The 144179-nt window shown below is 35.1% G+C and overlaps 5 protein-coding genes and 1 non-coding gene across 10 annotated transcripts; 4 read left to right on the forward strand and 2 right to left on the reverse strand.

The window, feature by feature from the left end:
* The first annotated feature begins 15335 nt into the window (after positions 1 to 15335).
* LOC141680215 (small nucleolar RNA R71) lies at positions 15336 to 15442 on the forward strand. The gene has a single exon (XR_012558287.1). It is a non-coding gene; the product is annotated as a small nucleolar RNA R71 (small nucleolar RNA).
* Positions 15443 to 47251: 31809 nt separating this feature from the next.
* On the forward strand, positions 47252 to 49524 carry LOC141665366 (pentatricopeptide repeat-containing protein At2g13600-like). Its single transcript, XM_074471352.1, has one exon. It carries the CDS (start codon positions 47278 to 47280, stop codon positions 49078 to 49080), a length of 1803 nt encoding a protein of 600 aa, XP_074327453.1. The 5' UTR covers positions 47252 to 47277; the 3' UTR covers positions 49081 to 49524.
* Positions 49525 to 52432: 2908 nt separating this feature from the next.
* LOC141692597 (uncharacterized) lies at positions 52433 to 59983 on the forward strand. Its single transcript, XM_074497519.1, has 2 exons — positions 52433 to 52640; positions 59127 to 59983. Exons 1-2 carry the CDS (start codon positions 52433 to 52435, stop codon positions 59981 to 59983), a joined length of 1065 nt encoding a protein of 354 aa, XP_074353620.1.
* A 1261-nt stretch (positions 59984 to 61244) lies between these two features.
* Positions 61245 to 66331, forward strand: LOC141665372 (transcription factor PIF3-like). 5 transcript variants are annotated; one of them, XM_074471359.1, is made up of 9 exons: positions 61245 to 61393; positions 62170 to 62376; positions 62486 to 63689; positions 63800 to 63904; positions 63995 to 64060; positions 64319 to 64384; positions 64468 to 64971; positions 65701 to 65845; positions 65948 to 66331. In XM_074471359.1, the coding sequence occupies exons 2-9, from the start codon at positions 62297 to 62299 to the stop codon at positions 65992 to 65994; spliced, it is 2217 nt and encodes a 738-aa protein (XP_074327460.1). In that variant the 5' UTR covers positions 61245 to 61393; positions 62170 to 62296; the 3' UTR covers positions 65995 to 66331. The 5 variants fall into 5 exon arrangements, with proteins under 5 accessions (XP_074327460.1, XP_074327473.1, XP_074327471.1 ...); XM_074471372.1 differs by having other exon boundaries at positions 65971 to 66331; XM_074471370.1 differs by having other exon boundaries at positions 61304 to 61393; positions 62175 to 62376.
* A 989-nt stretch (positions 66332 to 67320) lies between these two features.
* Positions 67321 to 72406, reverse strand: LOC141665389 (uncharacterized). Its single transcript, XM_074471379.1, has 2 exons — positions 72213 to 72406; positions 67321 to 70813 (listed from the first exon to the last, which is right to left on the reverse strand). Exons 1-2 carry the CDS (start codon positions 72255 to 72257, stop codon positions 67667 to 67669), a joined length of 3192 nt encoding a protein of 1063 aa, XP_074327480.1. The 5' UTR covers positions 72258 to 72406; the 3' UTR covers positions 67321 to 67666.
* Positions 72407 to 78195: 5789 nt separating this feature from the next.
* On the reverse strand, positions 78196 to 102902 carry LOC141692676 (uncharacterized). Its single transcript, XM_074497626.1, has 2 exons — positions 102432 to 102902; positions 78196 to 78606 (listed from the first exon to the last, which is right to left on the reverse strand). Exons 1-2 carry the CDS (start codon positions 102900 to 102902, stop codon positions 78196 to 78198), a joined length of 882 nt encoding a protein of 293 aa, XP_074353727.1.
* Positions 102903 to 144179: the final 41277 nt, after the last annotated feature.

Here is a 144179-nt window from a genome sequence, read left to right on the forward strand (position 1 = left end):
GGTTAGGGAGACTACCAGAGATGGGATTGGATGGTTACTACCATAGGTTCGTTCAAGTTTGCAAAGATAGCAGCCCCTTTAACATGGCTTACTCGTAAGACTGAGAAGCTCGAATGGACAGAAAAATGCGAGAACAACTTTCAAGAACTGAAGCAAAGATTGGTGACGGCCCCTATGTTGGCGTCGCCGGATGGAAAAGGAGATTTTGTGAATTGTAGTAACGTTTTGCATAAGGAATTAGGGTGCTTCTTATATAGCACGGAAAGGTAATCGCGTACGCGTCAAGACAATTAAGGGAATATAAAATTCGATATCCCCCCATGATCTTGAGCTCACGGCAATAGTTTTACCCTAAATATTTGAGGCACTACTTGTATGAAGAGAAGTGCGAGGTTTACGCAAACCCCAAGAGCTCAAGTATATTTTTTTTACGCAGAAAGAGCTCAACATGCGTCAGAGGAGGTGGTTAGAGCTAATCAAGGATTATGATTATGAGATTATTTATCAGCCAGGTAAAGCCAATGTGGTGGCTGACGCCCTTCGTAGAAAGGAGAGACTCAAGATGATAATGTCTTCGAGAGAGTAGATAAAAGATTTTGAGAAAATGGAAATAGAAGTGAAGGTAACCGGAGCCGATACTGAAAGGCTGTTTGAGGTTGTAATGCAGCCTGAATTATGGGAAAAGATCATATTATGCCAAGAAAAATTGATGAATGAAGGCAGAGAGCCAATGACTAGAGAAGAGATTAACACCGAGAAAGATGATAAGGAAATAACGAGGTATTCCTATAGAATTTTGGTCCCAAACGTTTAAGAGCTTAAGGACTGGATCTTAGATGAAATCCATAGTTCGAGGAATAAGATTTAGGGCAAACCCTAAATGTGATAGTCAAGGAGGTCTCCATCAAGAAAGAAGGAACCCATAACATAATGAAGTGGAAAACAAAGATTTTAACGTATAGGATAACCCCGATTATGGGAGAAGGATGAAACATTTCATACTGAGAAAACAGAAGTCGAGCAAGATAGGGAGAACCAGGACGGTACTCATATGGGGCAATTTATGGACCTGCCTAAACAAAACTTATACTTTTACCCCAACCACCACCCTGAGGAAACAATATGGTGGGAAACTCTTTCAGGGCCTTTAAGTCGCTAATCTCTCAGAGTTTAAAGGAACAAGTTGACCCAGTCGAGGCAAGAGCCTGGCTAAAAGAAATAGAGGAATCATTTGAGATTCTAAATGATTGACGAAGCACAAAAGACTATTTTGCCACTTACCTTCCTAAGAGAGAGGCCACCTGCTGGTGGAAGGCTAAGAAAGCTAGAGAGATAGTGTAGAAGTTTTAAAACCAGGCCAGATGTAACACCCTCCAAATCCGGGGTATAGATTTGGGGCATTATTAATAACAACTACAAACTAAACCTGCACAAGCGGAATATAAATATGATAATTACCTCGAACTACTGCTACTCAGGATCTTTTAAGGTTAAGAGTTGAAAACAAGAACGACACACTAACTTTATTACAAACCCAAATAAAAACAATCTATCTCAAGAACTCTCTTTGTTACAAAACTTTATTCTATCTACATTCTCACCACAAATTTTTATTCAACCCAACATTACTACTTATCATGTTACACCTGATCTGGTAGCTCAAAATTCTCTTCGGGGATAGGAATGAATACTCTTGGTATAAGAGGGTCCCGCTGCTTGACTCGCTTCTTGACTACGCGGGTCCTGATGGATTTCATTTTCTACCTTAACTGTAAAACAATAGGAATAACAATAAAAGGGGATGAGCCAAAATTGCTCAACAAGCCTGCAACAATATATATATAGTATAAATAGAGAAGAATAAGTGAACCAATGAGCTGCTGGTTTGAACAACCATCTGTATCTGGATAGAATAATAATTTGCCAACACTGGCGAGTGCCAAATGAACAAGACTGGAAACAAGAACCAACATATGCACTATAACCCGCTGATCAGTCAGGATATAGTACGGATCTATACCCAACTGCATAGACCCAACCAACATAAGGAGTACTCAGGCAACTATGGCCTATTAATTAAAGGTCTGGGTAAAACCCAACCCGTATCGTAACCATCCAGTCCAAAGCTGAGCATCCAAAACAATCGGAATGCTTTTGATGTATCCCAACATTAGGATATATCCGAGTATATGTAACCAGGGTAAAAGTATAGAAATATGAATAAAGGATTCAATAAATTGGGAGAAATCAAGAATCAAAATGAATTAGAAATAAGATTCAATAATTATGTAATAGTGTATATGAACAAGAATTATCAGAGGTAATTGATATGGAAAAATGGGATATAATTCACTATTCTAAATTTAGAATAGGGGAAAAACTTGCCTTGCGCGTACTTAAACTGGTTCAACTCACCGCCTTCTGTCTCTAGCTTGATCGACCTTGCTGACACTGAACCAATCATAGAAAGATAGTCATTTAGTTAACTTACTACATACGCATATCTCGAATTGATACTACACAGCCCTATCAATCTACCCATGCGTTTCTATCTGACTCGCATATATACATATATAATTATATAGCATGTATGGTTCACATAATCACGTAAAGCACATAGCACATAAGGCACATAATTAATTTTTAGACTTATAAATATTTTTAGAATCGATACTAGACTTATATCTATAATAACTAACCCTATCTGATTTTATTATAATTTTTCGGGATTTATTTGGCTCGAATCTACCCCTATTAGGGCATATAAACAATTAACTACCACAAGACCACTCTCTTCTGGAAGAAATTATGACTTACAATTATTTTTATTGGATTCGTTTCATTTTTCTGAGTGTAGGGGTCTTCGTTTCGCTCAAATCAGACTAACGGTTTAATTATTATGAATTAAACAAGATTTAATTAATTAATAATTAATTATAAATAATTAATTATAATTAAATAATCCTTAATTATATTTTTAAATAATTAATTATTAATTATTGTATTTTAAAATAATTAATCTCTAATTATTAGGATTAATACAATTATTTACAAATTATTATTACTTACTCGATAGATCGATTATTTATAAATAACCAACCGATATAATTAACCGATACGCTATTTATCGAATAAAAACTTATTACTCAAATTATAATCTAATTCAACGATTAACTACTCGTATAAATACGAGTTACTCGCATTCCTTGAATAACTATCGAACTATTATTATTATTATTATTATTATTATTATTACTTATATGATTAATTAATTAATTAATTATTGGTATTTAATTATTCGATACGAGTAATCATTACGACACTCTTCGAACAAATTATCGCTCGAATAATAATTCTAATTATCGAATCACTACTGATATAGATACGATTTACTCGCAATATTCAACTAATTAACGAATTATTATTCATATTATTCGATTACTTATTTATTAATTAATTACCTAATTATTAATTAATTACCTTATTATTAACTAATTAGATAACTAATAAATAATTAGATAAATAATTAAATAATTAAATAAATAATTAAATTTGAATTTCTAAATTAATAAAATAATTTAGAAATTAATTATAATATTTTTCAGAATTATTTGATTTTTGGAATTAATAAAACTGATTTCTGTTTTTATATAAATAAAATAAATAATTAAATTTCAGAAACATGAACAGGAAATCAGGTTGGGCTTCTGAGGATCAAACCCGGGTCGAAACCGGGTAGGAAACCGGGTCGTACCCGGGTCGCGAAGAACAGCCACCGGCAACGACGCCGGTTGTTTTTCCAGCGAGCTAACCCGACCAAAACAGGTGATTTCTGGCTGGTTTTTCTGCGCGAGTGTTTCCTGGCAAGCCACAGCAACTTCCTCCCGCCTTCCTTCTTCTTCCTTCATCGATATCGTCGTCAGAAAACGAAGAACACCGCTGCGGCGGCGGTTCTCCGACAAACACGAAAACAGCACCATATTTGACGAAACCGATGTCAATCAATCACAAAAACTACGATCAATTCAACCCAATCATCAGATAACTGACCAATCATTAAACCCGAATTCGAAGTTTAAACCCGAATTTACAAAATAAAAATCGAGTAATTAACAGATAAAATTGATAACATAAATCAATAGAGGATTGAAAGAGCTTCACAACGAGTACTCACATGATCAAATAGGTGCACAGAATCACGTTCAAACTTCGGTTTGATTCCAAGAACTCCAAACCCTAATTACAGAGAATTGGGGATTTTCTTGATTTTTCTGATTTTTTATGATTAATTAACTAATTAATTAATAAAAATTAGGCTATTTATATTAGGGAAAATAATACCCCTAAATAAAATTAAGGGGCTAATTACACTCCTAATAAAAATATTTGGCCCCAATTTTTATAATTTTTGGGTATTAATAATGAATTTTTAAATATCCAATAAATACAAAATAAATGTCGAAAATTCCCAAAAATTATAAATATTACAGAAATGCAAGGAAAAATGATATATGATAATTTCATGATCATATAAAAATAAAAATGTAATTTTTGTGGGGTTTTTGGTATCCGAAGGGGTCCAGAAAAGTTGTTTTTCGCGAAAAAGGTAAATTTGTAAAACGTCTAGGGGTTTAGAATAGCGATATGGTATAGGTTGTTTTTGGAAAAATAGGGCCAATGATTTTGTTTGAAATACGGGCTTTTAAAACACTGTTTGAGTTGTATGGGTTTTGATATAAAATATATAACTTACGATAAAACACTCAATAAATATCCAAAACACGTTTGGATCAAAACAGACAACACGTAACACATAACAGTTAGGGTTTAATGACTCAACACATTTAATCACATAATAATACGCATAATTTATCTTTATTATGATATAATACAAGCGTAATTTCTCGGTCGTTACATTCTCCCCCCCCCCCTTAACAGGATTCTGTCCTCAGAATCATATTATGAAAATAACTGAGGATACTTTTCTAACATTTCACTTTCGAGTTCCCAGGTTGATTCTTCAACCACTGGGTTTCTCCACAAAACTCTCACTAATGACACAGACTTATTTCTTAATACCCTATCTTACCGATCTAAAATTCTTATCGGCTGCTCTACATACGACAAATCTGTATGAAGTTCTATTGGCTCATATTCTATTACATGCCTTGTATCAGTATTGTACTTCTTAAGCATAGATACATGAAATACGTTATGAATATGCTGCATATGGGTTGGTAAAGCTAACTCGTATGCAACCTTTCCGACTTTCTTCAAAATTTCAAATGGTCCAACGTAGCGAGGTTTCAATTTGCCTTTGTTTCTAAATCTAGTTAATCCCTTCCATGGTGATACCTTTAGCAATACATGCTCTCCTTCCTGGTAGTCCATATCTTTTCTGGATTGATCGGCATATTTATGTTGTCGATTCTGCGCTGCTTCAAGTCGCTTTCGTATAAGTTCTACTTTTTCCTTGGTTTGCTGAATCAATTCTGGACCTAGAATCTTGCGTTCTCCAACTTCATCCCAACATGTAGGTGATCTGCATTTTCTCCCATATAAAGCTTCATAAGGTGGCATTCTGATACTCGCTTGATAGCTGTTATTGTAAGAAAATTCCACTAGCGGTAGGTGCTCGTCCTAATTGCCTTCAAAGTCTATTGCGCATACACGTAGCATATCTTCGATTGTTTGAATTGTCCTTTCGCTTTTCCCGTCCGTTTGTGGATGATAAGCAGTACTCATGTTCAACTTCATTCCTAGACATTCTTGGAATTGTCTCCAAAATCTTGAATTGAAACGGGGATCTCGATCCGATACAATCGATACGGGTACTCCATGACGCATTACGATTTCCTTGAGATATAAGTGTACTAACTTGTCCAGTGAAATTCTTTCGTTGATCGAAAGAAAATGTGCTGATTTCGTCAATCGATCAATGATAACCCAAATTGCATCATGATTTGCTTTCGTCCTTAGAAGTCCCACTACGAAATCCATAGCTAAGTGTTCCCATTTCCATTCTGGAATATCTAGTGGTTGTAATAGTCCGCTCGGACGTTGATGTTCAGCTTTCACCCTTTGGCACGTATAACACTTGCTGACCCATTCCGCTATCTCTTTCTTCATATTTGGCCACCAAAAATTTTCCTTCAGGTCTCTGTACATCTTTGTGCTTCCGGGATGAATTGAATATCTTGAACTATGAGCATCTTGTTAAATTTCCGCTTTTAATTCTGGTACGTTATGTATCCAGATCCTTGAAGCAACTCGAGAAATTCCTTTGGCATCCTTCTGACTGGTAATCTCTTCTCCTGTCAAATTGTCGATTTCCTGGTTCATTACTTATTCATGACACTGTTAGGGCGAAAACACGCGCTAATATTCACGCAAGTATACGCGTTCGCAAGTAATATAGAATACTTTCTAGTTCGTTCCCACAGAGACTCAGACTAATTATTGTTTAATTAAACTCACGCACCAACGTATGATTACTTCTCAATGTTAAGACACTAACACTTAGAATTGTTGACTAATTATTAACTACAACTAATTACTTAGTTAATCACTTAAATAACACTTCAATTAACAATATTAAAACACTCATGAGATCACAACTTCATTACTACTTCCTTCAATAGTTATTGTTATTACCTTTAGCATGTGACAGTGATGATATTAATCGAATAACACGAAACTGATAAAAGCCAACTTTCATTGTACTAATACCATTCTACCAAGCATCCACAATTAAGATAGAAGTTGAATAGGCATCAATTATGTTGAGTTCCTATATGTCTACAGAAATTGACAACACAACGATTTAAGCACAAGTTATTCCTTTTGATTACACAGGGCAAATAAAACTGTTAGAGTTACCCACTAATCATGCACATCGTACATGAACCTATGCTAGCATGGCAAGTTCTAAATCTCAAGATCCACCGTCGCTTCACAAGAGATTAACACCCTATCTTATATGTTCACGACGCACATAAGACGAATACGCACAACCAATACTAGATATCATACAATCATCACACACTAAAGTATTAAACAATTAACTAAAGAATTCCATAGTAAATCCGTTGTGACCCCATGATCACGATTAGCCCATAATAGCACTTATCGTCATCATGGGTTCATATGAAATCATGATAAACAAACACAAGAAAATAATAACTAAACTAATTATATTAAACCAGAGTACATCACAAGAGTAAATAGGTTCAAAGTAAGAAAACTAGCATCCAACGTTACAACAAAATAAGAATCACAAGAAAATATGCTTCCTCTTCGTTGCTGTGTGCTAAAACGGTCTTCTTCCTTATCTCCTTCGCTCCTTGCTTAATACCACGATCTAACCTTGTGAAAACGTCTCCAAATCTACTTATATACTAGTCCCATAAAACTCAGATTACATAGAAGTTGGAAGCCAAACAGAAGTAGAAGTCTAAAAATAATTATCTAATTTCCCGACCCTGAGCGGTCGCTCAGCATAGCTGAGCGGGCGCTCAGCTTTCTGCGCGGCCGCTCAGCATAGCTGAGCGGGCGCTCAGGACCCTACTAGATTTTTCCTGAGTTTGCTCCGTTTCTTCGCCGTAATCTGCCCCTTTCTTTCCTCTCGCAATGGTGAACACATGTCAAGGCTTATTCTTGATGATTACTCCTCCGAAATGCAACTAATACCCTGAAATGCATAAACACTAGAAAAACGCATCAAATACACAAAATACTTGATTTCAAGGCACCAATTTAAGCCATTTTAAGATGCTCTAAGTGGTATAAAATGCCACTTATCACACCCCCAAACTTAAATCGATGCTTTTCCTCAAGCGTCACAGACTCAAAAACAAATAAAAACATGCATGAATGCAATCTATATGAAAATGCAGCGATCCCCCTTACTACGAACAAACCAACCAAATTGCAACATCTCAACAAATGCAGTTAGGCGACTAAAGATCAATAAACTCATACAAACGAACATACAGCCAGAAACGTGGTGTGTGCAGATGTTTAATATGTATGCTTCGGAACTAGACCAGTTATTATGACTCAACTATTATCAAGGCAATCACATGATTATACAAAGAATAAAAATTCTAGGCACAAAGTGACATATAACACTACAAGAATTTTGGAGCTTATTACGGAATCATGCTTTTTATTCATGACAACAATGCTTATTTGACCGTGCAGTGAGTGAGGTCCACAAAAGACTTATACAATGGTATCCATGTAACGAACGTTAGGTTAGCGGATCCCAGACTCTAAAAGCCTTAGGTCACTAGGCACAAAGTCCCCTAAGAACTTAATAACTCGAATACAAAAGAGCCCACTCGTGATCAATTATGCATAAACACAAAATTATTTTTTTTTCTTTCTTTTTTTTTTCTTTTTTTTTTCAAAATTTCTGAGCAAGTGCGTTTCGCTCCATCTTGCTCAACCCTAGACTACTCGCATAACATGCGAGCCGGCTACTAGCCATTTGACGCCTAGCCACAACTAGCAACAAATTCCATTTTTACTCCATTTTTTTTCTTTTTCATGCCTTTATCACTAAGAACCTATTATTGAATTCTAAGCATAATAAATGGATTAACCTCGAAAACAATCAGATCATAACAACAATCTAGCCCTTAAGCATTCTCTAAGACTTAGTGAAACTACAAGTGCTTCTAGCATGCATATCAACCTACACGACTCAACATCACTTTAATGCTATCACTACACTCGCATCAATATCACAATTCAGTCGATAAATCATCGCAAAAGGGATCATGGTATATCTACATGACATGATAAACAAATAAAGCTATAAATAAATAAAAAAAACTATATGGCAAAAATTATGCAACTATATGAACTAACTATCATGAATATGCAACTATATGACACACACAAAATATTCCTTAACTACCACCCCCAAACTTAAAATCTTCACTGTCCCCAGTGAAGGTAGTAGAAAGGAACACAGGGTATACCTACTCGGAGTCATCATCATCATCACCCTCAGTGGGTGGAGTATCAGGCGGCGGGTATGCAGAGTCCTCACCAAAAACTGGCCACTGGATATCAGCTCTAAGGCCCCAAAAAGCAGTTCCTAATGCAAAGGTGAGCTCCAGAGCAAACCTGCTCTGCGTCTCGTACATGGCATCCATCCGCCGTGAAAGCCTCCTATACTGGGTATCAGCCATCCCAGCACCCTCCTGAGCTCTCGAAGAACCAGCCTCATCACGCCTAGGCCTAGCCATAGTAGCACCTCGTGCTGGATGCCCTCCTGAAAGATGATAACCCAGCCCATGCTCCTCGGGCTCACCACCGGTCCAATCCTGCATCCCATTCAGAGTCCCAGAATCAATCGGAGCGGCCGGCAACTGCAACTGCTCATGAGCCGGCCAGTTCATTCCCACTGCTCGGCAAAGCTTCGTGACCGTGGATGCATAAGGGATGTTCATATGCTTAGCTCCCCTCAAAAACTTCAGAATTCCTTGGTAGATAAACTCACCAAGGTCCACATAGTACTCCTCATTAAGAATTCCCCACAACAACTGTGATCTCTCAACTGTGACCTCGTGTGCATGCGAAGAAGGCAAAATATTAGCACAAATAATTGCATTCCATGCACGGGCATACCTGTTCATAGCGATCGCCAGGAAGTGACGATACTCATTAGTGCCGGTCTTGAAGGTCCAAACCGTGCCCGGCCTACAGAGAGTAGCACAAATCAAATCCAAGTCGAAATCCGCAGCAGTCTTCTCATTCCAGTTCTCCTCCTCGGGCTTCCACTCTCGCTGTCAAATCACACGGCGAATCGCCGCTGGGTGATAATCAACCGTCAGCCCTCGGACCACAGAAAACCCATTCTTCTCGGCCTTCGCGTTCGCATAGAACTCGCGAACCACGCTCATCGGCACTGCTTCGGGCGACTCACAAAAAGCTATCCACCCCTTCTCTGCAATCATGGGTAGCAACTCACCATCCCTCCCCGATGGTAAAAACCCTCTCTCCTTCAGAATCGGCTTCCCCAAAAGCCTAGTGTACTCCTCCTCCGCAGCTCTGTCATTCAACCGAGGCCTTGCAGCAGTATTCCTCGATGAATCAGCAGTAGGGACTGTGCTGCTGCTATCAATAGTTCGTGCTCTCTTGGGTGCCATTGAATCTTGAATAAAAGTGTTTAAGAACTGAGTTTTTGTGTGGGGGAGAGAGTTTGAGTGTAGAAGTTTGTGGGGGATATGTAGGATAGGTGTATGTATATATAGGGTGTGGATTAGGTTAAATTAGATTAGGAGTGGGGTTGAGGGATAAAATCATGGGGTAATAGCAAAAGAATTCGTGGGTTTATGGGTTGTGTTGGGTTTTTTAATTTTCTGATTTTTTTTATTTTTTCTGAACTTAAAAATTTTTCTGGCAGTCGACCCCTGAGCGCCCGCTCGCTCAGGGGGTCACTGGAAAAAAAAAATTCAGTCCCGTTTTTCTGATTTTTTTGTGTTTTTGAATAGGTTGTTAACTTCTAAGGGTTCCTGTAACAACAAATCATGGGTTGCCTCCCACGCAGCGCTTCTTTTTCGTCATTAGCTTGACGTTGCGTACCTTTCTCAAGTAGTCAATAAAATGGCACTAACCACTTCTCGGTTTGCCATGTCCCCATAGTAGTGCTTCAACCGCTGACCATTAACCTTGAATGCTTGGTCCAGATCGTTCTCAAAAATTTCCACCGCTCCATGTGGAAACACAGTTTTGACAATAAAAGGTCCAGACCACCTTGATTTCAACTTCCCTGGAAAAGTCGGAGATGAGAGTTGAATAAGAGAATTTGTTACCCTGGCACGAATAACTTAGGATGTAGCTTCCTATCGTGCCACCTCTTCACCTTTTCCTTGTACATTTTGTTATTCTCGTATGCTTGAAGTCGGAATTCATCAAGTTTATTAAGCTGAAGCATTCTTTTCTTACCAGCTGCATCTAAATCCAGGTTCAACTTTTTCAACGCCCAGTAGGCCTTATGCTCAAGCTCCGCAGGTAAATGACATCCCTTACCGTACACCAACTGAAACGGGGACATACCAAGTGGAGTTTTGTATGCTGTTCTGTAAGCCCAAACAGCTTCATCGAGCTTTAAGGACCAATCCTTCCTTAACGGACAAACAACCTTCTCTAGAATGCGCTTGATCTCTCTGTTAGACACTTCCGCTTGACCATTTGTTTGCGGATGATAGGCAGTAGCAACTTGATGATTCACATTATAACGCTGCATCATAGAAGTGAACTTACGGTTGCAGAAATGCGACCCTTCATCACTTATGATTACCCGAGGTGTTCCAAACCTTGTGAAAATCTGCTTATGAAGAAAATTCAGCACTGCCTTTGCATCATTTGTCGGTAAAGCTTTGACTTCTACCCATTTTAAGACATAATCGACTGCCAGTAAGATGTACTGATTATTGCAGGACGAGACAAAAGGCCCCATGAAATCGATTCCCCAAACATCAAAGACCTCGACTTCAAACATCACATTTAACGGCATCTCATCCTTTCTCGTCAAATTTCCCACTCTTTGGCAACGATCACACCTTAAAACAAACTGATGAGCATCCTTCAACAAAGTAGGCCAGAAAAAACCTGCTTGCAGAATACGAGTTGCCGTCTTCTCACCACCATAGTGTCCACCATAAACTATAGAGTGGCAGTCTCGTAATATCCCCTCCGTCTCACAGAACGGGATACATCTCCTGATGATCTGGTCAGCTCCCTGTCTAAACAAATATGGTTCATCCCACATATACCACTTTACCTCATGCAGAAACTTCTTCTTTTGAGCGGAGGTCAAATTAGGAGGCATTATATTGCTGACAAGATAGTTTACAATATCTGCAAACCATGGCTCTTCCTCCTGAACTGCGAACAACTGCTCATCCGGAAAAGATTCATTGATTAATGTCCTATCTTGTGAAGTAGACTCGGGATTCTCCAACCTAGAGAGATGGTCAGCTACTTGATTCTCAGTACCTTTTCGATCCTTGATCTCTAACTCAAATTCCTGAAGTAAGAGCACCAAACGAATGAGTCTCGACTTCGAATCCTTCTTGGAAACCAAATAGCGAATGGCTGCATGATCAGTGAATACCGTTACTTTAGTCCCAAGCAGATAAGATTGAAATTTCTCAAAACCAAAGACTATAGCCAAGAGCTCCTTCTCCGTAGTAGTGTAGTTCATCTGGGCCCCATTTAAGGTCTTACTTGCATAGTAGACCACATGAAAGAGATTATTTTTGCGCTACCCCAGAACTGCACCTACCGCATAATCACTTGCATCACACATCATCTCAAACGGCTATGTCCAATCTGGTGCTGTAATAACTGGTGCAGTGATCAAACTCTTCTTGAGAGTCTCGAATGCCGCCAAACATTCATCATCAAAATTGAAAGGCACATCTTTCTCAAGCAAATTGCACAATGGCTTAGATATCTTCGAAAAGTCCTTGATGAATCGCCGATAAAAACCCGCATGACCAAGAAAACTACGGATTCCTTTCACAGAAATAGGTGGTGGAAGATTTTCAATGACTCCCACCTTGGCCTTGTTCACCTCCAGACCCTTGCTAGAGACCTTATGCCCAAGAATAATGCCTTCACGCACCATAAAATGACATTTCTCCCAATTGAGCACCAAATTAGTTTCCACGCACCTTTTGAGTACGGCATGAAGATTATTCAAACATTCATCATACGAATGCCCAAAGACGGAGAAGTCGTCCATGAACACCTCGACATTATTTCCAATCATGTCAGAGAATATAGCCATCATACATCTCTAAAAAGTGGTCGGGGTGCCACATAACCCAAACGAAACTCTGCGAAAAATAAACGTACCAAATGGACAAGTGAAGGTAGTCTTTTCCTGATCCTCTGGTGCAATACAAATCTGATTATACCCTGAATAGCCATCCAGAAGACAATAATACTCATGACCAGCCAACCTGTCAAGCATCTGATCAATGAAAGGAAGAGGGAAATGATCCTTCCTTGTGGCTTTGTTCAACTTTCGATAATCCATGCATACTCTCCATTCTGTAACTGTTCGAGTGGGAATGAGCTCATTCTTCTCATTTGCTACCACAGTGATACCTCCTTTCTTAGGCACACATTGTACGGGGCTCACCCAAGAACTGTCAGAAATAGGATAAATGATGCCTGCATCTAGCCATTTCAGAATTTCTTTCTTCACCACCGCCTTCATGATAGGATTAAGTCTGCGCTGCTGTTCAACAGTCGGCTTACTACCTTCCTCTAGCAGAATTTTATGCATACAATATGAAGGGCTGATCCCCTTGATGTCTGCTATGGTCCATCCAATAGCCGATTTGAATTCTCTCAAAATCCTTAAGAGCTTGTCTTCCTCACTCCCTGAAAGGTCAGATGCAATAATAACAGGTAAAGTAGATGCATCACCTAAAAAATCATACCTCAAGTGTTCAGGTAATGGCTTGAGCTCCAAGGTAGGTGCTTCCTCAATTGATGGTTTGAGCTTTCCTTCAGCATTCTTGAGGTCAGAAGTACCAAGAGATTCAAACGGCATGTCCAGCTTTCGCTTCCAGGGGGAAGCATTCAGATATTGTAATTGCTCGTTGCCATCTTCATCATCACTGTCAAAATCCCCCATTAAGGCATTTTCCAATGCATCAGTCATTAGCATGTGATCGAGTTCTGAAGTAACCGCAGAATCAATCACATCCACTTTTAAGCACTCCTCATCTTCTGTAGGGAATTTCATTGCCTTGAACACGTTGAAGGTCACATCCTGATCTTGTACCCGCATAGTAAGTTCACCTTTCTGCACATCTATCAAGGTACAGCCAGTAGCCAAGAAAGGTCTTCCCAAGATTATGGGAATCTTCTTATCTTCCTCAAAATCCAAAATAACAAAATCTGCAGGAAAGAAGAGCTTATCCACCTTGACTAGCACATCCTCCACTATGCCCCTTGGGTAAGTAATAGAACGATCAGCTAATTGTAGAGACATGTATGTGGGTTTTGGATCAGGCAAATCCAACTTTTTAAAGATCGACAACGGCATCAGATTGATGCTTGCTCCCAAATCACAAAGGCACTTGTCAAAAGTCAACTTGCCGATGGTGCAAGGAATGGTGAAGCTACCTGGATCTTTAAGCTTTGGAGGTAACTTTTGCTGCAGAACAGCGCTGCATTCTTCCGTGAGAGCAACGGTCTCAAGGTCATCCAGTTTCACCTTCCTTGAAAGAATACTCTTCATAAACTTCGCATAACTAGGCATTTGCTCCAGAGCCTCAGCGAAAGGTATATTGATGTGAAGTTTCTTGAACACCTCCAGAAACTTACCGAACTATCTATCCAGCTTTTGTTGCTGTAATCTCTTAGGAAAAGGTGGTGGAGGATAGAGCTGTTTCTCCCCTGTATTATCCTCAGGCAGAGTGTGTTCAACAGTAGTCTTCCTTGGTTCCGCCGCTTTCTCCTTTTGCTTAGCTTCTTCATCTCTAATTTCAGCTTCTCCTTCTTTTGGCTTTTCAGCATCAGCAACTTTACCAGACCTTAAGGTAATAGCCTTGACTTGCTCTTTAGCTTCCTTCCTGCCTGGTACTTCCGTGTCACTAGGGAGTGTTCCAGGTTGACGATTGAGCACTGCATTGGCTATTTGACCGATTTGATTTTCCAAGGTCTTGATAGCAATCGCCTGACTCTTGCATAACAGCTTAAGTTCATCAAAATCAGCACTAGTAGGTGCAGCTGCACTTCCCTGTTGAGGGTATGATTGCCTTTGAGCATACTGTTGTGGCTGCTAGAATCCAGGTGGATTAAACTGCTTACTCACACCTTGCTGATATGGTGGCTGAATAGCATTCTGATTATTACCCCAGCTGAAATTTGGATGATTTCTGTTGTAAGGATGATAAGTAGCTGGCACAGGCTGCTATTGTCGCTGATAATTATTCACATACTGAACAGATTCGTTGACAAGAGAATATTGATCCGTAGCATGAGAACCTGCATAAAGCTCATAAACCATAGCTATTTGATTGACTCCATATGTAGCCAGAGAATCAACCTTCATTGACAACGCTTGGAGCTGCGCTGCAATAGCGGTGGCTGCATCGACTTCCAGAATACCTGCTACCTTCCCAGGCATCATCCTCTGAGTTGGGTTTTAATGCTCATTTGCAGCCATAGTCTCGATAAGATTATAAGCCTCAGTATAGCTTTTAGCCCATAAGGCGCCTCCAGCTGCTGCATCGAGCATGGGCCTAGATTGGGCCCCCAAACCATTATAGAAACTAGTGATTACCATCCAATCGGGCATTCCATGATGTGGACACTTCCTCAACATTTCCTTGTAGCATTCCCAAGCTTCGCACATAGATTCTGTAGGTTGCTGCGCAAACTGAGTAAGAGCACTCCTCATAGCAGCAGTCTTTGCCATCGGATAAAACTTCACCAGAAACTTTTGCGCAAGATCTTGCCAAGTAGTGATGGACCCAGCTGGTTCAGAATGTAAAATGTCCTTAGCTTTGTCCCTCAGTGAGAATGGGAAAAGCCTCAGCTTGACAGCCTCATCAGTCATGCCATTATACTTAAAAGTGCTGCAGATCTCGACAAAATTCCTTATGTGCATGTTGGGGTCTTCAGTTGCAGCTCCTCCAAAAGAAACAGAATTCTGCACCATCTGAATAGTGCCCGGCTTGATTTCAAAGGTGTAAGCTTGAATAGCCGGATGAAGAATGCTTGACTGAATGTCATCAATTTTTGGCCGAGAAAAGTCCATAAGAGCTGGATCAGCCTGAACAATACGATCACCCATGATTACTGGTTCTTTCTGCTCAGTTCCTGAATCCGAGTCTTCAAAATCTATCTTCTCCGAAACATCAAGAACTTCGTCTGTCTCCTCAGCTGTATCTAAAGTCCTCTTGTGAGTACGAGAACGAGTTTGCATAAACGCTCGCTTAAGTACCTGAAACACAACCAGAAACAATAAGTAACAACTACGTCCTAATCACTGAGTCCTAATGACCAATGATTGTAAGTACATAAACTAAACAAATACGTCGAGTCCCCGGTAGCGGCGCCAAAAACTTATTAGGGCGAAAACACGCGCTAATATTCACGCAAGTATACGCGTTCGCAAGTAATATAGAATACTTTCTAGTTCGTTCCCACAGAGACTCAGACTAATTATTGTTTAATTAAACTCACGCACCAACGTATGATTACTTCTCAATGTTAAGACACTAACACTTAGAATTGTTGACTAATTATTAACTACAACTAATTACCTAGTTAGTCACTTAAATAACACTTCAATTAACAATATTAAAACACTCATGAGATCATAACTTCATTACTACTTCCTTCAATAGTTATTGTTATTACCTTTAGCATGTGACAGTGATGATATTAATCGAATAACACGAAACTGATAAAAGCCAACTTCATTGTACTAATACCATTCTACCAAGCATCCACAATTAAGATAGAAGTTGAATAGGCATCAATTATGTTGAGTTCCTATATGTCTACAGAAATTGACAACACAACGATTTAAGCACAAGTTATTCCTTTTGATTACATAGGGAAAATAAAACTGTTAGAGTTACCCACTAATCATGCACATCGTACATGAACCTATGCTAGCATGGCAAGTTCTAAATCTCAAAATCCACCATTGCTTCACAAGAGATTAACACCCTATCTTATATGTTCGCGACGCACATAAGACGAATACGCACAACCAATACTAGATATCATACAATCATTACACACTAAAGTATTAAACAATTAACTAAAGAATTTCATAGTAAATCCATTGCGACCCCATGATCACGATTAGCCCATAATAGCACTTATCGTCATCATGGGTTCATATGAAATCATGATAAACAAACACAAGAAAATAATAACTAAACTAATTATATTAAACCAGAGTACGTCACAAGAGTAAATAGGTTCAAAGTAAGAAAACTAGCATCCAACGTTACAACGAAATAAGAATCACAAGAAAATATGCTTCCTTTTCGTTGCTGTGTGCTAAAACGGTCTTCTTCCTTATCTCCTTCGCTCCTTGCTTAATACCACGATCTAACCTTGTGAAAACATCTCCAAATCTACTTATATACCAGTCCCATAAAACTCAGATTACATAGAAGTTGGAAGCCAAACAGAAGTAGAAGTCTAAAAATAATTATTTAATTTCCCGACCCTGCGCGGCCGCTCAGCATAGCTGAGCGGGCGCTCAGCTTTCTACGCGGCCGCTCAGCATAGCTGAGCAGGCGCTCAGGACCCTACTGGATTTTTCCTGAGTTTTCTCCGTTTCTTCGCCGTAATCTGCCCCTATCTTTCCTCTCGAAATGGTGAACACATGCCAAGGCTTATTCTTGATGATTACTCCTCCGAAATGCAACTAATACCCTGAAATGCATAAACACTAGAAAAACGCATCAAATACACAAAATACTTGATTTCAAGGCACCAATTTAAGCCATTTTAAGATGTTCTAAGTGGTATAAAATGCCACTTATCAGACACCTTCTTATTTTCTCCAATAGTTCCAGCTGAAAAGTTATAGCGTAAATCATTTCGGTAGAACTTTCTGGTACACGAACTTCAATCTCCAATTTATCGAATTCCTTGATTAAGTCCTCTGAAGACGTTAACAGGTTCAATCGTTCCTTTCGACTTAACGCATCTGCTACTACATTGGCCTTGCCTGGATGATAATTGATTGAAACGTCGTAATCCTTAATTAACTCTAGCCAACGTCGCTGTCGCATGTTAAGTTCCTTCTGGGTAAAAATGTACTTCAAGCTTTTGTGATCTGTATAAATCTCACATCTTTCACCGTACAGATAATGTCTCTAAAGCTTCAGTGTGAACACAATTGCTGCTAGTTCAAGATCGTGCGTCGGATATTTTTGATCATGCGGCTTTAGCTGTCTAGAAGCATATGCGATCACGTTTCCATATTGCATTAAAACGCATCCAAGTCCTCGATACGAAGCATCGCTGTATATGACAAAGTCTCCTTGATCATCAGGTAACACAAGCACAGGTTCAGTTACTAGTCGATTCTTCAATTCTTGGAAACTTGCTTCACATTTCTCATTCCATTCGAACTTTTCATTCTTTCGCGTCAACTTCATCAATGGTATGGCTATCTTTGTAAAATCTTTAATGAATCTTCTGTAATAACCGGCTAATCCCAAGAAACTTCTTACTTCAGTTGGCGTCTTTGGTCTTTCCCAATTTAAAATAGCTTCAATCTTTGCGGGATCCACTTGAATTCCTTCAATACTAATGATGTGTCCTAAAAACCGCACTTCCTTCAACCAAAATTCACATTTTGAAAATTTTGCATAAAGCTGCTCCTTCCGTAATATCTCCAATGTCGTTCTTAAGTGTGCTGCATGATCTTCTTCCGTCTTTGAATAAATCAAGATGTCATCAATAAATACAATGATAAACTTATCTAGATACTTCTTGAATACTCGATTCATCAAATCCATAAACGCTGCAGGTGTATTTGTCAATCCAAAAGCCATCACAAGAAATTCATAATGTCCGTATCTCATTCTGAACGCCGTCTTTGGAATATCTTCTGCCTTGATCTTTAACTGATGATAACCTGATCGTAAGTCGATTTTCGAAAACCATGCTACTCCTTTTAGTTGATCAAATAAATCATCAATGCGAGGTAAAGGATATTTATTCTTAATAGTTAACTTGTTCAGCTCACGATAATCAATACACAGTCGCATGCTACCGTCCTTCTTTTTCACGAACAATACTGGTGTGCCCCATGGGGATACACTTGGCCTTATAATTCCTTTATCGAGAAGTTCTTGCAACTGTTTTGCTAATTCCTTCATTTCAAAGGGTGCCATTCGATATGGAGCTTTCGAAATAGGTTCAGTCCCTGGCGCCAAATCAATAGTGAACTCGATTTCTCGATCCGGTGGAAGTCCTCAAAGTTCATCTGGAAAGACATCAGAAAACTCACAAATTACAGGAATATCTTCAATCTTCGGACTTTCTTTGTTAGTATCCAATACATAAGCTAAGTAAGCTTGACATCCTTGGCGTAACAATCGTCTCATCTGCATCATTGTTAGGAATTTCTGCTTTTGCTTTTCACCTTTAAATTTTACCGTTTTATTTTCTTCAGTTTGCAATTTCACTTTCTTATTTGCGCAATCGATCTGAGCATTATTACTAGCTAGCCAATCCATTCCTAAAATAACATCAAACTCTCCTAACCTAAAAGGTATCAAATCAACTGAGAAATGACATCTCCCTATCTCAATATCATAATTTGGGCATACTTGATCTACCATAACCTGATCATCATTTGCTAATTTTATGACTATCACTTCATCTAACCACTGAGTCTCGCAGTCTATCTTAGAGATAAAATCTTCAGAAATAAAAGATCTGATAGCTCCTGAATCAATCAATACTAGAGCATTTACGGAATCCACAGGGAGCGTACCTACAACCACATTTGGACTCTGTACTGCTTCCTTTATTGACATGTTGAAAGTCCTTGCCCTGGGCTGATTTTGTGGTGGTAGTGGAGGTGGAGGTAATGCTAAAACCCTTGCAATACTAGCGGCCATTGCTACTCCTGTGCAGTCCTTGGCAATATGTCATTTTCTTCCACACTGGAAACAAGTGACTTCTGCTCTTCCCCTCGGACATTCTCCAGAGTAGTGTCCCCTTTGCTTGCACTTGAAACACATGACATTTGGCTTATTGCAAATCCCCGTATGCTTTTTACCACATATTCTGCAATCAGGTATAGGCGGTCGGATAAGTCTTTGCTGAGTTGGGGCGGGAAGTCGATTACCCATCCTCTGGTTGTTTTTCTCTGGTCTCCTGGCATTTACTTTTCCCCGGGCTTGAAATCCCGGCCTTCTGTTGAAACGGTTCTCAGAATTTCCTGGTCCCTTCTCTTTCTGTGCTGCTTCACTCTCACCTTCAATGATCATGGCCTTCTGAACAATAGTCGTATAAGTCGTCAGCTCAAATACAGCTACTCTGCTACGAATCCATGGTTTGAGTCCCTGGTGGAATCTCTTGGCCCACTTTTCATCCGTATCCACTTGTTCAGGAACAAATCTGGCTAATTCAGTGAACTTGATCTCATAATCCGCGACCGATAAGTTGTCTTGCTTCAGTTCCAGGAACTTGATCTCCATCTGATTCTTCATGAAGCGATGAAAATATTTCTCCAGGAAAAGATTAGTGAATCTATCCCAGGTCACCACACATTCCCCTTCCAAAGCTTTCTTCGATTCCCACCAGTAATTAGCTTCGCCTTTCAGAAAGTAGCTGGCAAAATCCGTCTTCTGTTCTTCCTCAACTTTCACCAACGTAAAAGCCTTTTCTATCTCCTTCAGCCAAGCTCTCGTCTTGGTAGGATCTGGGGAACCAGCAAATTCCGGAGGTTTTACCGATTGGAATTGCTTGAAAGTAACTACAGGTGCTGCTGGTGGTACTTGATGTTCTGGATGAGCGGCTTGCTGTAACATCTGTTGTTGGAACTGCTGCTGTTGCTGCTGCATTTGTTGTTGCATCATCAGCATCTGCTGTTGCATGAGATGAAACATCTGATCCATCTGATTATAATTATTTTGTCCCTCGGTATTTCCATTAGATGAGTCAGGTCGTACTTTTCTTTTGGGTGCCATCTTTCTGATAATAAAACAAAGGGGTTCTCTTAATAACAATATACTAAACAAGTGTTATGGAATGAAAATAGTCTTTATAATATTAAAACAACGTTAAAACAGTTGATATGGGGAAAGAAAACAATTTATTAAATATCTAAATAAATAAAACAGTGCGATGTGTAAATAAATCCTTTTTAAAGTACTTTTAAAAATTTTGAAAACATAAAGGGTACAACATGATTGTAAATAAAACAACATCTTTAAAATATGTAATGGTAAAACAATAAAATAAATGTAAATGCTTAAATGACTGGAAAATAAAGAAAATGTGAAAAGGTTCATCTTATATATATATGGGTAGGACACCAGCTGCAGGTGTCAATGCTTGATACAAAAGCATATGATATGTCAGTCGTACTACTACTGCTATCAGTCAAAACTAGTAGCTACAATCATACAAAATAGTCATACAATACTATGCTGCCTCTATCTACAAAAATATAAAAGATACAACACTCCTCCATCTGCTAGTCTCAGAATCCTGGTGGCACATGGCTCAACTCCTCCTGCAATGCCTCTAACACTGCCTCAGTAAGTCCCATCGCCCTACGGTATGCTGCCTCTGCATTCATATCCTGCTGCCTCAGATCAGTAAGCTGCTGAGAACTAACTCTGTGAATCTAGCGTAGCCTCTTCCTCAACATGTAGTCTGGGTGAAGTGCTCGAACGGGACCATCCGCCTGGGTTTCAAATAATCCAAGAATCTCTCTACACTGGTTCTGCCATCTAATCATCTCCTCTCTCTCTGCCTGAAAACGCTAATATGTAACTGTATGATGCTCATGAAGATCCGTGCGGGAACCTCGAGAAGGTAATGGCCCATCTACTACTACCTCGTCCATGAACTCCGGCTGTAGAAACTGATATACCCCGGGAACAGGGGCATAGATAGCTAAAGGGGCAGGAAATAAGACAGGCTGCTCCATAGGTGCATACACTGGTGGCTCTGCCTCAAGCTCCATCGGTGGAATCTCTGGAATCTCGACTGGTGGCATAGGAATCTGGGGCTCTAGATCCTCCCACTGCGGAAGATCAATCATGTCAGGAATATGGAACATCGGAAACTCTAGTGGTGGAAAATATGATATCTCTGATCAAAATATGGAAAATAATCATCAAAATCTGGTACCTCTGGTGGAAGTGGCATCTCTAGTACTGGTCCAGGTGGCAATGGTAGGGGTGGTGGCAATGGAGGAAAGATCTGCTCTGACACTGGAGCCACTACCGGTGCAACCACTGGGTCTGTCTCGGTCCGCTCCGTAGACGATGATAAAGAAGTCATCTAATATACATAACAATAATAACTCAAAAACAATCAAATCACAATCCTAAAACTCATAACTTCTAATCACATAAACAGGCAATCCTAACACTCTTACTTCTATCCTATCTGATCTTCATATCTTATCTTAATCCTAACGTTCTTGTTTTCAAGGGTCAAAACCTAAGCTCTGGTGCCAACTCTAACACCCTCCAAATCCGGAGTATAGATTTGGGGCATTATTAATAACAACTACAAACTAAACCTGCACAAGCGGAATATAAATATGATAATTACCCCGAACTACTGCTACTCAGGATCTTTTAAGGTTAAGAGTTGAAAACAAGAACCACACACTAACTTTATTACAAACCCAAATAAAAATAATCTATCTCAAGAACTCTCTTTGTTACAAAACTTTATTCTATATACATTCTCACCACACAACTTTTATTCAAACTACACAAAACTTTTATTCAACCCAACATTACTACTTATCCTGTTATACCTTATCTGGTAACTCAAAGCTCTCTTTGGAAATAGGAAGGAACACTCTTGGTATAAGAGGGTCCCGCTGCTTGACTCGCTTCTTGACTACGCGGGTCCTGATGGGTTTCATTCTCTACCTTAACTGTAAAACAATAGGAATAACAATAAAAAGGGATGAGCCAAAATTGCTCAACAAGCATGCAACAATATATATGTATAGTATAAAGAGAGAGAAATAAGTGAACCAATAAGCTGCTGTTTTGAACAACCCTCTGTATCTGTATAGGATAATAATTTGCCAACACTGGCGAGTGCCAAATGAACAAGACTGGAAACAAGAACCAACATATGCACTATAACTAGCTGATCAGTCAGGATACAGTACGGATTTATACCCAACTGCATAGACCCAACCAACATAAGGAGTACTCAGGCAACTATGGCCTATTAATTAAAGGTCTGGGTAAAACCCAGTCCGCATCGTAACCATCAAGTCCAAAGCTTAGCATCCGGAACAATCGGAATGCTTTTGATGTATCCCAATACCAGGATATATCAAAGTATATGTAACAAGGGTAAAAGTATAGGAATACGAATAAAGGATTCAATAAATTGGGAGGAATCAAGAATCAAAGTGAAGTAGAAACAAGATTCAATAATTTTGTAACAATGTATATGAACAAAAATTATCAAAGATAACTGATATGGGAAAATGAGATATAATTCACTATTCTGAATTTAGAATAGGGGAAAACTTGCCTTGCGCGTACTTAACCTGGTTCAACTCACCACCTTCGGTCTCTAGCTTGCTTTGCCTTGCTGACACTGAACCAATCATAGAAAGATAATCGTTTAGATAACTTATTATATACGTGTATCTTGAATTGATACTACGTAACCTTATCAGTCTACCCATGCGTTTCTATCTGACTCGCATATATACACATATAATTATATAGCACGTAAGGTTCACATAACCACGTAAAGCACATAACACATAAAGCACATAATTAATTTTTAGACTTATAATTATTTTTAGAATCGATACTAGACTCATATTTATAATAACTAACCCTATCTGATTTTATTACAATTTTTCGGGATTTATTCGACTCGATTCTACCCCTAATAGGGCCTATGAACAATTAATTATCACAAGACCACTCTCTTCGGAAAGAAATTATAACTTACAATTATTTTTATTGGATCCGTTTCATTTTTCTGAGTCTAGGGGTCCTCGTTTCGCTCAAATCGGACTAACGGTTTAATTATTATGAATTAAACAAGATTTAATTAATTAATAAATAATTATAAATAATTAATTATAATTAAATAATCCTTAATTACATCTTTAAATAATTAACTAATAATTATTGTATTCTAAAATAATTAATTCCTAATTATTAGGATTAATTACTATTCATTACAATTATTTACAAATTAATAATACTTACTCGATCAGATCGATTATTTATAGATAAATAATCGATACAACTAACTGATACGCTATTTATCGAATAAATACTAATTACTCGAATTATAATCTAATTCAACGATTAACTACTCGTATAAATACGAGCTACTCGCAATTCTCGAATAACTATCGAATCGCTATTATTACTATACCTATACGATTAATTAATCATTTAATTATCTGTATTTAATTATTCGATACGAATAATTATTACGATATCCTTCGAATAATTATCGCTCGAATAATAATTCTAATTATCGAATCACTACTCGCATAAATACGAGTTACTCGTAATATTAACTAGTTATCGGATTATTAATCATATTATTTAATCCTTATTTATTAATTAATTACCTAATTATTAATTAATTACCTAATTATTAATTAATTAGATAACTAATAAATAATTAATTAAATAATTAAATTCTAAATTAATAAAATAATTTAGAAATTAATTATACTATATTTCAGAATTTAAAATTGATTTTTACTTAATTATTAGAATTATTAAAACTGATTTTCTGATTTTAGAAAATAGAATAAACATTAAATATATCAGAAACACATAACAGGTTTCAGGGTTAGGGTTTTCAGGATCAAACCCGGGTCGATTTCTGGGTTGGAACAGGGTCGAACCCGGGTCGACGAAGAACAGCCACCGTCAACGACGCCGGTGGTTTTTCCGGCGAGCAAAACATGGCCAAATCGTGTGATTTCAATCCCGTTCTTCTGCGACTTCACTCCAAGACACTTCCCTGGCAACTCCTCAGCCTTTCTCCGCCTTCCTTCGTCTATATCATCACCGGAAAACGAAGAACACCGCCAACAGCGGCGGTTCTCCGACAACACCGAAAACAACACCAAACTTTATGAAACCGGTACGGTTCGATCGAGAATTCGACGATCTACACACTCATAACCATCAAAACATCTAACAATCAACGATTTGTAAAACCTGAATTCAAGAACTAAACTCGAAATTACGAATTGAAAATTGACTACTTAATTAACAAAAACGATTACATAATCAGAAACTACGAATCACTAGCTTCAATTTGACTACTTACATGTTCGATTTGGTTAACAGAATCACCTTTAAATCCTCGATTGAATTTCTGCCCTGTTCTTCACCAACAAACCCTAATTTCAGAGAATTGGGGATTTTCTTGATTTTTCTGAATATTCTGATTTTTTTATTATAATTAACTAATTAATTAACAGTAAATCAGCTATTTATATTTATGAAAATAATAACCCTAAATAAAATTAAGGGGCTAATTACACTCCTAATAAAAATATTTGGCCCCAATTTTTATAATTTTCGGGTATTAATAATGAATTTTTAAATATCCAATAAATAAAAAATTAATGTCAAAAATTCCCAAAAATTGTGAATATTATAAAAATGCAAAGAAAAATGATGTATGATAATTTCATGATCATATAAAAATAAAAATGTGATTTTTGTGGGGTTTTTTTGGTACCCGAAGGGGTCCGGAAAAGTCATTTTTCGCGAAAAAAGGTAAATTTGTAAAACGTCTAGGGGTTCAGAATAGCGATATGGTATAGGGCATTTTCGGCAAAATAGGGCCAATGATTTTGTTTGAAATACGGGCTTTTAAAACATGGTTTTGAGCTGTACGAGTTTTGATATAAAATATATAACTTACGATTGAACACTCAATATATATCCAAAACACGTTTGGATCAAAACAGACAACACGTAACACATAGCAGTTAGGGTTTAATGACTCAACACATTTAATCACATAATAATACACATAATTTATCTTTATTATGATATAATACAAGCGTAATTTCTCAGTCGTTACAGGTCCTCTTAATAATAATATACTAAACAGGTGTTATGAAATGGAAACAGTCATTATAATATTAAAACAGTGTTAAAACAATTGATATGGGGAAAGAAAATAATTTATTAAATATATAAATAAATAAAACAGTGCGATGCCTAAATAAATCATTTTGAAATAATTTTAATATTATGAAAACATAAAGGGTACAACATAATTGTAAATAAAACAACATTTTTTTAAGATGCAATGGTAAACAGTGAAATAAATATAAATGCGTAAATGACTGAAAAATAAAATAAAGAAAACGTGAAAAGGTTCATCTTATATATATATAGGTAGGACACCAGCTGCAGGTGTCAATGCTTGATACAAAAGTCAATGATATGTCAGTCATACTACTACTGCTATCAGTCAAAACTAATAGCTACACTCATACAATACTACGATGCCTCTATCTACAAAAATATATATAAAATACAACACTCCTCCGTTTGCTAAGATCAAAATCCTGGTGGCACATGGCTCAGCTCCTCCTGCAAAGCCTTTAACACTGCCTCTGTAAGTCTCATCACCCTGCGGTATGCTGCCTCTGCACTAATATCCTGCTGCCTCAGATAAGTAAGCTCCTGAGAACCAACTCTGTGAATCCGGCGTAGCCTCTCTCTCAATATGTAGTTTGGGTGAAATGCTCGAACTGGACCATCCGCCTGTGTCTCAAACAATCCAAGGATCTCTCTACACTGATCCTGCCATCTAACCCTCTCCTCTCTCTCTGTCTGAAAACGCTGATATGTAGCTGTATGATGCTCACGATGATCCGTGCGGGAACCTCGAGAAGGTAATGGCTCATCTACTACTACCTCGTCCATGAACTCCGGCTGTGGAAACTGATATACCCCGGGAATAGGGGCATAGATAGCTAGCGGGGCAGGAAACAGAACTGGCTGCTCCATAGGTGCATATACTGGTGGCGCTGCCTTAGGCTCCATCGGTGGAATCTATGGAATCTCGACTGGTGGCATAGGTACCTGGGGTTCTAAATCCTCCCACTGCGGAATATCAACCATGTCAGGTACATCAAATATCGGGAACTCTAACGGTGGAAAATCAGGTATCTCCGGCTCAAAATATGGAAAATAATCTGCAAAATATGGTACATCTGGGGCAGGGGGTATCTCTGGTGCTGGTCCAGGTGGCAATGGTGGAGGTGGTGGTAATGGAGGAAAGATCTACACTGATACTGGTGCCAATACTGGTGCAACCACTGGATCTGTCTCGATCCACTCCGTAGACGATGACGAAGAAGCCATCTAATATACATAACAATAATAACACAAGAACAATCAAATTACAATCCTAAAACTCATAACTTCTAATCACATAAACAAACAATCCCAACACTCTTACTTCTATCATATATGATCTTCTTATCTTATCTTAATCCTAATGTTCTTGTTTTCAAGGGTCAAAACCTAAGCTCTGATGCCAAATGTAACACCCTCCAAATCCGGGGTATAGATTTGGGGCATTATTAATAACAACTACAAACTAAACCTGCACAAGCGGAATATAAATATGATAATTACCCCGAACTACTGCTACTCAGGATCTTTTGAGGTTAAGAGTTGAAAAAAAGAACGACACACTAACTTTATTACAAACCCAAATAAAAACAATTTGTCTCAAGAACTCTCTTTGTTACAAAACTTTATTCTATCTACATTCTCACCACACAAATTTTTATTCAACCCAACATTACTACTTATCTTGTTACACCTAATCTGGTAGCTCAAAACTCTCTTCGAGGATAGGAATGAATACTCTTGGTATAAGAGGGTCCCGCTGCTTGACTCGCTTCTTGACTACGCGGGTCCTGATGGGTTTCATTCTCTACCTTAACTGTAAAACAATAGGAATAACAATAAAAGGGGATGAGCCAAAATTGCTCAACAAGCCTGCAACAATATATATAGTATAAAGAGAGAAGAATAAGTGAACCAATGTGCTGCTGGTTTGAACAACCATCTGTATCTGGATAGGAAAATAATTTGCCAACACTGGCGAGTGCCAAATGAACAAGACTGGAAACAAGAACCAACATATGCACTATAACCCGCTGATCAGTCAGGATATAGTGCTGATCTATACCCAACTGCATAGACCCAACCAACATAAGGAGTACTTAGGAAACTATGGCCTATTAATTAAAGGTATGGGTAAAACCCAGCCTGTATCGTAACCATACACTCCAAAGCTGAGCATCCGGAACAATCGGAATGCTTTTGATGTATCCCAACATCAAGATATATCTGAGTATATGTAACCAGGGTAAAAGTATAGAAATATGAATAAAGGATTCAATAAATTGGGAGAAATCAAGAATCGAAATGAATTAGAAACAAGATTCAATAATTGTGAAACAGTGTATATGAAAAAAATTATCAGAGGTAATTGATATGGAAAAATGGGATATAATTCATTATTCTGAATTTAGAATAGGGGAAAAACTTGCCTTGCGCGTACTTAAACTGGTTCAACTCACCGCCTTCTGTCTCTAGCTTGATCGGCCTTGCTGACACTGAACCAATCATAGAAAGATAGTCGTTTAGTTAACTTACTACATATGCATATCTCGAATTGATACTACGCAGCCCTATCAATCTACCCATGCGTTTCTATCTGACTCGCATATATACATATATAATTATATAGCACGTATGATTCACATAATCACGTAAAGCACATAGCACATAAGGCACATAACTAATTTTTAGACTTATAAATATTTTTAGAATCGATACTAGACTTATATCTATAATAACTAACCCTCTGATTTTATTATAATTTTTCAAGATTTATTTGGCTCGAATCTACCCCTATTAGGGCATATAAAAATTAACTACCACAAGACCACTCTCTTCCAGAAGAAATTATGACTTACAATTATTTTTATTGGATTCGTTTCATTTTTTTGAGTCTAGGGGTCTTCGTTTCGCTCAAATCGGACTAACGGTTTAATTATTATGAATTAAACAAGATTTAATTAATTAATAATTAATTATAAATAATTAATCATAATTAGAGAATCCTTAATTATATTTTTAAATAATTAATAATTATTGTATTTTAAAATAATTAATCTCTAATTATTTGGATTAATTACAATTTATTACAATTATTTACAAATTATTATTACTTACTCGATTAGATCGATTATTTATAAATAATCAATCGATATAATTAACTGATACGCTATTTATCGAAAAAATACTTATTACTCGAATTATAATCTAATTCAACGATTAACTACTCGTATAAATACGAGCTACTCGCATTCCTTGAATAACTATCGAACTATTGTTATTATTATTATTACTTATATGATTAATTAATTAATTAATTATTGGTATTTATTTATTCGGTACGAGTAATCATTACGACACTCTTCGAACAAATTATCGCTCGAATAATAATTCCAATTATCGAATCACTACTCATATAGATACGATTTACTCGCAATATTCAACTAATTAACGAATTATTATTCGTATTATTCGATTACTTATTTATTAATTAATTATCTAATTATTATTAATTACCTAATTATTAACTAATTAGATAACTAATGAATAATTAGATAAATAATTAAATTATTAAATAAATGATTAAATTCGAATTTCTTAATTAATAAAATAATTTAGAAATTAATTATAATATTTTTCAGAATTTAAATCTAATTTTTATTTAATTTTTAGAATTAATAAAACTGATTTCTGTTTTTATATAAATAAAATAAATAATTAAATTTCAGAAACATGAACAGGAAATCAGGTTGGGCTTTTGAGGATCAAACCCGGGTCGAACCCGGGTCGCAAAGAACAGCCACCGGCAACGACGCCGGTGGTTTTTCCGGCGAGCTAACCCGACCAAAACAGGTGATTTCTGGCTGGTCTTTCTGCGCGAGTGTTTCCTGTTCTCCCGCCTTCCTTCTTCTCCCTTCATCGAAATCGTCGTCGGAAAACGAAGAACACCGCCGCGGCGGCGGTTCTCCGACGAACACGAAAACAGCACCATATTTGACGAAACCGATGTCAATAATCACAAAAACTACGATCTATTCAACCCAATCAACAGAATCATCAGATAACTGACCAATCATTAAACCTGAATTCGAAGTTTAAACCCGAATTTACAAAATAAAAATTGAGTAATTAACAGATAAAATTGATAACATAAATTAATAGAGGATTGAAAGAGCTTCACAACGAGTACTCACATGATCAAATCGGTGCACAGAATCACGTTCAAACTTCGGTTTGATTCCAAGAACTCCAAACCCTAATTTCAGAGAATTGGGGATTTTCTTGATTAATCTGATTTTTTTATGATTAATTAACTAATTAATTAATAAAAATTAGGCTATTATATTAGGGAAAATAATACCCCTAAATAAAATTAAGGGGTTAATTACACTCCTAATAAAAATATTTGGCCCCAATTTTTATAATTTTTAGGTATTAATAATGAATTTTTAAATATCCAATAAATACAAAATAAATGTCAAAAATTCCCAAAAATTATGAATATTACAAAAATGCAAAGAAAAATGATATATGATAATTTCATGATCATATAAAAATAAAAATGTGATTTTTGTGAGGTTTTTGTTACCCGAAGGGGTCCGGAAAAGTCGTTTTTCGCGAAAAAGGTAAATTTGTAAAACGTCTAGGGGTTCAGAATAGCGATATGGTATAGGTTGTTTTTGGCAAAATAGGGCCAATGATTTTTTTTGAAATACGGGCTTTTAAAATACAGTTTGAGCTGTACGGGTTTTGATATAAAATATATAACTTACGATAAAACACTCAATAAATATTCAAAACACGTTTGGATCAAAACAGACAACATGTAGCACATAACAGTTAGGGTTTAATGACTCAACACATTTAATCACATAATAATACACATAATTTATCTTTATTATGATATAATACAAGCGTAATTTCTCGGTCGTTACACCAGAGGCGGACAAGTATGATGAATCATGAATCTAGGTTGTGAAAGTCGTCAAGGTTCGTCTGAAGGACACGAATCTAGAATGACGGGATGTTTGAAATCAATGCTTATGTTGTGTTGGTTCATGAAATGGTTGTAATAGAAATGAAAATAAAAGACTGAAAGGGGAAGGAGTATAAAGGGATATAAAGGAAATAGAGTTGAGAAGTGATAAGGGAGTTAGGTATGGGAAACCCTAAGAAACCCTTGCAATAAATACAGAGAAGTGTGTCATCATCAGCGCGATGGTGACTGATCATGAGATAAATTCAAGGTTGAAGGTGTAAGCGATACATATAATTAATCCCCTTTAAGTTGAGAGTATTCGATGAAACTTTGAGATAGACCGATGGATTAATAAGGAAACACAGATGGGTTGAGGAGACGGGATAACAAGATATTAGGAAAATGGGATGAAGGAAGTGACCTTCAAGAATGGGAAGTGTATGTAAGACCTGTGACTTGATGCGCAAAAAAGGGAGACACCAAGTATAAAAGATATCCCAACAATGAGATGACGGTTGATATAAATAATGGAGATAAATGAGTAATTTTAACTAAAAAGTTCACGTTGAACACGACCAATATCTTCCAGAACATCCCTGCTATCATTACCAAATCATGTAAGAAAAGCAGATAACCATTGTTATCTTTTGGAGGCCATATGGATTGACCTCAGTTTGGAAAAGGATGTTACCATGACACTAAGTATAAACTATCGAGGTGGGAATGATTGAATGAGATACCCTTGTCAGGGATAGATGAATTGATTTATCAATGAAAGAGTGGAAGTACCTTTTAAAGGTGGAAATAAGGATATAACCTCGATAACTTGAGATGAACCCTAGAGGAAATGCATAAGGGATGGCATTTCACCCTTAATAGGGACAATATGAGTTTTGACAATACGAATTGGAAGGATTAAGGTAACAACAACCTTTAAAGCTCAGGGGAGAAAGTTTTCAGAACTATATAGACAATGGTCCTAGTATTAGTAAATGGTATTTTGATATGCCCTGTATCTAGGGAATATAGGAGGAACGATTCAAGGATAACCTTAGAGGTCTTACAAGAAGAAAGGTAATATTCAAAGTTCTGAAGAATAGAAATTTTGATAAAGGAAATATGACGTAATTATAATAATTCCAGGTAGACACGTGTTGAACCATAAGAAAGTATAGATTGACCCAATGAAGGTCGAGATTGGTGAAAACAAGAAGGACCCAAGATAAGAGACGTCCTAAGTATGATCGAGAGTCAGTCGTGACAATGTTAACTTCTAAAGACCGAGGCAATAGCTTATGGAAAAATGCTGATATTTCTTTTCTTTCTCTCACCAAAGCTTAAGGAAGAGCATTTTCACACAAGCAGTGATTGGAAATGAGGTAGAAATTTTAGTTGGAGATCGTTCAAAAGACATTAATTATGAGGAACTATTACTATCAAGAAAGGCCAATGAGGTGGCCGACACTCTAAGTGTGAGAGAGAAATTATAGGCGCTCGTGCCAGAGGATTACAGTGATGATGGTTAAAGCCGTGAAGGTTGTATTATGGTGTGGAAGATTGACATTCCTTCTAATGATTGTGCGATACTCAACCGTAATAGTATTTTGGTAAAGCTTTAATTCATGTAATCGTCGTGAGCGGGATATCTATCTTAGAAGGTCATATCTTGAGATTAGCCAGGACCATGTTACGAAAGGACTAAATGAACCTTTGAGCTTCATGTCTCCCAATAAAGACATATGGTTAATAATGGTATTAACCTGCTATCGTTGCTTTTATTGAAACTCTTTTGTAATTTTATCTGCTTCATGTCATATGTACGTCAAGTTCAGGATTGTTCTTCATGTATCATGAATGGTGATTATGTTACCTCCTTAGAGGAATTCAATACGGTAGGTATGGACTCTGTATGGTTAGATATTAAGATTTCATGGAAAATGAATGACTACAGTAGGTCAGCGGTGGACTATAGTAATGCAACAATGATTCTGCGAGGAATGAGCCGATTACAACCGTGAGAGTTTTATTGGAATGGATGTTGAGATTGAGTACCACTAATCGGGTCGTGGTGATATATAAGTTATTATTGATAGACCAACTAAGCTGAACATTTACCTATGATATATCTATTCCTTCTTATCGATAAAGAGTAGTATTACTATACGAAGAAGGTTGTGGTATAGCAGTGGATTCTAGTAATGATGATGTCTAGAATGAAATCCCGAAATTCGATTTTCGCTGTCGAGGGAGTTTCAAAGGTGGTTGTTTATAAGCTCGCGCAAGAACATGGGTCCATAGAACGATGGACGGAATAGTAAATATTTAGGCATGTGAAATACGATGCGATAATACTTGATGTTGATATATATACATCTATATTTATTTTGTTCTCAGGTAATAAACCTCTATAGTTCAGAGGTAGATTCCAAGCCACATATTTTGTGACCATATATTTTTATATATAATTCACTTAAATTCATTCTTTTCTCTTCTTTTCATTTTCGTGTAAACTGAGAAGAACAACCCTTCCAAAAAGGGAGGTATAGCCGAATGACTATCTATCTGTGTGATAGAAGCCTAGTAGGATACCACATGTTGTTTAATTGTTTGTCAAGTACTAAAGGTTGGCCACCTTCTGTACTAACTATGCAATAGAACAAGTGTTCATGATCATACTGATCTCTCAACAAATTCTTTTACTTCTATATGATTGATCAAACTTTGGAAGATAGAAGCAGCTAGAAAAGCTGTAGTATAAGTATGGTGGTATTCGGAATGAAAACGCGTTCGTGATACTAAGGTTGACGCATTTATTAAAAGGTTATAAAACTCTAGCGAGTAAAGGTATATCTAGAATAGTATTATGTACGGAAGATAGTAACAATTACGAACTGGAAGAGAGTGGGTATTGAGAAGCAAAAGTTATAATGTTAGAAGCTATGATGAGAGTCTGTGTAATAGACTTAAAAGAATTTGGAATGATCACTTAACGCGGATTGAGTTTTCTTACGACAATAGAGATCCTTATGAGATCCTTGAGGGAAGACAATGTCGATCTCCCTTATGTTAGGATGAAGTAGTAGAGCGCATGATGCTCGGACCAGCAGTGGTCCAAAGGACCAAGGATATGATAGATTTAACCAGAGGACGGCTGGTAGCAGCCCAAGATCGACTATAGAATTATGTCGGTTTGGCCTGAAAGGACAAAAAATATGAAGTAGGTAACCTAGTATTGTTAAAGGTATTCCCTTGGAAATGATTGATGAGGTTCGGAAATAAAGGAAAGCTAAGTCCACGATTTGTTGGACCCTTGGATATATTAAGACATATTGGGAAGTTATCAAATGAACTAGCCCTACCCCCAAACCCGCAACAAGTTCGCAATGAGTTCCAAGTATCAATGTTAAGGAAGTATGATCCATAGGTGAGACACATAGGGGAATATGAACACGTAAACCTCCTGCCAGACTTGACCTATATGGAGCAACCAAGTAAGGGTTATGGATTGAAAGGAGCAAGTGCTTAGGAACAGGGTTATCAGACTAATCAAAGTTTTGTGGTAAAACCACAATGTGGGCAAAAAAAATTGATTTGAGAGTTAGAAAGCGCAATGCTAGAAAAGCATCCCCAACTGTTTTCTATCTGATTCCGGGACGGAATCCTTTTAAGAAGGGGAGACTGTAATAACCCCAATTTTTGAAAAATTTTGAAACCCTGATGAATAGTTATTTTTTTTCTGACTATGCTGATTAAGGAAAATTATCGGACCACGCTATATAGGAGTACTGTTATGGAAATTCTGAGATCGTATTAGTATTCCATAAAGTAAATGAGTGTATGTAAAGGTCGTCAGAATTCAAATCCGGACACTTTGATTTTTTCCCGAAAATCCACCAGATACCGAAAGAATTGAGTATAAGGTAATATAATTAAAAGGATTTTTATTTAAGGATTATAGCGGAAGATCATTAAAGGAATATAAGATATTAATAAAGATTCAGGGAAGCCCAAGTAATAAGATCCCAGATATGATCTCTCAAACTATTAACGAGAACGAGAGTTAAGCGAACCGTAAAACAAATAAGCCACCAAGAAACAAGCTTGTACAAGAAGCCAAGGATTATGATATCATCAAACCACAAGGGATTGACATATGGCAAGAAAGTGATGCATGATGGATGATGTCGTCAAGGGAGAAGATATTTATGCAAGGAAATCAAAGAAGCTTTTTCATTTTTTTCATTTCATCATTTTGCTCTCGGCCAAAATGATACCAGAAACTTCAAACTGGCATATCTCCTTCAATACTCACTCAAATATTGTGTACTATAGCTCGTTGGAAAGGTATTGATATGGCCTACAACTCTTGTTCACAAGTCCCGTCCAAATAATCATGGTTAGACCTTAATATTTACAGTTCTTTAAATCGGACTTTTAAAAACTTCAAAATCTAACTTTGTGTTTTCTTGATGGTTTGTGAGATCCAAGCTTGTATAAGGATTGATCAAGGTTTTAAGGCTCTCTAGAAACTTTTCACTCATAAATCAAGGTATTAAAACTTCTTGACCTTTAGTACTAAGCTTGATTGTTTGAGTTTTTAGATGAATTGGTAAATGTATAGTTAGATCCACGCTTAGTAGTGATTTTTGTGAAGTTGTGTTGATTTTGAATGGTGAATTTGTAGTGATTGAATGAGTTGGTAAAACCTTGGAGTGTGGACTGATTTTTCAGTGATTTAAGTTGTATTTGTTGTGTTATTGATTGTTGGAGGATGGGAGTGAATTGATGAGGATTTAATTATTTTTGGAATCGCGTAAACATAGCTGTCGTAATGCCCGATTTCCCTAACTGTTTCTGTGCTTAACTTTAGGACCTGTGAACTCACTGTAAGATTCTGAACATTGCCATGTTTAGCTAGATCATGTTGTAAGCTTTGTTTTGGTATGTGATTCCCTTAGATCCGATGTACGGTTTAGGAGAAACGACCGATTTAAGTAACGGCCTTTCGTGAGCGAACCATTACCCCTCACTTTATTTTGAAACCTAGATTAAAGCCCTTAAATGACTAATTGGAGTACGAAACAATTATTTAAGGTTAACTGGTCAGTTGGTAGAGTGTTCACGAAAGAGTCACCTTAAAATTCGTAACGGTTAATTTTTTAAAATTAGTGGAGCCGAGGGTACGCGAGCGATTAATACAAATCGTTAAGCGTATAAGCGACCGTTAGGGTATGAGTGAGATTTGACTAGTTTCTTAAGCGACCGTGGTCTAATTCCAGCTTATGTTGTTTTTCATAGGTTACCGGACCCACTCTAAGCTTAAGTCTACCCCGGAACACTCAGACAAGTTTTCTACCCGTTATACTGTTGTTGTGATGTAAATATATATATGCATTATCTTGTGATAAGTGCATGATTGTTATTAGCAAATCTTGCGATATATTGGAGCATGTTGATATGGTATATATATGCATGTTGTGAAATCTTGATATTTTATTATCAATTCAAATGCTTATAAACTGCATAATACCTATGCTAGAGATAAGCAGTAGTTGCGTATACCCTTAGTATAGGGGACCCAAAGGTTAACATTTTTCTAAACCGGGAGGCGATGTTCCCGAGTATATTATATATATATACATTTCCAGAGATTATTTTCAAACTTTATCAAAACTATTTTTGGAAAGTTAGAGCAGATCCCAAAACTCATTTTCAAATTTAAGATCTTCCTTTCGAAGGGGATTTAAATACTCGCTCAAAAATCTGAGGGATCTGGCTCCGTGATGTATTTTTATAGTCGCAACAAGGTTGCTATTTTGATAAAAGAGTTTTTGATTACTTACCCAACACTCGGGAAGTAAAATTCTTGGAATAAGTTAATCCATTAACAGGCATCGCCTGGGAAATATCAGTGAGTTTTCCTTTCCAACTAGATACGACTTCTTGGTGGAGCCATATCAACAAGTTTCTACTTGGGAAAGGGGGGATGAGCTTTACGTTTCAGAGTCATGGATTTCATCTGAACTAGGAGTGGCGTAAGTGGTCGAGTGGTCGAGTGGCGCCGGCCCAGCCTTATTATATTGGCCCAAATGGCCCGGAAGTTCCGCTAAGACGGTCCATTCCTTAGGAGTCCAGTGTTCGGTTGACAAGTAAATCTGATTGTTCTCCTCCACATGTAGAAAATGGTGGGGTTGCACTACTGCGACTGATCATCGTGAGTGGTCTTCCTGGCACGGCAAACTCCCGTAATGTGTTCATTATCCAGTTGGATATTCTGCAACACTACCCAGAGCACTTCGATAGAAAGGCTACGGCTAGGCGATTGTTGAGTGTTGGCAGGGTCGAGTTTTTAAAATGATGTTTTCATCAAATGAAGTATCTCGTAACTTCATTTCATTTTGATGATATTTCAAAGATGGATTTTATACAAGTTTTTTTTTGTAGCTTCATCTGTGGGATGAACTATTTATACCTTGAACGGTGGTAGTTCAAGTAGTATTCAGAAAAAGATATAAGTATATTGGAGTATCTTGTAACTTCATCTTTTCAACTTATATCTAGTTAATGATTATCTTATGCATGACAAGGATTTTCATAAAAATGTTGAGACAAGGTTAGATATATGAGATCACCTTGCAATGATATTTTTATACAGTTATAAACTGGAACTCTGTGTATAATATACATGTCAGAGGATTTCAAAGGTTTTGAAAAGTATATATGTATATATATGCTGAATATTTTACGACTTCGTCGTATTAAGATATCAAACTTGGTTCATATCATCTTGACCATGACTTTCATGAGTACTATGAGAAGGCTCATATATTGTTAATTATAATACATATTATTTTGGTGGGCTTGTTGCTCACCCTTGCTTTCTTCTTTCATCACACAACAACAGATAGACAAGATGGACAGGACCAAGCTCCCACTTCACGAGCGGATAGGAAATGTTCCGCAGTTTCTTGTAGGCGTTGGGGCCGTTATAGCTGAGGTAGGAACTACCAATAGGCTAGGCTTTCAACTTTTGATGTACCAGACTTATATATATTATGAATTGTAATAATGGAAAAGAAATGTAAATTTATTCAGAAACCCTTTTTGAGGTGTAATGACTTATAATTGTGGAATAAAATGACTTGTGTTATTTTGGTATTCATCTCTGAGACTATAACTTGTGGTGTGTGTGTTTATTGTGTGGTCATAGTACGCAGTAGTTGGTTGTTTATTAAGATTGGGTGTTAATAAGGGAAATGGAACTCGTGACAACCCGGATCCCCGACCCCGGATTTTGGGGTGTTTCAAATGTGATTCTTTTGGATTGGCTTGAAATCTTGCACACAAACATGTTGCAAACATGATGTCTGGTCTACTTGCAGTTACGTACAACAAAGATCCAATCATTCCTATATAGCTTGAGATATCTACACTCTTGCCTTTTTTATCTTCATCCAACTTTGTAGTTGTAGACATAGGTGTAGATGCAGGTGAACAATCAACCATACCAAACTTTTTCAATAAATCCTTGACATACTTAGTTTGGCTGATGAAAATTTCATCACTTCTTTGACTGACTTGAAGTCCAATAAAGTAACTTAATTCCCCCATCATGCTCATTTCATATTCACTATGCATAAGCTTAGAGAATATTTGACAAAAAAATTCATTTATACAACCAAAAATGATATCATCCACATAAATCTGAACTAGGATCATCTCACCACCATGCAGCTTGTAAAAGAGTGTCTTTCTATTGTTCCTCTAGTGAATCCATGTTTAAGTAGAAAATCTGAAAATGTGTCATACCAAGATCTAGGTGCTTATTTTAGTCCATAGAGATCCTTGAGCAACTTGTATACAAAGTTTGGAAATTCTGGATCTTCAAAGTCAGGTGGTTGTTGCACATAAACTTCTTCTTCTAACTAACCAATTAGGAAGGCACTTTTGACATCCATTTGATATACTTTAAAGTTTTAATGAGCAGCAAATGCAAGAAAAATCCTTATTACTTCAAGTCTTGCAACTGGAGCAAAAGTTTCATCATAGTCAATTCCTTCCTCCTGTGAGTAGCCTTTTGCAACCAACCTTGCCTTGTTCTTGGTGATAATTCGATTTTCATCCATCTTGTTCCTGTACACCCACTTTGTTCCAATTATACTTCCGTTCTTTGGTGCAGGAACCAACTCCCAAACTTTGTTCCTTTCAAATTGATTTAGCTCTTCTTGCATAGCAGATATCCAATCAGGATCAAGTAGAGCTTCTTCAGTTTTCTTTGGCTCAATTTGTGAAAGAAAATATGCATGTAGACATTCATTTGTAGTTGCACTCCTAGTCCTCACTCTAGCATTTTGATCACCAATAATTGCTTCTCTAGTATGACTTATATTCCACTTCCTGGTGTGAGTTTGTTGACTTGAGTTTCTAGTATTTTCTTCACCATTGGCATGACTTGCAAAACCTTTCTCTCTTTCTCCCCCTGAGTTTATGCTATCAAATTCAAGTTCATGAGATGAGCTTCCATTCTCATGATTCACTTGTTTAGTTGACTCTTCATTTGTTCTGTGATTTGTATTGACTTCAGCTTCATCATCAGAATCACTATCAATGTTGAGATTTTCAAACTTTAGGGCTTCAGCTTCATTTTCATCAAGGCATTCCAATCCTGGGCACTTGTCATCATCAAAAGTAACATTTATGTTTTCCATAATTTTCTTTTGATCAAGCACATAGACCTTTTATGCAGTTCTTTCCAATGAATATCCCAGAAAAATTGCCTCAAAAACTTTGGAGTCAAATTTTCCCACATATACAGAGTTGTCTTTCAACATATAGCACTTACTTCCAAACATATGAAGATGCTTCACAATAAGTTTTCTCTTAGACAAGATTGAGTAGGGTGATTTTCCAAGATTCTTGTTAATGAGATATATGTTTTGAGTATAGCATATTGTTCACAACTTCTTCCCAAAAACTAGTTGGCAATTTTGCATCTTGCAGCATTGTTCTAGCAGCTTCCACCAGTGTTCTTTTCTTTCTCTCAACTACACCATTTTGTTGAGGTGTCCTAGCTACTGAGAATTCTTGAACAATGCCTTTGTCTTTACAAAAATCATTTAAGGTTGCTTTCTTGAATCTCGTTCCATTGTCACTCCTTAATCTTTTCACATAATTTTGATCTTCATCCTGCTTCTCAATCTTCTTGATGTGTTCAATTATGATGTAGGGAGTTTTATCTGTAGAGTGCATAAATTATACCCATGTATATCTTGAGTAGTAATCCACCATCACAAGTGCATATCTTTTTCTTGAAATTGACTGGACATTGATTGTTCCAAATAAGTCCATGTGAATAAGTTGCAAAGGTGCACTTATAGAATTCACAGTTTTACTCTTGTGACTTGATCTCTTTATTTTTCCTTTTTGACCAGCATCACAGACTTCATCTTGAGCAAATTCTAGATTAGGCATGTCTCTCACGAACTCCTTTTTGACTATAGTATTGATTGCCTTGAAATTCAAGTGAGACGGTTTTTTATGCCATAGCTTGCTTTGCTCTACAGATGCCTTGGTGTAGAAGCAACAAGTTCCATCCTCATTTGCTGAGTCCAGGTCTACAACAAATAAGCTTCCTTTTCTTGCTCCTTTTAGAGCAACTTCACCAGTCTTTTTGCTAATAAAAATGCATTCTCCTTTGTCAAATGAGACCTTGAATCCTTTGTCTGCAAATTGACTAACACTAAAGAGATTCACTTCAAGACCAGCTACCAGTGCTACATCTTCAATGACAACATTTCCATAAATTAATTTGCCATATCCCAATGTGAAACATTTACTGTTGTCTCCAAAAGTCACTAATGGACCATCCTTCTCCTCAAACTGTGATAGCAAGGGCATATCACCTGTCATATGTCTTGAGTATCCACTATCTATGATCCATATAACTTTCTTTCTTTTGCCCTGTACACAATAAGTTTTAGGTGTGTTTAGCAACCCAAGCAGTGTTGGGTACTATTCTCTTGTTAACAGATTTAATAGAGGTAGAGTTTGATGATTCAGAAAGAATATAATTCATTGAGTGATGTGTACTGTCCTTTTTAACTGAGGACTCAATATTGATTTCCTTAAGGTCAACTCTCAGTTTGTGGTAACTTGTCATTACTTTCATGTTGCAAGGTATGCAATCAAACTTGTCACAGAATGAGTAGGGATCTTCAGTTTTTGCCTCATTGTACTTGCATGCTCCCACTCCTGGCTTACTAACAACCTTTTTACAAAGGTGAGTTAGATGATTCACAAAGCAACATTTTTTACATTATTTTCTTGGAGCATCTGCAACATAAGCAAAATTATTGCTCTTGTTTGTCCCAATCTTCCTATTTTTATTCTTCTTTTTTTTTCAATTTTTACTTTCTTGACAAGTGTCTTGGAATCTTGGTTGATCATGAGCTTCTTTTCAGTTTTGGAAATTGGAGTTGTTTCTACATTTTTCTTCTCATTATCCTCATCATCAATTTCTTGCTTTATGATCAACTCTTCTTCACTGAAATCTATTTCACATGCTTTGAACATAGGTGTACCAACCTTTCTCAGCATATCTGGGACATCTTCATTTTTTGTTGTTTTTTCTTTACCACCAATATCTTTTTTGTTGATGTTCAAAGCATCATAATCAAGACCAATTGATATGTTAGTACACGGTTTGTTCTTCTCATGGTACTGACCAACCAACTCAGATGCGTTCCTGAATGATTTCAGTTTCACCTCATTCTTTTCAATCTTTTCTCTTAACACAGCTTCAATCTCATGGCACACTTCAGCTTATTTTTCAAATATTCATTCTCTTTCTTGACTGACTCAAGCTCCACAAGCAGTAGATCCATCTTTTGCTTCTCACTCTCAAGCTTCTCATTAGCATTTGTTAGCCTACTTACTTCCTCAGTAGCTTCTACTAAGCTAGTGTGTATATAAAACATCTCCACACTCATCTTTCCACAATCTCCTTATATTGACTAGCATTTAAATCAATGGTGGTTAGAGTTGTTACCTTTGATTTTGAAGTGGATGTTTCTCCATGCTCAAAAGCCATTAGTGCACAGTTTCCAACTTCTTCATCCTCATCATCAACATCAGTGTCATCCCAACTCTTTCCTTCTGCAATATAAGCCTTTCCAGATTGTTTCTTCAAGAGAGCTTCATACTTTGCTTCCAGTTCTAATTAAGCTTTATCCTTCTTCACCTTTTTAGGCTTTCCGCATTCAGTAGCAAAGTGACCTAACTCATCACAGTTGAAGCACCTTATATCTTTGATCTGTCCACAGATCCTGTTTTGTAGCCACCTTTGCTAACTGAATTGTACTGAGTTTTTGGTTTCCAATTGTTGTTGTTGGAAGATTGTCCTTTGCTCTTGAAGAACCTTGGCTTCTTGACTCTAATGTTGGAGAATTTCCTAGACAAGTAGGCCATGGATTGGTCCATTTCATCTAGCTCATCCAAGGTATAATATTCATCTTCCTCCAGCTCCAATACAACTTACTTCTGAGGTCCTTTGTTCTTTTATTCCATAGCTTGAACAACTGGAAGTTGATCATCTTGCTCATCTTCACTTTCTTCTTTGTCATTCACAATCAAAGTACTTGAACCATCAATAACATGTCCATGATGTGCATTCAATGACTTTCTTTGCAGCATCTCAAGTTCATAGGTTTTCAAGATTCCATATAGAACTTCCAAAGTCATTCTGCTTAAATCTCTTCCTTCTCTTATGGTTGATATCTTTTGTTCAAGATGGTCAGAAAGAGCTAGCAAAAACTTTAGGTTAACCTCCTCAGCTTCATAATATTTATCATGTAGTTGCAAGTCATTTATCAGTTTGTTGAACCTTCCAAAAACTTCAGTAATTCCTTCTTTTAGTTTAGCCATAAACCCTTCATACTAAGAAATCAGAATCCTCCTTTGGTTTGACCTAACTTCCTCTGTTCCTTCACATAAGATCTCTATTTTCTCCCAGATCTGTTTGGTTGTGTCACCGTTGACAATGTTATTGTACATTACATTGTCAAGTTATTCTATCAAGATCAGCTGCAAGCCACTATCTAGAGAGATATTTTCTTTTTCAGGCTCAATATATTATGAAGGATCTTTGGGAGCACAATATGTTGGGATGACCATGTCTCCATCTGTAGATTCCTCAACTCTTACCATGGGGGTGAAAGTCTTATTCCTAAGGATCTGAATGTATAGTGGATTGGCCATCCTGATGAACAACATTATTTTCTTTTTCAATAGTGTGTAGTTAGATCTGTCAAAGGTAGGGATTTTGATACTGTTGAGTTTCTGTGTATTCATTCTTCCAAGATCTTTAATTTATTTGCTTTCAAATTTTGCTCTGATACCACTTATTAGGTAATGAATATAACACATAGGGGGTGAATGTGTTTTAGACAATTTTAATGGTTTTTTAATTTACTTAGACTTGGTGAACAAAGCAGACAAGAAATGTAACAATATTATGTTAACTGAACTAAAGACAGTGAATACAAATTTTCAAAACTCACTTAATTTTATATAAAAATCAAGCTAGTGTTTTGCTACAAATTTCTGGGTTCTTGATATGTTAAGAACTCAGCTTCTCTCTTGAGAGTTACAAGATTTTCTTGATCTATTTTGTTACTTCTAAAACAAAGCATCCAGTGTTTACTTTATAGAACAGTAAACACTGGTTTTACACAGCATACAATAGCATGTACTAAAGCCTACTTTAAGTTAACTAAAACTTTCTATTTCTAGCTTAGTGTATCTTTGCAAAGCATGCATGTCTGTAACTTTACTTTGTCAGTTAATCTTGGCCTTTGATCTTGTACTCTTCAAACTGTTTTTTGTAGACTTTTCAAATTAGAGATTGATTTTTTTGTTTATTGATAATCCTGGATATTTAACTGACTTGCATTTTGTACTTTGAGTTTTATATCGAGATCTCCAATTTGTCATATAGAGAACTCGATATCTCGATAAGTATAATAACTTATCGAGATCTCTTATTACTCTATAGTTGTTTTGACTTATCGAAGTCTCTGAGTTCTCTATAATAGAATTAGGCTTGTCGAGGTCTCCAATCTTCATATCTTCATTTTGGCTTATAGATATCTCTGAGTTCTCTAGTGAAGAAATGACTTGTCGATATCTCACAGATCTCTAGTGAAAATTTGACTTATCGATATCTCAGAGATCTCCAGTGATATTTTTACTTATCGATATCTCAGAGATCTCTAGTGATATTTTGACTTGTCGATATCTCCAATCTTCATGTCTTCATTTTGGCTTGTCGATATCTCTGAGACTTCTCTATAAGCTTTTCTTGACTTCTCTATAAGCTTTTCTTGACTTCTCGATAAGTCATTCTGGAGTTCTCGAATGACTTCTCTATAAGACTTAATCTATGACTTGTAGATTTCTTGACTTAAAATGTTTTTCCTAAAACAGATTTATTCAACTCCAAGCTTCTTCACACTTTCTCTGAGGCATGATCTTCTTTCAGAGTTTATTTTTAGGCTTGAGACTGTTTACAGAAAAATACTTTAGTCTAATCTATTTACACTTTTACAGACTTAAGTGATACGATATAAAATGCAAACTTAGATTATCATACAACTTACTTAGGGTTGTCAATTTGACTTAGTCTTGTTATAGTACATGCATGTTTTGCACAACAATACCCAATATCCAATTTTATCATTATCCGGTCAAGGATAACTTTTAATGGAATCAATATATATTAATTCTCTTATAGAAATATAATGACTTCAGATCTAAGGACCATTACATCATTATCACTGTGAGAGCTACTTATGACACAACAGACATGTAGAATCTCACATCGGGTATGTCCAGCACCATGTACATTTACATATGCCTGTGTTTTTTACTTTAATATCACTATACCTATGATCAATGAGATGTGATCATCAGTCAGCAAACATACCAGTCACAATACATAATTATTGTCCCTTAATAATAATACTCGAATAGGGACCTTTAGGATTATTGATATCATTCTCATAATCTCATTTCTAAGTCACATACTTAGAGATATAGAATTGCATACCATATTCCAAGGACATTTATTAATCTAACATTTATATCGCAGTAAATTAAGAATTAATAAATTATAAAGAGAATAATCGATAAAATATAAACATTAATAATCCAAATGTATTAAAATAAAATATCATAGTATTGTCTTTAGGGCACAAACACTAACAATATTTGTGTATTCTGCAGCATTGGATGTAGACATAAATTTTGATCCTGAACCACAAAGTGTGGATGAATGCCGTCGAAGAAAAGACTGGCCAAAATGGAAAGACGCAATCCAAACATAATTAAATACATTGCATAAAAGAGAAGTATTTGGACCTGTTGTCCAAACACCAATTGGTGTGAACCCTGTTGGGAATAATAGGTATTTATAAGAAATTGAAATGAAAAGAATGAAATTATGAGATATAAAGCTCGACTTGTAGCACAAGGGTTTTCTCAAAGGCCTGGCATTGATTATCAAGAGACATATTCTCCAGTGATGGATGGAATTACTTTTCGCTTGATATTAGATATGACATCTAAAGAAAAATTGGAAACGCGTCTTATGGACGTCGTTACTGCATGCCCATCTGGTTCACTTGATACTGAAATTTTTATGAAAATCCCAGAAGGGTTAAAACTGGATGAGTTCAAGAAAACTTGTCATATATACTCTATTAAACTTCAAAGATCATTGTATGGACTGAAACAATCTGGTCGTATGTGGTATAACAGACTTAGTCGTTATTTACAAAAGAATGGGTATATTAGTAATCAAATCTCTCCATGTGTTTTTATAAAAAAATCACAATCTGGTTTTGTGATATATGTGGATGATTTAAACCTTGTAGGAACAACTAGAGAGATTGATGAAGCTGTCATATATCTAAATACAGAGTTTGAAATGAAAGATCTCGGAAGGACAAAATATTTCCTTGGTATACAAGTCGAGCACTTGTCATTGGGAATTTTCCTCCACCAATCTAAATATACAAAAAAGGTTTTGAACAGATTTTACATGGATAAATCTCATCCATTGACTATTCCAACGGTGGTTAGATCTTTAGAGCCTGATAAAGATCCATTTCGACCACGAGAAGATGATGAAGAGGTTCTTGGTCCTGAAATCCCATATCTAGGTGTAATTGGTGCACTTATGTATCTTGCAAATAATACAAGGTCAGATATTGCATTTGCTGTGATTTATTGGCTAGATTTAACTATGTTTCGATGGACAGACATTGGAATGGGATAAAATATATATTCCGTTATCTTCGTGGAACAACAAACTTTGGACCTTCTCGAAAAACACGACAGCTTAGTTGATTGGATATGCAGACGCTGGATATTTTTCAGATCCTTATTTTGGTAAATCAAAAACTGGATATGTGTTTACATATTGTTGTACAGCCATTTCCTGGAAATCTACGAAGCAAACTACAGTGGCAACCTCAACAAATCACTTAGATCTCATTGCAATTCATGAAACCAGTAGAGAATGTGTTTGGTTGCGATCTATCATCAAGGATATTTGGGAATCATGTGGATTACCAGACATCACTAGAAATCCTACCATTATGGTTGAGGATAACATTACATGCATTGATCAACTCAAGGAATGATATATCAAAGGAGACATGACAAAGCACATTTCACCAAAATTCTTCTACATTCATGAGCTTCAAAAAAATGGTGAAATTGATGTACAACAAATTCGATCATGTGACAACCTTACTGATTTATTCATGAAATCATTACTGAATTCAACATTTGGGAAATTACGACATAACAATGGAATGCGTCGACTCAAGAATTTGTTTCAACAAAATTCAGAGAATGATTAATTTTTTCAAGGGGGAGATTGTACTCTTTATTCTGCGTCAAAGTTTTTATCACACTGAATTTTTTTTGATAATAATTTAACGAGACAATCTATGATCTATACCACAATGACAATCAAAGAAGAGTGTTGTGAATTGATTTGTCACATGGTCAAACATTGTAATAATAGGGATAAACTTAAGGTATATTATTTTTACCATGTAAATTAATTACATATCCTCTTTTACTTGCTATAAATATAACTTGAATGTGCGAAGGAAAATTACACCGAGCATTCTATCTTTTATGCTCTTTCTCCTATTTATCTTGCCCTCTCTTCGATAAATATAATAATTATTTTTAACGGCTCTTTTATTGTTATTATGGTCGATATTTTATAACAGAAAGTACTTAATATAATAAGCAATGGCATCAATTATATGTACACAAAAACGTAGTATATTTCTTAAAAAAATGAGATTAAGTTGAGCTAAAATTTTCCCCATTTTTTCTCATATGAATTCATGCAAAAGCACCTTCAACCCAAATTTTAATCTCCTCCTCAAATTGCTTCGCAGCAAAGTCCCAAACACACCAGTATCTTCATATATCACACCAACTTATCTCAATTCACTAATTAATAGATCTTCTAATTACAAACATGCCACACAAATCCATTCCAAATTCATCACTTACAACTTTTTATCTGTTTCTTTTATCTTTAATAACCTTCTTAACTTATATGCTAAATGTGGTCATTTTAACAAAAGTCTCACATTGTTTAAAAATATCCAAGATGAATATAAAGATGTTATTACATACACTTCAGTTATTACCCATTTTTCTAAATGTAGTGAATGTTGTAAAGCTTTGATCTTTTTCAAGAAAATGACGAGTTCTTGTGTTTTGCCTAATGAGTATACTTTTTCTGCTGTTTTGCCTGTTTGTGGTGAAATTGGGGTTGTTTGTAATGGGGAACAGGTTCATTGTTTGATTTTGAAACATGGGTTTGTGTTGTATTTGTTTGTGGGTAGTGCATTGGTTGATATGTATGGTAAGTGTGGTGATATGAGGTTGGGAAAGAAGGTGTTTGATGAAATGTCTGAGAGAAATCTTGTTTCGTGGAATTCGATGATAACTGGGTTTTTGAGGAATGAGATGTATGATGATGCAGTTGGCGTGTTTAAGGAAGTGGTTGGGGTGAAATGTGTAGTGCCTAATCAAGTTACGTTTTCAAGTGTTTTGAGTGCTTGTGGTAATATGGGTGGTTTGGATATTGGGAGGCAAGTTCATGGAGTGGTTGTGAAGTATGGATTGGTTTCGGTAGCTTATGTGAAGAATTCTATTATGGACATGTATGTTAAATGTGGGTTTCTTGAAGATGCGTATAAGTTGTTTCGAACGATTGAATATAGAGATGTAGTTGCATGGAATGTTATTGCGCTGGGATTTGTTCAGAAGGGGAAGTTTGAAGTAGCTTGGAATTTTTTTTGGGATATGAGACGTGAAGGAGTATCTCCTGATGAGGTGTCATTTTCTAGTGTCTTACATGCTGTTGCAAGTATTGCAGCATTGGAACATGGTTCCTTGGTCCATAATCAGGTAATTAAAACTGGTTTTGGGTATAATTTATGCACCGTAAACTCATTAATTAAAATGTATGCAAAATGTGGTAGCTTGGCCGATGCTCATCGAGTCTTTGTTGAATGTAAGGGTAGAAATGTGGTAACTTGGACGACCATGATATCTGCCTTCCAGCAACATGGTTCTGCATATCAGGCTATAGAATTGTTTAAGAATATGCTTGAAGAAGGGATTAAACCATCTTATATTACATTTGTTAGCGTTTTATCTGCGTGTAGCCATACTGGCCGAGTTGATGAAGGATTATATTACTTCAATGCCATGAGTGAGCAACACAATATAAATCCTGGTCATGAGCACTATGCTTGCATGGTCGATTTGCTTAGTCGTGCAGGTCGATTGGGTGAAGCAAAGAACTTTGTAGAGTCAATGCCAATTGAACCAGGTGCATCAGTCTGGGGAGCTCTATTTGGGGCTTGTTATAGATTTGGGAATCTTGAAATGGGTGTAGAAGTTGCTGAGAGGCTCTTCGAGATTGAACCTGATAATCCAGGAAATTATGTATTGCTTTGTAATATGTACACACGTAATGGACGGGCAAAAGAAGCTAGTGAGGTGAGAAGACTAATGGGATCCAAACGGGTTACAAAGAAACTGGGTACAGCTGGATTGACGTTAAGAACAAATACGCATATGTTTACAACAAATGACAGAACATATAATAGGACCAATTAGATGTATGAGATTTTAACAGGTATAGGGAATTAATAAAGAAGAAAGGTTATGTGGCTCAAACTGAATATGCAGTTAATGTTGTGAAAGTTGATAATCGGAGCTTGTGGCATCACCGCGGGAGACTGAACCTCATTTGAGCTTCTGACTTTCCCTTGTGGGCTCTAATTAGGATTAAAAAGAAATCGTAGGACTTGTGATGATTTGTACATTCTTGAAGTTATCTTTCCAAATTTAAAAGGGGCATCATAGTGAGAAATATGAAGCGTTTTCATCAGTTCTAGAATGGATTGTGTTCCTGTAGGGACAACTGGTGACATGTGGCATAGACATTTTTCAGGCCTGAGTCTCCCTTAAAAAAAATTCTCCTTGTTAGTTTTTTCTTTTGCTGGTTGCTTATGTTGTGGCACATTTCATGCTAAGAAAAAATATGCTTGCTTGATATGGTTATTAGTTAATCACTCTCATACAAGTTTGACGTCCTCGAGTCCTTGCAACTGCTTAAACTACATAGAGTTTCTTACTCGGTACTGGTTTATTTTTTTACCGTCAACTAATCTTCCTCTATTTCAAGATTCTACTCCATTTATTCTTTCAAAAAAATTGTGATTGTAATGAATGTCATTACAAAAGTTTATGACATAGATCTTTCACTGTCTAATATATCTGGAGGTTTAAATTTGTTATGGGCTATATTAATTTAGTGCAAACAAGCGATGAGTATGAAGTTCATAAAGACAACTGACTTCTGTAGTTGCGATTATTATATGATCAGGGAACACACTCGACAACACCTAATCCCCATGAGAAGTCTTCACAAGAATTTGGTTATAACATCTGGTTAGTTTGTCTTTTCATACTTTCTGTGAAAAGATAATTATCTGCACCTCTTAAGATGCCCATGGAACCACCACAATCTCTTAAAATATAGGAACTATAGTAATGTCACGCACTTATACTTGGGGCTATTAGACATCGTAGTGCTAACTGATCATCCTTGGGTTTTCTTCCTGTGAAATATGCATGCTGCTTTCAGAAGTATCAACGTTACTGATATGTTTCTCTTATCTCCCTCCAACCATTTTAGTTTGAAGTCTGTTTTTTTCCTCAATCCTCTCACCTTCATAATATTCTCTTGGTCTCCCTGTATAGACTGTAGAAGGTAGTACAGATCAACTAGAGAATATTGCTGCATAAACCTTTCCAGAAAGGAAAACAACTATGCACTGACTATTTTTTAAATCTCGCACTCTTCGTTTTAAATGTGTTTGGTTTATGCCTTAATTGGACTAGAACTGTCTATTATTCATTATTCTGGCATTGATACTCAATGCTGAAAAAAATTCTAATTTATATTTAACGTGGTCTATCTATGCTTGTTTGTTTTATTTTCTAACTAAGAATCTTCTTTCAGCTTATTTAAAGAAGTTGCCTTTTACTAGTGTGATGCTGGCTAGATCTTCTATTGAGAAATGGGTCGTACCCTTTCTGATGTATGTAATTATGTATGTTTCTTTCATTTTAATTTGCCTGCTTGGTTTTTATATTTTGTGTTCCGCCTGGTTGTACATAATCTTGACTTGTCTTTCGCCATCTTTTTGTTTCTATATTTATTTTTACTTTTACTAATCTATCTCTATGTTTCTAGTTGTCTCCTGTTCATTCTTTACTCTTTAGAGCTAATTATCAGAGTCAAGCTCAATCACTAAGGTTATTGGATATCAATTTTTGAAAACTTAGTTTCCAGCAGGGTAAAGAAATTTGGTTCATATATTAACTTTTTTGGCTTTGACTGGGTCAATTGTTATACTGGCCACCGGCACCTACTCTTTCACACACACACACACGCATTATTTATATATGTTATCCTAATTTTGGCAATTGTATTTAATTTTTCCACAGTTTTTCCCTTGATGTGGTTCCTTACCCTCTTATTTGATATATTTATCAATTATTATACATCTGATTCAACCTATCAGTATCATTTATGCTCATGATTAATAGGGGATCAGATCACAAATTAATGGTGAATGATGTGATCAGTATTATTACTTGATTTAGATATATTTCAGTTTTGTGGTGATGCACATCAGCATGTGTGCTTTATTACTTTACATCTGTTTGCTTCCTGAAAGTAATGAAATGCATGTCAATCATAGGTAATATATGAGCCTAACTACTTTTTTTTGCTGACCCATGCGGCCATACAGATGCATGCATCCATCTTAAAAATAGTTGTTATTGCGCTGTCCTGGCCTCCCGGAACTACTAACATATCTGTTACTTTTTCTAGTACATAATTACATTGTTTTATAAGATAATTAGAGAATTGATTTAAATAGCAAGAGATTTACACCTAAATGTTTCCTTATTGACCGAGTTTATCCAAGTACATATACAAAAAGGAAAATAAGTTTGTTTTGCCTTGATAAATATAGTGATATCTGTTGTGTTGGCTGAAAACATCCAAAAAGTATTTGGCAAAAAACATTTAAAAAGTATGTTGCATACCTAAAAAAGATCAATTGTAAACAATTTCAATACCAATGCTGCAATCTGACTATAAATTTGGCTAATATTTGATTTCTATATTTTAACTTAGATTCCTAATAATTTGCACTTCCCTCGTATATTATTGTAAAAACTTTTGTAACATGCTAATATTAATATTTCTTTTTCCTTTATAATTTTTATGTTCTCCAACAGCAATGCGAAGGAATATCACATATTGATCTTATGGTGATGTGCAAATAATTTTTGTTTTAGAATGTTTTGGGATTTTTAGCTGTTTTCTTTGTTCACCTTTATCCTTCCTCAGGATGCATCTTCCAGTGAGCTGAAGAATAAAGCCCATACAAGAACAGTTGTATCTTGTAAAGCATAGATGCAGAAGAGGTGAAAGACTAATAGATAGCATCTGAAAATCAATTAAGATATTTTTTAAAGAATAATCCTATTAAATAAGGTTATCGTTTGTTTCCTATGATGAATATAGAAACATGTTCCATTCTGTTGATTACACGCTTATTAGTTACACTCTTGCATACTGCCAAATATATAGAAACTCCTTTCTAGATATGTTGGATTAAAAAATGCCATCTTGCTCTTAGTTGGAGCAGTAAATCTATTTGTTTTCTTGCCATTGCATCATGTGTCAAGTTGGGTGATGTCTTTGTTCTTTAACATCAAAAACTAGTATCATCTTTCTATGTTTCCTCTCTATAATTATCTACAGAATCTGTTGCCTCAGCTCAATATGCCAAAGTACAGGTGTTCGGTGTAAAGATTTTGTAGAACCAAACATGGTCTTTAAATTAGAGCGAATCCTTTTTGTAATCAAACTTATAGAGGTAACATGGCTTTTGTGGTTTTATTATCTGGTAATAAAGATTGTTCAGCTGTGTTTATAGAAGGCCAGTATGGTGTAGTTGCTGCACCGGGAAAAATGAGTCCTGCTATCTCTTTAATATGCACTGACACTGGTACTTGTATGACAGGACAAGAAAATGTAACAGAAGAAAGAAACATTAGCAAGGAGAAGTTATCGAAAAGGACAATGACAGGTAAACTTAATTGATATCCAAAAAGTAAACTTGCATTATAAATTTCAGTTTAGTCCAAAATTAAGTTTTAATGTAAAAATTTAAAACATCAAGTGATATGGAGCTCATGATATGTCATTCTCTACCGATAACAATAATCTACACTATAAAGATTTTCTCTATTATATTAAATATTGTATATGCATTTTAGAATGATAAAAAACTCTCTGCAGTCTGCATTTTCAGTTTTTGGCATTGCATTAACTTTTCGTCAATTGATATTCCCATATTTGGTAAGAACAATATAGTTGACATCCCAATAGTCCTTGGTCTTTCATGTCATCTGATCTGTAAATAACTAAATATACATGTACATAGCACCAGTAATCTCCGCAGCTGAAACCCTCTTTGTTCGATGCCTTCCACTCATTTCCTTAACATATTTATTGCTTCTCTACCTGGATCTCTGTCATTTCGAGAGGTGTAAATTTCATTATCTTTATTTAAGAAAATCAAGGAGAGATTTAATACAATTTAATGATGAGGGGACCTTCATCGAGTAGTATTGTAATAGTATTATTTTTTAATTATATCATGAACAATAATGGCATCACCCACTTATTTGATATCTTTATTTAATGCCTAGTCAAGCCTACGTTAATTCTGTGTCATGGGTAGGCATACATTACTAAAAGGAACTAAAATGCTACACTAAATTATATTGACATGGTTCGGAACTTAATTGAATTCCAGACATGCAGGATTAAATCTAGCATAACAGTTGTAGTGACTGAAAGTTAGTGTAGTTTGGGTATTGAGGGTATATGACGGCTGGGAAGCAAGTTACCACTACTTCCTCTTAGCTATGTTCATAGGATTATCATGGGAAGATGAAGGTTCCCCAGACCTTGTAGCGGTGTTTTTAGTAGTTTGGGCATTTAGGGTATAGGGAGGCTGGGAATCAAGCAATCACTATTTTTCAGTAGCGGTGTTTTTAGGATTATAGGGGGGTGACAGTCCCCCAGCCGTTGTAATTAGATTGCTTTTTATGTTGTAGTTTATTTAGTGTTTGTTACTGCACACCTATTTTTATGCAGACTTTATTGGCATCGACATTGTTTATGCATTTGAACATCGAAATTTTCTTCTTCTCGGTTTTTATAATTTTTCAAGATTTTTGTCGCAAGGCGTGAATCTTTGCCAAAAATAGTCTCTCCATGCTGTGGTAAGGTTTGTGTACATCTCCCCCTCTCTGATCCCTACTTCCAAGTAACACAAATTGACTATGTTTCGTATGGTTTTTATAACTTTGTTTGAGGTTGTGTTGACAAGTATGTCAACTGCATAGTTCTTTTAATTGTATATTACATAATTTAATCATTTTTTTTATAACATTGAAATCAAGAATATTAGTTCCTAAAGACACGATAAAAGATAAGCACAAGTTGGTTGGTGTGTGCAGAAGCTTGGCAGTATGGTATTCACATTCTTACAGACTTGCCATATAAAAAATTAAGATTTCATACCCTCAAGGTCAATAATATTTGTTGTTATCATAGTGGTCATGTGAAGTTTACAGAGAAACAGATACAGTTGCCTCTCCAGATACTCTTAGGGACTAAGAAAGGAGCAACTTATGCTCGGGTCCAATCCAACTGTTGAGGCTCGCGCAGCCAAGAAGAGGGTAATAAAGACAATGTCAGGACTTCATCTAATCCAAAGGGGGGGGGCTCACTGGTATTAATCTAACAATATCCTCTGTTCTTCCCATATCTCTTCGTCGGTTTGTCAAATGTTTATTATTATTATTCTTGCTAACCATTTCTTAAATGCACTCTCCAGGTCTAACATGACGTTATTTTTAAAAAAAACAATATGAGAGCCATGCCTATTATACCATGTTATACTGTATGCGTATCGATTGGTAAAAGGTGTTAATCAAGATTTATTTCCATATGCTATCAGGTTGTTTTCATGCATGGCAATTTATGGAGCAGCATTATGTAAGAATCAACCAAAGTGGGGTGGCTTTCTAATGTGATTGCTGCAGGCTGATAAGGTGCCAGAGGCATATATACCACAGTCCATAGCCATTTTTTGGTTCAAGGATTCTTCTTGTGGCAAAAGAAAAATAAAATTGTATAGACCATGTGAGTGGCATATGAAGTTCCCAGCCTTCTATAGATCCTATTCTGTCATTTCATAATTATAGAGGGCAATTTAAGCTGGACATCACACATGCACCAAAGAGGAAAGACAAGTGTGTGTTGGAAGGGCAGTGGGACCCAGGTAGATAGCAGAGAATCCCTTACTGGTTCAATGGTGGATCCATGTGGCATCAACCCATTGCTCTAGATTAGGTGATTTGATGATACCTCACTATATCAAAGCTAATCACCCAATGAAACCAAACATGTCCCTCCACAAAATAAAGTATTATCCTATATATCTCACTCGAAAGTAAGGGGATCAAGATGCCGAAAACTAATAAGCTTAGAAATGATTTGTATGAGAACAATCACCCCCAAATAGAAAACTATTGATATCTTCTTCCCTACCCAGAAAGTGTGTGAACAAACAGACATCCAACCACTGTCCTCTTTCTCTTGCTCGTTCAACCAAATTCATTGGGAAGTACTACTTTAATCATGTTCCTCATTAAAATGCTTAAACTAATTTTGGTTCGGAAGCATTTTCGCTGTATATAAGGTCAGTGGGCCCCACATCCTTATCTATAGAATAAAGATGTTGATTTGGTTGTCCCCTTCTCCAATAATAAGATTATGCCATCCACATAATATATTATGCCCTGCTAAATTTGCTCTGCCTTCCAATGTTGCGTTGTGTTTTCAGAGTGATGAAATAAATATGTATGGCAGAGATAACATTAAAACCATTCGTGGATAAATGAAAATATTTTCATTGCAATGTAAAGTTATTGTGATGAAGCCTGTGTATGTCTCTGGTGTATAATAAAGCTAACAAATAAGGACAACAGTTTTTTTAAGGTCTAAACGTCTAATAACAAGACACCTTTGTTTGATCTCTTAACTTCCGTCAATACTCCAACTTTCAATCTCGTGGTCTTAACTTCAGTTAATACTCAAACTTTTGATATCTTGATGACAAGTTAAGTCAAACTCCAGATTTCTTGGTAAAAAGATAAGTTTGATCTACAATTGGGACAATGAGATGCAAGATTTTTGTGCAATGAATTTCCATTTTTTATGGGAGTGTATGGTTGGATAAATATGCATCTATCTATACTAGAATATTGTCTGCTTGGAACAACATGTTGCTAGAAGCTTAAGCTCCTATAATTTACTAAAAATGCCGTAATGTCTCAATATCTTGTCGTCGTCCAAAAAGGAATACTGTACCGTAAGTGTACTTGAACTATACTAACAATCAGATTTTAGTAAACAACATTTTTCCATCAGGTGGGTTTAAAAAGAGGAAAGTACAGCTCCTTTTAGTCTTTCACATGAAATATAATCAAAGTTAGTTAAGCACCTCTAACTGCAAACTTGAAAAATGCCGGTCCCAAAATTGTTCTCATGAGTTGTTATCATCTTATTCATTGTTTGTTCGCTAATGAAATAGGCTGCTGGTATATTAATATAAATTTCTTGTTTGTTCGCTAATGAAATAGACTGCTCGTATATTAATATAAATTTCTCGAATGAATTAACGATATGGATTATTTGAAAATATTTTTTAATTTTTTTTCAGCATACGTAACATTACTCTCACAACTTATATATATAATTACAACTTTTATTAATAAATGGAAAATAAATATAATTGTTTATTAAAATACAATTAAAAAGTTAAAACCGAATTTTGCACGAAAAGTTGACAACTACAATATATCAATTTAATAATCGACATACCTTTTTAAAAAAATTGTAACGTACGAAGAAGTTGAATTGAATTAATTATTACTCGTGAGTGTTGGTTTTGGGTAAAAGAACAGTCCACTTCTGTAGAATTAAGTAAATATTTAATGATTTGGATGTGTATTAGAGTAGAACGCAGATGGTGAAAATTAGATTGCAATTAGCATATTAAAAACATGGTGAACACTTATACTGATGTTAAATATGTTTCGCATATTACTTTTACAATTTTAATTTTACAATTTTGAGCATGATGGTTAACCTAATATTAATTTTGAGCTAGCTTTTTTGATTATATTAATCTTGATTGCATGATTTAACAAGAGGTCACCTTTGTGGCAATTTATCCACTTGAAAAGATTAATGTGATAAAGCAAGGGACAAAGTCACCATCAAAATAATTAGAATGAAAAGCAGAGCTGTCCACAATTTTTTGATACAGTTGCTAATAGTATTCCACAAATTTGTTCCCTATTTAAATAAGTTTGATTTTGCCTGGATTGCCAATATTTAGTTAGTTTTATGGCCACCATTGGAAAAAGTAATAGGATAAAAAAAAACGAATTTAAGTAACTAATTCATCTAATTTTTTATATATAATTTAACGGCATGTTAACTAAAACTTTTTTAATTGCACAATTCAACCAGCACTTATTTGATATAAATATTGAATATATATATATATATATATATATAAATATATATATTAACACCCAGCAACTGACAAAACAAAGTAAATATAATAATTGGTTAAACAAATGAGAGTGATAGTACTCAAATAAGAGCTCTTTCTAAATTTAATTTGCTTTTCTACATCAAAAATAATATGAAATATTAGTTTATTATATGTAAACTCATTAATCTTTTTGTGATACGTCCCACAAATTTATAAAATTTACATGATAAATGATATGGTTTAAAATAAACTTATATATTCTACATATTCTACATTTAATGAAGTCGAAGACATAAATAAAAATATTATACATGTTAGAATAATCTTGATTTAACACTAAATGAAAATAAAAATCCAATCACCCCGCCAGTATCACAATGTAGTCGAATTAAGCAAAGGATAGATGACAATGCATGTTAAGCAACAGGACAAAGCAGACAAGTACAAAACTATAAAAGTGTGAGAAAGACCTTAACTATGGTTGGGTGCTTGGTGTAGTTTAACTATTGTACAGATAAATAAAAGACAATATAATGGTTTAAATAATATTATATGCATTGGTATAAATTTATATAATTAATTATGTATACAGTTGTTGCAAAACATAAATAAGGGGGAATTTTTGGCTGTTAACAATATATTTTAAATATATAAACAAGTAAAACATTTCTCATTCAATTTCTTATAGTATTAGTCCAATAATTTGAAATTAAAAGAATATAATATATATTTAGTCGAGTTTAGTTTTTAACTTCAAATTAAATTTTACTAGATTTCTTGAAGCTTTTAAGCTTAATAAATATACGACTTAGAACTAGATTCGTTTCGCAACAACTTTAAAGATTTAGGTATATAAGTGGTTTAAAATGCTATATAAGGGTATAAAAATTAATAAAAAAAATTACTTATTCACGAACACCTATTAAAATTAAATAATATAGTAATTGATTTCTTTTCAATATTTAATACATTGTCATTGAAGCCGGGAATTCCCGAAAAGAAATAGTTTATTGGTATTTAGTTATAATAATATGTATTTAACATGTAATTATATTATATATTTTTGGTCTTGTTTATTACAATAAACTCTAAAATATTATATGAGTTAATTGAGTTTTTATTAAATTGGTAAAATATTTCATAAGAATTAAGGACTTGTTTTGATTTGCACATAACATGAATTTGAAATTAAATTATGGAAAACTACTTATATTCTGCATGCATAAAAATATTATAAAATTTATTATTTTATAAATTATTTTTTGCAGAAATTATTATTTTATTCAAAATTTTAAATATTACTTATGTACAACATTACAAAAATTTTATAATACAAAAAATGTTTAGATTGTGAAATTTTTGTTCAACTTGCAGAACATACTTATTCTACTTATTAAACTTAAATTACCTTCAACAAATTTAATAAATTAATGATATTTATAGAATATATTTCATAAAATTATTTATTTTATAGTATTTTGATTATAAAATATACATGATCTCCGATTAGGTAAATGATATAAATTGTAAAGGGAAGAAAATATGTCTCCAATAAAATCCTAACTTCAGACGGTGTTTGCGTATTTCTAATTCTAGTTATTATTTATCTTAAAAAAATTATGATTCTTATCAGATAATTCATTTTAGAATAGATTGAGATAAATTATATGGAAAATATAAATATAAATATAAATTTATTTAAATAATCAGAGTTTTCTTTTACTCCTTCGTATCATTCATACTTAAATTTGTAACTCAAGCACTCCCATTTTAATAATAATATTTTCTTTACGTATAGCATTGTTTTTAAATATTTGTATTAATTTTTAATGTTATATTTAATCATATTAATCTCCATCTATTTAACCAACGTATCAATTCACTCATATCTAAAAGTTGAACTGTTTGCCTACCAAGGTTAGTTTGCTGCAGAAAAATATGGACGTCAACCCAGTCTGTCAAGTCTGGAGGAAACAGTTGAACATATCTTAGGCTCATGTGACTTGGCGGTTCAATGCTGGCAGCAAATTATCCCTCAAGTTCTTTTTAGTGGTAATATGAGTTTCTATCAGTGGTGGCAAAGAATTCTGGAGGTCTGTGACAATGAAAAAAGAGCACAAATTGCCGCAGTGTGTTGGTCGCTTTGGAAAGCTAGAAATGAGCTAACCTGGAACAAGAACTTTACTCGTTTGAATGTCGTTATTGCACAAGCAAAGCAATTTCTTCTACAATGGAGTATAGCCCAGAAGAGTAAACCTCAATCGCATTTTCCTTACTATGTTGAGGGAGATGGTCAGGAAGTCTGGGTTGCACCACAGATTGAATACATGAAGATTTCGGCGGATGCAGCGGTGTTTAATGAGTATAATTCTACAGGGTTGGGTCTGATTGCTAGAGACGATAACGGGGAATTAATTCAAGCGAGGACACAGTACAAGGCTGGCATGATTTCGAGTACAATGGCTGAAGCGTTGGCGATAAAAGAAGCCCTCAGTTGGATCAAGGCGATGGGATGGAGCAAGGTGTTGGTGGAGTCAGATTGCCTGATAGCCATCCAAGCAATCCGTAGTAAAGCTCCTCTGTTCTCACCGTTTGGTCAGGTCATTCAAGACTGTGGTAAGATGTTGGAGGATTTAAACACAGTATCTCTGTTTTTCGTTAAACGGTCTGCTAATATGGCGGCACATGAGCTAGCTCGCTTGTCATATTTTTTTCCAGATCGAGTTTTCGATTGGATTTCTATTCCTATTGGGGTTAAAAATGTACTGAGAAGTGATTTATCAATTTAATAAAATTTCTTTGTTTGTCAAAAAAAAAAAAGAAGTTGAAAATTGGTTTGACTAGGCCTTGTTTTGAAAGAAAAAATACTAGAAAAATTAATTAGGTATTTTTTTTAAAAAAAACTCATAAATTAGATCTATATCATCCAAAACGTATGCATATTTAAAATTAGAAAATTTAATTATAATACTCCATCCGTCCCTCCCATTGTTATCGTTTCTCGAAGAGTGTCCGGCACACATTTTAAGGTGAAGAGAAAGTATAGTTCTTTAATTTTTTAAAAAAAAATTATTTTTCTGAATAAAAGTTTAAACATTCGATTTTTATTCAGAAAATTTTTTTTTTTTAAAAAAGTTATAAAACTATACTTTCTATTCATCTTAAAATGCGTGTCACACACTCACACAGAAACACGATAGCAATTGGGAGGGACGGAGATAGTAACTTTTTATTATATAAAGTATATTATTATTGGTTATTTTCAGTATCCTAAAAATCCCCGAATAATCCTTAAAAAATATTTGGCCGATCTATTTTTTGAAATCCGATTAATATTTATAAATTATTTTTGAATTATATTTCATAATAAATAAGGTAAATATGTTAAATATTATTAAAATATTTAAATATATCCGATTTTTGTTCCGATTAATCGCCGATTTGACGATTAATCCCTAATCGGTAACTAAACCGATTAGTACCGATTACCGATTTTTACAATCATGGTTATTTTACAGTATTGTAAGTTACATAATATTTTTAATAATATATTTAATAATAAGTTAGCAATAACATAATTTAATTATCTATTAGCTAAAAGTTCAGTCTCATTTTAACTCCAATAATCCAAGTTAAACAAAGTTGAACTGATTTTTCATAAATAAAGCCGATATTTTTTTTATAAATAAAGTGAAACACAAGTTGAATTGTGGATTAAACATGAATACTTAAGAAAGTTGAATTTTAAAAATACCGCTTAAAACAAAACATGTAATTTAATTTAGGAAAGTTTTAAATTTAGAACAATTTTTTAAATTTGGAGAGAAGAGAGTTGAGAGAGTAAAATGCCCTTTCTATATGCCTATCAATAAATTTAAGTAAAAATTAATGTAAGAATAATTTAGTCACTTAACGTCTCTTTAAATTATGAATTTTTAAAAATTACTACTCGGAACTTAGCACTTTTGTTTAATTTATTAACTTAAAAAATGGGATCGGGATTTTAACAAAATGGTCCCCTGTGAATAAATTTAGATATCAGTTAAAAAATGAAAATGTATAGGAAACAAAAGAAATACATATAGGATGTATAATGTATGTATTGTACGTATAGCTTCATCTTCAGCTTTGCTTGGACTCCCTTCTCTCCACTGCACCTGCAACTTCCCAAGCCTTTCACCGTTTTATACAACTAGCTAGTAAGATCTCTCTCTCTCTCTCTCTGTCCCCCTCTCTCCCTCTCTGTCCCTCTCCTTCACCTCTCTCCCCCCCTCTATCTCTCTCCATATGTAGCATACATACAAGTTATTGGGAAATGAATTTCTCTTCTTTGAGTGAGCTGTGAAGATTATACTTCTTGGAAAGCTACCAATTACATGTGGATTATACATATCTTGTTCAAAACCAAGATTTTATGATTGCCCACATGCTCAAAATCTGATCTTTACACCTTATTTTTATGTTTTTGAGGTGGGTTTTTACAGCTTCAGCTTCTTGAATTAAGTTTTGAGGTGGGTTTAGTGATTAATTTATTATAGGCTTATTATAAAATTGTGTGTGTTTATTTAAGGATTATTGAAAATTATTATGTGGTTATCAGATTTCAACTTCTAATGATTGAATCTTAAAGAATATGATAAGCTTAATTAATTATGTTAGATTGGGTTTTTGTTTAAGTATCTTTAAGATTTATCATTAAAGAATTGGTTTTTACTGATTTTATATTAGCTTTGGTACTGTTATGGAATAAATATATGTTTGATTAAGACATTAGTATAAGTAAGATTTAAATAATCAGAGTCTAATTAATACATACATGTACTTATCCTCTATTTATAAGATTAAACAAACCCTGGATTTCAGCTGGATTTGTCTTGTATTAGTGAGAGTTTAAGTCACTCTTTGACGTCATGATTTACTTTGTTAAGTCATGGGATTTTTTGTTTGTTGATTGTTTTTTTGTTTTGAATTTCAGTATAGGTTAAGGAGATCTTCGATCTGTTATTTTGAAGTAAAGGGTATTAGCTTGGTGGAAGAAAAGCAATAGCCCGTTGAGCTTGATTTGACTGATTTTGGTGTAGTTATTATTTGGACCTGTAGGCATGCCCCTCTCGGAGTTTTACGAAACATTGAATTCAAAGGGGAAGGTTGAAGGTTCCCGTTCTACTGATCTTGCTTTCGTGTAAGTTAATTTGGTAAAAAAAATTTGTTCAAGCCGAGCTTTTATGTATGATTTTACTTAATGAAGTTCACTTTTTTCTTCTTAAATATATTTGTATTTATGTATGCAGACCTAACAATGGGCTTGTTGAGTTGGTATGCGAAAATGGTCAAATTATGATGCAAGATCAGTCCCTTAATAGAAAGGCTCCCAAGATCCCGACCAACAATTTTCATTTTCAGACACCTCGATATCTTGATAAGGATGTAGTCAATGAACCTGCCTCCAAAGTTGGAAAGTATGGAAATATTGGTTCTATATATAGTGATATTACTACGTCTGCACCATCTACTGAACCAGTTGTGACTCATGATGATGATATGGCACAGTGGTTTAACTATCCCATCGGAGATAGTCTTCAACAGGACTACTGTTCTGATTTCCTACCTGAGTTATCTAGTGTTACTGTAAATGAATCCTCAATGCACAATAGTTTTGCTTCAATAGAGAAGAGAGATCGTTATAATCAAGTAGTTAGGAATTCAGAAAGTGGTTCAGTACAAAATAACGAGTTGGGCTCAGGGCAAGGAAGTGCACCTAAGCCGCCTCCTTCAAAATATGCACCATTATATCATTGGTCAGGGCCACAAGGGCAAGCATCAGTATCGTCTGTTGGATCAAGAGTTTCGGCGATGCAACATGATGTTTCTGGAAATCTAGTTTCTTCTCAAGCTCCCGCAAGTCATCTCCCTCACACGAAGATACATAAGCAAGATTCTGGATTGCCTAGAAGTAACTCTAGCTTGTTGAACTTCTCTCATTTCTCGAGACCTGCTGCCATGGCTAGAGCTAATATTCAAAATGCTTCTACTGTTTCCCCTCTGGTCTCATCAGCCGCAGATAGGATGATAGAGAATGATAATCTGCCTCCTTCTAATGGTAGAAATCCGGCAGAATCTACACATCTCAACCAGAATGGTATACCAAGAAAAGAAATAAGCTATCATACTCAGCCTAATTTTGTGTCCAGTAAGGTAGATTTTAAAAGAGCAGAGCCTATACAACTGGAGGAGTCACTTCCTCGTGGAAGATCTGATGCTGTTTGTAGAGAAGATGCCAATAATAGTAACAATAAGAAGGACAAGCCATCTAATCCAGATCTTGGTGGAAATACAGCCAAGAGATTGCCAGAAAATGAAAAGGCTGGTGAGCCTGTAGGTGCTTCTTCATCTGTGTGCTCAGGAAATAGTGTAGAAAAAACTTCTAATGACAGGAAAATAAATATGAAGAGGAAAAAATGTCGTGATGCCGAGGAGTCAGAAGGACAAAGTGAAGTAAGTTTTCACTGAACAAACCCTCTCCCCCCCTCTCTCTCTCTCTCTTTCATATTATAATTTCTTGGTTTTTACATTCTACAATATAATAACAGGACTTCCTTTTTCAGGATTTAGAAGAAGAATGTGCGGGTGCTAAAAAAGCAGCTCCTGCTCGAGGAGGTTCGGGCTCCAAAAGAAGCCGAGCAGCAGAAGTGCATAATTTATCTGAAAGGGTTAGAGCTTTTTTGATGACTACATAACACATATCTTATCTTATTTTGGTTCCTTAGAGAGATAATCAATCTCATGTATTATCCTTGCAGAGGCGCAGAGACAGAATTAATGAAAAGATGCGAGCGCTACAAGAACTCATACCCAACTGCAACAAGGTAGATCATTCTTAGTTATATAGTTATGTAATATTTCCATTTTTTTGTACGCATGTGCGAGGGGTACAATTTGATCATTCAGAAGTAAAATTAGCCAAGAAGCGAAAGTGGTGTGATTGTCTTTTAACCTTTAATTGCATTATGAATGTTAAATTCATTCAGTTGCAGTTTGTAGCCTGTTTTTTATTGTATATTTTGAAACTAATGCTCTCTCTTTCGGATATTACCTTAAATGACAATTTTGTTTCCATATATAAGGTGGACAAAGCTTCAATGCTTGATGAGGCAATTGAGTATCTGAAGACTCTTCAACTTCAAGTACAGGTAATGCTGCCCATTTTGTTTTTATTTTACATCAAAATTAATTCTTACATGCTAATAGCTTGTCAAAAAATTATTTGTCACAGATTATGTCAATGGGAGCTGGAATGTATATGCCACCTATGATGTTACCAACTGGAATGCAACAATTTCATGCAGCGCATCTACCCCATTTCTCCCCCATGGGTGTTGGGATGGGAATGGGCATGGGAATGGGTTTTGGTATGAACATGCTAGACATGAATGGTGGACCTCGTGGATGCTCCATGATTCCGATGTCCTCAATGCAAGGAGCGCATTTTCCCTCCCCACCTATGTCGGCGTCTGCTAATTTTCAAGGCGTGGGTGGAGGCCACCTTCCGGTCTTTGGTCATCCTAGTCAAGGGTTTCCCATGTCAGCAGCAGGAGCACACTTGGCACCTAGTAACTCAGCCGGCGGAATGATTGGCTTAAAGATGGGGGTTAATGTGGAAGTTTCAAATGCAGTTCCAGCTCCAACTATGGAATCCAAGAATTTGATAAAGAATGCCAACTTACAGGATATGCAAAGTGCTGAAACCAGGATTTCATTGAACCCGCAGTCTAGTCAGGTTTGTTTTATTTGCGTACACACTCTTTCTAGAGAAGAAGTTACATATATTTGTCCAAAGGAAAAGTAATACAATACTTATCCGAATGTGTGTTTATGAGTGTTTTTGGATTTATGCTATCGGCAACTTGTCATAATTTATTTGATAATAGGTGTTCGTAATTAATATCTATTCAATCTTCGTTATGAGGAATCGAGCCTATGATTACTCTGTATGGCAGCGGTTCCACTTTAATTTAATCTATAAGGTTGTTTATCGTCTCTAGATGACTATTTTTTTCGGTGGTTGTAGGATATTACAAATATCTGGTTATGGACCGAATTATGTGAAACTTGCTGCACAAAGTTTCATTGATAGGGTGCTGGGTTGATTCTATACTATATTAACCAGTTTTGTGAGAAGTGAATTAACTTGAGTGTTTGATTTTAATTTTTCACTTGGAAGTTGAACCCAGGAATCACTCTTTCTTATTTGGAATGCTAAATAAGGTTTGGGTTTTGCTAAGTTAGACCTTCAACTTAAGAACCTTTTCTTTGGCTTAAATAGTTTCTAATGAAAGGAAAACTTGGCCTGAACTATCTTTTTTCAAACGAATGGGGCACTTTTTCTCAATACAAGAATTGTAATGTTAGAATAGTTACTGTCCTGGTCTGGGTCAGAACCATTAAGTTTCTTTAATGATATATGTTACTTCAACTAATCAAAAGTTGTTTTCTTGTCTAATATCAGTTCCATGCAACAAATGAAGAGTTTGACCAGTCTGCTTTGGCGCGGGAAACTGATCAAGGGCCAGATGGTTCCAGGCCAGATGTTGGTGGCGGTGCAGATGATAACTCGACGAGGAATAATGACACACTACCTAGCAGAGATCCTAGTGAGTCAATCTTATTCACCTTGGTTAATTTGTCTTATTTTCAGTCACTAACCGAAGCACTTGACCTTTAGATGGTAATTTAATTTCTGTTTGCATAAACAGTGAACTTGCATTTCTATCTGCAGGTAGTGATTGATAGCAACAATTGAACTTGTGTATCAGAAAACCTTTGCTACCTCTTCAAGAACGTTTTGTATCACGAGTTTGGTACATTTCAATTCAGATATCAGAAGCACGAGATATAAGAATCGTAGATGAGGTAATAGGTTAAAAACCCATCTTGATTCTTAGCGAGGAGTATGCAACAAGAAGTTGCGCAAGTTTTGATATTCTGAAGATAATTGCAAATTTTATCCTCCGTATATATTATAATGTTGTTGTTTGTGGCACACCTAAATTTCAAGTAGATGTAATCATAAGTATGTTTCCATGATGTGTATTTTGGCAATTTTATAATAAACAGAAGCATATAATTATATTGTAATACATTATCTGCATAGTCAATCTTTCCCCGTTGATGTGATGATGGTTATTCAAAGCATTCCACATTCACTTTGTATCTCTCAATATTGGCCAAGACCTATTTTGCGTTGAATCGATTCCCTGACTTCCAATCTCTTACACACACAGGCAAACACAAGTGTACTACAGACATGCCAAACTACCCCTTGCATGCATTGAAAAAATTTTGGTCTTGGATTCAGATGGTTGTTTTCTTTGCTTTGCAAAATAGGAGAAAAAGAGATGAGCTTTTTCGTGACCTGTTTGTATTCTTATCTGTTTTAAATCTTATCTGGATAAGCACTAGGCAATGAGGTTATGGTCCTGGATTCTATGTAACTTCACGACAGATATTTTTTTCTTCAAATTTATTCATATTTCAAATGAGATTAGTGAAAGCATCAAAGCATCATTGTGTTGAGAAATTCTTTGTTGCAAGATTGATTTTTGTTTTTTCTGTACTTTTGATAACCACATGTTATGGTTATGTTGCATTATTCTACCCTTTCTTTTGTTGGTATTCTAGAGTAGTGCGATGCATGCTGTTTACATTGCCTTATGTATTTTGATTTCACGTGTCCTCTTCATTCTTCGGATTAGGATGATGTCTAATTGTCTATATGTATATTTTTACACCCCATAAACTCCAATTTTGAGTTGATAATTGGGGTATATTTGCTCTGGTTGGTTGACATATGAGTGAGAAGCATCACTTTCAGTTTGTTTGTTATCTCTGTGCCTACAGAGCCCACTGTTGCTCTCCTAATTAGCTGGAATTATGAATTGATTTATTTCTGAGTGTTGTCGAACCATGTGCAAAAAATTTCCTTTTCTGCTTCTAATTTTGGTGGGGTTGAGCCCTTCCTTTTCTAGACCTGTTTTGTCTACCTACACTTTTTATAAATGGTCCTTGATCTCCAAAAGTCTAATAGTTAATCTCTGTGTTTTTCATTATGAGCAGCATAACAGTAATATCACAACTATATAACAAGCTTTTTACATTAATCTTTAAGCTTTCCACCAAATCACTATGATGCCAACAGGCAGCATTACATACACAAATGATACAACTCAAACCAATAGGACGGACAAAATAAAAGTCTTCCTATTTGACAAGCTACTAAATACTATTCCAAATAATACAACTTAAACCAGACATTATAAAAGTTTCTATTTGACAATGTTACAGACAAAAACACTATGTATACTTTCTATGAACACTCAGGCCAGCGATATCCAAACCAATAACGAAATACAAACAGCAAACTGTATGAACACACTGGAAATAATCTTGCGATAATGCTTTACTCTTCATATAATTTAAGCTTTGATCTCACCTTTAAGTTCAGAAGAAGGGGTCTTTGTGTTGGTAGACTTCCCAGTGATAGCTTTCTTCGCCTTAACAAGGGTATTTTTCACCTTTGATAAAATGGTATTTGATTGCTTTGTAGTGGATTTTATTGTAACCACTTCCTTGGGGAGGTCTCGCGATGCTAACTTATCATCAAGTTCTTTTGTTTGATCTGTTGGAACATTGTCTTCTTCCGCTTTTACCTCAGGCTTCTCTTGTTTAGTCTCATCAGGTTCCTTCAATGTTTTATCAGCGACAGTTCCATTACTATAGGTTTCAACTGGCAAAACAGTCTCGCTCTTCGTGTCTTCCTTCTCATTCTCAGCAACAAATTTTGTGTCTTTAGAAGTAATCACCTCCTCCAAAATGTTTTCAGCAGCTGCAGGGGTTAAGATAGATTTGACGACTCCCTCAGCTTCTTTAGTCTCAGGCTGAGCTGAGTCAGTTTTCACCTCCTTTGCTTCAGTCTCTGCTTCGACCTTTACCGATGTGTCATCTTTCTCTTTCGGTAGCTCTTCAACTAGATCAGCTTCACCACCTGTAATCACTTCTTTTGCATCAGCTTGATCTTCCTTGGTTGGTAATGTGGCTTCAACAAAACTTGGGTTTTCTAGAGGAGTCTTTTCGGTAGATTCTTCTTCTTTTGACAACTTGATGTCATCAACTTTATCAGCTGAATCGTCGACACTTTCCTTAGATTCAACTACTATATATTCCTGTGGTTTCTCTACCACATCAGTTGATGATTCTAAAGCTTCTTCCTTGATAGACTGTGGTTCCATAATTCCTACATCTTTTACCAAAGCTGGTTCTGATTCTTTTATAGGCAATTCTTCTTCTTGCTCCTTTTTATCAACAGCCTCTATTGATGATTCTGGAATGCCTTCTGCTTTTAGTTTCTCCACTGGTTTTTCCTCAACTGACTTCACCTTTTGCTCCTGTTCTTCTGATATTTCAGAAGTCTCTGTCACCAAATGGCTTTCAACATTCTTTGCTTCTGGTTCTGTGACATCAGGCGTGTCTTGTTCAGAAGTACACTCTTGTGCCACTACAGATTTGTCTTGAACTGAAGCATCTACAACAGCAGTATCATCAACGTTTTTCACTTCTTCAAGTATAGGAGATTCAGTTGTGTGCTTCACTTCTTCAATTACAGCAGGCTCAGTAATTTTCTTTACTTCTTCAGCTAGCGTAGGCACACTGATGCCTTTCTCTTCTATCGCTACAGGACTCTCAATTGTGTTTTTCAAATTTTCAACTACAGGAGTCTCAGTATTATTTTTTTCTTGTTCAACTGTAGGAATCTCAACTATCTTCTCTTCCTCTGCAAAAGGCTCAATCAAGGTCTTCACTTCTAGTAGAGGGTTCTCTGTAGAGATCTTTGCTTCTTCATCTACAGGAGTCTCAGTTGCGATTTTCTCTTCCACTACAAGTTTCTCTGTTGTCTCCTTCATTTCTTCAACTACAGGAGTTTGAAGAAGCTTTACCACAGGAAGCTCGGTCACGATATTCTCTTCTACTACACGAGGTTCAGCAGCAATTTCTGGCTCTTCAACAGCACAAGTATCACTTGCAATCTTTTCTTCTACAAGGAGCTCTGAAATCTTCACTTCTTCAACTACCGGAGTTTGAAGAAGCTCTACTTCCGTAGGTGGTTCAATCACGGTATTCTCTTCCACTACAGGAGGCTCAGTAACAATTTCTGGTTCTTTAACAACATGAGGATCATTTGCGATCTTTTCTTCCACAAGGGGCTCATCTGCGATCTTCACTTCTTCAACTACAGGAGTTTGAAGAAGCTTTACTTCCGCAGGAGGTTCAATCATGGTATTCTCTTTTAGTGCAGGAGGCTCAGCAGCAATTTCTGGTTCTTCAACGACATGAGTATCATTTGCGATCTTCTCTTCCACAAGGGGCTCATCTACGATATTCACTTCTTCAACTAGAGGAGTTTGAAGAAACTTTACATCCACAGATGCTTCAATCACGTTATTCTCTTCTATTAAAGGAGGTTCAGCAGCACTCTCTCGTTCTTCAACAACATGAGTATCACTTTCGATCTTCTCTATCACAAGGGGCTCATCTTCAATCTTCACTACTTCGACTACAGGAGTTTGAAGAAGCTTTACTTCCGTAGGAGGTTCAACTACGGTATTCTCTTTTACTACAGGAGGCTCAGCAGCAATTTCTGGTTCTTTGACGTCATGAGGGACATTTGCGATCTTCTCTTCCACAAGAGGCTCATCTGCGATCTTCACTTCTTCAACTACCGGAGTTTGAAGAATCTTTACTTCTGCAGGAGGTCCAGTCACTGTATTCTCTTTTAGTACAGGAGGCTCTGCAGAAATTCCTGGTTCTTCAATGATATGAGTCTCATTTGCGGTCTTCTCTTCCACAAGGACCTCATCTACGATCTTCACTTCAACTTGAGGAGTTTGAAGAACCTTGACTTCTGCAGGAGATTCAATCACATTATTCTCATTTACTACAGGAGGCTCTGCAGCAATCTCTGGTTCATCAATGACATGAGCATCACTTTCGATCTTCTCTTCCACAAGGGGCTCATCTGCGGTCTTCACTTCTTCAACTACAAGAGGCTCGACATTCTTTTCTTCAACCTTTGGTTCTGGTTCAGCAAATGGAACTACCTCTGCTGCTGAATACTCGACTTCTTCAATAGCTTGCTTCACATCAGTTACATGGGGCTCAACCTCAACTTTTTCTTCTGATTCAGCCAAAACAGCAGGTAGCCTAGACAAATCCTCATATTTTGGTTTTTCCTCAAATGTTGGCACTACTGCTGCTATTGGCTTTTGTTCATCAACTGTTTTCTTTTCATCTTCAACCACGGAAGGCTCAATTTTATTGTTCTCAACTTTGTCTTCACTTTCAGCCAAAGGTGCTACTGCAGTAACCAATATCTCGGTTTCTGAATTTTCTTCTACAACTGTTTGCTTCAACTCCTCATAGGTTGGAGTCTCAATTGGCTCAGCGTCGATCTTACATTCAGATTCAGACAAAGGCATTGCAGCAGTAGGCGACGCTTCCTCAGTTTTTGGCTGCTTTACTTCCTCCCTGGTTTCTTCTATCTCTTCATGTAATTCTTCCTTGACTTGCTGCAATAATGTAAGAAATAATCATTTAATTGGAAGAATGGAAAAACTAATTATTATATATCTCAAGCAGCCCCAGCCAGCTAATTACTAAAAAGATAAAGCTAGAGAAAAGTGGAAGAAAGATATCAAGAAATGGAAAGTGAAAGTGAGAGTTTGAAAAAAATAAAGTTAACAGAGCAGCATCTTCTGAACATAACATGCTGTGATGTTATCGTCTTTATTCCTTGCATGATGTGGCTAACGCATTAAACCACTCTGGAAAATTAATGACGAATTTCCATAAGCATTCCAGAAAAACCATTAGTTTTGTTACATGTCTTACAAATTTCAAAAAAATGAATTCAAGTAGCAAACTTTTAAAATCATTAAAAAATTTATGAACGCGTCTAGAAAGTCATCATCATCAACACTCACCTGCATGTTATTTTCACCATTTTACAAAATGGCTCCATCAGATACAGATAGTTTCACTAGTGATTTCACAAAAACAGGCATCACTGGTAATAAATTCAAGATTGTACAAACTTGCAGCTATATTAACTTCAGTAGCCTAATTTTTCTGGTCCTACTTCTCTTGAAAATGCATATGCAAATTAAAACAAAGCAATTTCCTCATCTTGTGCAATAATGTGATTGCAATATCATATGCCCCTGGTACTGAAATAATCGCAGTTAAACTTCAGTATTAGCAAAATTTTGTCACTTGACGAATCGCTCCAATATGCTCCGCTCCAATATGCTCCACATATTTTAGCCTTCTTGACATAAACTTCTCTGTTTTTCTGCTGCAGATATCTGATACTGATATCACTGCCAAGTTTTTGGTACTTGAAAGCAGGATCATCATTCTAGACCTATTCGTCTAATTTACGTATCTATGATTACTTCTGCGTTTTTCTTGCATCTCAGATAAGTACTTGACAGGGAGTTTCTTAAACCCCAAACTGAATTTGGATCAATTTTACTGACCATCAAACTAAAACCCAACCTTTTATTTAGTAGCTAGATCTAAAGGTTAGTCTTTTTTTTCTCCTCCTGATTTCTATCATCCAAAACCAAAAAAATAACAAATTCGAAAATGAGGTACATGAGGGTAACATGGAGGATCATCTATGTGCCTAAAAGTAGTAAAATTCAAGTAGATATATAGTAAGACAACACAATACAGCTTGTTTCACACAAAATTTCAACCTTTTCAGTTCAAGGTCTCAAAATCATAAGATAAACTTAACTATTCTGTAGCAACTTTAGTTAAAATATAGTAGATCATGTAGGTAAAATTTACAAGAACCTAAACAAAATTAAATTTCTAACATATGCATACATGCAGCATGAAAACTTGGCAAGGATTGAAACAAAATGAACACAGGAAGCTAAAAGTAGTAGTGTAGAAGTATACCTGAGATATAATAGGATGATCTGCTCCAACAGCTTCACTAGCCATAGATGAAAACTTAGGAATGAAAAAGTATAGTGTTATACAAAGTGATGAGTATATATATGATAAAGATGAACAAGAGGAAAGAATGGTCTGGTTGGCAACAACCAAGAAAAGCTTAGAACAATACACTAAAAGAAAAAATAACCACAAATTCTACTAACAAAACAGTGTGTTATATGATGACACTTTTTTCATCACATGGATTGTGATCTGTCAAAAATAATAAGTGGGGTTCCTTTAATCTTACCACTAAGAACTACAAAATATTGTATTATAAGTTGCATTTGATTTTAATTTTTATTATTGAATATAGTATGTAATAAGTCTAGTGTGCTAAGTAGACGGATAACCATTTATAACGTAAAATCTCGTAATATAATAAGTCAGCTTATTGACTTATAAGTCTGCAACAACTTATTGACGAGTATTTGTCGACCCAATTTAAAAGTTGAATTTATTGGTAACGACGTACTTTTTTCTCAACTTATTTTTGATTTTTCGTTTTTTATCAATTTTATTTTTAAAATATATTTTTTTAAATGTTAATCTAACTTAAAATATAAGAATTAGGATAATTATATTTACAAATTATTTATTTTATTTTATTTAAACAAAATAAATTTTGACTTATAAGTTAAATTATTCAAATACTTGTATAACTTATAAGCATTTATCGACTTATCACTTATCAGTCACTTATTCAATTTAAGTTATAAGTTATTTATTTTAAGATATCTCAAACGGGCACATTATCCTCTGATCAGATTCAGCCGATTAAGCCATTACATCTTATTTATGATTTATGATATTTTGTGTTCTTTTAAGAAATAGTTAGAAATCGGGATTTTAGAGTTTTAGCATCTTAGATATTATATTCGATTTTGGACAAATGCACGAATCTAAGTATGAGATTATAACGGTAGAAACTTACTTTAATATTATCTAAAATTAGTTGAGTTACGCATACATTTTTCTTTATATCCGTTAATATAAAAATGAAGTCTGGAATTTAAGTAGAGTTGTACAGAATTCCGGTCTGGACATGTAACCCGGACTGGACCGGGTCTATCGGTCCAAGACCCGGACCGGACCGAACATACCCGGTCCGGTCCCCAGTCCTTATAATTGAAAAAATCCGGTCTTCGGTCTGCTATAGTCCAGTCCGGTCCAATATCTAAAAAAATCTGATCCAGATCTGAATGGACTTGACTTCATATATATAATTATTTTACCTTTAATTGATGTCTTATAATATCATATATAAATATTAAACATTCAAGCATATGATCGATATTAATAAATAATAAATTCATATAATAAAATAGATTGATACTACACTTTAAATTACTAAATTTCTTATTTCATATAATAAAATATTGATATTCATACACTTAAAAAATTATATTTACTTTTAAAATATTAAAATATTATTTATTTTTAAATTTTTATTGACGTACCAAATAACAAAAATTTTAATATATAAAAATTGAAAGAAAAATTAAATTAAAATTATATAAATAATTTTTTTTAATATAAATATTAATTAAACCGGTCCAAAACGGTCCGATCCGGGTTTTTCCGGTCCAGTCCGGTCCCAAGACCGGATAGAGCCGGTCCGGTACTCGATCCGTAATTCTGAAAAAATCCGGTTTTCCGTCCGGTCCGGTTTTTAACCTTTGTGCACCCTAAATTTGAGTGTCTCCTTGTTTACTATAATTCAAATAGTATTTCATAAATGTTACTCCATTTGTTCCATTATTCGAAATGTTTACTATTTGCACATATTTCGAGACTTCTATAAAATATAGTTTCGTAATTTTTTTTGAATAAAAGTTTAAACAAAAATTTTTATATAGAAAAAAATAATTTAAAAAATATAATAAAATTATATTTTAAAGAAGTATTGAAAAGCGTGCCAAAAAATGATGTAATGAATTCATGGACAAAGGGAGTATACGTGATCAAGTGCCTTTTTTTTTATCAACATGATCAAGTACTTGACAGTTTCATACTAAGTTTCCGGGGTAGACTATTTTCGTACTTAGAGCAAGTCCAACAATGTCCTACTAGATACCTTATAAATATAATAAAATATAATGTCCTAGTGATTTAAGACATGAATTTTGCATATTAATTCCAATAATATGCCTTATAATGATGCCTTATTATTAGTATAATATTATATTTGAATTATATTTGGAGGGAAAGAAAAGATGAGAGAGAAGAGATGTGTAAAAAAAGAGGGAATTTTTTTTTTATTGATATAAATTAAATAAGGCATACCAGTAATGCCTTAAAAATGAGGCATTTGATTCATGTTCTAGTGTTTTAAGGTACCATTAGGAGTTGGAGCAGTCATTTAAACAAAATGCCTTAAATTATAGTTTAGGACATTAATTTATGGCACTCTTGGACTTGCTCAGTTTTTGTAGTAGACTACTCCCTCCATTTCATATTATATGTCACATTTCTTTTTACAGAAGTCAAATTTATCAACTTTTAACTAATGATTAAATATTACTCGTATATTATTTTAAAAAATTAAAAATTATAGATTAAAGTAGATTAAATCTACTTTTCGGTGATGTAATTTTTTTTATTTTATTCAATTATAAATTATTAATAAATTTCAGTGAAATTTAAGTCAATTTATCCGTTACAAATTCAAAGAAGACACGTAATATGAGATGGAGTAAATATTTAAGTAGAATGTTAAATTAATAATTAGTTCAACTGTTGGACGTTTAGTAACCTTCAAGGTAAGACGTTCAAATGACGAGCAAAAGAAGTTAGCATCGCACCTCGGGATTAAATAAGTAGAATTGTTGGTGATATATTTGAATTTGGCTCATAAAAATATATGAATGAGATTTAGTAACAATTGAAATAAACTCGAATTTAATTTATTTGAATTCTTAACTAAAAGTAACATGATCTTTAAATTATTTTGCTCATAAAATTCGCAAATTTTATCAAGATTCTATTATTTTTTAAAAATTTATTATAATTATATTTTTTATAAATATTCAATATTCAATCTGTATTTTATATATTGAGATATCAGAAATGGTATCTCAATTAGAGCCGGCAATTTCGTACACGACACGATAACACGACACGAAAATAACGGGTTTGGTTTGACATTTTTGGTACACGGACACAAAAGTACACGAACACGAAAGTACACGTATGAATTTAGTGTCAGTTTTGGGTTTACACTTGGGTACACGACACGAAACGAAAGTACTCGAAATAAATAAATATTTAAATAAATTTATTAAAATTATATAAATACATATATCTTACAATAATATTTTACATATAATATTTACATAATATGGATACAAAATAGATTTAAATTTAAATTTCATAAGATTTGACTGCACTTGAGTCTTTATGACTTATTGACTTAAGACTCGACTATTAAAAATTTAATATTTAAATATATATTTTATTTATCTTTATTTTTATTATTAATTTTAAATTACACGAAACACGACACGAAATATACACGAAATGAAGGTACACAAACACGAAACGAAGGTACACGAACACGAAACAGTTAGACATTCAAGACACGAAACACGAAAGTACACGACACGAAAATACACGAAACGAACAAATTGCCGGCTCTAATCTCAATCGTAGTACTTCCTAGTTTCAACCACATGCCGCCTAATGAACCAAAGGACCCTGATAAAACGATTCGTCGATCCCTAACAAATTGATAAAAAATAATTGTTAAATTGACGTGGTTACGGAGGTGCAAGATTATGGAGAAATTGCAAATTTATATTGCTGACATTCTCTTGTCATTGTCAACTTCTCCAACGCTTAAATTAGGTAGAATAAATGAAAATGCAAATAGGATTACATAGATACTTATTGTAGATTTGTAGCTAAAAAACTATTTATAAAGTTACGTAACAAAATGTTAAATCCTAAACATCCTAATATCTTTTAAATAATTATTGCTGAAGTTAACGTCAAAAAAACCGTGTTTGCTAAAGTATTACTATTGTAGGAGTTTTCCCTGCAGGGTGTTCATAGGTGAACAGACAAAAATTAATACAACTTATGTGAAGATTAACAAGTATGATCAGTGATTAATATAGTTTTATATTATTTATTTTTGATATATTTGGATTTTTGAGTTTTCATACAGTTAAATTTTTGATAAGAGTATAGAAAGTTATAAATAATATAATGATAACATGATGGGCTAAACACGTATTTCGACGATTAGATTTTGGGATTCAACGAGTTGTGACGGAACATGTTGTTATTCGTTTATCTCGCACATTTATATCATGATTGCTTGATTAAAATTAAAAAATATACTTAAATATTCACATATATAAAAACAACTTACTTGAAAATAAAAATTTAATATCCGCCAACATTTGTCATGAAATGACAATTTTCTTAGCAAGTATGGTTGGAAATGGTTTGATAACTTGTTAAGCAATGAATCGGAATTCGAAATACATTGCGAGTTATAAATGTTAAGTAATAAAAAAAGAAGTTAAAAGATCGTTCCTTTTGTTTTCCTCATCATTTAAGCAGCCAAGTGGATGAAATAATTTTGTCATTCGAAACAGAAATACTCTTTAACCCTAATAATAATTCATATAATAATAATCAGAGATAGAATTGGAACAAAAATGAAAGAATTTAAATATTGAAAATAATGACACGCAGAATAGTATTATTGTAGTATGAGAAAGAGCTGTCACCTGGGGCTTATGATTTAAACGGTTTGATCGGTCACAGTTGCGGGGCTTGTCGTCATCTGGACAGCCCAATTCTGCAATAATTAAATCCAAATTACCTAATTCTCTACTGTACTTTACGGATATTTTACTTGCATTATTCCATCTAGTACTATTACAACGTTTAAAATTTGTTTTTCAACGTCATTGGTCGCTCGCTTTATAAATCAATCAATGATACTGTAATTGTAATTATTATTGGAGGTTTTCTTGATTTATATATTCAATTAATTTAATTTATGTTACTTGATACTTAATGATAAAATATGGACTTTTGCACTTCTCTTGTTTTCGGTGAGCAAAATATACGTTAGCTTCATATTTGGTCCATGTAAAAAAGGGCCCCAAATTATGGCTTAATTAAAAAGTTAAATTAAATTTTGGAAGTATTTCAATTATCAAATAAAATATCAGTAAATACTCCATTTATATCTATTTCATTTTATATGCATATAAATTTATTTTAAGCCTATTTTTTGGCGTGCTTATCCGGTGCAAAGTAAGTCGTGTTATTGGGGGCCGGGGTTGGCCTATCTGAAACTGGATGCAAAACTTGCAAGTTGTTATCTTCTTTTTTTCCTGTTCTTTTTCTTTATAGAGTGCTGGACCTGGTTCCCGATTCTCTAATATCCATGTATATACTTGGGTTTGGTTGTGTTTTACAAGTTGAAACTTATATAATTATGTATGGATTTATATTAATATTGTATATTTTTAATTTAGTTTAAATTGTAATTTTTATATTATATGAATAATTTGAAATTAATTATTGTTACATTTTATTTAAAAAGGGTAATTGATTGAGTATTAATAGTTTTTTTTTGTTTTTTTTTATTAAATATAACTGCCTACGTTATTATTTGAAAATTATGGGCTTAATTCTTTTGACGAAAATATGAATTTATTAACTTACTAAATCATCCACAATACAATTCATCATTTCGATAAGAATAGAATACCTATCTGGGAATAAATAAGCCAACCTAACTAATTAATGGGCAACCCTATTTATTTGCAGACCGCTTAATAAAATGCAACATAATGTTGTTTCTTCGACGAAGCAGACTACGACAACTCTCCACAATTTGGCCAAAAGGGGACCTCATTGGCACTTTACTTCTGATAGCCTGCACAAATACGAGGCAATCAGACTCAATCTCTACCCTCTGTCAGTCCACTCGATCACACCAACTTAGAGCCTCCTTTACAGCCATAGCTTCTGTCCATTCTGCAGATTTTAGTCCCTTATACACTCGAGTTTGCGCATCTAACAGGTCTCCGTTACAGTCTCGTGCCACCATCCCGATAGTAACCTCCTCCTCGGTCTTAAAAACAGCTGCATCAACTGTCAACTTCGTTGATTTCCTCTGTGGCTTTACCCAAATACAAGCTCCGTCTCCTTCATACACAGGTTGGAGAAGTGCATTTGTCGAACAATTTTGGGATGTTTTCCATTGATAAAGGTGCTGCTTTGCCAATGCTACTACTCTATTAACCGAAGTTGGTTTCTTGTTCCAGACTATACCATTTCTCGCTTTCCAGATCGACCAACACACACAAATTATTTTTGCTTTTCTATCCTGATCAGTTGCACTGAGAGTATTATTTAGCCACTCAGCAAAAGAATTCTGAGTATCTCTGTTGATTACTATAGATAACACTCGCCAGCAACTCGAGCAAACTGACATGTAACCAGACTATGCAATATTGATTCATCATCCGCTGTACACACTGGACAAATGTAATAACTCGAATTTTTGAGACCTTGTAAAACGTTTAATGAATAGTAACCCTGACAGACGGGAAAAACTTTTGAGCCCACACTATATAGTGCATGAGAAAATGAGTTTCAGAATTGATATTACGACTATACGCACCAAATGAGTGTATGTAAACGCTATTAGTTTTCGAAAAAAACGAACTTTGAAAAACGACCGTATTTACAACTTATCGAGGATTACGGGAATCACAATATAATTACGAGATTAAAATCCTACGGATTTATATTCAAGTAGGATAAATAAAAATATAAGGAATAAATACGAAAGGAATTTCATTGCGAACCACTTACGGGTAAGTATTACGGAGAACGTTTAAGTAACCGAGCGAACGCGTAAGCGATTAATTAAACGTAACGCACTAACTAAACCATGGTAAGGAAGTAACCATGGTTACTTCATCAAATAGTGAGCTAACCATAGGATGACCAAGCTAGCTAGCAAATAGTTTGCTAAGAAGCTAACCTTGTAGTTTAGCTTGTAAGCTAGCAAGCTACAAAGATATGTCCATGGATTTGGTGACAAGAATAAACCTAGAATGCTATCCTAGGAAGAATAAAATCAAGTTGCAAAGATATCAAGTCACCTTCCAAGAAGCAACCTAGAAATCATCCAAGAGAAGCAATCAAGTGCTATAAATACCCCCTCCCACCCCCATTTTTTCTTCCATTCGGCTATTTTGAAGAAAAGAAGGAATTGGAATTCAAAACTCCAAGCTCTAGTTCTTGTAAAATCACCCAATTAATTCCCAAGCCTCCTAGCAACTAAACTAAGGTAAGAAAAATCTTTCATCTCTTTTTATCAAGGTTGGATGGGTGAAATAAATTCAAAAAACTCACTAGTGAATAGTGTGAATAGTAACCTCTCTTTGGTTTCTTGATTTTAATGATGGTTTTAGGTTCTAAAAATCATACCAAGCACTTCCAAGCCTCCACCATCCTCAATAATACATCTCAAGCTTTCAAGAAAGGTAAAAATTTTTGGCCTAACTTTATTTAAGGTTCATTTTTAAGATCCATTTAGTAGGTGTTAGTAAACCTAGCTTACTAAGTGTTATTGATGAAATCTTGATGATTAAGTTAAGTAGACTTAAGGTTGGTTGTTGTTGCCTCAAGAACATGATATTCTTGAGAGGAGTTTATGTGTTGATGATGATATGATAATTTTTGGTGGTTGTGTTGATAGTTAAGGCGTAAACGAAACCCCGATCGTAAACATAACTTCGTTAAAACCAACAAACCGTAACTTTAAGTTTCTGCAGAAAGTCCCGAAGTTGTAACTGTAGATTCTTGAAAAATAACCTTTGTTTAGGATAGAAAATGTTATAAGGATCGTTTAGGCGCTTGAATCGCTTGATTCCGATTTACGGATCAAAAGTTATGATTGGTTTAGGAAAAGTGATTTACGCGACAAAAACTGCTACGAATTACGAACTTTGAAAATATAAAGGATAGACTTAAAAGTATTCATAAATCATGAAATTTTTACAAAGAGTAACATATTGAGTTTCCTAAATATTATAAAAATTTCAAGTGAAAATAATAATTTTTTAATTTTATAAAAATATCGGAGCCGAGACCGCGCGAGTAGAACCGTAAGAATCTTTAAGCGGAGCCGACAACGATAATGAGAATGAACTCAAGATACTTAGGAAACTGAAGTGACCATAAAGTGATTATGACTTAAAATAAATGTTAAGGGTAGTATGAGTTGAGAGGGTGTATAATGAGTAGCACATGAGTACGAGTTACCGTAAATTAGGACGGAACCTAACGAAATGAAATATGTTTATGATTATAGATTTCCGAGCGGAACCTAGAGTGTAATAACCCCAATTTTTGGAAAATTTTGAAACACGGATGAATAGTAACTTTTGCTGATGAAGATGATTAAGGAAAATTATCAGACCACGCTATATAGGAGTACTGTTATGGAAATTTTAAGATCATATTAGTACTCCATAAAGTAAATAAGTGTATGTAAAGATCGTCAGAATCCAGATCCGAACACTTTGATTTTTTCCCGAAAATCCACCAGATACCGAAAGAATTGAGTATAAGGTGACAGGATAAAAATGATTTAAATTCAAGGACTTTAAGAGGGGATCATAAAAAGGAATATAAAATATTGAGAAAGGTTTAGGGGAACCCAATTAATAAGATCCCGGATATGATCCCTCAAACGACGAATGAGAACGAAAGTTAAGCGAACCGTAAAACAAATTAGCGACCAAGAGACAAGCTTGTACAAGAAGCCAAGGATTGTGACATCATCAAACCACAAGGAAGAGACATGTGGCAATTGGATGACATAAGAATGATGACCTAAGCATGACAAAAAGAAGTGTGTGTTGGTTGATTGTGAGCCATTCATTTTTTACCATGGTAAATCCTCAAAATTAGCCAAGCCATAAACAAAGAAACAAAACAAAAAAATCATAACACAAACTTGACTTTTCATTTTAAAGAAGCAAGCTCTCGGCCAAAACCAGAGCAGCAACTTCAAACTACCATATCTCCTTCAATACTCATTCAAATAGTATGTTCTATATCTCTTTGGAAAGGTATTGAGATGGTCTACAACTCTTGTTCACAAGTCTCATCCAAATAAGTATGGTAAGACCCTCGTTTTGACTGTTCTTTCAATCTGACTTCTAGAAACTTCAAAACCTAACTTTATGTTCTTGATTTCTTTGGAAAGATCAAGCTTGTAGGAGGTTAGATTAAGGCTCCCTAAGGCTTCCTAGCAACTTAACACCTACCAAGGAAGGTATCAACTTCAAACCCTAGCTTTGATTGTATAATTCCATTAAGTTTTATTGAAGCATTGTTAGTATTAAGGCTTGATCTTTGATTATAAGTAGTTTTAGTGGATTTGTATTGGTTTTGAATATTGGGTCTTTGATTGGTTGGATAAATTAGTAAAACTTGGAGTTGGGGACTGAGTTTGTAGTATGATGGTTGAATATTGTTGTATTGGTGGTTGTGAGTGAATTGATGATAATTTAGAGTGTTAATTAAATTGGAAATCGCGTAAACATAAACGTCATAATTCCCGATTTTCCTTAACTGTTCTGTTCTTAACTTTAGGACCCGTGAACTCACTGAAAGATTCTAACCTTTGCCATTTTTAGATAGCTCATGTTACGAGCTTCATTTTAATATGTGGTTCGCTTGAATCCGATGTACGGTTTAGGAGAAACGACCGTTTTAAGTAACGGCGTTTCGCGAACGAACCATTACCCCTCGCCTTACTTTAAAACCTTGGTTAAGGCCCTTAAATGACTAATTGGAGTATGAAACAATTATGTAAAGTGGGTTAGGCAGTTGGTAGGGGACTCGCGAAAGAATCACCTTAAAACCCTTAATGATTAATTTATTAAAAATGGTGGAGCCGAGGGTACTCGAGCGACTTTATTTCACTTAATGAATATTATTTTGAATATATATAAATAGTTTTCAAAACTATTATTCGAATAAGGTTTATTCGATAACTTTATTTCACTTAATGAATATTATTTTGAATATTCATTCGAGGACTTATGACTCCGCTTATTTTATTTAATGAATATTGTTTTGAATATTCATTCGAGGACTTATGACTCCGCTTATTTTATTAAATAATATTATTTATTTTATTAAAAGAATAATGTTTCGATAATCAAACTTATTTTCGATTATTCAAATAAAGATCGTACTTTCGTATAAGTATATCTTTGGTTATTTATTATTCATTTCAAGTATGAGTTTTAAAACTTCTACTTCAATTATTTTTATAAAAATTATTCTTTATGGGAATATTATTTAAATAATAATATTCAGATATTTTCTAATATATTGGGACTGATTTAATTTATTAAATCAGCATTACTCCAAACATTCTTAAAAATGTTTTCTAGTCTTCAAAATGATTTTTAAAGGTTAGGGCGGATCCCAAAACTCATTTTTATATTTAAGATCCTCCTTTCGAAGGGGATTTAAATACTCGCTCAAAACCTGAGGGATCCGGCTCTGTGGTGTATTTTATATTCGCAACAAGGTTGCTGTTTTGATAAAAGAGTTTTTGATTACTTACCCAACACTCGGGAAGTAAAATTTTTAGAACAAGTTAATCCATTAACAGGCACCGCCTGGAAAAATATCGGTGAGTTTTCCTTTCCAACTAGATACGACTTCTTGGTGGAGCCGTATCAACAAGTTTCTACTTGGGGAAAGGGGGGACAAGCTTTACGTTTCAGAGTCATGGATTTCATCTGAACTAGGAGTGGCGTAAGTGGTCGAGTGACGCCGGCCCAGCCTTATTATATTGGCCCAAATGGCCTGGAAGTTCCGCTAAGACGGTCCATTCCTTAGGAGTCCAGTGTTCGGTTGACAAGTAAATCCGACAGGTTCTCCTCTACATGTAGAAAATGGTGGGGTTGCACTACTGCGACTGATAATCGTAAGTGGTCTTCCTGGCGCGGCAAACTCCCGTAATGAGTTCATCATCCAATTGGATATTGCTGCAACACTACCCAGAGCACTTCGATAGAAAGGCTACGGCTGGGCGATTGTTAAGTGTTGGCAGAGTCGAGTTTTCAAAATGATGTTTTCATCAAATGAAGTATCTCGTAACTTCATTTCATTTTGATGATATTTCAAAGATTAATTCTATACAAGTTTTGTCGTGTAGCTTCATCTATGGGATGAACTAATTATAACTTGAATGGTGGTAGTTCAAGTAGTATTCGGAAAAGATATAAGTATATTGGAGTATCTTGTAACTTCATCTTTTCAACTTATATCTGGTTAATGATTATCTTATGCATGATAAAGATTTTCACAAAAACGCTGAGACAAGGTTAGATATATGAGATCACCTTGCAACGATATTTTTATACAGTTATAAACTGGAACTCTGTGTATATTATACATGGAAGAGGATTTAAAAATTCTGAAAAGTATATATATATATATACTAAATATTTTGCGACTTGGTTGCATTAAGAGATCAAACTTGGTTCATTTCTTCTTGACCAAGACTTTCATGAGTACTATGATGATGCTCATATATTGTTAATTATTATACATATTATTTCGGTGGGCTTGTTACTCACCCTTGCTTTCTTCTTTCATCACACAACATCAGATAGACAAGATGAACAGGACCAAGCTCCCAATTCATGAGCGGATAGGTTACGTTCCGCAGTTTCCTATAGGTGTTGATGTCGTTGTAGCTGAGGTAGGAACTACCAATAGGCTAGGCTTTCAACTTTTGATGTACCAGACTTATGTATCTTTATGAATTGTAATAATGACAAAGAAATGTAAATTTATTCAGAAACCCTTTTAAGGTGTAATGGCATATAATTGTGGAATAAAATGACTCATGTTATTTTTGGATATTCATCTCTGAGACTATAACTTGTGGTGTGTGTGTTTATTGTGGGGTCACAGTACGGAGTAGTTGATTGTTTATTAAGATTGGGTGTTATTAAGGGAAATGGAACTCGTGACAACCCGGATCCCCGACCCCAGATTTGGGGGTGTTACAGAAATGGTATCAGAGCTAAGCGTTATAAACCTCAGAGATGATATGACGTTAAAATAATAAGTTCACTAAGATAATAAGAACTCTTGCCAAGTTCATAGTTGGACTACCTAACATAGTACTGACAGTTAAAACCCTTATGGGAACCCTTATAAATATCGTGATAGAAGCGTAGTTCGTTATCGTATATGGTAGCGGGACTCCGAACCCTGAAGTTGAGGAGCAACAACGCGATGATGTTTTATTACTTATTGGAGATCAGATTATGGACCCGATAGAGCGTCTTAACGAGGGACCGTATGATGTTCATATTGAGGATGTAGCGGTTGAGGATGTTATTCTAGAAGGGATTGTTGTTGAGGAGGATCCCGTGGGGGATCCTGACAAGAATGAATAAAGGACCACTGAGGAATTGATAACCATAGTTAGGGAAACTACCAGAGGTAGGATTGGTCGGTCACTACCGAAGGTTCGTTCAAGTTCGTAAAGATAGTAGCCCCTTTAACGCGGCTTAATCATAAGACTGAGAAGTTCGAATGGACAGAGAAATGCGAGAACAACTTTCAAAAACTGAAGCAAAGATTGGTGACGGCTCCTATGTTGGCGTTTCCGGAAGGAAAAGGAGATTTTGTGATTTGTAGTGACGCTTCGCATAAGGAATTTGGGTGCTTCTTATACAGCACAACAAGGTAATCACGTACGCGTCAAGACAATTAAGGGAATATACAATTCGATATCCCCACCCATGAGCTTGGGCTCGTGGCAATAGTTTTTCCCTAAAGATTGGAGGCACTACTTGTATGGAGAGAAGTGCGAGATTTACACAAGCCATAAGTGCTCAAGTGCATTTTCACGCAGAAAGAGATCAACATATGCCAGAGGAGGCGGTTAGAGCTAATCAAGAATTATGGTTGGGAGATTCTTTATCATTCGGGGAAAGCCAATGTGGTGGCTGATGCCCTTAGTAAAAAGGAGAGACTCAAAACGATAATGTCTTTGGGAGAATTGATAAGAGACTTTGAGAAAATGGAAATAGAAGTGAAGGTAATCGGAGCTGGTACTGAAAAGTTGGTTGAGATTGTAATGCAGCCTAAATTATTGAAAAAGATCATATTGTGCCAAGAAGAAGTGATAAATGAAGGCAGAGAGCCAATGAATAGAGAAGAGATTAATACCGAGAAAGATGATAAGGGAATAATGAGGTATTCCTACAGAATTTGGGCTCCAAACGTTCAAGAGCTTAAGGACGAGATCTTAGATGAAAGCCATAGTTCGAGGAATAAGATTTAGGGCAAACCCTGAATGTGATAGTTAGGGAGGTCACCATCAAGAAAGAAAGAACCCATAATATAATGAAATGAAAAACAAGGATTTTAACGTATAAGATAAACCTGATTATGGGAGAAGGATGAAACATTTCATACTGAAAAAACAGAAGTCGAGCAAGATAAGGAGACCCGAGACGGTACTCCTATACGAAAATTCATGGACCTGTCTAAATAGAACTTATAATTTTATTCCCAACCACCACCTTAAGGAAATAATGCGGTAGGAAATCCTTTCATGACCTTTAAGTCGCTAAGCTCTCAGAGTTCCAAGGAACAGGTTGACCCAATCGAGGCAAGAGCTTGGCTAAATGAAATATAGGAATCATTTGAGATTCTAAATGATTTACGAATCATAAAAGACTGTTTTTGTCACTTACCCTCCTAAGAGAGAGGCCACCCGCTGGTGAAAGGCCAAGAAAGGCACGGAGCCAGAGGTTATGATAAACTGATTAAAGTTCAGTCAATTATTTTCGAGAAAGTAATTCCCAAGGTTATGGAGATAGTGTAAAAGCTTTAGAGCCAGAACAAAGGCGGACGAGTATGATGCATTATGAAGCTAAGTTGTAAAAGTTGTCAAGATTCGTTCTGATGACAAGAATCCCAGAATGACGTGATGTTTGAAGTCAATGAGTAGTGGGTTCATGAAATGATTGTAATAGAAAAGAAAATAAAAAAAAGGAAATTGAAGTGGAAAGGAAAATAAAGACAATCGAGTTTGAGGAATGATAAGGGAGTTGGGTATGAGGAAACCCTAAAGACTCGTAGCAATAGAAATAAAAAAGTATGTAATCGTCATGATGAGGGTGATTCACCATGAGTTAAAGTTGATGGTTGAATGCATAAGAGATACATATAGTTTATCCCCTATAAGTTGGGAGGATTCGAGGAAACCTTGAGATAGTTTGAAGGATAAATAATGAGACGCGGATAGACTGAGGAGACAAGAAAGTAAGAAATTAGTAAAATTGAATGAAGGAAGTGACCTTCAAGAATGTGAAGTGTAAGACCGGGGGCATGATACCCAGAAAGGGAGACGCCAGGTATGAAAGATATCCCAACATTGAGATGTCATCTCAATGTTAAGATAGACAACAAAAGTAAATAAGGATTTATTAAGAAGAAGTTCACGTTGAACACAACCAATATCTTCCAGAATATCCCTGTTGTCATTACCAAATTAGGAACAAAAAGCGGGTAACCATTGTTATCTTTTGAAGGCCATATGGGTTGACCTTAATTTGAATAAGGATACTATTGTGAAATTGGTATAGACTATTGAGGTGGGAATGATTGAATAAGATAATCTATCAAAGATATATGACTTGATTTATCCATGGAAGGATGCAAGTACCTTTTTAAAGGTGGAATTAAGGATATAACTTCAATAACTTAAGATGAACCCTAGGGGAATGCATAAAGGTTGGCATTTCACCCTTAATAGGGACAATATGAGTTTTGACAGTATGAATTGGAAAGGATTAAGGTAACAACAGCCTTTAAGGATCAGTGAAGAAATTTTTCAGAAGTATATAGACAATGGTTCTATTATTAGTAAATGGTATTTTGATATGCCCTGTATCTAGGGAATACATGAGGAACGATTCGAGGATAACCTTAGAGGTTTTACAAGGAGAAAGGTAATATTCAAAGTTCTCAAGAATAGAAATTTTGATGAAGGAAATATGACGTAATTATAATAATGCCAGGTGGGGCACGTGTTGAACCATAAGAAAGTATAGATCGACCCAATGAGGGTTGAGATTGGTGAAAACAAGAAGGACCCAAGATAAGAGACGTCCTAAGTATGATCGAGAGTCAGTCATGGCAATGTTCACATCTAAAGACTAAGGCAATGACTTATGGAAAAATGGTGATTTTTTTTCTCACCAGGACTTAAGAAAAGTATTTTCACATAAGCAGTGATTAAAATGAGGTTGAAAATTTAGTTGGAGGTGGTTAAAATGACAATGATTGTAAGGAAATTTTACTATTAGGAAAGGCCAAAGAGGTGGCCGACACTCTAAGTGTAAGAGAGAAATTATAGGCGCTCGTGCCAGAGGAATACAATGATGATGGTTAAAGCCGTGAAGGTTGTATTATGGTGTAAAAGATTGACATTCCTTCTGATGATTGTGCGATACTCAACCGTAATAGTAGTTTGGTAAAGATTTAATTCATATAATTGCCGTGAGCAGGCTATCTATCTTAGAAGGTCCTATCTTGAGAATAAGCCAGGACCATGTTTCAAAAAGGACTAAACAAACCTTTAAGTTAAGTCTTCTATTGAAGGCATATGATTAATAATGGTATTAACCTGCTATTGTTGCTTTGATTGAAACTCTTCTGCAATTTTATCTGCTTCATGTCATGAATGTACATTAGGATCTGGAGTGTTCTTCATGAATCATGAATGGTGATTATGTTAACTCCTTAAAAGATTTTGATACGCCAGATATGGACTCTGTATGATTAGATATTAAGATTTCGAGGAAAACGAATGACTACAGTAGGTCAGCGATGGACCATAGTAATGCAACAATGATTCTGCGAGTAATGAGCCGATTAAAACCGTAAGAGTTGTATTAGAATGGATGTTGAGATTGAATACCACTAATCGGGTCGTGGTGATGTATAAGTTATCATTGATAGACTAATTAAGTCGATTATCTACCTATGATATAATTATTCCTTCTTATCGATAAAGAGTAGTATTACTATACGAAGAAGGTTACGGAATAACAATGGATTCTAGTAACTATGATGTCTAGAATGAAATCCGAGATTCGATTTTTGCTATCAAGGGAGTTTCAAAGGTGATTGAGTATAAGCTCGAGGAAGAGCATGGGTCCATAGAATGATGGACGGAATAACAAAAATATTTAAGCATGTGAAATGCGATGCGATAATATTGGATATTGATATAGATATATATGTTTTGTTCTCTTGTGACAAACCTCTATAGTTCAGAGGTAGATTCCAAGCCAGATCTTTTGTGGCAGTATTTTTTTTTATATATACAATTCTCTTCAATTCGTTCTTTTCTTTTCATTTTGTATAAGCTGAGAAGAACAACCCTTCCAGAAGGGGAGGTATTGCCGAATGACTATCTATCTGTGTGATAGAAGCCTAGTAGGATACCATCTATTGTTTAATTGCTTATCAAGTACTAAAGGCTGGCCACCTTCTGTACTAACTATGTAACAGAACAAGTGTTCATGATCATAGTGATCTCTCAACAAATTCCTTTACTTCTATATGATTGATCAAACTTTGGAAAATAGAAACAGCTGAAAAAGGAGTAGTAAAGTTATGGTGGTATTCGGAATGGAAACACGTTCATGATACTAAGGTTGACGTGGTTATTAAAAGGTTATAAAACTCTAGCGAGTAAAGGTATATCTAGAATAGTATTCTGTACAGAAGATAGTAACGCTTACGAATCAGAAAAGAAAGAGTATTGAGAAGCAAAAGCTATAATGCTAGAAGCTATGATGAGAGTCTCTGCAATAGACTTGAAAGAATTTAGAATGATCACTTAACGCGGATTGAATTTTCTTACGACAATAGATCATATGTCATTATCGAGATGTCGCCTTATGAGATCCTTGAGGGAAGACAATGTCGATCTCCCTTATGTTAGGATGAAGTTGCAGAGCGCAAGATGCTCGGACCAGCAGTGGTCCAAAGGACCAGGGATAGATCTAATCAGAAGACGGTTGGTAGTAGCCCAAGATGGACATGAGAAGTATGTTGAATTGGCACGAAAGAACTAGGAATAGGAAGTAGGGGACCTAGTGTTGTTATAGGTATTCCCTTGGAAAATATGGATGTGGTTCGGAAAGAAAGGAAAGCTAAGCCCACGAAGTGTTGGACCCTTGGAGATATTAAGATGTATTGGGAAGTTAGCATATGAGCTAGACCTACCCCCGAACCTGTAGCAAGTTCATAACGTGTTCCACGTATCAATGTTAAGGAAGTATAATTTGGATGCCAGACAAATAGGGGCACATGAGCGCATAGGCATGCAACCAGACGTAACCTATATGGAGCAACCAGAAAGGGTTATAGATCGAAAAGGAACAAGTGCTTAGGAGAAGGGTTATCAAACTAGGCAGAGTTTGGTGGTAGAACCACAATGTGGGAAAATTTACTTGAGACTTAGAAAGTGCAATGCTAAGAGAGCATCCCTATTCATTTTCTATCTGATTCCGGGACGGAATCCTTTTAAAGAGGGGAGACTGTAATAACCCCAATTTTTGGAAAATTTTGAAACACAGATGAATAGTAACTTTTGCTGATGATGATGATTAAGGAAAATTATCAGACCACGCTATATAGGAGTACTGTTATGGAAATTCTAAGATCGTATTAGTACTCCATAAAGTAAATAAGTGTATGTAAAGATCGTCAGAATCCAGATCCGAACACTTTGATTTTTTCCCAAAAATCCACCAGATACCGAAAGAATTGAGTATAAGGTGACAGGATAAAAAGGATTTAAATTCAAGGACTTTAAGAGGGGATCGTAAAAGGAATATAAAATATTGAGAAAGGTTTAGGGGAACCCAAGTAATAAGATCCCGGATATGATCCCTCAAACGACGAATGAGAACAAAAGTTAAGCGAACCGTAAAACAAATTAGCGACCAAGAGACAAGCTTGTACAAGAAGCCAAGGATTGTGACATCATCAAACCACAAGGAAGAGACATGTGGCAATTGGATGACATAAGAATGATGACCTAAGCATGACAAAAAGAAGTGTGTTGTTGGTTGATTGTGAGCCATTCATTTTTTACCATGGTAAATCCTCAAAATTAGCCAAGCCATAAACAAAGAAACAAAACAAAAAAATCATAACACAAACTTGACTTTTCATTTTAAAGAAGCAAGCTCTCGGCCAAAACCAGAGCAGCAACTTCAAACTACCATATTTCCTTCAAAACTCACTCAAATAGTATGTTCTATAGCTCTTTGGAAAGGTATTGAGATGGACTACAACTCTTGTTTACAGGTCTCATCCAAATAAGTATGGTAAGACCCTCGTTTTGACAGTTCGTTCAATCTGACTTCTAGAAACTTCAAAACCTAACTTTGTGTTCTTGATTTCTTTGGAAAGATCAAGCTTGTAGGAGGTTAGATTAAGGCTCCCTAAGGCTTCCTAGCAACTTAACACCTACCAAGGAAGGTATCAACTTCAAACCCTAGCTTTGATTTTATGATTCCATTAAGTTTTATTGAAACATTGTTAGTATTAAGGCTTGATCTTTGATTATAAGTAGTTTTGGTGGATTTGTATTGGTTTTGAATATTGGGTCTTTGATTGGTTGGATAAATTGGTAAAACTTGGAGTTGGGGAATGAGTTTGTAGTATGATGGTTTAATATTGTTGTATTGGTGGTTGTGAGTGAATTGATGATAATTTAGAGTGTTAATTAAATTGGAAATCGCGTAAACATAAACGTCATAATGCCCGATTTTCCTTAACTGTTCTGTTCTTAACTTTAGGACCCGTGAACTCACTGAAAGATTCTAACCTTTGCCATTTTTAGATAGCTCATGTTACGAGCTTCGTTTTGATATGTGGTTCGCTTGAATCCGATGTACGGTTTAGGAGAAACGACCGTTTTAAGTAACGGCATTTCGTGAACGAACCATTACCCCTCGCCTTACTTTAAAACCTTGGTTAAGGCCCTTAAATGACTAATTGGAGTATGAAACAATTATGTAAAGTGGGTTAGGCAGTTGGTAGGGGACTCGCGAAAGAATCGCCTTAATGTTAGAAAATGGAAAGTTTGAGGCATATTTTATATATATTCTTGATATGATTTCCGGAAACTAACACTTGGAGGTTGTTCCTTGACATGAGGACTTAAACTTTCATATTTGAATCTAAGATATTTTCTTAGCGGAATCCATGAATATATTGAGACAAAGTTGCTTGTTTGAAATGTGTTATGCGGATTTTGTCCCACATTGGTATTGTAAAAGAAAGATATTGAGTTATATAGCATCTTGTGTTAGTGTTGTTTACAACTACTAGCATAAGTGAAATGCTTGTGTGGCCTAGTGCTAGTGGGAACTCTTATATTTTTCTTTTCTATTACAAGTTTAATTATTTAATTATTAATATAAAATATATTGAGTAAGGATTATTTTAATCATACTCTGAATATATTTTGTAATATTAATATTAATTAATCAGGATATAATATAAATAATAAGAAAAACCCATTTTGTTTACTTTTTCTGTTTTGTTACGTGGTGTACCACATCGAGTAAAATAGAAGAAGAGCAACTTGAGATGCCTATATATTGAGAGGTATACTTGAGATTAAAAAAAACAAGTCTCGGTGCCTACCTCGCAAACATATATGAGTTGCATAGGTTTTTTGGGCAAACTGAGGTGCGAGTCGTCGTTGATCATTGTTGGTTCTATGGCCAAATTGATCTGTTGCTGTTTTATCCTGGAAGCGATATTGCTGCAATCCATCACAGCTTAAATGGGGGGCAATAATCTCTTCAAGAACAGTCAAGTCCTCTTGAAGGGTCTGGCGACTCAGATATTGTGTTCTTCTTCTTATCAGAATTTGGAAAGCGATAAGAGATAAGTTTTCTTTACTTTCTTTGTCAATTACAGTCTTTATAGTTTGTTATTGCCTTCGTGTTTTATTTCGTTAGTTGGTTATTTGCCATGTTCTTGTTATTATATATATAACTGACCATTGCTGCTGTGTAGTTAGAATTATACCCAACAATCTTGAAGAGATTATAGTTATATATAGTTAATTAGCAAGATTGTTAACGAAACTGCAGATGTTCCTAAAATTTTTGAGACTGGTTCTGGTTCTGGTGGTACCACTACCATTGACTGGACCACCTATCGTTTTCCCCATCCAATTGATTTATCGGGTATGCCTAATAAATTCAGTGGTGGAGCTTCCTTTTCTCGTTAGCAGAAAAAATGAAGCTCTGATTAACGGTTAAGGGTCTATGGTTAGTGGTACAGTATGATCCTCCTGGGTTGGATCAAGAGAAAGCTGAATATGTTAAGGTTTATGCTTTATGGGCTGAGAAGGATGGGGTGACTAGGGCAGCCATTTTGGCATCCTTGGAGAACACCTTGTTCGATGTTTATTCATCAGATGCCTATACTGCTAAAGTCTTATGGGATAAGCTGGACCAAACCCATAATATTAATTCTCAATGATTTGAGAAGTATTTTGTGGCTAGGTTTCTTGATTTTAAGCTGGTGGATGGAAAATCCATGACTGAACAGGTTCATGAGTTTGAGATGTTAGTTCATGATTTGGGTGAGTCCGGTATGGTCTTGCTTGAGAAGTTTCGAGTGATGTCTGTGATTGAAAAGCTCCCTAAGTCTTGGGAAGAGTTTGCTCTCTCCCAGAAAAGACAGAAAGGTGAGATCACATGGACTAACTTGATGTTGGACATCTCAGTACAGGAGCAGCACAAGTCCAAATAGGGACATGTGTTGCCTGTGGAACATGGGAGCTCGAAGGTGAATGTAGTAACTGTAAGACAGAAAAGAAAGGTAGTCATTAAGAAGGCTAACACTAAACCTGACAAGAACAAGGCTAAGAAACCAAAGGCGAACAAACCATGTTGGTCTTGTGGACAGGTTGGTCATTGGAGCAAGGACTGTCCAAGTAAGAAAGCTCAGAAAGCTGGAGTGGTAGCTCAAGCAAATACTGTGCTTGGACTTGGAACCACGAATGAGCCAGTAGCTAACATGGTCATTGGTGAGGTTGTTGCCTCTGGAACCGATGACGGGTATGTTACTTACAACCCTGTACTACTTTCCACTTATCTGTCACATAAGTGGTTGATTGATACTGGAGCTAATGTACATATTTGTGCTGATATTAGCTTGTTTGTATCTTATCAACAGAGTCATGGAGTGACAGTGACGATGGGGAATGCTAGTGCTGCACAAGTGCTTGGAATAGGAAACGTGGACCTGAAGCTTGCTTCTGGGCAGATTCTATCTCTCACTAGAGTGTATCATGTTCCCTCTATTCGTAGAAATATTATAAGTGGAAGTTGTTTAGTTAAAAACGGCTTTGAACTTTCTTTGAAGTGTAATAAAGTAGTTATTACTCATACTGGTACATTCTTTGGCAAGGGTTACTTGTCTGATGGTTTATTTTTAATAAATGTTGAACCCGTTTTAGGTGGTTTTATTAATGATAGTGTTGCACCTTCTGTTAATTGTGTAGAATCATCTGATTTGTGGCACTTACGACTTGGTCATTTAAATTTTGGTGCTCTAAAGATTATGATGAATTTAGAGTTGATTCCAAAGTACGCCATTGATAAGAAATCTAAGTGTCAAGTGTGTGTAACTGCTAAACAAACAAGGAAACCTTTTCATAATGTTGTTAGGGATTCAGACTTGTTAGATTTAGTGCACTCAGATATATGTGAATTTGGTGGTGTGTTGACTAAGGATCACTGTAGATATTTTATTATCTTTATAGATGATTGTAGTAGATATTGTTATGTTTATTTGCTTAAGCATAAGAATGAAGCACTAGATAAATTCATTATGTATAAAAATGAAGCTGAAACATAAATTGGCAAAGTACTTAAACGTTTGAGGTCTGATAGAGGTGGTGAGTGTACGAGTACCTTGTTTAATGAATTTTGCGCAAACAATGGTATAGTTCATGAGGTTACTCCACCATACACACCTGAGTCTAATGGGTGGCAGAACGAAAGAACAGAACTTTTAAAGACATGATTAACAGTATGCTAATTAATTATGGGTTGCCTAAGTACATGTGGGGAGAGGCTCTGAATACGGCTTGCCATATTCTGAATAGAGTCCCTCTGAAACATATGGACAAGACACCATATGAATTATGGAGAAAGCGTAGGACAAGTTTGAGTTATCTTCGTGTGTGGGGGTGCCTTGCTAATATGCTTTTCCCTGAACACAAGAGAAAGAAACTGGGTCCGAAAACTGTTGATTGTATCTTTCTGGGCTATCTTGAAACCACAACTGCTATGAGATTTTAGTATTAAAATATGACATAGATGGTATTGTGGCGAATACGATAGTTGAGTTTCGTGATGCAACTTTCTTTGAGGAAGTATTCCCAATGAAGACTACTATATCTTTGGGTAGTTCTGAGGATGATCCCACTCACACATCAAGTTCTATTCCTTATCATGTGGAAAAGATGACAAATGTGGGGGTGGATCCTGATAGTAGCTCTACTCCTAACAAAGTAGAGGAACCTAGAAGGAGTAAGCGTGCAAAGGTAGTCAAGGACTTTGGAAGTGACTTTATCACTTACAATGTCAAGGATGAGCCTTTAACTTTCCGTCAAGCCAAAGATTCTTCAGAGTCAAGGCATTGGAAAGGCGCTGTAAAGAGTGAAATTGACTCAATTGTTTCAAACGGAACATGGGAGTTAGTTGATCTCCCTCCAGGGTGTTCTACTATTGGATGTAAATGGATCTTCAAGAGGAAGCTAAACCCTGATGGCTCAATAAATAAGTACAAGGCTAGGCTAGTTGCTAAGGGCTTTAGGCAAAGGGAAGGCATTGATTATTTTGATACATATTCTCCAGTTGCCCGAATGACAACAATCAGAATGCTTATTGCATTGGCTTCTGTACATGGTCTTATCATCCATCAAATGGATGTAAAGACAGCTTTTCTTCATGGTGACCTTAAAGAAGAGATTTATATGGATCAGCCTGAGGGATTTGTTGCTTCTGTTAATGAGAGGAAAGTATGTAGACTAGTCAAGTCGATCTATGGCCTTAAACAAGCACCTATAGACTGGCATAAAAAGTTTGATGAAACTGTTTTAGACTTCGAATTTTTTAGTTAATGAAAGTGACAAGTGTGTCTACTATAAGGTTAGAGGTAATGATTGTGTGATCGTGTGCTTGTATGTAGATGATATCTTGTTGTTTGGAACCAATATTGAGATTATTAACGAGATAAAGAGTTTCTTGAAGATGCACTTTGAGATGAAGGATATGGGTGAAGCTAGTGTGATTCTTGGGATCAAGTTGACTCAGTCAACTGATGGAATAACTTTGTCACAGTCTCATTATATAGAGAAATCTATACTTGAGAAATATGGTTATTCAAATTATAGAATCGCTAGTACACCATATGATTCAAAAGTTGCCTTAGTCAAGAATAATTCAGGAGTTCCTGTGTCTCAGTTAAGGTATTCTTAGATTATTGGGAGTTTGCAATATCTTGCTAATGTGACTAGGTCAGATATTTCTTATTCTGTGTCTAAGTTGGCTAGATATACAAGCTGTCCAAACAAGACTCATTGGGAGGCACTGGATAGAGTTCTTAGATATCTGAAGGGAACTATTTCCCTTGGCTTGCATTACCGGAGATTTCCGGGGGTACTCGAGGGGTACAGTGATGCAAGTTGGATAGCTAAGAAATCTGGTTCCAATGGAGTGACTGGATATATGTTTACCCTTGTGGGTGGAGCAGTGTCCTGAAAGTCTTCTAGACAGACTTTGATTACCCGGTCTACTTTTGAGGCTGAGTTGTGTGCACTTGATGCCACGGGGACGGAGGCTGAATGGTTACATGGACTCATGAGTATGTTACCTGTAGTAAGCAAGCCGCTTCCTGCCATTTCTGTTCATTGTGATAGCCGTACAACTATCGACAAAGTGAGAAGTGTAAAGTATAATGCTAAAACAAAGAGACACATCCAAGTTAGACTAAAATCTATAAGGGGTCTTGTGTCTGATAGGATTATTGCTATAGAGTTCATAGGAACTCAGGATAATATAGTTGATCCGCTGACAAAAGGGATTGAGCATGCTATAGTCCTTAAGTCGAGGTTGGGGATGAGACTGGTAACCCATCATAATTCATCAACAGCGGGAACCCAATACACCTGAGAGGAGATCCCTCGAAGTGTATTCAATGTGGTAATAACAAGTTGTAAGGATGAATTGGTAGTACCTCTACCATATACATTTAGATACTTATGTATCTGAGTCGATCCCCTATAAAACTTAAGAGGTACTTGAACTGCTAGTTAGCAAGAGTTATTTGAACTCTGAATGGGGTCAAGTCGTTTGACGAGATGATAGCAGTACATCTCTGGAGATGCCCATCTAAGCGAATGTAATTGTGTGGTCGCAATTAGAGGAAAGAGTTATTCCTCGAAACATTCGACGAACAGGATCGAGACATGACCATTAACATCTCAAAGCCGTAGATTGGCACCATAGCCTTTGACTTGTCATCGTCTATGGAGTGTGATTACACCCAACGGATAAAGATTCAAGGTGTAACATTCCATCTGTATCCGGTAGCCATCGAAGTAGAGGACTTAGGAGGGTTCAAACCCGGGAGGGTACCGACTCTGAAAAGCAAGTCATGATAAAATCTGGTATGCAATTTAATTATGGATTTGTGGGGGATTGTTAGAAAATGGAAAGTTTGAGGCATATTTTATATATGTTCTTGATATGATTTCCGGAAACTAACACTTAGAGGCTGTTCCTTGACATGAGGACTTAAACTTTCATATTTGGATCTAAGATATTTTCTTAGTGGAATCCATGAATATATTGAGACAAAGTTGCTTGTTTGAAATGGGTTATGGGGATTTTGTCCCACATTGGTATTGTAAAAGAAAGATATTGAGTTTATATAGCATCTTGTGTTAGTGTTGTTTACAACTACCAGCATAAGTGGAATGCTTGTGTGGCCTAGTGCTAGTGGGAACTCTTGTATTTTTCTTTTCTATTATAAGTTTAATTATTTATATTGAATATTTAATTATTAATATAAAATATACTGATTAAGGATTATTTTAATCATACTCTGAATATATTTTGTAATATTAATATTAATTAATCAGGATATAATATAAATAATAAGGAAAACCCATTTTGTTTACTTTTTCTGTTTTGTTACTTGGTGTACCACATCGAGTAAAATAGAAGAAGAGCAACTTGAGATGCCTATATATTGAGAGGTATACTTGAGATTAAAAAAAACAAGTCTCGGTGCCGACCTCACAAACATATATGAGTTGCATAGGTTTTTTGGGCAAACTGAGGTGCGAGTCGCCGTTGATCATTGTTGGTTCTATGGCCAAATTGATCTGTTGCTATTTTATCCTGGAAGCGATATTGCTGCATTCCATCACAGCTTAAGTGGGGGGCAATAATCTCTTCAAGAACAGTCAAGTCCTCTTGAAGGGTTTGGCGACTCAGCTGTTGTGTTCTTCTTCTTATCAGAATTTGGAAAGCGATAAGAGATAAGTTTTCTTTCTTTCTTTGTCAATTACAGTCTTTATAGTTTGTTATTGCCTTCCTGTTTTATTTCGTTAGTTGGTTATTTGCCATGTTCTTGTTATTATATATATAACTGCCCATTGTTGCTGTGTAGTTAGAATTATACCCAACACTTAAAACCCTTAATGATTAATTTATTAAAAATGGTGGAGCCGAGGGTACTCGAGCGACTTAAGTGAATCGTTAAGTGCAAAAGCGAACGTTAGGGTCTAATTGGTTAAAGTATAGATTCATAAGCGACTTTGGTTTAATTCCAACTTATATGTTGTTTATAGGTTACCAGACTCGTCCCAAGCCTTTTATCACCCTCAGTCGCTCAGGCAAGTTTTCTACCCGTTATACTGTTGTTGTGATGTAAATATATGTATATGCATTATCTTGTGATAAGTGCATGATTGTTATTAGCAAATTTTGCGATATATTAGAGCATGCTGATATGGTATATATGCATGTCTGTTTCGTAATCTTGATATCTAATTGTTGATTCAATTGCTTATAAGTTGCATAATACCTATGCTAGAGATAAGCAGTAGTTGCGTATACCCTTAGTATAGGGGACCCAAAGGTGAACATATTTTCTAAACCGGGAGACGATGTTCCTGAGTATATTATATGTATATATATATATATATATATATATATAAATAGTTTTCAAAACTATTATTCGAATAAGATTTATTCGATAACTTTATTTCACTTAATGCATATTATTTTGAATATTCATTCGAGGACTTATGACTCCGCTTATTTTATTTAATGAATATTGTTTTGAATATTCATTCGAGGACTTATGACTCCACTTATTTTATTAAATAATATTCTTTATTTTATTAAAGAATAATGTTTCGATAATCAAACTTATTTTCGATTATTCAAATAAAGATCGTACTTTCGTATAAGTATATCTTTGGTTATTTATTATTCATTTCAAGTATGAGTTTTAAAACTTCTACTTCAATTATTTTTATAAAAATTATTCTTTATGGGAATATTATTTAAATAATAATATTCAGATATTTTCTAATATATTGGGACTGATTTAATTTATTAAATCAGCATTACTCCAAACATTCTTAAAAATGTTTTCGAGTCTTCAAAATGATTTTTAAAGGTTAGGGCGGATCCCAAAACTCATTTTTATATTTAAGATCCTCTTTTCGAAGGGGATTTAAATACTCGCTCAAAACCTGAGGGATCCGGCTCTGTGGTGTGTTTTATATTCGCAACAAGGTTGCTGTTTTGATAAAAGAGTTTTTGATTACTTACCCAACACTCGGGAAGCAAAATTCTTAGAACAAGTTAATCCATTAACAGGCACCGCCTGGGAAATATCGGTGAGTTTTCCTTTCCAACTAGATACGACTTCTTGGTGGAGCCGTATCAACAAGTTTCTACTTGGGGAAAGGGGGGACAAGCTTTACGTTTCAGAGTCATGGATTTCATCTGAACTAGGAGTGGCGTAAGTGGTCGAGTGACGCCGGCCCAACCTTATTATATTGGCCCAAATGGCCTGGAAGTTCCGCTAAGACGGTCCATTCCTTAGGAGTCCAGTGTTCGGTTGACAAGTAAATCCGACAGGTTCTCCTCTACATGTAGAAAATGGTGGGGTTGTACTACTGCGACTGATCATCGTAAGTGGTCTTCCTGGCGCGGCAAACTCCCGTAATGAGTTCATCATCCAATTGGATATTTCTGCAACACTACCCAGAGCACTTCGATAGAAAGGCTACGGCTGGGCGATTATTAAGTGTTGGCAGGGTCGAGTTTTCAAAATGATGTTTTCATCAAATGAAGTATCTCGTAACTTCATTTCATTTTGATGATATTTCAAAGATTAATTCTATACAAGTTTTGTCGTGTAGCTTCATCTATGGGATGAACTAATTATAACTTGAATGGTGGTAGTTCAAGTAGTATTCGGAAAAGATATAAGTATATTGGAGTATCTTGTAACTTCATCTTTTCAACTTATATCTGGTTAATGATTATCTTATGCATGATAAAGATTTTCACAAAAACGTTGAGACAAGGTTAGATATATGAGATCACCTTGCAACGATATTTTTATACAGTTATAAACTGGAACTCTGTGTATATTATACATGGAAGAGGATTTAAAAATTCTGAAAAGTATATATATATATACTAAATATTTTGTGACTTTGTCGCATTAAGAGATCAAACTTGGTTCATTTCTTCTTGACCAAGACTTTCATGAGTACTATGAGGATGCTCATATATTGTTAATTATTATACATATTATTTCGGTGGGCTTGTTGCTCACCCTTGCTTTCTTCTTTCATCACACAACATCAGATAGACAAGATGAACAGGACCAAGCTCCCAATTCGTGAGCGGATAGGTTACGTTCCGCAGTTTCCTATAGGTGTTGATGTCGCTGTAGCTGAGGTAGGAACTACCAATAGGTTAGGCTTTCAACTTTTGATATACCAGACTTATGTATCTTTATGAATTGTAATAATGGCAAAGAAATGTAAATTTATTCAGAAACCCTTTTAAGGTGTAATGGCATATAATTGTGGAATAAAATGACTCGTGTTATTTTTGGATATTCATCTCTGAGACTATAACTTGTGGTGTGTGTGTTTATTGTGGGGTCACAGTACGGAGTAGTTGATTGATTACTAAGATTGGGTGTTATTAACGGAAATGGAACTCGTGACAATCCGAATCCCCGACCCCGGATTTGGGGGTGTTACATAGAGCATCCTCCACCTCGAGATACCCAGGCAAGTTTACAAATATTATATACGTATTCCTTTATTATAGGAGTAGTATACTTCAACGTTTATTTATTCAAACCCGATTAATCATTATAGATTATTAATTATGTAAACACAAACTAGTTGAGGAATATTATTTAAATAAATCTTTTAGAGAGTAAACTCATTCGTGGTATGATTAACATCAATTATCATTTAATTAATTATAGACTATTATTTAATTAATTATTATTTATTAACGGATTGTTATTGATTTAAAGATCATAGATCCAGATATAAAACATACTTTCTGATTTAGAAGTATTATTCGAATAATTTCAGATCGTCGGTGAATATTATCCCGACTTATTATTATATTGAATATAGTTTCGAGAAGAAACTTTTCCCCTTATTAATTATATGTTGACAACGGTCAACTCACATCCTTAGTACTTCCTCCGAAATTCTCAAAAGTACGTATATACATATATATACACTTATATTTTAAAAAGATAAACTATTTCTATCAACAAGCAAAATGCTTGGGGAACTTCGATGTGGTTCGAGTTCTCGAGATTGATAGAATTCTTTTAAAAGGACAATGGAGGGGTAGACTCTGGTACTATGTGTGCTAGATGGGCTACCAAAGGTACCGCAGGCGAAGGTACTCAGTGTACTCATGAACTTCTCAAGTATGTGCATACCCGAAAATGGGACACGTAGCCCGAATGCGGCCAGGGTGATACCCAAGAGATGACGGTTTCATCCTTTTACTAGTAAAGAAGGTTACTTTCGTAGTACGACTGATCATCGTATGCGGTGGCTCCAGTAAGATGTCCAAACTCTTCCAATTGGAATTGATATGCAATACCGTAACCCAAGCCTAGGTGCTGGGATTACTACTAAGGTATTCGCAGGTTATAAAAAACCCCTTAAAGAATGGTTTTCGTAAGAAGGTTTGTGACACCAAGGAAAACTATTTTCGAATAAAATATATATACAATATATGATGCTATCATACAGTCATTTCCATACTGTACATTATTATGCTGAGCATTATAGCTCACACTTGTTTTCTTAAATTGACACAACACAACAGTGAATCAAGATGCCTGCCATGAGAACCACAGCCAGAAAATGGGTAGGAAATGGCCAGCTGTTCCGTAGATTATTTGGTGCTGTACCTCAGGTAGTCAGAATAAGCTAGATTAGTTTTCAGTTGTTTATAGTTCGTCTTATTTATAAGTATGGTTTATGTAAGATAAGAAATAAGAAATGTATATTTGGCCGGCGGACTATCCTTACCTAAAGTTCACTCCCCGGTAAGACTAATTATATTTGGGTTGTAATAAAATTTCTGTAGTAATGATGGTTCGTTTCCAAGACAATAACCTGTAAGTGTGTGTGTGATAAGTGTGGGGTCGTGAAGCGTGAGTAATTACATATTGTAGTGTGAGTTGTGTGAGTTTAGATGGCGTAGCTTCCGAGACTCCTGACCCCGGGTTTTGGGGCGCCACAACAAGTTTGTTGGACTTGAACGTTCTTCTCTCACAACTGCAACATCGTGGGGAGACATCCACTCAAAGCTCTCCAAACTAGATTAAGAAGTTTTGGAGGAGACTTAGTTTTCCAGAGCAAGCGCCATAATTTCTTACTATTTCCCATATGCCAGTGACCTTTCATAGATAACAGAAGATTATAGGCACTTTTGACAGAATAATTACCTGAACTTTCTTTTCTCCAAAAAACCACATCTCTATTATAGAATCTTCCACATGCGTATTAAAGATGCATTCCTGATCCCTCTCATTGAACATATCTCTTATAACGTCCCCATCACACACCTCTCTATCCAAACAGAACAGAGAGAAAATTTTATGACCCTTCAGACCTTGGTGATTTGTTTCCACAAAAGGGTTTACTTCATCATTCAGCCATGGTTGACCCATAACATTAATATTTTCTCCCGAGGCTATTCTCCATCTGATACCTGTCATAATTAAATCCCTGGCTTCCCAGATACTACGCCATATGAAACTCGGATTATGACCAATTTTAGCATAAAAAAGACTAGCTTCTGGAAAGTAACGAGCTCTGTAAATCTGTGTCACTAGACTATCCGGCACTGTAATCAATCTCCAGGCTTGTTTTCCCAGAATCACTACATTAAAGTCCCGAAAACATCTGAAACCCATACCCCCTGCATCTTTATGTTTACAAAGGCGCTCTCAGCTCATCCAGTGGATTTTATTAGTTTCCATCCTCACGTCACCCTACCAAAACTTTGCCAGACTTCGTTCTATATCCTTGTTTATCTCCTAAGGTAGGAGAAAAACACTCATTGTAAACGTTGGCAGTGCTTGGACCACTGATTTGATTAGCACTTCTTTTCCAGGTTTCAAAAATGATTTATCTCGCCAGCTTCTGATTCTTTCATTCACTTTCTCTTTTAAGAACCATAAGATCACAGACTTGTTTCTGCCCAAAATGTTTGGTAAACTCAAGTATTTGCTTCTACTGTCCGCCTCCTTTATGAATAAAGTAGTACACACATTTTCCCTATTATAGGGAATAACATTTGTACTAAAAAAGATTGAAGATTTGCTAGAATTTACCTTTTTCCCCGAAGTATTCTCATAGATATTTAGCAGTTCTAACACTTTCAGTCCTTCAGATGTATTAGCTTTGCAGAACACATAGTTATCATCAGCAAATAACATATGTGATATAACTGGGGCTTTATGACAAATTTTAATTCCATGAATCCATTGATGCGTCTCATATTTTTTAATCAAAGAAGACAACCCCTCAACGCAGAGAATCAACAAATAAGGCGATAATGGATCCCCTTAACGGATCCCTCTGCTTGGAAAAATAGGCCCCAATTCTTTATCACCATGAACAATAGAATATGAGACTAAAGACACACACTTCAACACCAAATGCACCCACCAACTACTAAACCCCATTTTTAACAAAAATTCCTTTAAAAAGTCCCACTCAATACGATCATACGCCTTACTCATATCGAGTTTTAGGGCCATAAATTCATCCTTCCCTACCTTCTTTTTCTTCAAATAATACATAATCTCGTAAGAAATCATGATATTGTCTGAAATCAACCGCCCCAGAATAAATGCGCTTTGAGTCTCCGACACCACATTGCTTAATAAATCTTTCATTCGATTCGCCAAGACTTTTGTAATCACCTTCATTAACATATTACAAAGAGAAATAGGGCGAAGCTCCCCCACATTTGTTGGATTTTTCTTTTTCGGAATGAGGGCAATATTCGTCTATTTAGGTCCGGGTTAATATCTCCATCTCGGAAGAATCTGTCAACCAGCTTAAACACATTATTCCCTATAATTGTCCAGTATTTTTGATAAAACGCTCGAGTCATCCCATCTGGCCCGGGTGATTTATCAAAGTGCATACTAAAAACTGCATTTTTCACTTCCTCCTACGTTATTGGCCGTAGCAATTCATCATTTTGCTGATCAGATATCGATGAATTTACACAGCTTATTACCTCCTCTCTGTCTTTATGATTTGATTTGAATAGCTTCTCAAAGTGAGAAACTATAATCTCAGCCAAATCACTATCCCATTCAAACCAGGAACCCTGTTCATCTTTTAATTGACTGATTTTATTATTTCGCCTGCGAGTTGTAGCAGAGCTATGAAAGTACCTTGTATTCTTGTCTCCTGACATCAGCCACAATTGTTTTGAACGTTGCCTCCAAAAAATTTCCCGTTGATTGAGAATTGAGAACAGTTGCTGTTTTACTTCCTTAAACCTTATCATGGACTGGGCATCACTCTTACAACGAAGATGCTTGAGCTGCACTTTGCATTATTTTATACATTTACTAAAACTCCCTGTAACCTCTCTACCCCAAACATCCAATCTCTCTCCATATTGCTTTATCTTCCCTAATATTTCACCTTCAATATTACTTTCCCACACATCTTGTGCTACCTTGAGATACATTGGCTCTGCCAACCAGGCGTTCTCAAAACAAAAATACCATTTTTCTGACCCTCACCTTGTTTCTTCAGGTCTAAGAATAGCAAAGAATGATCCGACGGGGAACCCTCCATGTTATAGAGTTTAGAAAACAAAAATAATGTTAACCAACTACTATTAGTTAGAGTTCAGTCGAGTCGAGTTTCCATCCATTCATTAGTCCCTCTCCCTCTTTCCCATGTATACTGATATCCGATAAGCTCCATATCAAACAACATAGTATCCTGAAGAGTGTCATTAAACCCATCTACAAGTCACTAAGGGTAATTAGCACCCCCTTTCTAATCTGTATGCGCCACAATGTTATTCAAATAACCAATTACATCCCATGGCATATTTGAATCTCGTTCTAGGTTTCTTAAAAGGTCCCAAGTCTTTTTTCGTTTGGACCTGTTAGGTTCACCATAAAAATCCGTTAGCCTCCAGGGACTTATGTTGCTTACATGCGTTTCCACATCAATATGATTCGATGATAAACTAATCAGATTTTCTTGATCATCCTTTCAGAAAAATAGAGCTAGACCCCCACTTCTACCTTGCGGTTTCACAGTTAGCAAACCCTCAAAACCAATCTTATTTCACAACCATTCCATCTTTTCTCTTAAAATGATTGTCTCACAAAGAAAAATGAACGTAGGCCTTTCTTGACGGATCAAGACTGATAGGAACTGAACCTTCCAGGGCAGCCCAAGACCTTGACAGTTCCAGCCGAATGTACTCATAATTCTTGGCGGGTCTGCCATGCAGCACCCGCCGTTCGCAAGTTTTCTTGGTTCTCTTCGGTCATAACTTGTACGTCCAAATTAACTGTATCTTACTGATCTGTTCCATTTTTTGGCCCACTAGAATTGGGCTGTTATGTTCTGCGCCTTTTTGGGTCTGTAACGAATAATTCAGAGTTTTCAAACATTTTATCTTTCGCACCTGTTTGAATATCTTGATTTTCTGATATTTGAATTGGCATTGACTTATCTATACGCATTGACTTCCCTTGATTTTCTCCCTATTCAGTTACACCAACAAACAACCTCTCCTCCCCATCCGCTACTGATTTCTTGCCACTAACATTATCTCCCCACGAAATTACGCTACCACCTTGTTCATTACCAGAACCACTTTCAACCACCGTAGGGGCTGCCTGACTTATGCCTCCTGGACGTAGCCACTTCGATCCCATTGTGTGAGATTTACGTCTTGAATCAACTCTCATCCATGATCCATATGGTCTCTCAACATTCTCTTCTGGATAGTCGAACAATTTTTCACAGAACTTTTCTTCATGACCAACCATCCCACAGATATAACAAAAGGTGGGAATGCCTTCATATTTGAAGTTTACCCAACACCAATTATATGTGCTTTTCTTCAACTTCATTCTCCGTTTAAGTGGAACATTCAAAGATATGGAGACTCGAACACGTAAATAGTCCCTCCAAACACCTATAAATTTATTAGCATTTGATTCAATAAAGACTCCAATATAATTCCCAATATCCTTAACAACTCTCTGTGACATGAATCCTGTATGCATTCCGTGCAGTTGTACCCAGATATCCAGTTTATTGATATCTAAAGTGCGAGGATTATATTGAGTGGCATTTATGACACTTTATTATGCTCTAATAAGCTTTGGATTGATGTATTTGTACTCAAGTTTGTAAGTGTTTTAACGTGTTTTTTAGTGTTTTTACATTTCAGGCATTAATCAGTGAATTAGGTGAATTAGCATTATTTTGGTGCTAATATGGTGTCTAGGTAGTGTTGGAATAAAAGCTCATTGAAGATGGTTCGAAGCTGCAAGATAAAGGAAAAGAAAAGTAGTTATTTCTGGCGGAAGCCCAGCGCGCCCGCGCTGATGAAGCGCGCGGCCACGCCGAAGTAGAGAAAGCCAACGCGCCCACGCTGATGAAGCGCGCGGCTGCGCCGTGTCGGGATAATAAAATCCTGATTCTATTACAATTCTAATTTCTGGACTCCTGGGTTGATTGGACTGCTATATATTGATAACTCAAGATCGTTTTTTAATGAGGAGACTTACCAGAGCACGAGGAGAAGACGACAAGAGACCTATAACACAATTCAACAAATACGAAGACGATATAGTTTATTCTTGTGAACCTTTGTTTTGAGTTGTAATCTTGGATGCTCGTTTCTTGTTTTGTTGAACCTATACTCTTGTTTATACTTGGTTTTAATTATTCGTTATAAAGACTACGTTTTATTTACCATGCTTTCTTCGGAACCCACTTTGATGATGAGTCCGATAATGGGCTAATCGTTATCGTGGGGTTTTAACGGATTTATTTATGGATTTCTTTAGTTAAATTGTTTGATACCTTAGTATGTGGTGATTTTATGATATCCTAGTGTTGGTTGTGCGTATTCGTCATATAAGCATCGCGAACTTATAAGATAGTGTGTTAATTCTTAATGAAGCGAAAGTGAATTTACAGATTTAGAACTTGCCACGCTAGCATAGGTTCATGTATTTATCATGCATGATTTGTAGGTAATTTTAACCATCTTACTTGCCCTGTGTAATCAAGATAGATAACTTGTGCTTAAACTGTTATGTTGTCAAATTCTATAGACATATAGGGTCTCAATATAATTGGTGTCTATTCAGCTTCTATCTCTTTTGTGGATGTCTGGTAGTATGGTACTCGTGCAACGAAAGTTGGCTTTTATCAGTTTCGTGTTATCTGATTAGTGTCATCATCATTGCATGCTAAGGTTAAAAACAATAAGGCTATTGAATGAAGTATTTAATGGAATTAAAATCCCATGTTTGTCATACTTATTAATTAAATCAATCTTATTCTCGTAGTTATAATTATTAGTTTAATTCTTAGTTATAAACAATCTCAATTAGTTATCGTCTTAACATTGAATAATAACCATACACTGTTGCTTAAGTTCGTGAGTTAATTAGTTAACCAATACAGTCTTTGTGGGAACGAACTAGAAAAGATTTTATACTACTTGTGAACTCGTATACTTGCATGTATTATTAGCGCGTATTTAGCGACTAACAATTATCCCCCTCCTTAAGCCTTTCAAACACCAAATGAAACCTTCCAAATGTCCATGAGCTTCCATCAACCACCCGTTTGATATCTATTTCATGATAGAATTGAAATAGAAACCTGTTTGAATCTAATTGTTTGACATACATTCCCTTACCAGGTCTCCAAAGAGAGGCCATTTTATGCTGCATTGCTTGAAAATCTATGTTTGATTCGGTGAGGAACCTCCCTACCAAGCACCAACTTGTATCAATCTCGCTAAAATCCTCCGATGTTTCTTCATAAACTATACCGCCCTATTCTTCATCTTCAATCCTTATCATCACAAAATCTTCTTCCATTTCTTGAACTGCCTTACTGTGAGTCATCATACTAGTAGAGAAAGAATAGTAAACGAACAGAACGAAATAAAACGTTTAACAGAGGGACACTCTCACCATGTCATAAGACAAGACATAATTTTTAGATAGGGGTCCTTTTTAATCAGGTGTGTGAAAAGAATGGGCTTAGTTAGAGATAAAAAGATAAAATATTTTAATTGAAAAGACTAACATAGTAATATTATTATTCTGTTTTATAAATAAACCCCCATGATATTTTTAGAAAAAGAAGTACTTTAATTGGAAAAAAAGAAAAATAACATGTTTTAGTCGAAAAAGATAATTGATATTTTTATCACACATAATATTTATCGAGCTGAAATGTTTTAGTTAAAAGATAGAAAAAATACGTGATATTTTTTGAGATGAAATGTTTTGGTTAAAAAGATAGAAAAGATAATGAGTTTAGTGAAAAAAGTAATTGATATTTTAGTTTAAAAAATAATTCGTTATCTATAAGCAAACATAATATTATTAATAAATAACCAAAAACCACAAAGCGCTAAATTAAACCAATATAATAGTATAGATAATATTTAATAAATAAAATTGTCCGTGATTTTTTTTTGAAAAAAAAGTGTTCTGTTTGATATATAATTTGCAGGACGTTTCTAAGATTATAAAATTATACATGACTCAAATAGCAAATCCCAGTAATCGAATTGGAGTTAATATGATCAATGATATATATGTTAGGTCACACAACACTGTATAAGGGGGTTGAATACAATGCTTTCACAATCAAATCGATTTAACACAAGTATGTAACAAAGATCAAGTGTATTGAATAAACTCTGTTACAATAAGAACTGTTGTTCTCTCTCAGTGATGAACAAATATCACTAAGAGCTGCTAGGTTACAATGTATAATCTTCTCGATAATGATAACACATATAATGTAAACCCTAAATCTGTGTTTATATAGTACATAGTTACAAGATAACTTCTAATTGATATGGAATACAATTATGTCTCCTAAAATATATCAATCAGATATCTTCTACAAGTCTTCCAGTCCTCTAACTCTTTCCATGCATATCTTCTTTTGTTTTAGTCTCGATCTTCTATTGTAAATCAGCTTCCTTCCTTAACTGTAAGTCCTCCCGCACTTAAGTTCTGATTTGACCTTAAGTTCTGATATTAAGTTCTGACTTCCAGTAAGTCCCGATTTTAGTAAGTCTTGATATGTCCTGTTTGTTAAGATCTGAAAACTAAACATGAAACATATTAGACATGACATCTCAAATATATCTAACAATCTCCCCCAACTTATAAATTATGCAAAATATACAAGTTAATAGATTTGATGATGTCAAAAACATTTAAGTACAAATGCAAATAAGAGTTTAACTAGATAACTAACTACAACTTACAGTCCTTGTAGCTTTTACCAATCCCACTGAGTCAATCTGAATCCAAAGTGATTCTTGACAAAGTTTGATATCAGCTTTTCTTCTTTAATCCTCAGGACTTGAGAGAGTATAGTCTTGACTTGCTTCATCTCTTCATTCTGACTTCCAATCTGATAGATTGCAGTCCTTAAAGCAGAGATATGGTTTCTTTCTAAACCATCATTCAGTCTTATTACCTTAGGATGAGAAGAATCTTCATTGTTGCATAGTCATTTCTCTTTTAGTATCTCTTCAAGCTTAGCAGAATCCTTCTTCATTGAAATTTCACTTCCATCATCTTCAACAATATTAGGAATGAATTCGGTAATCCTTGAACTAGAAATTCTTGCTTTATCTCTGATGGTCTTCAATATGAACTTTGACCATCTCCTGGTAATATCAGACTTTACCTCTAAAAGGTAATGAAAGAATTGAAGTTCTTTCAGTGATTTGTTTAGTACATCTGATTCTGACATCTGATATGTCCTTCCATCTTTAAGAAATAGAATCAGATTTTCCTTGACATTGTGCTTGTTATGAACATCCAGTACCAGTTGAACAGAGATAACCTTATCAAGGTGTTTCTGTGTAATATCTTCAAGAGGTCTGTCAGTCAATAAAAATGGATCTCTAGTAGCAACTTCATGTCCTGTCATGATCTTAGCTTCATCAGAACCTAGCCCAGCCCTGTCTCTTGGTTCTCTAGCATTTAACCCAATAGTCATGAAAGTAGACAACAATTGGCTTTTCTTTGGATCTGATGGTTTGACATTTTTCTACAGAAGTTTCTTTTTATCACCTACTTCCATCTTGTCTAAATCAACTTGAGCACTATGAAAGGTTGTTGTCTTGATTACTTTATCAGAACTTGCTGTTTCAGTTATAGCTTGTTATTCTTCACTCTGAACAACTTGAGACTTTTCAGAGGTTGTCTTTGATTCTTCATAAATCTTCTTTCTTTTCAGAGTTTGAACATCTTTATCTTCAGCAAGATTATCATCAGTAACTTGAACAATTTTGTACACTGGCTTTATCAGAATTTGAGGAATTTTCATCACCAGTGGCTTGGTTGGTTCATCAACTTTCCCTTTCCCTTTGTCTTTGGGATCAATCTCAGTCTGTGATCTATTCTTGGGCTTTGATGCCTCAGTATTTGACTTCTCCTTGATCACAATTCCTTTTACCTTAGGCTTTGGAGATTTCTTTGCAACAGAAGCTTTTGGATTTAGATTTGTCTTTTCTGCTTTAAATATAGTTTCTTCCTTCTTGAGATTTTCTAAATTCATTCCTGGCTTATGCTTCAGAAACAATCTTCTAACAATTTCCTCATCATGTGTCTGAATCTTGGGATCCTTATAGTACACAGTAGTCTGTTTTCCCTTGAGCTTCAGAGTTTGCATGAACTTTTGAGAATCTTGACTTTCACCTTATATCAGAACATCAGGCTTTGTCAGACTTTGCTCATCAGAACTTGATATCAGATTTTGAGTATTAGTACTTGCTATCAGATTTTGAGTTTGAGCAGCTTTAGAACTTGTCTTCTTTTGAGTAGAAGATTTGCTTGCTCAGTAATTAGTTTCCTTGAAGAAACCTTGCTGCTCTGCCCTTTACTTTGAACTTGACCTCTACCCTTGCTAGGGTTTACCTGATCATCAGCTTCATCATCTTTCTTCTTCAGTATTTGATCATTGAGCATTTGGACTTAACTATCTTCTCCCCCTTTTTGGAATCATCTGATGATAGGAGTGAGAGAAGAAGTTCCACTGAAGTTTAAATATCATTCAATTGAGCCTGTTGAAAAACTTGATTTGCCAGAACCTCAGAGATTTGGGCCTGTTGCTTCTCTTGAGCTTTCTCAATTGCTTCTACCTTTTCAGAAATAGGTCTGATAAACCTCTTTTTGTCAAGCTTAGTCTCCATATCTAGCTTTTTAGCTTTTTCAAGAAGCTTATCAACCTTTTCTTAAGTTTTTGAGTGTAGACCTTGAAGGTTCTTGGTAGATAGAGCAGTGATCTTGAGTTGTGTCTTGATATCAGAATTTATCACAAGCTCATCAGCTTTAGCAATGTGCTCTGTCAGAACTTTAGAGCTTGGAATGAAATCAATTTCATTCCACTTTTTGGTCCACTCTACTCCTCTATGAGTTTCATCCCAAGGTACAGGAGCATCATGTTCAACAAATTTCTTGACCAATGCTTCCTTTCCAAGTACAGGAGCTGGAGTATGTACTGAGACACTATCTCTAGATCTTGATAAAGACTCATTATCCTCTGATAACACTACAGTGTTTGAGGCTATAGGAGTTTCTAATTTATCTTCATCTAAATTCTGATCTTCAGGTTCTTGATCCAGAATTGGTGTAGATGGTATCTCTGCATCAGCATTTAAGATTGGAAAATGAGTTGGAGATGTCTGAGCTGCTGTAGGAGCTTCCAAATACAGAATAGTAGGAATGTGCAGCCTATTGATGTCAATTTCAGGACTTAAGCCTGAATCTTCAACTATAACATCTTCATGAAGAGGAGAAACAGGAGGTGTAACCACAGTATCCTGTACAGTGTCTTTGTCTTTAGCTGGAGGTGGTAGAGATTCAATGATAATTGGCTCTTTTGAGATCAGAGATTCCTGATCTCCTTCCTCAGCTTCTTCAGTATCTTCTGATGGAGGCTGAGCCAAATGTCTCTTAGCCCTCATTTTCTTCAATCTCCTTACCAATGAAGGAGTTGCTTTATCATCAGAGTTTAAAGTTCTTTTCCTCTTCAAGGTATCAGAACCTTTAGCTGCAGTTTCTTTCTGTGAAGTGACATTCTCAGCTTTAACTGTCACAGGTTCTGATGCATGAACCTGTGCTTCCTCTTCACTATCAAATTCATCCCCGAGAACCATTTTCCATATTTTTGGTGGAGGTTGAGGAACAGACTTTGCCCTCTTAGGCCTGGAAGATGAAGGTCTGATGGTATGTGCTGATGGTTGAGGTTGAGATGACTGTGTTGGTTTGAAATATGTCCTGATGGTAGGTTGTGGTTGTGGTTGAGAAGTTGTTGGTTGTGTAGTGGTTGGAGGTTTTGATTGAGGTTGGGATAATTGGACATCAGGATATAGAGCAGTGTATGTGGATGGGTCAGAGTTTACCAAAAACTGTTTGACATATTAAGGAATTTGGAGGGGTCTCAAAACAGTTTTCTTATTATCAGCAGATAATAAGTCAATAAAAGCTCTCTTAGCAAGCTTAAATGGATCAATTAACTCACTTGCTAATTGGGGTGCATCAGAACAACAAGAACTATAAATAAGCTGACAGAATCTAGCAAAATATACAGTGTTTCTATCTTCTGTCATCCTATCCCCAATAAAGCCTAAAACAACATTTTCATAATCAAAATGAGTTTGATTTATGAGAGCATACCCGATTTGTTGACTGAGAATTGGGATTGTATCAAAATTGGAGCACTTATTTGCAAAAGTCCCGGTGATGCAGTCGAAGAAGAAACTCTATTCCCTCCTTATGTGAGGTTTCTTCAACTGTCCCAGCTTCGATAGAGTCTTCTCATAGCCCAGATTGGCCATTAGCTGTTGAAGAACTGGCTCTTCAACTATTGAATATGTGCAGTTTTCGGGTAGATGAAGTGCTTGTCTAACTATGGCCAAAGTCACCACATGGGCATCCTCCCCTGTAGTAAAGATAATATTTGGGGATCCATTGGCACCACCATCATCATACAAGCCTAACCTCCAGAACTCCAGCACTTGAGTTCCTAAGAATGTGTCTGGTTGGGTCAGTGCATAACCTATCTCAGAGTTAGCGAGAAATTCCTGAACGAAATGAAGATCTGATGGAGCTTCACTCTTCCTAAGAATAGCCAAGTAATTGTTGGGGACAAACTTTGCTCCATTGAAAATAATGTCTTTTGGTGCCATTTCTGTAAGAAATAAGTGAGAAAATATGTTGTGTACAAGGTGTTTGATAAAAGTCCTGTATGAAAAAGCTTCAGAGTATATTAGAGAGAGAGAATAAGAGAGATTAAGAATAGAAAAGTAGGTACAGGATTAGAAAATCTTTTAACTCCCATATATATACTCTCTCCACTCAATAGTACTTTTTAGAAGTAAAACTGACATTTGTACACCTGTCAGCCAGTAAATAGTTAAAGCAGAGTTAGTGGGCACGGGAAATAAGTAATAATTAACGTGCACGTGCAGTTTTTCAAGATAAACATGTTTCCCACTTAACCAAATGATTATGGCTTTTTTATCTAACCTAATTATATTTTGATTAAATATGACCATTACAGTATTTACCACAAATAAGTCAAGTAAAAAATAATGCCACGTAAGCATCAGAGTTTCCATCAGGATTTAATATCAGAACTTGACTATTATCAGATTTTAATAGTCATCAGAATATGGTTTCTGTACTAAAAAAGTGAATGTTTGTATTTGTGATTCTTCATACAAATACTGACTTGTTTTTTCAGAGTTTAATCATCAGAACTTCCATCAGAACTTGTCCTCAGAATTTATGCAAATGACACTTAACTGTTTATCTGAAATAACTTAATCACCACAATAATTTTCATCATTCATATGGAGTGAGAGTGTGTGCATTAGCAAAATATCAGATAAAGATTAAAATCTGATATACTTCAGTACATCTTAGAAATAAGGCATAACTAAGAAAAGTGCTTAAAATCTGTCATTAATAATGAAGTCTACTATAGGATAAATTTGTGCATGAGTCCACCTCAACTGTTTATGCTCATTTTATGTATCTTTTAGAATTCTTTTTCACAGTGGCTTCTCAGTGTAAATGAGTCACAACTGCTATCAGAATTTATGCTATTATCAGAATATTTCTCCAGTAATCAGAGAATGTGAAAAGTCACCAAGAAAATTTATTTGCTTTTCTAATGCATATTACTTATTACCAGCAATGCACTTGGGTCTTCCCTTTCACATATTTACTCTAGATCTTAAAGGAGTACCTGATTTTGATTTTCTTCTTTTCTTTTCTTCAGATAAGTGAGGCTTATCAAGCATGTAGTTCATCCTTAAGATTTACTGACATCAGAATTTGACAGATAAGAAGCAAAAATCTAGTTTGTGACTTAGTAGTAAGATACACAAAGTAAATTTGACTAAGCTCAAAATCAGAATTTGCCTGTGTTAATGAATTTCCGCATAAACAACTAATTCAAACATGGGATTTCTAGTATGTTAAAGACTACTAGGTCAGCATCTAGCACATTAATCCTCATTGGATTGAATAGTCACAGAACATTCAAATCACTATCAGAGTATATAGATCCACATCAGATAACAATCAGCATTTAATGTATTTCAATTTAAGCACAGATTACATGAAGATAAGACAATCTGTAAACACTGATCATAAAGTCTGATGCATGAGAACAAAAAACTAAGCAAATTTAGAAAAAGAACCTGAAACCATTCCAAGTTCATTTACCAGTCTTGTAAAAGTAGCTTCACATAATGGTTTTGTGAAGATATCTGTTAGTTGTTGATCTGTTGGAATAAAATGCAATTCCACTGTACCTTCCATCACATGTTTCCTTATGAAATGGTACCTAATGCTGATGTGCTTTGTCATTGAGTGTTGAACTGGACTACCTGTCATAGCAATAGCACTTTGATTATCACAGTAAATAGGTATTTTAGAAAATTCTAACCCATAATCCAGTAACTGATTCTTCATCCAAAGAATTTGTGCACAACAGCTTCCTGCAGCAATATATTCTGCTTCTGCAGTTGATGTGGAAATTGATTTCTGTTTCTTGCTAAACCAAGAAACTAATCTGCCTCAAAGAAATTGGTAGGTTCCACTAGTGCTTTTCCTGTCTATTTTGCATCCTGCAAAATCTGCATCTGAGTAACCTATTAGCTTAAAATTTAATTCTCTAGGATACCACAATCCTAGATCAGCTGTACCCTTGAGGTACTTGAAAATTCTTTTCACCGCTATTAGATGAGGTTCTCTTGGATCAGCCTGAAATCTTGCACAAAGACAGGTAGCATACATGATATCAGGTCTACTTACAGTTAAATAGAGCAAAGAGCCAATCATACCTCTGTATTTAGTAATATCTACTGATGAACCAATATCTTTATCTAACTTGGTTGTAGTGACCATGGGAGTGGATGCAGTTGTACTATCTTGCATTCCAAATTTCTTGAGTAAATTTCTGGTGTACTTGGATTGACAGATAAAAGTACCTTCTTCATTTTGCTTGACTTGAAGTCCCAGAAAATAACTAAGTTCTCCGATCATACTCATTTGATATCTTGACTGCAATAGCTTTGCAAACCTTTCACAGAGTTTGACATTTGTAGAACCAAATATGATATCATCAACATATATCTGTACCAAAAGTAAGTCCTTTCCATGGTTGAGGTAGAACAATATTTTATCAATTGTACCTCTGTGAAATCTACTTTCCAGAAGGAATTGAGCTAAAGTCTCATACCATGCTCTTGGAGCTTGCTTAAGGCCATAAAGTGCTTTGTCAAGCCTGTAGATATGATTTGGAAATTTTGAATCTACAAAGCCTGGAGGTTGTTCAACATATACCTCTTCTTCCAATTTTCCATATAGTAAACTTAACTAACCTCAATAATAGAATTTGCTTGTGTCAATAGATTTCCACATAAATAATTACTTCTAACATGGGATTTGGTAGTATATTAAAGACTACTAGGTCATCATCTAGCATATTTATCCTCATTGGATTGAATAATCACAGAAACATTCATATCACTATCAGAGTGTAGAAATTCACATCAGACAACAATCAGTACTTAAGCAATTTTTAATTAGGCACAAAATACACAAAGATAGTAATATCTGTAAATACTGATCATAAAGTCTGATGCATCAGAACAAAAGCTAAGCAGATTTAGAGAAAGAACCTGAAACCATTCCAAGTTCATTTACCAATCTTGTAAAAGTAGCTTCACACAGTTGTTTGGTGAAGATATCTGCTAGTTGTTGATCTGTGGGAACAAAGTGCAATTCCACTGTACCTTCATCCACATGTTCCCTTATGAAGTGGTACCTAATGCTGATGTGCTTTGTCATTGAGTGTTGAACTGGATTACCTGTCATAGCAATAACACTTTGATTATCACAGTAAATAGGGATTTTAAAATATGTTAACCCATAATCCAGTAACTGATTCTTCATCCAAAGAATCTGTGCAAAACAGCTTCCTGCAGCAATGTACTCTGCTTCTGCAGTTGATGTACAAATTGACTTTTGTTTCTTGCTAAACCAAGAAACCAATCTGCTTCTAAGAAATTGACAGCTTCCACTTGTGCTTTTCCTGTCTATTTTGCAACCTGCAAAATCTGCATCTGAGTAACCTATTAGTTTAAAGTCTGATTCTCTAGGATACCATAATCCCAGATCAGCTGTTCCCTTAAGATACTTGAAATTTTTTTTCACAGCTGTTAAGTGAGGTTCTCTTGGATCTGCTTGAAATCTTGTACAAAGACAGGTAGCATACATGATATTAGGTCTACTAGCAGTTAGATAGAGTAGAGAGCCAATCATACCTTTGTAATCAATAATATCTACTGATTTACCAGTATCCTTATCCAATTTTGTTGCAGTGGCCATGGGAGTGGATGCACTTGAACAATCTTGCATTCCAAATTTCTTCAGCAAATTTCTGGTGTACTTGGTTTGACAAATAAAAGTGCCTTCTTCATTCTGCTTGACTTGAAGGCCCAGAAAATAGCTAAGTTCACCCATCATACTCATTTAATATCTTGACTGCATCAGTTTGGAAAACTTCTTGCAAGGTCTGTCATTTGTAGAACCAAAGATGATATGATCAACATATATCTGAACCAAAAGTAAGTCTTTTCCATGGTTGAGGTAGAACAGTATTTTGTCTATAGTTCCTCTGTTAAATCCACTTTCCAGAAAAAACTGAGCTAAAGTCTCATACCATGCTCTAGAGCTTGCTTAAGGCCATAAAGTGCTTTATCAAGCCTGTAGACATGATTTGGATATTTGGGATCTACAAAGCCCGGAGGTTGTTCAACATATACTTCCTCTTCCAATTCTCCATTGAGAAAAACACTTTTCACATCCATTTGAAAGACAATAAACTTTTTGTGAGCAGCATAAGCCAAAAATATCCTTATGGCTTCCAATCTAGCAACTGGTGCAAATGTTTCATCATAATCAATACCCTCCTGTTGAGAGTAGCCTTTAGCAACCATCCTTGCTTTGTTTCTTGTAATTATGCCATCACTGACAGTTTTGTTTCTGAATACCCACTTTATGCCAACAACTGATCTGTTCTTTTGTCTTGGCACTAGGGTCCATACTTTACTTCTTTCAAATTCATTTAACTCTTCCTACATTGCTTGCACCCAATCAGCATCATGAAGAGCTTCTTCCACTTTCTTTGGTTCATTCTGAGATAGAAAAGAATGATAGAGACATTCATTTGATGTTGCAGTTCTAGTTCTGACACCTGCTTCAGGATCTCCAATTATTAAGTCAGGTGTATGTGATTTGGCCCACTTCCTTGCAGATGGAAGTTGATTTCTAGAACTGGATCCTCCCCCATAATTCATGCTATCTCCATCAGCATTTTCTGATGCTCCCCCTGTAGTTATACTCTCTGAGACTTCAGAATTAGAGTTAGATCCTTCAGGATTTGAAGAATCAGAGTTTCCAGAATTATCAGAATTTGGCTCATCAGAACTTGATGAATCAGAACTTGAAGAGCCAGTGACAGGTTCTGATGCTTCTTGAGAGTCTTGAGTTGTGGTAGGATCTTCAGCTTGCTCCCCCTGGACAGGTGCATTTTCTTTTGGAGTTGTTACCACAATTTCAATGACATCAGCACTTACAGGATCATAGTTTAAGTCATCAGAATTTACAGAATCAGAATTTAAATCTTCATTTTCAAATCTCAGGTGATCATGATCATTAAAATCTTTAAGTCCAGTAATCTTCTTGTCATCAAAAGATACATTGATAGATTCCATGACAACCCTTGTTCTTAAATTGTAGACTCTGAAGGCTTTTGTGGAAAGTGGATATCCAAAAAAAATTCCTTCATCAGCTTTTAGATCAAATTTTGACAGTTGTTCAGGATGAGTCTTAAGAATAAAACACTTACATCCAAATACATGAAAGTATTTCAGATTTGGCTTCTTTTTTCTTCACCATCTTATATGGTGTTTTTCCATGCTTGTTTATGAGTGTAGCATTCTGTGTAAAACAAGCAGTCTGCACAGCTTCAACCCAAAAGTAGGTTGGTAGCATTGTTTCATCAAGCATAGTTCGTGCAGTTTCAATGAGAGTCCTGTTCTTTTTTTCCACAACTCCATTTTGCTGTGAAGTTCCAGGTGCAGAAAATTCCTGTTTGATTCCATGCTCTTTGCAGAACTCTTCCATAATTGAATTCTTGAACTCAGTGCCATTATCACTTCTTATACTTTAACATAATCTTTGACCAACTTATCCAGCTGTCTGACATGATCAGTTAGAGTAGATGCAGTTTTATTCTTCTTGTGCAAGAAATACACCCAAGTGTACCTTGTGAACTCATCCACTATAACCTTAACATATTTTTTCTTTACAATAGACATGACATTGACTGGACCAAATAGGTCAACATGCAGTAGGTGATAAGGCTCAAGAATTGAGGATTCAGTTTTGCTCTTGAAAGAAGATTTTCTTTATTTTGCCTTTTGACATGAATCACAAAGGACATCAGGAGCAAATACTGATTTTGGCAGTCCTCTCACAAGATCTTTCTTTATAAGCTCATTTATGTTGTTGAAATTTAAATGAGAGAGTCTTTTATTCCAATTCCAGCTTTCTTCAATTGATGCTCTACTCAACAGACAGATTGCAGAACCGTCAGAACTTGTTGAAAGACTGGTTCATAAATGTTACTATAACGACTCGTGTATTCTTTTTGAATTATTTAATTGTGCAGTTATGGAAATTATTAAATAAATAAGATATGTGTGTTGGTTTTGACCGCTATGTGTTGTTTGATTATTATCCATATGTGATTTATAGTGTATCGGGTTGTCCGCACGATTAATTATGGGATCGTATTGAATTGTTTTCACTTTCAAAAGTGGATTTAGTGCAAATTTATTTGCATAAATATTGGGAATGTTTCTAAAATTGTTTTTATGATTTTATAATTACAATAATTATTTTTAGGATTTTGTAAAATTGAGAAATCAATATTTCATTAGTTATTTATCTTTAAATGATTTTCTGAGTATATTTAATGGTGAAATCCATATTTAATTCTAAAATTCTTCAAAAATTATGAAACTCATATTTATTTAAGTTTGGAATATTCTGAGAATTTTAAAATTACTTTGGAAATTTTCGGGATTAATTTCACCCGCACGTTGTTTCGTTTAATTGTTAAAAGCGGGTATAAAGTGTGTTTTAGAAATTGTTTTAAAATTTTAAAATTTATGTTTTTATAAACTTCGGGATATTTATAACATTTATAGACTATTTTTGTGATTTTCTTCATTTATTTTAAGTGCATCTCGGTTCGTTAATTGTTAAATGCACGAATAAGTTGTGTTTCAGAATTTATCTAAAAATTATGAGATTTATATTTTATCAGTATTTAAGTACTCCGATAACTTTGGTATTTTAATTATATTTCTTTGTCGAGTTTTCAATCATATTTTACTCGTTAAATTTAGAAAGAAATCGAGTTAAAAATTTAATTCCGAGAAGATTAGGGGTACGTGTCCAATTCTTATAAAAAAAAAGAAAAGGACACGTATCAAATTTCTAGATACGTGGCATAACTGTATATTTTCATCTCCTTTCTATTTTTTTTTCTCCGGGTCGCAGCTCTCTCTCTTTTTCTTTGGCTCTCTCCCGTTTCCTTTCTTGTCTCTCGGTTTTATTAATCTCTATTTCCTCTTATCTCTTCTTTCCCTCTTTCGCCGCTGTTGTGCCCGGTTTCCGGCGATTTTTCGCCGCGCCTTGGTGCTATCAGGTTGTTACTGTTCCTGTTGATTTCTGCTCGTCCGTGTATATACATGTATGTATATGTGCGAGTGATATGTTCTGTTTCCTTATTGTTGCCGCCGCCCCTCCCGGTTTTTCGGTGAGGATGGCGGCGCTTGGTCGTGTTGTTGCGCAATTTGTTTTGATTATGCTGACTGTTCATGTGGGTATGCTATTATTTGGTTTGGTTATTGCTGAATCGAATTAATAATATTCTTGCAGAAATTCTTGACTGATTTTATGAAATAAACTAATCGGTATTTGCGAGATTTAAGGGTATTAATCGATAGGATTTGCGTTGGAAACCCGAAATTGTTCGGGTACCCGCAAATTTTATCGCCGTCAGTGATGAGCCTCGGCGAGCCGATGGTGGACTGTGATGATTATATTCTGAGTCCTAATTTATCAAATAAATGTAAAATGCGAATAATAATAGTATTGAGTTGGCGTTTTGGAAATTGCGAATATTGGTTGTTGTGAATTATTGTGGTGAAATGACGTCGAATTGTTCGACGGGTTAGTCCGATAAATAAAGGAAGTGCTGTCCGATTTCCGGGAAACTGAACTACGTAAATACGGGAATGTATCCGATGATTATCGGGACGTTGAGTGACGATATATATGTGTGTGTGTGTTTTATACGAAACTTGATTGTACGATGTGATAAAATATTTTGCCAAATCGATAATCCTGATTTCGTAAAATAAAGAGTTTATGTATTTTCCGAAAACGAACACCGAACCGATTTTCGAGATTATGAACCCTACTTGTTGCGTGTGTTATCATAATATACATAATTACGAGTCGGGTTTGAAAATAGTTAGGTAGAATTGGTATCGAGGATATGTCAAGCATACCTAGATATCTAACGTAGGGTATTTCGACCATGTAGGTTATAGTCGGGAACCTGAAAGTGGAAGATGGACTAAAGATAACCTAGTGGTCAGTCGACGAGCTCAGTAGAGTTTCAACAGAAAAACCTAAATGTCGAAGTCGAATCCAATGAGATCTAGTGGTTGAACGTTAAAGCCTGAGCGGCAAAGTCGGATCAGAATTGATCAGTAATAGTTGTAAAGCCTGTAAGGCAAGTATTTCTGAACTTTTCTTCAAGATATATTACCAATGATTTGGAACTGTTTTATAACATATTGCTATCATTAAACATAAGACATGTTTTTTAATGCATATGCTTTAGACTATTTACCCTTGAACCCTGATTTTTCTTGATCTTGAGCCGTAAGCCTTATTCTTTGTAAACCATCCTTTGTTGATTCTCAAGATACCAAATCACACAAATATGATACTACTCCCCAAATGTATAACTACCAAACACCAAACACTGGAAGAAAATTGTTGAAAAACACAGAAACTTTTATACTCCAGCCATTCTTTATAACATCAAAGAACTATATCTCGAAAAATCACTATTTGTCTAATACTTAATTCTTTTATAGTTTGAAAGCCGTTCCTTTTACATACCCTGTTATACCCTTGTGATATCCATGAGTTTCCTTATGTTTTATTCAAATGTTTAATCATCATTGATTATGATCTTGTGTTATCGAATTATATTGTTTATCATATTGAACTGCTTTAGGATTGGATAGTTTTTATATATGAGGACCATATTCGTGGTCAGACCATACCAATGGTCAAGTTAGGCCAATGTGTGCCTTGGATCCAGTAATTAGAGCAGTGCTGTGTGCTTTGCTCGGGGTTAGTGCGTGACTGATCAGCAGCCTAACCTTGGTTTTAAAACATAAAATGAATATCCAATTCTAATGATTAGTTAAAAAAGAAACTTGATTCCTTTGAATCATCTCATTTGATCATTGTTTGACCTCAGTTATCACTATTATGAATTGCTGAGCTAGTTAGCTCACCCTTGCGATTCTTTTATATATTTTACAGTTAAAAATGATATGGATGATAAAGAAATGCCTCAGTCCAAAGTGCGGGCTAAGGTTCCAGTTTGAAGCAAATCAAGTTAGCAGGAGCTTCATGCAGTGGAGAGATAGTATGATTGTAACAAAAACTTTATTATCAATTGTAAGTTAATTCAGTCGGGATTCGGTATGATGTAATAAATTAAGGTTGTGGCTTGTTTTCATACTTTAACCTGTTGCGATCCGTGGTTTTGTGAAGCAGGGTCATTATAAATAATATTTCTTATACAGGTTCATATATGGTGTATGTGTTGTGGACCCCAAACTTCTGACCTGGTTTTGGAGGGCGCCACAGGTTGGTATCAGAGCTACAGGTTATAAGTCATTGAAACAAGCCTAGATTGTCGGGATTGGGTGGAGGGTTAGGATTATGAATAGGAAATAGAAAGATAAGATGTCGTGAGGATGAGTGAGACTATATAGTAGGTCTCCGGCACGGTTCATGTTGCGATTCAGGATTCTTAGCTTGTGACGTGATTTTCAGACAACGGCAATGGCAGATCCTGATGTCCCTATATCATCTGATCGTTTGGAGGTTTCTGTTCAAGGATCATCATCTTCTCTCAGATTTGGTTTGCACCTTGTTTTTCCATCAGTATTAATGATATTACCTTATGTTATGACAGTTACACCTCTTTAAGCTATTCCACGCTATTCTACCACCTCTTGTTATGAGACTACCTATTTAAGAACCTCTATTCGTTTATTCTTATTTTACTGGACATTCAGTTGTGAGTGTATCTCTTCAGTTTACCCTACACCCTGTTCTATACCCCCGGTTTAGAACTTGTCCTATGAAGCGATTGTACCTACGAGGATGGATTCGAGAGCTACAGTAATTGGTGAGCGCTTGAGTTATAAATAAAGGTGAGACGAAGTTTAGAGAGGAGATTTAAGTGTTTCAGAGGATAGCTATTATCGGGTTAAAAGAAGCCTTAGTGACTAAGCCACCCGTGAATAACTATGGGATGAACTAGATGAATTTTGAAAGAGTAAGAGAGAAAAGTATAAACCTGGAATTTTTGTGAAATTAAATGATGATGATATGATAAATGCGAGATGTAAAGTAGTAATGTGATGTGATACGAGCAAACTTTGTTATGTGAAATAGACTTATTGACTATTAGATAGCCTGTTTTACTACTGCAACGGTAATGTCGGGAGTATTACCAGTATGGGAGCTTTGATGTGAAGCTACGAATAAGATAACATGCAACGACAATTGAAGTTTTCGTCGATTAAGGAAGGCAAATGGACACAATAAAGGAGAAAAGGTAAATTGGAGTGAACGAACTTTTATATGATTGTTTCTTTAATATGGCACCTTGTTATAGGTCGGAAGGACAACAACTAACTCATATAGTAAGGACAACCAGGTTTGTGATTTTCCAAACTTTTAAACAAATTTTTGAAAAAGATTTTTCTTTACAAATTTCTAAAAGCCCTTATCGAATAAAATGATTTTTAAACCTTGGTTGTCAAGCTACTACTTGAGTTTCTTATTTGCTAAAAGACCCGGATTACCTGGAAGGATACTTATTTTAGACCCAGTACTGTTAATTCAGAGAATAAAGTGATCCGCGATTATGAAGAAGTTGATTATTCCTAATGGTAAGGTGTAAATATTGTTTGACAAAGTTAATAACAGAATCCTTATACGGAGTAATTATTTATTCAGTTGCAGAGACCATTAGAGTTTAAAGAATTCATTGATTTAAAAAGAGCCTGAGCGTGATCGAAGAAGATTGGGAAGATTTCCAAATCTTTCCAAAAGAAGAATATTATTAACAAAAGGATCGTTATGTTGAATGATTCGCGGTTATTCTAAATTAAAAAGAGGAAACTCGAAGTTATCTGGTGGGAACGCCATTATGATCGAATTATTAAAGTATTATACGTGAAGGTGCGATGTTAGAGACGCAAGACTTAACAAGTAAGAATCTACCATAATGCTTAATTTGCGAAGGCATTTCAACGTATTTTCTAAAGTTGTTATATGACACAGTTGGGATATGATTGAACAAGCTCGAAAAATGAATACAAATGAAATGTGGATGGTGACCAATGGTATCGTTCTAGTTTTCAATATTACAGCGTATATTCCTCCTCAATTCCTAAAAATGTATGAACTTCTTTTCTCAAATAAACTATTTTCTATGATATCGAAAAGGAGAATATTCCATTCCTTTCAAATTTATTTGCTTCCCTCAAGTTTTGCTTTCTGATTGGGACAAACAGTGTTATGGTGAGACACTTTGTCAAAATAACGAAGAGTCGGGTGGGACACCACCTAATCATGTGCTGTATGCCATATGGTATAAAAGACTGGCCATCTTAAGTACCAATGTGGTTGTCTTATTCATATTCAAATCCTTATTTCTTCTTTCTTTCCAACTCTATTTTTGTTGAATTTTGAATCCTTCTAGTCGTTTCGTTGTACTTTCGTTCTTTGCAAGAGGTTTTCAAGCAGAAATCAACGTATCCTTAATTAAGCGGACGAAGTTCCATCTACCTCTTATGCATGAAAAGGAAACACGGGCACATGACGAGGATTGCAAATCACTAGCCCCAGTAAAGGATCCACTAAGAGTCAATGGAATCTACTCCAATGAGGAATACGTCTCCAAGAATGAGAAACTGTGATGACATAGATGATTAGGGTGAATACCTTATGTGTTAAAGTATTAAAAGATGTGAGAGAAACTTAACTGTTTATCTCTCAAAGTTTTGTTGATAAGACAAATTACCCTGTTGAATTGATATGATTGTGATGAAAGGACTAGCAAGTCAAGAACGTGTAATTATTAAATAAGGGAGTACCAATGGTGAAAATTGAGATTTCTGGCAATAAGTGATGCATAATTGATATCATGGAAGATAAGAGGATTTGATATTATTCTAAGAAATGGATTGACTACTAAAGCGTGATGACCAGACAGACCGTCGTGATGAAAAGATAATTCTGAGGATGCCAAATGAGAAGATGAGGAGGTTCAAAAGATGAAAGAAGGTAAAGAATTTGTTAATGATGATTATGATGATCAAGATATGAGCATTATGGTGATTACGGGATACATAAAAGTCAGAAGCAAACAAAAATTGAAGATTTAATAGCAATTAAAGAATTTCAAGATATGTTTTAGATGAGTTATCAACATTTCTTCCCGATAGAGAAAGGAAGCTCGCGATTGACTTAACGCCTGAGACGAAGCCAGTGACTACGGCCTTACCCAAAATGGCACCAATTAAAATGAGGAAGTTAGCAAAGTAGATGCAAGAGATATTTGAAGAAGAAGCAATTAGACCCAGCATATCCTATAAGGTGCACCAGTATTAATTGTTAATAAGAAAATGGAAGTATGAGATTATGCATCGACTAGCGAAAACTTAACAAGTTTACTATCAAGAGCAAGTATCTATTACCTCGACCCAATGATTTGTTCGATCAATTTCAAGAAGCAAAGCACTTTTATAAGATTGATTTAAGACTTGGTATTTCACCAATTGAAGATTAAACCTATGGATATATCGAAGATAATTTTCAGAACCAAGTACTGTTCTCGTATTGTCATTTGGATTAACCAATATACTAGTGATATTTGAACTTGATGGACAAAATCTTTAAGGAATATCAGGAGAAGCTGTAGTTGTGATACTTAAAGTCAACGAAGGACTAGGCAAAGCATTTAATGATGATTGAAAAGTTAGAGAAGAAAGAAGTTGTATGAAGTATAGTTTTTAGCATAAACAGTCAATGTGGAAAAGATCAAAAGGGATTCAGTAGAAATTAAAGTTACTATGAATGAAAAGAAACCAGAAACACCAACAAAAGTAAGAGGTGTTATTATAAGCCGGTTACTATCGAAAATTTGTGCAAGATTTCTTGGAAGTTTCCATATCTTGGACAAAGCTAACCAGGAAAAACAAGAAGTTTATATGAAGTAGAGAAGGGTGAACAAAGTTTTACGGAGTTAAATGAAAGAATGGTTACAACACATGCTTTATCATTTTGAAAATATCAAGGAGATTTGGTAGTTATAGTGATGCTTCTCATAAGGAAGTGGGATGTGTGTTGATGCAGCACAATAAAGTTATTGTATATGCACCCAGACAACCGAAACCTTATGAGCAGAAGTATCTTATTCATAATTGGGACTAACAGTAATAATATTTCTTTTGAAAGATTGGGAAACATGATATATATGGAGAAAAGTGTAAGATCTATACGGACCATAAGAGTTGAAGTATGTATTCACCAGGAAAAGCAAAAATAGTGACAAGCGATAGGCAAAAAGGAGAGAACGAACATAGAGTCTGCACCAGAAGAATTAACTATGGAATTTTGGAAGTTGGAATTGGAAGCTAAAGGTTATAATCCAAAAGGAGCAAGGATGGATAGTATGACGAGATGTCAAGAGAGGATAATGGATCACGATGTTAGCAGTTAGTAAGAGGAAATTTTTGCGCCCATGAAAATGATCACGATATCTCCAGATTTTCTTCCAGCACTTGGATGCTACAAGTAGAAGAATTAAGAAATGAGATCTCACAGGAAAATTCACAACATTAAGTATTTAAGTTATTGAAGAGATGCCAAGATATATGGAAATCTAAAGAAAAATAGTAATAACCAGGTATAAGAAGCGAATTTCAAAATAGATTGGGAAGTGTTAGACACGCCAAAGAATTAAGGAGAAGTATCGGAAGCCTAATGAACAAGGCAGACCAAGAAGTGGTTTTACCACAAGCGAATCGTAAAATGTATCAGTGATATTGTTGAAGAAAATAAATGAAATTATGAGATTATGTACAGATTAGCGGGAGCTCAATAAAACAACGAATAAGAATAAGTAACCCCTATGAGGATTGATTACCTATAAGGTTTAATCTAAGAAGTGTGTTATATCACGAGGATTAACTTAAGATCCGACCTGAGAATATATCAAAAATTATGGTTAGAATGAGTTATGAGAACTGCAAGCTCTGATGATATTATGTGAAATGACAAGTGTATCAGGTGGCTATCAGGAATTAAGGATCATGGTGTATAAGGAGTATTTAAATGAGCAAACTGTATTTATTGATAACATCCACAGCTACTCAAGGAATAAGAAAGCCTGCGTGGGATGCCTAAAAGTTTTCTCCAAAGATCAGAAGAAAAGCAACTATACGTTGAGTTTTCAAGAATGAAATTTTGACTAAGGTTAACAAAAGATTCTGAATTAATCCATTAACAACTACCTAAGCAAAGCCGTATGGTAGCAGATGCCTTATGCTGACAGAAAAGATTGGATGTAAATAAGACCACCGAGGAGTTAATAGATGAATTGGAAAGAGTGGAATTTGAAGTTCAAATACTTAAAGATGATAATATGTGAATATATGAGATTACTTTTCAGCCTTAACTAATGAAAAGGAGTAAGAAATGTTTAAATGTTTGGAAACCAAGTTAAAAACGAGCACCGCCTATCATCCTCGAACGAAGAGTTAAAGTACGGAAGTGGTTTAGGAACTATAAGATATGTTGAGAGGATGAGTCTTAAGGAAACACTGGAATGATCATTTATCAGTGATGTCAGCTTTGGAATGCCACTTTACCAAGCTTCATGTGAACGGAAGTGTAGGTCCCTATTTCTATTAAAATAAAGTGGGAGAAAGAAATTTATCAAATTCTAAGTTAAATCGGCACACCAAGAGCGTAGTGCTATTGGTTGAAACAGCTCGTAGTAGACACATGAAGAAGGCGAAATTGTATCGAAAGAAAATATGAGTATAGAAATAGGACCAGTAGTGTTAGTAAAAGTGTCATCTTGAAAGAGACCGGATAAGTCTAAATAGAAGGGACATATCAAGTCCTAAAATTAGTGAACCATTCGAGGTATTGATAGATATAAATAAAAGTTGTTCATGAGTTGATATTACCGTCACCAACGTGTGTACATATAATGTGTTGCCTGTCAATGTTAAAGTGATAAGTATTGAGTTTGAATTAAGTGATTGATCAGGAGCCAATGGGGCTCTTGTCCAAGTTATTCTGCATATAGTGATCAATCCAAATTCTTGATCGTCAAAGGCAAGTCCTTGGAAATGAGTGCATACCTATTGTGAGTACGTTTGAACCCTCGAGTAGAAGGGTCTACTTAGGAATTAGAGTCAAATATGCTTGACAAAATATCCTCATTTATGTAACTAGACCAGATTCTGAGGACAGAATCTTTTTAAGGGGGGAAGGATATAACGACTCGTGTATTCTTTTTAAATTATTTAATTGTTCAGTTATGGAAATTATTAAATAAATAAGATATGTGTATTGGTTTTGACCGCTATGTGTTGTTTGATTATTATCCATATATGATTTATAGTGTACCGAGTTGTCCGCGCGATTAATTATGGGATCGTATTGAATTGTTTTCACTTTCAAAAGTGGATTTAGTGTAAATTTATTTGCATAAATATTGGGAATATTTCTAAAATTGTTTTTATGATTTTATAATTACAATAATTATTTTTAGGATTTTCTAAAATTGAGAAATCAATATTTCATTAGTTATTTATCTTTAAATGATTTTTTGAGTATATTTAATGGTAAAATCCATATTTAATTCTAAAATTCTTCAAAAATTATTAAACTCATATTTATTTAAGTTTGGAATATTCTGAGAATTTTAAAATTACTTTGGAAATTTTCGGGATTAATTTCACCCGCACGTTGTTTCGTTTAATTGTTAAAAGCGGGTATAAAGTGTGTTTTAGAAATTGTTTTAAAATTTTAAAATTTATATTTTTATAAACTTCGGGATATTTATAACATTTATAGACTATTTTTGTGATTTTCTTCATTTATTTTAAGTGCAGCTCGGTTCGTTAATTGTTAAATGCAGGAATAAGTTGTGTTTCAGAATTTATCTAAAAATTATGAGATTTATATTTTATCAGTATTTAAGTACTTTGATAACTTTGGTATTTTAATTATATTTCTCTGTCAAGTTTTCAATCGTATTTTACTCGTTAAATTTAGAAAGAAATCGAGTTAAAAATTTAATTCCGAGAAGATCAGGGGTACGTGTCCAATTCTTATAAAAAAGAAAAAGAAAAGGACACGTATCAAATTTCTAAATACGTGGCATAACTGTATATTTTCATCTCCTTTTTATTTTTTTTTCTCCGGGTCGCAGCTCTCTCTCTTTTTCTTTGGCTCTCTCCCGTTTCCTTTCTTGTCTCTCGGTTTTATTAATCTCTATTTCCTCTTATCTCTTCTTTCCCTCTTTTGCCGCTGTTGTGCCCGATTTCCGGCGATTTTTCGCCGCGCCTTGGTGCTCTCAGGTTGTTACTGTTCCTGTTGATTTCTGCTCGTCCGTGTATATACATGTATGTATATGTGCGAGTGATATGTTCTGTTTCCTTATTGTTGCCGCCGCCACTCCCGGTTTTCCGGTGAGGATGGCGGCGCGTGGCCGTGCTGTTGCGCAGTTTGTTTTGATTATGCTGACTGTTCATGTGGGTATGCTATTATTTGGTTTGGTTATTGCTAAATCGAATTAATAATATTCTTGCAGAAATTCTTGACTGATTTTGTGAAATAAACTAATCGGTATTTGCGAGATTTAAGGGTATTAATCGATAGGATTTGCGTTGGAAACCCGAAATTGTTCGGGTACCCGCAAATTTTATCGCCGTTAGCGATGAGCCTCGGCGAGCCGACGGTGGACTGTGATGATTATATTCTGAGTCCTAATTTAACAGATAAATGTAAAATGCGAATAATAATAGTATTGAGTTGACGTTTGGGAAATTGCGAATATTGGTTGTTGTAAATTATTGTGGTGAAGTGACGTCAAATTGTTCGACGGGTTAGTCCGATAAATAAAGGAAGTGCTGTCCGATTTCCGGGAAACTGAACTATGTAAATACGGGAACGTATCCGATGATTATCGAGACGTTGAGTGATGATATATATATGTGTGTGTGTGTGTGTTTTATACGAAACTTGATTGTACGATGTGATAAAATATTTTGCCAAATCGATAATCCTGATTTCGTAAAATAAAGAGTTTATGTATTTTCCGAAAACGAACACCGAACTGATTTTCGAGATTATGAACCCTACTTGTTGCGTGTGTTATCATAATATACATAATTACGAGTCGGGTTTGGAAATAGTTGGGTAGAATTGGTATCGAGGATATGTCAAGCATACCTAGACATCTAACGTAGGGTATTTCGACCCTGTAGGTTATAGTCGGGAACCTGAAAGTGGAAGATGGACTAAAGATAACCTAGTGGTCAGTCGGCGAGCTCAGTAGAGTTTCAACAGAAAAACCTAAATGTCGAAGTCGAATCCAATGGGATCTAGTGGTTGAACGTTAAAGCCTGAGCGGCAGAGTCGGATCAGAATTGATCAGTAATAGTTGTAAAGCCTGTAAGGCAAGTATTTCTGAACTTTTCTTCAAGATATATTACCAATGATTTCGAACTGTTTTATAACATATTGCTATCATTAAACATAACACCTGTTTTATAATGCATATGCTTTAGACTATTTACCCTTGAACCTTGATTTTTCTTGATCTTGAGCCGTAAGCCTTATTCTTTGTAAACCATCCTTTGTTGATTCTCAAGATACCAAATCACACAAATATGATACTACTCCCCAAATGTATAACTACCAAACACCAAACACTGGAAGAAAATTGTTGAAAAACACAGAAACTTTTATACTCCAGCCATTCTTTATAACATCAAAGAACTATACCTCGAAAAATCACTATTTGTCTAATACTTAATTCTTTTACAGATTGAAAGTCGTTCCTTTTACATACCCTGATATACCCTTGTGATATCCATGAGTTTCCTTATGTTTTATTCAAATGTTTAATCATCATTGATTATGATCTTGTGTTATCGAATTATATTGTTTATCATATTGAACTGCTTTAGGATTGGATTGTTTTTATATATGGGGACCAGATTTGTGGTCAAACCATACCAATGGTCAAGTTAGGCCAATGTGTGCCTTGGATCCAGTAATTAGAGCAGTGATGTGTGCTTTGCTCGGGGTTAGTGTGTGACTGATCAGCAGCCTAACCTTGGTTTTAAAACATAAAATGAATATCCAATTCTAATGATTAGTTAAAAAGAAACTTGATTCCTTTGAATCATCTCATTTGATCATTGTTTGACCTCAGTTATCACTATTATGACTTGCTGAGCTAGTTAGCTCACCCTTGCGATTCTTTTATATATTTTACAGTTAAAAAGGATATGGATGATAAAGAAATGCCTCAGTCTAAAGTGCGGGCTAAGGTTCCAGTTTGAAGTAAATCAAGTTAGCAGGAGCTTCATGCAGTGGAGAGATAGTACGATTGTAACAAAAACTTTATTATCAATTGTAAGTTAATTCAGTCGGGATTCGGTATGATGTAATAAATTAAGGTTGTGGCTTATTTTCATACTTTAACCTGTTGCGATCCGTGGTTTTGTGAAGCATGGTCATTATAAATAATATTTCTTATACAAGTTCATATATGGTGTATGTGTTGTGGACCCCAAACTTCTGACCTGGGTTTGGAGGGCACCATAGTTACCATGTCTGTAACCTCTTAGAACCACTTTGCCTGTAGAATTGCTTACAACTTCACAGTGTTCTTCAAATAAATCCACATGATAACCTCTGTCACAGATTTGACTCACACTTAGCAGATTGTGTTTAAGTCTTGAGACAAGAGTTACTGTTTCAATGATGACATTCCCAAGATTGATATTTCCATATCCGAGAGTTTTTCCCATGTCGCCATCTCTATAAGAAACTCCTAGGCCAGCTTTCTCCACAAAGTCTGATAGCAGGGCTTTATTTCCAGTCATATGTCATGAACATCCATTGTCCAGAACTAGGATATCTTTCATGTTGCCCTGCAATCACAAAGACCACTATTGGTTAGTTTTAAGGACCCAGATTTGCTTGGATCCTTTGGCCTTTTTAAGTTTGTTAGCATTTGCAGCGGATTTAATTTCAGAGTTTATGCTAACATGCTGTTTATCAGAACTTATATCAGACTTTGCATCAGACTTTACACTAGAAGGAATTAAAGTAACTTTCTTCAAAGAAGGTTTTATTTGATAATAATCATAGTACAGACTATGATATTCCTTACAAGTATAAATGGAATGCCATAAAATACCACAATGAAAACAAGGATTTTGTGGTTTAAACCTAACAGACTGACTCTTAACTCCTGATCTAGGAGGTAAAGAGTTTATATCCTTATTCTTCCTGCAAAAAGAAGCAAGATGGTTAGAGTTTCCACAGTTATAGCATTTCTTTCTAGGAGCATTAGGAACAGGCATATAGTTATTGCTTTTATTCACACCTTCCTTCCCATTCCTATTTTTCCTAGCTTCATTTACCTTGTTGACATTCCTAATCTCTTTCAGCTTATGCTTAAGCTGCTTCTTTGTCATTAAGCCAATGTTGACTTCAGCTGGTTTATCCTGTTTTAATTTGTCAGAAGTTGACTTATCTTTGACTTCTGTCACAGACTCTTTCATCTTTTCAGAATCAGACTTTACAGTTTTTGCTACAAACTTAACAGGATTTACCTTTGGCTTAGTAGTCTGTTTAACAAAAATTGGCTCAATTTGTTCAGTTCCTTTTTCACTTTTACCATCTCCATAACCTAAGCCCTCTTTCCAGTTTTCACTACTTAATAAATTCTGAGTTGTTCTTGCCAGAGTTAGTCCAAGTTCTGATAATCTCTCTTTCCTTTTCTAAGTCAGCTTTTAGAGATTCATTCAATTTTAACACTTCATCTCTAACATATAAAGCATCATCTTTTTCTTCCTTAGTTTGATGAAGAAAAACTAACTCCTTTTCTAAATAATCATTTCTTTTTTATAAGCAGAATTTTCAGATGTTAATCTTTCACATGTTAAAGCATTATCTCTATAACTAATAAACATGATTTTAAGATATAATCTCAACCCAGTAATATCATCAGTATGAAAAGCATAAGTTGTTTGAGGTACCTTAATTTAGAAAATTCTGGGATGCTATCAGCATTTTCCATCAAGGTATAGTTCACCTCATCTTCAGAATCTGAAGTGTCTGTCCAGCTTTTCTTCTTTGTGACAAGTGCCTTGCCTTTGTCACCTTTTCCTTTCTTGTAGTCAGAAGATATGTTGCCTCTTTCACCACAATTGTCTCCTCTATCAGACTTTGCACCTTTGCCTTCAGACTTTCATAACCTTTTTTTATCAGAATTTTACACCTTTCCTAAAAAACTTCTTTCCCTTTCCGAATTTCCTGTAGGCTATCTTTGTGATACCCTTCACCATAAGAGCACACAATTTCATCATCTCTTCATCAGCATCTATTTCAGGTAAACTTTCAGTTTCTGAATCATCATCATCAGAATATGATGACTGTGAATCAGACTTTATGATGAGAGCCTTTCCTTTTCCCCTTTTTGAGGCAGCCATTTTAGGAGATTCCTCCTCAGCCTTAAGAGCAACTTTCCTTGACTTTCTTCCATACCTCTTGCTCCTTTGATCAATCTCAAGTTCATAAGTCTTGAGCATAGCATAAATTTCATCAAGAGTAGTTTCAGTAAGGTCATAGTTGTCTCTTATGGTAGTAGACTTCAAATCCCAATTTTCAGGAAGAGCTAAAAGAAATTTCAGATTTGAATCTTAAAGATCATATTCCTTGTCCATCAGTGGCAAATTATTCAAGAGTTTGACAAACATGTCATATAAGTCAGTTAAAGACTCATCATCTTTTGAGTCAAAGTGCTCTTACTTTTGAGTGAGCATAGTCCTCCTGTTCTTCTTGATTTCATCATTTCCTTGACATCTTGTCTCCAAAGCATCCCATTTCTCCTTTGCAGTTTTGCAATTAATTACCCTGTTTGACATGACATTATCAATGGCACTATGCAGCAAATGCCTTACCCTTGCATTCTTGGCAATAGATGAGATGTCTTCAGCTGTGTACTCACATTTCTCCTTTGGTATGGTCTTTTGCTGGTTGATCAACAACTACAACAGAGAGCTTGGTAGACTTATGTGGTCCTTCATTAATTCTGTCAAGGTATTCTGGATCTGTAACTTCCTGAAATATAGCCATATTCACTTTCCATATGGGATACTCAGAAGGTCTCAGTATGAGAACCCTAATAGTCTCATATCGACTGTGGGTTTGAGTCTTTTGAGTTTCTTCAGTTTTGGTGGGCTTGGTTGGAGTATGTGATTTTTCAGACATGATTGTTTGGATCTTTACAGTATGTGTATTTACAGATAAGCTCTGATACCAATTGTTAGGTCACACAACACTGTAGAAGGGGGTTGAATACAGTGTTTTCACAATCAAATCGATTTAACACAAGTATGTAATAAAGATCAAGTGTATTGAATAAACTCTGTTACAATAAGAATTGTTGTTCTCTCTCAGTGATGAACAAATATCACTAAGAGTTGTTAGGTTACAATGTATAATCTTCTCGATAATGATAACACATGTAGTGTAAACCCTAAATCTGTGTTTATATAGTACACAGTTACAAGATAACTTCTATTTAATATGGAATACAATTCTGTCTCCTAAAATATATCAATCAGATATCTTCTACAAGTCTTCCAGTCCTCTAACTCTTTCCATGCTTATCTTCTTTTGTTTTAGTCTCGATCTTCTACTGTAAATCAGTTTCCTTCCTTAATTGTAAGTCCACCCGCACTTAAGTTCTGATATGACCTTAAGTTCTGATATTAAGTTCTGACTTCCAGTAAGTCCTTATATGTCCTGTTTGTTAAGATCTGAAAACTAAACATGAAATATATTAGACATGAAATCTCAAATATATCTAACAATATATATAGTGCTATTCTAGTAGAATTAATTTTATAATGAAAACTATAAACTAAAATAAAAAAAAATTATAAATCACGTCGAAATATAACACAAATGCTATGCAAATCGATCGCTGGGAGATGAAGAAAAATACAGTGAAGTCGAATTTAAAAACATTTATCGTTTGACGGGAAAAACCAAATTAAGAACGGAGGGGAAAAGCGGAGATTCTGTGTAGGAGGGTGCAGTTTAATTATGTGTGATGCATGTAGGGGTCCATTAGATTAAATTGATTTAAGGGTGTAGATTAATTTCTAATTTTTATTTTAAGCTTTATTTTCATTTGAACAAATGCCTATATATATTTTATGATTTAAGAGAGAATTTTCTTCAAAAGGGAACATCGAGAACTACCTTAAAAAATGTAAATATTTATATAAACTTCTATAAAATTAAGTACAAATATAAATTTAATTAAAATTTTAAAAAAAATCATGAAAAAAGCTTTGAATCTTTTCTTGAATATCATAATTTTCAAGAATTCGTTTTTTACCCGTAAGGGTTGGTTAAAGAGGGGATAATTATCCTCTTGGTCACATATTTGAATCTCACGGGGGAGAATTTATGATTACGTCTACTGAACCAGAGTCTGTCGCTTAAGTGCAGTTTATCTTGGTTCACGTGATTTGCAGGCTATTGCGTGAGCTCCACATCTAGGTTCATGTGATTTGTATGTTACTGCGTGAATCATGAGGTTTTACCTAGTACGCACCGGAAAAAAGGTAACGGATCCGTTTTTGATCTCATAATGTGATTCAAATATTAAGTTTAAAATTTATGCAATATTATTATAATGTTATAAATTATTATTTTTTAAAATAAGTTAAATAAATTTAGAATTTCATTTTAAATCCAATATATATATATATATATAAATTAAAAAGAAAATTGAATTATGTTGTTTAATTGAGACTGTAAGTGTGCCCTTGTGTTTATATAAAAAGGTATTTGATTTATATATTAATTAAGTGAGGTTTTAAGTAAAAACAAAAATAATAAAATAAGGATATTAAATTAAATTCAGCAAGTATCGACTGATCGACTATGAAAAATTTAATTTTTTTTATTATAATATAGACAATCACTAATAAAATATTTATATCTGGCTAAATAGTGGATCACTTTATTTACATGAGTCACTTTATTTACCGACCATTTTACAAACTTTAAAGACACCTCGCGATCTTGTAAATCACAGGGATATTACTTCTGCTGACTCTATTACGAGCCACCGGCGAAAAACTAAAACATTAAGAGGCTTCCAAAAAAGCAAATATCAGTATATATACCTTAACCATATTAGCACCTCGGATTAAATATGTACAAAAAGCCCCGAACCTTCCAAATCCACGTATATTAGCAGCACCTGGAAATTTGATAATGTCTAAATTTTAACAGGTAACTGATTTTTTGGAACTTAAATTTATTTTTTAAAATAATATTTTTTCTTTAAGACAAGGAACAAACTGTTCTGTAAATGGACAATAGTCTATATCAATACATGATTTTACCCCGAACAAAATATTGGATCAAACCACATGTACAGTTTAAATATAAAAAAATCTAGTAAGTTTTTTTGGTCTAATTTTTTTTTAAAAAAATTCTGCCTATTTGTTTTGGATCAACGGGTGAAGTTCATGGGCTAGATTTTCATCAAGTTCCTTCTATAAGTAAACAAGGCCATGTTTGCAAATTACCCGGTGAAGTTTGGGCTCCAAGTGGGCCTAGTAGATCCTCAAGTATAGTGTCTACTGCAGCAGTATTCAAAGCCTGAAAAATGGCAGCTTTGCATTGATTTCAACTCCCCTAGGATCGCGGTTCTAACCTTAATTAAGTAATAATCTATAATGTAATAGCTTTACTCAGATAAAATAAAAATTTTATTCTAATATAACAAAAATTTATATTTTTATTTTCAGTAAAATAATAAACTTGATTAAGTAACTTTTTTTTCTTTGTTCCGAATGTTTAACTGCAGTTCTTAGTAGTCGTTAGTAGTGCACTTTAGGAGGCATGCAAAGCGCAACTTACTAAAATTTGTTATATAATAATTTAAGAAGTTTTCATTTTCAATTGATGTAAAATTGATAATGTTGATCTACCAGCTAAAATTGTTGTCTACAATAATATAAAATAAAAAATTATGTAAAATTTGTTAAACGTGTAAAATGATGTGCCCCAGTGGAAGTGGGACGGACTATAATATTAAATTTATACTTAAAAATTTGTTAGCACTGTCTAGAAATTCGATAAATATAGGTTGATTATAATTTTAGCTAAGGGTTTTATATGGTTGGAGTGTCCAAATTTATATATATTATGTATAATAGTTGTCATATGAAATTTTTTACCTAAGAGGTTCTACTTTGGAGATGCTCTAATAACATTAAAAGATGCTGGTTCGAGTCGGGGACCAGCTGAATTCTTTTTTTTTTCCAGCTCAAAATTCTGGGTTTCGAATTTTTTTTACATATCTATTTTACTCCGTTATAAGTTATAACATAAGAAAAATATACAGTTACAACTCTTTAAAATAATATGATTGGAACCAAGAAAAAATATTACTTAAACGAGTTTATTATTTTGTCGGAAGTAAACATATATTATATTCACTATGTTGAAACCGGAAAAAATATTATTTTAAAGAAATTATTACTTTATTAGTTATTATTTTATCGAGTTTTAACCGTAAACTACTTTAAAAAGGTCACCAACTCTTAACTATTAATGAGGAGAATAAAAATGATTTTGAACGTGCATGAGCAAACTAAAGAGCAAATAATAGAGTAGCCGCAAGTATGGGCCAGAATTTTTTTTCACGGGCTCGCATCGCAAGGTGTAGAGCGGTTGTCATTCGAATACTTTAGTTTTAAATAATGCTGCGAAACGGATAATTCGGATACAGATATTCCTATATTCGTATCCGCCTCCAAAATCATCGGATTCGAATATGGATAATATCTGCTTTATTTCGGATACGGATAATATCCATTTTTTCTCAGATACGAATGCGGATATTTCGGAAAAATATCGAATTTTTGAATTTTTTTTGTTGCCCCAACGGTTTTGACGATGATTATAGAACATTTTTTACGATTAAATACAATTAATATATTAATATATATATAAAATATGTGTACAATTATATAAAATTTGTATAAACGTATTATTTAATACAATTGCATACACTATAAACTAAAAATATAAATTTTAAATTATTTATAATTATATATTTATATAATTTAAATATCATATATGTATTTAGTTTCGAATTCGAATATCCTGAATTCGGATACGAATAATATCCGTTTTTTCTCGAATACGGATAATATCCGCTTTTTCTCAGACACGGATACGGGTTTTTCAAACGAATATTGAATTTTTCAAATTTTTTTGACATTCCTAATTTTAAATTTGATCGGATAATTTTGAATCAGGCCATTCAAATAGTAACTTTTTGTAAGAGGGAGGGATGAAAGTGTGGGTTGTGTTCCAGTTGGTGGGCTTTTCTTTGCGGGCTTTAACGAAGATAACGATATAGATGATTTATATATATGTTTTGTTTAGGGTGTTTGAAATTGATATATGAAATGGTCATCGAATTAAATTGGGGGTTACGGTGTGACAAAAGTGCGAGACAGGGGTATTTTCTATTTTTTTGCACATAATAAAATTATATTAGTAAAATTCCTGATTGTTTTCTTATTGATAAATATTATATAACGTCTGAAACATATCACATATCAGTTGAGTGAATGTGTATAATTTTCATGTAAAATATTATTAACGTTCATAACGTTTTTAATATATCTCATTAATCATAATACATATTTTCTTGTTTATGTCGTGTAATTTATATTTACTAAATGAATACAAGCAGGGCAATCCCTGTAATAAAAGGAAAAAATTGAAGTTAATCCATATGTATATTGCAGAGTTGAGTAATTTTTTTAAATTTTGGTCAAATAAACCCGGAATAATGAGATATTTTATTACTAAAGTCATTACTAATTTACAATTATATTGCTTAATTTAAAAGATTTAGTAATACATAATTAAAGTGGTCAAGACCTGCAATTGTAATATTCAACAAAGTAGAATTTACACTAAAATTAATATAAGTTTATTTTTTAAGAAAAATATTATTTTTTTAATTCAACGTTTATGTTGATTTAATATCATTGATAATGTCTTAATTTATTAACTAAAGTTGATATCGGTAGTGTATTTAGTTTTTAATCATCTCTATTATACAAAGTTAATTTTATAAGATGTCAAATAATTGTCAATTCATAAATTAAAATTGACATAATATATTTAGTTTTTAACACATTGAAAAAAATATTAAATTTATTTTGATCATTCTTATTTTCAGAACATAAAAGACTTTTGTTATTTTCTTCAAGTATATATATCAATAACTCTGAAATACACCATTAAAATTGAATCTTTTAATATTGTTAAAGATAAAGTCACATGTGTGTGTATGTAAATTATTATTTATTATATATTTGAGTAAATTATGTTTGTCTCGTTTATTTATATGCTAGATATCTTTGTCATGTATATATCTAATTGTTATTCAGTAAATTACTCAAATAACATATATTTATGATTATTCAAATATTATATTTATCTAATAAATAAATTACAATTATTTATATATCATAGTCGTAGTAGCACTGACAACCAAACAATATCTATTTTTACTCAACAGAGAATCAGTCATGGATGTGTCATAAAAATAATTCATATATCGTAAAGACTAACTACTGATATTTAGAAAGTTTTTTTTCATAAATCTGAAGATAAATTTGTACTAATATCATCATTCAAATCATTTTGAAGTTTCTTTCATTTATGATTATAATATTTCTTTTTATAGTAACTTGATAACATTGTATATTATTTTTCTAAAATTAAATATTTTCAATTTGATGATTTTTTTAAATATTAGTTGAACTTGTTAATCCTTTCAAAATATCGACTAATATTAATTTTTTTATTTAGATAGCATAACATGGCATAAATCAAATAGTATAATACATTTTAGTTTTAACCTTTTTCAAATAATTCAAAATAGTTGTACAATATTCTCCAACACTAAATATTTTTTATAAATTTATAATTGCTAATTTTAAATATTTTTTTCAAATATTGAATTTTATAATTTTTCAAATTTATTATACACACACACACACATATATATTATATGAGTTAAGTTATATCGAGTCATTGTTTTTAGTGGAGTACGTGAGTCCATATATGTTCTGCAAGTAAAATAGTATAATTTTTTTTGTAAAACGTATTATAATGTGAATCATGTTCTACAAATATCACTATTTTAATAAATATATTGCAAATCTCATACATTTGACAAGTTAAACATTGCAGAACATTGCAGAACATATGATTTTATAGAATATGATCAGTTTGAAGAAAATACGTATTCACATTGTAGAACACGTAAATATTCAACTTGCTGAACATTAATGATTGTTGGTGAGACTGCGTAGCTGTATGAACAGTTACGTGATAACTCAACACGATAACAATACTAGAACATGACAGGTTAATAATACTACGTCTACACAAGAAATCAGGAAGAATGAAGACAAGGCAAATACGAAGAATCAGAAGATTAGAAGAAAGCCTGAAGTCTGTCTATAGGTCACTGAAAGAAGTTCATTAATATGATCATGCCTCAGTGAAGAACAAAGGTTAAAGACTTTCAGGGTTTCAGAAATGTTGAAGATTTAGTATACAAGTGCTATTGGAAGATTTCAGTGTGTTGGCATTGATTGAAGATAGACAGTGTTCGAAGCATAGGAATCTGAAGAATTGAAGACAGGGTACAGACAGAGGTTAATGAAGACGTTGTCTAAAGTACTAGAAAGGATTCCAGTGAAAGTACAGTTGTTTATTGACAGTTAGTGTCTGAAGCAATAAAGTTGAGGCAAGCTTAACAATGTAATCAAGGCTATAATACGAAGACCTGAATCGGAGTTAGTCGCCTGTGAACCAGACCAGTTGCACTAGGCGTCAGCAGCTCGTGAAAGGAATCTGAGTATTATTTATAGAAGAATTGTTAAGTTGAGGAACGTACTTGGATTGAACGTTTATATGTTAAAGTACGAGAAGAGGTGCGCAGGGTATACAACTCAACAGCTCAGGGGATTGGCGAAACTCAAAGTTTAATTGTTAAATTAAATAAATTTATTTAAAGGACTTTAATATAATTTATTTAATAAACTTAAATTGATTTATCTTATAAACTTTAAATAAGTTTATTTTATAAATCTAAATTAGTTTATTTATATAAGTTATATTTAAGTTTATTTTATAAATTAATTTAATTACATTTTAAACTTAAAGAGAAAAAGAAAACAAAAAAAGAGAAAAAGAAAAAGAAAAAGAAAACAAAGAAAGAGGAAAAAGAAAATAAAAGAAAAAGAGAAAAGAAAAACAAAAAGAAAACAAAACAAAAAAAAGAAAAAAAGAAAAAAAGGAAAAGAAAAAGAAAACAATAAATAATAAAAGAACAAACAAACGTGTACATGTACATGTTTGTTAAGTTTAATCTAAGTACATACTTGTACTTACAGTGTGTCGCCACAGAACCTTGCAGGTTGTTTTGGTTAAGTACAAGATGTACTAGTACCCCCTGTGATCGTCACATGGGAGTTAGAAAAATAACCAGCCTCCCTCCTGTTCCCCCTATCGCCACAGAGCACAGCTAATTGGTGTCGCCACAGAAAAGAATATTCCTTATCGCCACAGAAGGTTTGGTCGCCACAGAGCTCCTTAATTCTCAGCCACAAAATTATTGGATAAAGTCTACACTTTGCAGCAGAAGATAACAAGTCATTCATTTTATTTTCTGTTCATCTTCTCTCCCAAGAGAGTAATGAAAATGGCAGCGGAGATTTACAGAGGAGTTCAAACTACTTGAATATCCGTTTAACTTCTCACCGGAGTAACGTTATAATGCCCGATTTAATTCTTGTATATTCTTAGGGGCATTATAATCGTTACCCGGTAATTAAATCCTGGTACAAACAAAAGCTAGATTATTGTATAGGATTTGATTTGTAAATCTTTGTAGTAGCTAGGAAATTTATTGTTCTTAGATTGTAGCCGGTAAATTTATTTACCGGAGTGTAGCAACACCCCCAAGTATTTATATACGAATATATATTTCCCCGAATATCTCGTGTTCCCTGTTTTTATCGTTCCAAATACTATTCTTCTCAAGAACATGAAACCGCTAACCGAGCACTAAATATTTTATCCGCTAAAGATTCGAAATAATTTTTAATTTAGTGATTATCGTATTCAACCCCCCCTTCTACGATAATTCGGGACCTAACAATTGGTATCAGAGCTGACTGATTGATATACAAATCAGGATCCGAAAATTAATTAATTTTATAAATTTGCATTTACATAAATTTATTTTATAAATTTAATTTAGCAGATTTATTTTATAAATTTATTTAATGAATTTATAATTTAAACTTGAATAAGTTTATTTTATAAATTTATTCAAAACAAATTTATTTTATATTGAATTAAATAAATTTATTATTTAAATTTTAGTAAATAAAAATTATTAATCTAAATAAGTTTTTCAGGATTTTTAGGTGCCATTTTTTTCCTCCGGAATATTGTATATTGGAGCTGCCATTTTTGGGTTTACGGTGCAATTCACTAGCTAAATGGTGCAACAGGGGTGTATATCTATGTTATGCCCAGATCCTTTCGGCCGCGTGAACAGGCTTCGACTGGATTGAAGATGGCTTCGGCCGTACCTGAAAGTGAAGAGAATGCGAGGGTTTGTACCCCCGATTCACCTCCGGTGTGAGAATCAGAATCTGGCTGTAAAAGTAGGGTAATAATACAAGAGAAGTAGAGTGTTGAGAATGTGTGTATGTTTTGTCTTACTTCACAAGGGTTTTTATACCCAATCCTGCCATGAATATTCATCCGTTACAAATCATTGAGGGAGGGAAATGGGGGCGTTATGTCCCTTGTTCTGTCCAACGGTCCGCAAGTAGTGGGCCTCGGCCTGGGCTTCCGTGGGCCTTCATTACGCGGGCCTGGAGGTCCTTCGGCCCAGTAGCTTAACCGCTTAATGGGCCTTCGTTCAATGGGCCTTACTGGGCCTATAACCAACATGTCCCTGTCCTTCGGCTGTGCCTTTGGGCCGGCCGACGGACACCGGTCTCGGCCCATATTGGGGTGAGGGAACCCTAGGGCGATCGCTTCAATCCCGCCTCGATCCTCGGTCGTACATATGGCAAGCTTGTGGGGACTTGCAGTGCATTGATGACAGCTGTTGGCACGTCGTTCCATGACTCAATCTCAGCCGTTGAATGTCAACCGTCTTTATCTGGGACGTCCATTTCAAAAACCCCCAAACGCCGCTTTTCTAAATTTATTTTAGGCGCCTATATAAGCCCATTTGTATGTTTTATTTTCTTTTTATCACTTTAGTTTCTTCATACACAGTGACAAATTGCGGTGAATCTTTCAATCACGGGCAACAGCAACTCCATCTTCCCAAATCATCCCATTTCAATCCAAGAACATCTCCAAATAAGTAAGTCTCTTTTCTTGTTTCCCAGTTTTGAATTTGCATGCTAGTTTTCTGTGTTTTAGGGAGTTTGCATATGGAATGTGGTTTGGTTCTGGATTCATGGGGTTTTTCTGGGTTTTGTATGTGTGCCATTATATTTGTTTGGGGTTTTTGGGTAGGTAATA

Source organism: Apium graveolens, chromosome 1, assembly GCF_009905375.1.
Source record: "Apium graveolens cultivar Ventura chromosome 1, ASM990537v1, whole genome shotgun sequence".
Classification (NCBI taxonomy): domain Eukaryota; kingdom Viridiplantae; phylum Streptophyta; class Magnoliopsida; order Apiales; family Apiaceae; genus Apium; species Apium graveolens.

Coding starts and splice junctions, on each gene's coding strand:
- LOC141692676 (XM_074497626.1), bottom strand. CDS start 102,902: ATGGGTTTCAGATGTTTTCGGGACTTTAATGTAGTGATTCTGGGAAAA. Junction 78,607..102,431: donor TTGGAGAAAAGAAAGTTCAG/GTAATTATTCTG, acceptor GCAACTGATCAG/GATAGAAAAGCAAAAATAAT.
- LOC141665366 (XM_074471352.1), top strand. CDS start 47,278: ATGAATTCATGCAAAAGCACCTTCAACCCAAATTTTAATCTCCTCCTC.
- LOC141665389 (XM_074471379.1), bottom strand. CDS start 72,257: ATGGCTAGTGAAGCTGTTGGAGCAGATCATCCTATTATATCTCAG. Junction 70,814..72,212: donor ATCATCCTATTATATCTCAG/GTATACTTCTAC, acceptor ACATTATTGCAG/CAAGTCAAGGAAGAATTACA.
- LOC141692597 (XM_074497519.1), top strand. CDS start 52,433: ATGGCTTTTGTGGTTTTATTATCTGGTAATAAAGATTGTTCAGCTGTG. Junction 52,641..59,126: donor ATCGAAAAGGACAATGACAG/GTAAACTTAATT, acceptor AGTTTGCTGCAG/AAAAATATGGACGTCAACCC.
- LOC141665372 (XM_074471359.1), top strand. CDS start 62,297: ATGCCCCTCTCGGAGTTTTACGAAACATTGAATTCAAAGGGGAAGGTT. Junction 63,905..63,994: donor TGCATAATTTATCTGAAAGG/GTTAGAGCTTTT, acceptor TTATCCTTGCAG/AGGCGCAGAGACAGAATTAA. Junction 64,972..65,700: donor TGAACCCGCAGTCTAGTCAG/GTTTGTTTTATT, acceptor GTCTAATATCAG/TTCCATGCAACAAATGAAGA.